The sequence below is a fragment of the Oncorhynchus kisutch genome, linkage group LG16 (genome assembly GCF_002021735.2).
Source record: "Oncorhynchus kisutch isolate 150728-3 linkage group LG16, Okis_V2, whole genome shotgun sequence".
NCBI classification, from domain to species: Eukaryota; Metazoa; Chordata; class Actinopteri; order Salmoniformes; family Salmonidae; genus Oncorhynchus; species Oncorhynchus kisutch.
The window spans coordinates 27,316,717-27,460,895 of record NC_034189.2 but is presented as its reverse complement, the minus strand read 5'-3'; the positions used below and the strand labels follow the sequence as shown (position 1 = coordinate 27,460,895).

Here is a 144,179-nt window from a genome sequence, read left to right as displayed (position 1 = left end):
AACACTGACTGTAAATATGTTAGAGAGAGATGAGAAAACACTGACTGTGAATATGTTAGAGAGAGATGAGAAAACACTGACAGTAAATATGTTAGAGAGAGATGAGAACACTGACAGTAAATATATTAGAGAGAGATGAGAAAACACTGAGAGTATGTATATATGTTATAGAGAGATGAGAAAACACTGACAGTAAATATGTTAGAGAGAGATGATAAAACACTGACAGTAAATATGTTAGAGAGAGATGAGAAGACACTGACTGTAAATATGTTAGAGAGAGATGAGAAGAACACTGACTGTAAATATGTTAGAGAGAGATGAGAAAACACTGACAGTAAATATGTTAGAGAGAGATGAGAAAACACTGACTGTAAATATGTTAGAGAGAGATGAGAAAACACTGACTGTAAATATGTTAGAGAGAGATGAGAAATCACTGAGAGTATGTATATATGTTAGAGAGAGATGAGAAAACACTGACTGTAAATATGTTAGAGAGAGAGATGAGAACACTGACAGTAAATATGTTAGAGAGAGATGAGAAATCACTGAGAGTATGTATATATGTTATAGAGAGATGAGAAAACACTGACTGTAAATATGTTAGAGAGAGATGAGAAGAACACTGACTGTAAATATGTCAGAGAGATGAGAAAACACTGACTGTATATATGTCAGAGAGAGATGAGAAAACACTGACTGTAAATATGTTAGAGAGAGATGAGAAAACACTGACTGTAAATATGTTAGAGAGAGATGAGAACACTGACTGTAAATATGTTAGAGAGAGATGAGAAAACACTGACTGTAAATATGTTAGAGAGAGATGAGAACACTGACTGTAAATATGTTAGAGAGAGATGAGAAAACACTGACTGTAAATATGTTAGAGAGAGATGAGAAAACACTGACTGTAAATATGTTAGAGAGAGATGAGAACACTGACTGTAAATATGTTAGAGAGAGAGATGAGAAAACACTGACTGTAAATATGTTAGAGAGAGATGAGAAAACACTGAGAGTATATATGTTAGAGAGAGATGAGAAAACACTCACTGTAAATATGTCAGAGAGATGAGAAAACACTGACTGTATATATGTCAGAGAGAGATGAGAACACTGACTGTAAATATGTCAGAGAGAGATGAGAAAACACTGACTGTAAATATGTTAGAGAGAGATGAGAAAACACCCACTGTAAATATGTTAGAGAGAGATGAGAACGCTGACTGTAAATATGTTAGAGAGAGATGAGAAAACACTGACTGTAAATATGTTAGAGAGAGATGAGAACACTGACTGTAAATATGTTAGAGAGAGATGAGAAAACACTGACTGTAAATATGTTAGAGAGAGATGAGAAAACACTGACTGTAAATATGTTAGAGAGAGATGAGAACACTGACTGTAAATATGTTAGAGAGAGAGATGAGAAAACACTGACTGTAAATATGTTAGAGAGAGATGAGAAATCACTGAGAGTATATATGTTAGAGAGAGATGAGAAAACACTCACTGTAAATATGTTAGAGAGAGAGATGAGAAAACACTGACTGTAAATATGTTAGAGAGAGATGAGAACACTGAGAGTATATATGTTAGAGAGAGATGAGAAAACACTGACTGTAAATATGTCAGAGAGATGAGAAAACACTGACTGTATATATGTCAGAGAGAGATGAGAAAACACTGACTGTAAATATGTCAGAGAGAGATGAGAAAACACTGACAGTAAATAGGTTAGAGAGAGATGAGAAAACACTGACAGTATATATGTTAGAAAGAGATGAGAAAACACTGACAGTATATATGTTAGAGAGAGATGAGAACACTGACAGTGATTGAGAGGGATAAGAATAGAGTGAGAGAAAAATGAAGGCGAAGATGAGAAAAAATAATGAGAGGAAAAGAGGATAGGTTGATATTCCATGTGTTGACTCAGCCCGTGATCAGACAGCGCTCTTCTGAGGTAGAAACAGTAGGCTGCCGAACTAGCCAACACGAGTGCGAGTTCATGGAACTCATCTCAAAGTGTTGTGTAGAAAAGCACTCTGGAAAGCAATCCGTTATAATCAACCATACGTGGTGAACGTACCTTCGTCAATCAACGTCGGAATAGATTGCCCACCCTCATCATAGGACGGCACGCGTAGACTGTATATTCAATGATGACCTGTGGAATGCTTTTCACTGTCGAACGCACACTACAGTAGGTTTTCAAGATATGCAACTTTCAAAATGCAGAAATTTGTCCCATATGATGCATTTTGAAAGTGACGTACTTTGATAACTTGATTCCTGACATTCAAAACACTTTGGGACGATGTCAACAATGGACTAAATCAACAAATACCCAAATATAGTTTTTGGGTGGAGTTTTCCTTGAACTAAATCAAGAATGTAGTCTTTTAAGTGGATTATTATCCCGTATAGTTGACCATTGTGGAGATGGAGAAGGATTTAGGCTAGAACATTCGTGTCCATTGTGTGCTCTAATGTCTTCACAGCGTAATCAAAGCTCATTCTTCATGCAGCATATCAACTCTGAACAGTCGTTCGACCATTAATATTTCAAGTCGCTCAGGACGAGCCAACGTGATCGGCAGAACAACTTAGTCCCAAGTGTTTGTTTCGCATCCATCGTTGCTGCGTCGGTATCCGTCTTTAGCGCTGAGGGGAAAAAAACACACACACTTTGAGTTTTGGTTTGAACAAGGTGAGTCATCCTCTAGCGCTATGGAGACGGTGAGCTGTAAAGACGAGTGACGCCACGGCAGGCTAACCTAACTATGGGAAAAGCTCATTCCCTCGACAGGTCAAATCATTTGACAATGTAGCGAGTCAAGTGGATTTTCAGTCTTCCAAACGAAGGGCACCTCAATGGGTTCTCTATGGGTTCTCTATGGGTTCTCTATGGGTTCTCTATGGGTTCTCTATGGGTTCTCTATGAGTTCTTGGCAGTTCTCAGTGTGATGATGACCGGAGCGTTTGAAACCTGTTTGAACATGTCCGTTCACACCAGCTGATTCATCATACAGCCAATGGTGTGGCTATGGTGGCCAACCTGTGGGTGCCATCTGACCAATCAGAAGCTGCATATGCAGTTTACGGGCACAGTCATGGGAAGGGGAGGTATACCAGAGGTGTTGATAGGACCGTGTCGAGACAAAGACACACTCAGTGAAGAGATGAGCGAGACGAGTGTAGCCATGCGTGTAGATGCCTGTGTGGGTCTGTGTTTGAGGGTTGACAAACCGTCAGCTACTCCAACCTTGGCCTTGTGGTCAATAGTAACTTTTCCTATCCATGTACGGCACCAAGGACAAAGCTTATGGCACAAAGTTGAATTACGTGGCCAGAAGAGAGTGTTGTTATGGTTTGCACTTTCACCTTCTAATTCATGATGATTAGAACCAAAGGAATGCAACACATTTGAGAACAATGCAAACGGTAATAAACAAATCCACAAGTCTTGGATTCACCTAATGATCATGACTACTTAGAAGCAGGTTCACACAGAGTCTTCAGCAATTACTCAGCCAGACTGGCATTTTTTTCCCATGCAGACTGCATACAGAGAGGCAGGAGGACAGCGAGGGGCAGGAGGACAGCGAGGGGTAGACTGCATACAGAGAGGCAGGAGGACAGCGAGGGGCAGAATGCATACAGAGAGGCAGGAGGACAGCGAGGGGCAGACTGCATACAGAGAGGCAGGAGGACAGCGAGGGGCAGGAGGACAGCGAGGGGCAGACTGCATACAGAGAGGCAGGAGGACAGCGAGGGGCAGACTGCATACAGAGAGGCAGGAGGACAGCGAGGGGCAGACTGCATACAGAGAGGCAGGAGGACAACGAGGGGCAGAATGCATACAGAGAGGCATTAGGACAGCGAGGGGCAGAATGCATACAGAGAGGCAGGAGGACAGCGAGGGGCAGACTGCATACAGAGAGGCAGGAGGACAGCGAGGGGCAGACTTCATACAGAGAGGCAGGAGGACAGCGAGGGGCAGAATGCATACAGAGAGGCAGGAGGACAGCGAGGGGCAGAATGCATACAGAGAGGCAGGAGGACTGCGAGGGGCAGAATGCATACAGAGATGCAGGAACACAGCGAGGGGCAGACTGCATACAGAGCGGCAGGAGGACAGCGAGGGGCAGAATGCATACAGAGAGGCAGGAGGACAGCGAGGGGCAGAATGCATACAGAGAGGCAGGAACACAGCGAGGTGGCAGACTGCATATAGAGAGGCAGGAGGACAGCGAGGGGCAGACTGCATACAGAGAGGCAGGAGGACAGCGAGGGGCAGACTGCATACAGAGAGGCAGGAGGACAGCGAGGGGCAGAATGCATACAGAGAGGCATTAGGACAGCGAGGGGCAGAATGCATACAGAGAGACAGGAACACAGCGAGGGGCAGACTGCATACAGAGAGGCAGGAGGACAACGAGGGGCAGACTGCATACAGAGAGGCAGGAGGACAGCGAGGGGCAGACTGCATACAGAGAGGCAGGAGGACAGCGAGGGGCAGACTGCATACAGAGAGGCAGGAGGACAGCGAGGGGCAGACTGCATACAGAGAGGCAGGAGGACAGCGAGGGGCAGAATGCATACAGAGAGGCAGGAACACAGCGAGGGGCAGAATCCATACAGAGAGGCAGGAACACAGCGAGGGGCAGACTGCATACAGAGTGGCAGGAGGACAGCGAGGGGCAGACTGCATACAGAGAGGCAGGAGGACAGTGAGGGGCAGACTGCATACAGAGAGGCAGGAGGACAGCGAGGGGCAAAATGCATACAGAGAGGCAGGAGGACAGCGAGGGGCAGAATGCATACAGAGAGAAAGGAGGACAGCGAGGGGCAGAATGCATACAGAGAGGCAGGAGGACAGCTAGGGACAGACTGCATACAGAGAGGCAGGAGGACAGCGAGGGGCAGACTGCATACAGAGATGCAGGAGGACAGCTAGGGGCAGAATGCATACAGAGAGGCAGGAGGACAGCGAGGGGCAGACTGCATACAGAGAGGCAGGAGGACAGCGAGGGGCAGACTGCATACAGAGCGGCAGGAGGACAGCGAGGGGCAGAATGCAGACAGAGAGGCAGGAGGACAGCGAGGGGCAGAATGCATACAGAGAGGCAGGAGGAGAGCGAGGGGCAGAATGTATACAGAGAGGCAGGAACACAGCGAGGTGGCAGACTGCATACAGAGAGGCAGGAGGACAGTGAGGGGCAGACTTCATACAGAGAGGCAGGAGGACAGCGAGGGGCAGAATGCATACAGAGAGGCAGGAGGACGGCGAGGGGCAGACTGCATACAGAGAGAAAGGAGGACAGCGAGGGCCAGACTTCATACAGAGAGGCAGTAGGACAACGAGGGGCAGACTGCATACAGAGAGGCAGGAGGACAGCGAGGGGCAGACTGCATACAGAGAGGCAGGAGGACAGCGAGGGGCAGAATGCATACAGAGAGGCAGGAGGACCGCGAGGGGCAGAATGCATACAGAGAGACAGGAACGCAGCGAGGGCCAGACTGCATACAGAGAGGCAGGAGGACAGCGAGGGGCAGACTGCATACAGAGAGGCAGGAGGACAGTGAGGGCCAGACTGCATACAGAGAGGCAGGAGGACAGCGAGGTGGCAGACTGCATACAGAGAGGCAGGAGGACAGCCAAGGGCAGACTGCATACAGAGAGGCAGGAGGACAGCGAGGGGCAGACTGCATACAGAGAGGCAGGAGGACAGCGAGGGGCAGAATGCATACAGAGAGGCATTAGGACAGCGAGGGGCAGAATGCATACAGAGAGGCAGGAGGACAGCGAGGGCAGACTGCATACAGAGAGGCAGGAGGACAGTGAGGGGCAGACTTCATACAGAGAGGCAGGAGGACAGCGAGGGGCAGACTGCATACAGAGAGGCAGGAGGACAGCGAGGGGCAGACAGCATACAGAGAGGCAGGAGGACAGCGAGGGGCAGACTTCATACAGAGAGGCAGGAGGACAGCGAGGGGCAGAATGCATACAGAGAGGCAGGAGGACAGCGAGGGGCAGAATGCATACAGAGAGGCAGGAGGACTGCGAGGGGCAGAATGCATACAGAGAGGCAGGAACACAGCGAGGGGCAGACTGCATACAGAGCGGCAGGAGGACAGCGAGGGGCAGAATGCATACAGAGAGGCAGGAGGACAGCGAGGGGCAGAATGCATACAGAGAGGCAGGAACACAGCGAGGTGGCAGACTGCATATAGAGAGGCAGGAGGACAGCGAGGGGCAGACTGCATACAGAGAGGCAGGAGGACAGCGAGGGGCAGAATGCATACAGAGAGGCATTAGGACAGCGAGGGGCAGACTGCATACAGAGAGACAGGAACACAGCGAGGGGCAGACTGCATACAGAGAGGCAGGAGGACAACGAGGGGCAGACTGCATACAGAGAGGCAGGAGGACAGCGAGGGGCAGACTGCATACAGAGAGGCAGGAGGACAGCGAGGGGCAGACTGCATACAGAGAGACAGGAACACAGCGAGGGGCAGACTGCATACAGAGAGACAGGAACACAGCGAGGGGCAGACTGCATACAGAGAGGCAGGAGGACAACGAGGGGCAGACTGCATACAGAGAGGCAGGAGGACAGCGAGGGGCGACTGCATACAGAGAGGCAGGAGGACAGCGAGGGGCAGACTGCATACAGAGAGGCAGGAGGACAGCGAGGGGCAGACTGCATACAGAGAGGCAGGAGGACAGCGAGGGGCAGAATGCATACAGAGAGGCAGGAGGACAGCGAGGGGCAGAATGCATACAGAGAGGCAGGAACACAGCGAGGGGCAGAATGCATACAGAGAGGCAGGAACACAGCGAGGGGCAGACTGCATACAGAGCGGCAGGAGGACAGCGAGGGGCAGAATGCAGACAGAGAGGCAGGAGGACAGCGAGGGGCAGAATGCATACAGAGAGGCAGGAGGACAGCGAGGGGCAGAATGCATACAGAGAGGCAGGAGGACAGCGAGGGGCAGAATGCATACAGAGAGACAGGAACACAGCGAGGGGCAGACTGCATACAGAGAGGCAGGAGGACAACGAGGGGCAGACTGCATACAGAGAGGCAGGAGGACAGCGAGGGGCAGACTGTATACAGAGAGGCAGGAGGACAGCGAGGGGCAGACTGCATACAGAGAGGCAGGAGGACAGCGAGGGGCAGAATGCATACAGAGAGGCAGGAGGATAGCGAGGGGCAGACTGCATACAGAGAGGCAGGAGGACAGCGAGGGGCAGAATGCATACAGAGAGGCATTAGGACAGCGAGGGGCAGAATGCATACAGAGAGGCAGGAGGACAGCGAGGGGCAGACTGCATACAGAGAGGCAGGAGGACAGCGAGGGGCAGACTTCATACAGAGAGGCAGGAGGACAACGAGGGGCAGACTGCATACAGAGAGGCAGGAGGACAGCGAGGGGCAGAATGCATACAGAGAGGCAGGAGGACTGCGAGGGGCAGAATGCATACAGAGAGGCAGGAACACAGCGAGGGGCAGACTGCATACAGAGCGGCAGGAGGACAGCGAGGGGCAGAATGCATACAGAGAGGCAGGAGGACAGCGAGGGGCAGAATGCATACAGAGAGGCAGGAACACAGCGAGGTGGCAGACTGCATATAGAGAGGCAGGAGGACAGCGAGGGGCAGACTGCATACAGAGAGGCAGGAGGACAGCGAGGGGCAGACTGCATACAGAGAGGCAGGAGGACAGCGAGGGGCAGAATGCATACAGAGAGGCATTAGGACAGCGAGGGGCAGACTGCATACAGAGAGACAGGAACACAGCGAGGGGCAGACTGCATACAGAGAGGCAGGAGGACAACGAGGGGCAGACTGCATACAGAGAGGCAGGAGGACAGCGAGGGGCAGACTGCATACAGAGAGGCAGGAGGACAGCGAGGGGCAGACTGCATACAGAGAGACAGGAACACAGCGAGGGGCAGACTGCATACAGAGAGACAGGAACACAGCGAGGGGCAGACTGCATACAGAGAGGCAGGAGGACAACGAGGGGCAGACTGCATACAGAGAGGCAGGAGGACAGCGAGGGGCAGACTGCATACAGAGAGGCAGGAGGACAGCGAGGGGTAGACTGCATACAGAGAGGCAGGAGGACAGCGAGGGGCAGAATGCATACAGAGAGGCAGGAGGACAGCGAGGGGCAGAATGCATACAGAGCGGCAGGAGGACAGCGAGGGGCAGAATGCAGACAGAGAGGCCAGGTGGACAGCGAGGGGCAGAATGCATACAGAGAGGCAGGAGGACAGCGAGGGGCAGAATGCATACAGAGAGACAGGAACACAGCGAGGGGCAGACTGCATACAGAGAGGCAGGAGGACAACGAGGGGCAGACTGCATACAGAGAGGCAGGAGGACAGCGAGGGGCAGACTGCATACAGAGAGGCAGGAGGACAGCGAGGGGCAGACTGCATACAGAGAGGGAGGAGGACAGCGAGGGGCAGAATGCATACAGAGAGGCAGGAGGACAGCGAGGGGCAGACTGCATACAGAGAGGCAGGAGGACAGCGAGGGGCAGAATGCATACAGAGAGGCATTAGGACAGCGAGGGGCAGAATGCATACAGAGAGGCAGGAGGACAGCGAGGGGCAGACTGCATACAGAGAGGCAGGAGACAGCGAGGGGCAGACTTCATACAGAGAGGCAGGAGGACAGCGAGGGGCAGAATGCATACAGAGAGGCAGGAGGACAGCGAGGGGCAGAATGCATACAGAGAGGCAGGAGGACTGCGAGGGGCAGAATGCATACAGAGAGGCAGGAACACAGCGAGGGGCAGACTGCATACAGAGCGGCAGGAGGACAGCGATGGGGGCAGAATGCATACAGAGAGGCAGGAGGACAGCGAGGGGCAGAAATGCATACAGAGAGGCAGGAACACAGCGAGGTGGCAGACTGCATATAGAGAGGCAGGAGGACAGCGAGGGGGCAGACTGCATACAGAGAGGCAGGAGGACAGCGAGGGGCAGACTGGCATACAGAGAGGCAGGAGGACCAGCGAGGGGCAGAATGCATACAGAGAGGCATTAGGACAGCGAGGGGCATAATGCAGACAGAGAGACCAGGAACATCAGGTGAGGTGGCAGACCCTGCATACAGAGAGGCAGTGCAGGACACCGAGGGGGCAGACTGGCATACAGAGAGGCCAGGAGGACAGCGAGGGGCAGAATGCATACAGAGAGGCAGGAGGACAGCGAGGGGCAGACTGCAATACAGCGAGGGCAGGAGGACAGCGAGGTGGCAGAATGCATACAGAGAGGCAGGAGGACAGCGAGGGGCAGACTGCATACAGAGAGGCAGGAGGACAGCGAGGGGCAGAATGCATACAGAGAGGCAGGGACACAGCGAGGGGCAGAATGCATACAGAGAGGCAGGAGGACAGCGAGGGGCAGACTGCATACAGAGAGGCAGGAGGACAGCGAGGGGCAGAATGCATACAGAGAGGCAGGAGGACAGCGAGGGGCAGAATGCATACAGAGAGGCAGGAGGACAGCGAGGGGCAGACTGCATACAGAGAGGCAGGAACACAGCGAGGGCAGACTGCATACAGAGAGGCAGGAGGACAGCGAGGGGCAGACTGCATACAGAGAGGCAGGAGGACAGCGAGGGGCAGAATGCATACAGAGAGGCAGGAGGACAGCGAGGGGCAGACTGCATACAGAGAGGCAGGAGGACAGCGAGGGGCAGACTGCATACAGAGAGGCAGGAGGACAGCGAGGGGCAGACTGCATACAGAGAGGCAGGAGGACAGCGAGGGGCAGACTGCATACAGAGAGGCAGGAGGACAGCGAGGGGCAGACTGCATACAGAGAGGCAGGAGGACAGCGAGGGGCAGACTGCATACAGAGAGGCAGGAGGACAGCGAGGGGCAGACTGCATACAGAGAGGCAGGAGGACAGCGAGGGGCAGAATGCATACAGAGAGGCAGGAGGACAGCGAGGGGCAGAATGCATACAGAGAGGCAGGAGGACAGCGAGGGGCAGAATGCATACAGAGAGGCAGGAGGACAGCGAGGGGCAGACTGCATACAGAGAGGCAGGAGGACAGCGAGGGGCAGAATGCATACAGAGAGGCAGGAGGACAGCGAGGGGCAGACTGCATACAGAGAGGCAGGAGGACAGCGAGGGGCAGACTGCATACAGAGAGGCAGGAGGACAGCGAGGGGCAGAATGCATACAGAGAGGCAGGAGGACAGCGAGGGGCAGAATGCATACAGAGAGGCAGGAGGACAGCGAGGGGCAGAATGCATACAGAGAGGCAGGAGGACAGCGAGGGGCAGACTGCATACAGAGAGGCAGGAGGACAGCGAGGGGCAGACTGCATACAGAGAGGCAGGAGGACAGCGAGGGGCAGACTGCATACAGAGAGGCAGGAGGACAGCGAGGGGCAGACTGCATACAGAGAGGCAGGAGGACAGCGAGGGGCAGACTGCATACAGAGAGGCAGGAGGACAGCGAGGGGCAGACTGCATACAGAGAGGCAGGAGGACAGCGAGGGGCAGAATGCATACAGAGAGGCAGGAGGACAGCGAGGGGCAGACTGCATACAGAGAGGCAGGAGGACAGCGAGGGGCAGACTGCATACAGAGAGGCAGGAGGACAGCGAGGGGCAGACTGCATACAGAGAGGCAGGAGGACAGCGAGGGGCAGAATGCATACAGAGAGGCAGGAGGACAGCGAGGGGCAGAATGCATACAGAGAGGCAGGAGACAGCGAGGGGCAGACTGCATACAGAGAGGCAGGAGGACAGCGAGGGGCAGAATGCATACAGAGAGGCAGGAGGACAGCGAGGGGCAGAATGCATACAGAGAGGCAGGAACACAGCGAGGGGCAGACTGCATACAGAGAGGCAGGAGGACAGCGAGGGGCAGACTGCATACAGAGAGGCAGGAGGACAGCGAGGGGCAGACTGCATACAGAGAGGCAGGAGGACAGCGAGGGGCAGAATGCATACAGAGAGGCAGGAGGACAGCGAGGGGCAGACTGCATACAGAGAGGCAGGAACACAGCGAGGGGCAGACTGCATACAGAGAGGCAGGAGGACAGCGAGGGGCAGACTGCATACAGAGAGGCAGGAGGACAGCGAGGGGCAGACTGCATACAGAGAGGCAGGAGGACAGCGAGGGGCAGACTGCATACAGAGAGGCAGGAGGACAGCGAGGGGCAGACTGCATACAGAGAGGCAGGAGGACACAGCGAGGGGCAGACTGCATACAGAGAGGCAGGAGGACAGCGAGGGGCAGACTGCATACAGAGAGGCAGGAGGACAGCGAGGGGCAGACTGCATACAGAGAGGCAGGAGGACAGCGAGGGGCAGACTGCATACAGAGAGGCAGGAGGACAGCGAGGGGCAGAATGCATACAGAGAGGCAGGAGGACAGCGAGGGGCAGAATGCATACAGAGAGGCAGGAGGACAGCGAGGGGCAGAATGCATACAGAGAGGCAGGAGGACAGCGAGGGGCAGAATGCATACAGAGAGGCAGGAGGACAGCGAGGGGCAGAATGCATACAGAGAGGCAGGAGGACAGCGAGGGGCAGACTGCATACAGAGAGGCAGGAGGACAGCGAGGGGCAGACTGCATACAGAGAGGCAGGAGGACAGCGAGGGGCAGACTGCATACAGAGAGGCAGGAGGACAGCGAGGGGCAGACTGCATACAGAGAGGCAGGAGGACAGCGAGGGGCAGAATGCATACAGAGAGGCAGGAGGACAGCGAGGGGCAGACTGCATACAGAGAGGCAGGAGGACAGCGAGGGGCAGAATGCATACAGAGAGGCAGGAGGACAGCGAGGGGCAGAATGCATACAGAGAGGCAGGAGGACAGCGAGGGGCAGACTGCATACAGAGAGGCAGGAGGACAGCGAGGGGCAGACTGCATACAGAGAGGCAGGAGGACAGCGAGGGGCAGAATGCATACAGAGAGGCAGGAGGACAGCGAGGGGCAGAATGCATACAGAGAGGCAGGAGGACAGCGAGGGGCAGAATGCATACAGAGAGGCAGGAACACAGCGAGGGGCAGACTGCATACAGAGAGGCAGGAGGACAGCGAGGGGCAGAATGCATACAGAGAGGCAGGAGGACAGCGAGGGGCAGAATGCATACAGAGAGGCAGGAACACAGCGAGGGGCAGACTGCATACAGAGAGGCAGGAGGACAGCGAGGGGCAGACTGCATACAGAGAGGCAGGAGGACAGCGAGGGGCAGACTGCATACAGAGAGGCAGGAGGACAGCGAGGGGCAGAATGCATACAGAGAGGCAGGAGGACAGCGAGGGGCAGAATGCATACAGAGAGGCAGGAACACAGCGAGGGGCAGACTGCATACAGAGAGGCAGGAGGACAGCGAGGGGCAGACTGCATACAGAGAGGCAGGAGGACAGCGAGGGGCAGAATGCATACAGAGAGGCAGGAGGACAGCGAGGGGCAGACTGCATACAGAGAGGCAGGAGGACAGCGAGGGGCAGAATGCATACAGAGAGGCAGGAGGACAGCGAGGGGCAGAATGCATACAGAGAGGCAGGAGGACAGCGAGGGGCAGAATGCATACAGAGAGGCAGGAGGACAGCGAGGGGCAGACTGCATACAGAGAGGCAGGAGGACAGCGAGGGGCAGAATGCATACAGAGAGGCAGGAGGACAGCGAGGGGCAGAATGCATACAGAGAGGCAGGAGGACAGCGAGGGGCAGAATGCATACAGAGAGGCAGGAGGACAGCGAGGGGCAGACTGCATACAGAGAGGCAGGAGGACAGCGAGGGGCAGACTGCATACAGAGAGGCAGGAGGACAGCGAGGGGCAGAATGCATACAGAGAGGCAGGAGGACAGCGAGGGGCAGACTGCATACAGAGAGGCAGGAGGACAGCGAGGGGCAGACTGCATACAGAGAGGCAGGAGGACAGCGAGGGGCAGACTGCATACAGAGAGGCAGGAGGACAGCGAGGGGCAGACTGCATACAGAGAGGCAGGAGGACAGCGAGGGGCAGAATGCATACAGAGAGGCAGGAGGACAGCGAGGGGCAGAATGCATACAGAGAGGCAGGAGGCAGCGAGGGGCAGACTGCATACAGAGAGGCAGGAGGACAGCGAGGGGCAGACTGCATACAGAGAGGCAGGAGGACAGCGAGGGGCAGAATGCATACAGAGAGGCAGGAGGACAGCGAGGGGCAGACTGCATACAGAGAGGCAGGAGGACAGCGAGGGGCAGAATGCATACAGAGAGGCAGGAGGACAGCGAGGGGCAGAATGCATACAGAGAGGCAGGAGGACAGCGAGGGGCAGACTGCATACAGAGAGGCAGGAGGACAGCGAGGGGCAGACTGCATACAGAGAGGCAGGAGGACAGCGAGGGGCAGAATGCATACAGAGAGGCAGGAGGACAGCGAGGGGCAGAATGCATACAGAGAGGCAGGAGGACAGCGAGGGGCAGAATGCATACAGAGAGGCAGGAGGACAGCGAGGGGCAGACTGCATACAGAGAGGCAGGAGGACAGCGAGGGGCAGAATGCATACAGAGAGGCAGGAGGACAGCGAGGGGCAGAATGCATACAGAGAGGCAGGAGGACAGCGAGGGGCAGACTGCATACAGAGAGGCAGGAGGACAGCGAGGGGCAGAATGCATACAGAGAGGCAGGAGGACAGCGAGGGGCAGAATGCATACAGAGAGGCAGGAGGACAGCGAGGGGCAGAATGCATACAGAGAGGCAGGAGGACAGCGAGGGGCAGACTGCATACAGAGAGGCAGGAGGACAGCGAGGGGCAGACTGCATACAGAGAGGCAGGAGGACAGCGAGGGGCAGACTGCATACAGAGAGGCAGGAGGACAGCGAGGGGCAGACTGCATACAGAGAGGCAGGAGGACAGCGAGGGGCAGAATGCATACAGAGAGGCAGGAGGACAGCGAGGGGCAGACTGCATACAGAGAGGCAGGAGGACAGCGAGGGGCAGAATGCATACAGAGAGGCAGGAGGACAGCGAGGGGCAGAATGCATACAGAGAGGCAGGAGGACAGCGAGGGGCAGACTGCATACAGAGAGGCAGGAGGACAGCGAGGGGCAGACTGCATACAGAGAGGCAGGAGGACAGCGAGGGGCAGAATGCATACAGAGAGGCAGGAGGACAGCGAGGGGCAGAATGCATACAGAGAGGCAGGAGGACAGCGAGGGGCAGAATGCATACAGAGAGGCAGGAGGACAGCGAGGGGCAGACTGCATACAGAGAGGCAGGAGGACAGCGAGGGGCAGAATGCATACAGAGAGGCAGGAGGACAGCGAGGGGCAGAATGCATACAGAGAGGCAGGAGGACAGCGAGGGGCAGACTGCATACAGAGAGGCAGGAGGACAGCGAGGGGCAGACTGCATACAGAGAGGCAGGAGGACAGCGAGGGGCAGACTGCATACAGAGAGGCAGGAGGACAGCGAGGGGCAGAATGCATACAGAGAGGCAGGAGGACAGCGAGGGGCAGAATGCATACAGAGAGGCAGGAGGACAGCGAGGGGCAGACTGCATACAGAGAGGCAGGAGGACAGCGAGGGGCAGACTGCATACAGAGAGGCAGGAGGACAGCGAGGGGCAGAATGCATACAGAGAGGCAGGAGGACAGCGAGGGGCAGACTGCATACAGAGAGGCAGGAGGACAGCGAGGGGCAGACTGCATACAGAGAGGCAGGAGGACAGCGAGGGGCAGAATGCATACAGAGAGGCAGGAGGACAGCGAGGGGCAGAATGCATACAGAGAGGCAGGAACACAGCGAGGGGCAGACTGCATACAGAGAGGCAGGAGGACAGCGAGGGGCAGACTGCATACAGAGAGGCAGGAGGACAGCGAGGGGCAGAATGCATACAGAGAGGCAGGAGGACAGCGAGGGGCAGACTGCATACAGAGAGGCAGGAGGACAGCGAGGGGCAGACTGCATACAGAGAGGCAGGAGGACAGCGAGGGGCAGACTGCATACAGAGAGGCAGGAGGACAGCGAGGGGCAGACTGCATACAGAGAGGCAGGAGGACAGCGAGGGGCAGACTGCATACAGAGAGGCAGGAGGACAGCGAGGGGCAGACTGCATACAGAGAGGCAGGAGGACAGCGAGGGGCAGACTGCATACAGAGAGGCAGGAGGACAGCGAGGGGCAGACTGCATACAGAGAGGCAGGAGGACAGCGAGGGGCAGACTGCATACAGAGAGGCAGGAGGACAGCGAGGGGCAGACTGCATACAGAGAGGCAGGAGGACAGCGAGGGGCAGACTGCATACAGAGAGGCAGGAGGACAGCGAGGGGCAGAATGCATACAGAGAGGCAGGAGGACAGCGAGGGGCAGACTGCATACAGAGAGGCAGGAGGACAGCGAGGGGCAGAATGCATACAGAGAGGCAGGAGGACAGCGAGGGGCAGAATGCATACAGAGAGGCAGGAGGACAGCGAGGGGCAGACTGCATACAGAGAGGCAGGAGGACAGCGAGGGGCAGACTGCATACAGAGAGGCAGGAGGACAGCGAGGGGCAGACTGCATACAGAGAGGCAGGAGGACAGCGAGGGGCAGACTGCATACAGAGAGGCAGGAGGACAGCGAGGGGCAGAATGCATACAGAGAGGCAGGAGGACAGCGAGGGGCAGACTGCATACAGAGAGGCAGGAGGACAGCGAGGGGCAGACTGCATACAGAGAGGCAGGAGGACAGCGAGGGGCAGACTGCATACAGAGAGGCAGGAGGACAGCGAGGGGCAGACTGCATACAGAGAGGCAGGAGGACAGCGAGGGGCAGACTGCATACAGAGAGGCAGGAGGACAGCGAGGGGCAGACTGCATACAGAGAGGCAGGAGGACAGCGAGGGGCAGACTGCATACAGAGAGGCAGGAGGACAGCGAGGGGCAGACTGCATACAGAGAGGCAGGAGGACAGCGAGGGGCAGACTGCATACAGAGAGGCAGGAGGACAGCGAGGGGCAGACTGCATACAGAGAGGCAGGAGGACAGCGAGGGGCAGACTGCATACAGAGAGGCAGGAGGACAGCGAGGGGCAGACTGCATACAGAGAGGCAGGAGGACAGCGAGGGGCAGAATGCATACAGAGAGGCAGGAGGACAGCGAGGGGCAGAATGCATACAGAGAGGCAGGAGGACAGCGAGGGGCAGAATGCATACAGAGAGGCAGGAGGACAGCGAGGGGCAGAATGCATACAGAGAGGCAGGAGGACAGCGAGGGGCAGACTGCATACAGAGAGGCAGGAGGACAGCGAGGGGCAGACTGCATACAGAGAGGCAGGAGGACAGCGAGGGGCAGACTGCATACAGAGAGGCAGGAGGACAGCGAGGGGCAGACTGCATACAGAGAGGCAGGAGGACAGCGAGGGGCAGACTGCATACAGAGAGGCAGGAGGACAGCGAGGGGCAGACTGCATACAGAGAGGCAGGAGGACAGCGAGGGGCAGACTGCATACAGAGAGGCAGGAGGACAGCGAGGGGCAGACTGCATACAGAGAGGCAGGAGGACAGCGAGGGGCAGACTGCATACAGAGAGGCAGGAGGACAGCGAGGGGCAGACTGCATACAGAGAGGCAGGAGGACAGCGAGGGGCAGACTGCATACAGAGAGGCAGGAGGACAGCGAGGGGCAGACTGCATACAGAGAGGCAGGAGGACAGCGAGGGGCAGACTGCATACAGAGAGGCAGGAGGACAGCGAGGGGCAGACTGCATACAGAGAGGCAGGAGGACAGCGAGGGGCAGACTGCATACAGAGAGGCAGGAGGACAGCGAGGGGCAGACTGCATACAGAGAGGCAGGAGGACAGCGAGGGGCAGACTGCATACAGAGAGGCAGGAGGACAGCGAGGGGCAGACTGCATACAGAGAGGCAGGAGGACAGCGAGGGGCAGACTGCATACAGAGAGGCAGGAGGACAGCGAGGGGCAGACTGCATACAGAGAGGCAGGAGGACAGCGAGGGGCAGACTGCATACAGAGAGGCAGGAGGACAGCGAGGGGCAGACTGCATACAGAGAGGCAGGAGGACAGCGAGGGGCAGAATGCATACAGAGAGGCAGGAGGACAGCGAGGGGCAGACTGCATACAGAGAGGCAGGAGGACAGCGAGGGGCAGACTGCATACAGAGAGGCAGGAGGACAGCGAGGGGCAGAATGCATACAGAGAGGCAGGAGGACAGCGAGGGGCAGAATGCATACAGAGAGGCAGGAGGACAGCGAGGGGCAGACTGCATACAGAGAGGCAGGAGGACAGCGAGGGGCAGAATGCATACAGAGAGGCAGGAGGACAGCGAGGGGCAGAATGCATACAGAGAGGCAGGAGGACAGCGAGGGGCAGAATGCATACAGAGAGGCAGGAGGACAGCGAGGGGCAGAATGCATACAGAGAGGCAGGAGGACAGCGAGGGGCAGAATGCATACAGAGAGGCAGGAGGACAGCGAGGGGCAGACTGCATACAGAGAGGCAGGAGGACAGCGAGGGGCAGACTGCATACAGAGAGGCAGGAGGACAGCGAGGGGGACAACTGCATACAGAGAGGCAGGAGGACAGCGAGGGGCAGACTGCATACAGAGAGGCAGGAGGACAGCGAGGGGCAGACTGCATACAGAGAGGCAGGAGGACAGCGAGGGGCAGACTGCATACAGAGAGGCAGGAGGACAGCGAGGGGCAGACTGCATACAGAGAGGCAGGAGGACAGCGAGGGGCAGACTGCATACAGAGAGGCAGGAGGACAGCGAGGGGCAGAATGCATACAGAGAGGCAGGAGGACAGCGAGGGGCAGAATGCATACAGAGAGGCAGGAGGACAGCGAGGGGCAGAATGCATACAGAGAGGCAGGAGGACAGCGAGGGGCAGACTGCATACAGAGAGGCAGGAGGACAGCGAGGGGCAGACTGCATACAGAGAGGCAGGAGGACAGCGAGGGGCAGACTGCATACAGAGAGGCAGGAGGACAGCGAGGGGCAGACTGCATACAGAGAGGCAGGAGGACAGCGAGGGCAGACTGCATTACAGAGAGGCAGGAGGACAGCGAGGCGGCAGGAATGCATACAGAGAGGCATTAGGACAGCGAGGGGCAGATGCATACAGAGAGGCAGGAGGACAGCGAGGGGCAGACTGCATACAGAGAGGCAGGAGGAACAGTGAGGGGCAGACTTCATACAGAGAGGCAGGAGGACAGCGGAGGGGCAGAATGCATACAGAGAGGCAGGAGGACAGCGAGGGCAGGAATGCATACAGAGAGGCAGGAGGACAGCGAGGGGCAGACTGCATACAGAGAGGCAGGAGGACAGCGAGGGGCAGACTGCATACAGAGAGGCAGGAGGACAGCGAGGGGCAGAATGCATACAGAGAGAGCAGGAGGACAGCGAGGGGCAGAATGCATACAGAGAGGCATTAGGACAGCGAGGGCAGAATGCATACAGAGAGCAGAGAGGACAGAGGGGCAGAATGCATACAGAGAGAGCAGGAGGACAGCGAGGGGCAGACTGCATACAGAGAGGCAGGAGGACAGCTGAGGGGCAGACTGCGAGGGGCAGAATGTACAGAGAGGCAGGAGGACAGCGAGGGCAGACTGCCTACAGAGAGGCAGGAGGACAGCGAGGGGCAGACTGCATACAGAGAGGCAGGAGGACAAGCGAGGGGCGACTGCATACAGAGGGCAGGAGGACAGCGAGGTGCAGACTGCATACAGAGAGGCAGGAGGACAGCGAGGGGCAGAATGCATACAGAGAGGAGGAGGACAGCGAGGGCGCAGAATGCATAAGAGAGCAGGAGGACAGCGAGGGGCAGACATAGCATACAGAGAGCCGAGGACAGCGAGGGGCAGACTGCATACAGAGAGGCAGGAGGACATCGAGGGGCAGACTGCATACAGAGAGGCAGGCGGACAGCGAGGGGCAGACTGCATACAGAGAGGCAGGAGGACAGCGAGGGCCGACTGCATACAGAGAGGCAGGAGGGACAGCGAGGGGCAGACTGCATACAGAGAGCAGGAGGACAGCGAGGGGCAGACTGCATACAGAGAGGCTAGGAGACAGCGAGGGGCAAGATGCATACGAGAGAGGCAGGACGGACAGCGAGGGGCAGACTGCATACAGAGAGGCAGGAGGACCATCGAGAGGGCAGGACTGCAACGAGAGGCAGGAGGACAGCGAGGGCAGTACTGCAACAGGAGAGGCAGGATGACAGCGAGGGGCAGAATGCTACAGAGAGGAATTAGGACAGCGAGGGGCAGTTGCATACAGAGAGGCAGGAGACTGCGAGGGGCAGCTGCATACAGAGAGGCAGAGACAGCGAGGGGCAGAATGCATACAGAGAGGCGGAGGACAGCGAGGGGCAGACTTCATACAGAGAGGCAAGGAAGGACAGCGAGGGGCAAAAGAATACAGAGAGGCAGGAGGACGGCGAGGGCAGTGCATACAGAAGAGGCATTGGACAGCGAGGGGCAGAATGCATAAGAGATGCAGGAGGACAGCGATGGGCAGAATGCATACAGAGAGGCAGGGCGACAGCGAGGGGCAGACTGCATACAGAGAGGCAGGAGGACAGCGAGGGGCAGACTGCATACAGGAGGCAGGAGGCCAGCGAGGGGCAGACTGCATACAGAGAGGCAGGAGGACAACGAGGGGCAGACTGCATACGGAGAGGCAGGAGGACAGCGAGGGGCAGAATGCATACAGAGAGGCATTAGGACAGCGAGGGGCAGAATGCATACAGAGAGGCAGGAGGACAGCCAGGGGCAGACTGCATACAGAGAGGCAGGAGGACAGCGAGGGGCAGACTGCATACAGAGAGGCAGGAGGACAGCGAGGGGCAGACTGCATACAGAGAGGCAGGAGGACAGCAAGGGGCAGACTGCATACAGAGAGGCAGGAGGACAGCAAGGGGCAGACTGCATACAGAGAGGCAGGAGGACAACGAGGGGCAGACTGCATACAGAGAGGCAGGAGGACAGCGAGGGGCAGAATGCATACAGAGAGGCATTAGGACAGCGAGGGGCAGATTGCATACAGAGAGGCAGGAGGACAGCGAGGGGCAGACTGCATACAGAGAGGCAGGAGGACAGTGAGGGGCAGACTTCATACAGAGAGGCAGGAGGACAGCGAGGGGCAGAATGCATACAGAGAGGCAGGAGGACAGCGAGGGGCAGACTGCATACAGAGAGGCAGGAGGACAGCGAGGGGCAGAATGCATACAGAGAGGCATTAGGACAGCGAGGGGCAGATTGCATACAGAGAGGCAGGAGGACAGCGAGGGGCAGACTGCATACAGAGAGGCAGGAGGACAGTGAGGGGCAGACTTCATACAGAGAGGCAGGAGGACAGCGAGGGGCAGAATGCATACAGAGAGGCAGGAGGACAGCTAGGGGCAGAATGCATACAGAGAGGCAGGAGGACAGCGAGGGGCAGACTGCATACAGAGAGGCAGGAGGACAGCGAGGGGCAGACTGCATACAGAGAGGCAGGAGGACAGCGAGGGGCAAAATGCATACAGAGATGCAGGAGGACAGCGAGGAGCAGAATGCATACAGAGAGGCATTAGGACAGCGAGGGGCAGAATGCATACAGAGAGGCAGGAGGACAGCGAGGGGCAGAATGCATACAGAGAGACAGGAGGACAGCGAGGGGCAGACTGCATAGAGAGAGGCAGGAGGACAACGAGGGGCAGACTGCATACAGAGAGGCAGGAGGACAGCGAGGGGCAGACTGCATACAGAGAGGCAGGAGGACAGCGAGGGGCAGACTGCATACAGAGAGGCAGGAGGACAGCGAGGGGCAGACTGCATACAGAGAGGCAGGAGGACAGCGAGGGGCAGAATGCATACAGAGGCAGGAGGACAGCGAGGGGCAGACTGCATACAGAGAGGCAGGAGGACAGCGAGGGGCAGACTGCATACAGAGAGGCAGGAGGACAGCGAGGGGCAGACTGCATACAGAGAGGCAGGAGGACAGCGAGGGGCAGACTGCATACAGAGAGGCAGGAGGACAGCGAGGGGCAGACTGCATACAGAGAGGCAGGAGGACAGCGAGGGGCAGAATGCATACAGAGAGGCATTAGGACAGCGAGGGGCAGATTGCATACAGAGAGGCAGGAGGACTGCGAGGGGCAGACTGCATACAGAGAGGCAGGAGGACAGCGAGGGGCAGAATGCATACAGAGAGGCAGGAGGACAGCGAGGGGCAGACTGCATACAGAGAGGCAGGAGGACAGCGAGGGGCAAAATGCATACAGAGAGGCAGGAGGACAGCGAGGGGCAGAATGCATACAGAGAGGCATTAGGACAGCGAGGGGCAGAATGCATACAGAGAGGCAGGAGGACAGCGAGGGGCAGAATGCATACAGAGAGACAGGAGGACAGCGAGGGGCAGACTGCATAGAGAGAGGCAGGAGGACAACGAGGGGCAGACTGCATACAGAGAGGCAGGAGGACAGCGAGGGGCAGACTGCATACAGAGAGGCAGGAGGCCAGCGAGGGGCAGACTGCATACAGAGAGGCAGGAGGACAACGAGGGGCAGACTGCATACGGAGAGGCAGGAGGACAGCGAGGGGCAGAATGCATACAGAGAGGCATTAGGACAGCGAGGGGCAGAATGCATACAGAGAGGCAGGAGGACAGCCAGGGGCAGACTGCATACAGAGAGGCAGGAGGACAGCGAGGGGCAGACTGCATACAGAGAGGCAGGAGGACAGCGAGGGGCAGACTGCATACAGAGAGGCAGGAGGACAGCAAGGGGCAGACTGCATACAGAGAGGCAGGAGGACAGCAAGGGGCAGACTGCATACAGAGAGGCAGGAGGACAACGAGGGGCAGACTGCATACAGAGAGGCAGGAGGACAGCGAGGGGCAGAATGCATACAGAGAGGCATTAGGACAGCGAGGGGCAGATTGCATACAGAGAGGCAGGAGGACAGCGAGGGGCAGACTGCATACAGAGAGGCAGGAGGACAGTGAGGGGCAGACTTCATACAGAGAGGCAGGAGGACAGCGAGGGGCAGAATGCATACAGAGAGGCAGGAGGACAGCGAGGGGCAGAATGCATACAGAGAGGCAGGAGGACAGCGAGGGGCAGACTGCATACAGAGAGGCAGGAGGACAGCGAGGGGCAGACTGCATACAGAGAGGCAGGAGGACAGCGAGGGGCAAAATGCATACAGAGAGGCAGGAGGACAGCGAGGGCTAGAATGCATACAGAGAGGCATTAGGACAGCGAGGGGCAGAATGCATACAGAGAGGCAGGAGGACAGCGAGGGGCAGAATGCATACAGAGAGGAAGGAGGACAGCGAGGGGCAGACTGCATACAGAGAGACAGGAACACAGCGAGGTGGCAGACTGCATACAGAGAGGCAGGAGGACAGCGAGGGGCATACTGCATACAGAGAGGCAGGAGGACAGCAAGGGGCAGACTGCATACAGAGAGGCAGGAGGACAGCGAGGGGCAGATTGCATACAGAGAGGCAGGAGGACAGCAAGGGGCAGACTGCATACAGAGAGGCAGGAGGACAGCGAGGGGCAGACTGCATACAGAGAGGCAGGAGGACAGCGAGGGGCAGAATGCATACAGAGAGGCATTAGGACAGCGAGGGGCAGATTGCATACAGAGAGGCAGTAGGACAGCGAGGGGCAGACTGCATACAGAGAGGCAGGAGGACAGTGAGGGGCAGACTTCATACAGAGAGGCAGGAGGACAGCGAGGGGCAGAATGCATACAGAGAGGCAGGAGGACAGCGAGGGGTAGAATGCATACAGAGAGGCAGGAGGACAGCGAGGGGCAGACTGCATACAGAGAGGCAGGAGGACAGCGAGGGGCAGACTGCATACAGAGAGGCAGGAGGACAGCGAGGGGCAAAATGCATACAGAGAGGCAGGAGGACAGCGAGGGGCAGAATGCATACAGAGAGGCATTAGGACAGCGAGGGGCAGAATGCATACAGAGAGGCAGGAGGACAGCGAGGGGCAGAATGCATACAGAGAGGAAGGAGGACAGCGAGGGGCAGACTGCATACAGAGAGACAGGAACACAGCGAGGTGGCAGACTGCATACAGAGAGGCAGGAGGACAGCGAGGGGCATACTGCATACAGAGAGGCAGGAGGACAGCGAGGGGCAGACTGCATACAGAGAGGCAGGAGGACAGCGAGGGGCAGAATGCATACAGAGAGGCAGGAGGACAGTGAGGGGCAGAATGCATACAGAGAGGCAGGAACACAGCGAGGTGGCAGACTGCATACAGAGAGGCAGGAGGACAGCGAGGGGCAGACTGCATACAGAGAGGCAGGAGGACAGCGAGGGGCAGACTGCATACAGAGAGGCAGGAGGACAGCGAGGGGCAGACTGCATACAGAGAGGCAGGAGGACAGCGAGGGGCAGACTGCATACAGAGAGGCAGGAGGACAGCGAGGGGCAGACTGCATACAAAGAGGTAGAAGGACACCGAGGCGCAGACTGCATACAGAGAGGCAGGAGGACAGCGAGGGGCAGAATGCATACAGAGAGGCATTAGGACAGCGAGGGGCAGAATGCATACAGAGAGGCAGGAGGACAGCGAGGGGCAGACTGCATACAGAGAGGCAGGAGGACAGCGAGGGGCAGACTGCATACAGAGAGACAGGAACACAGCGAGGGGCAGACTGCATACAGAGAGGCAGGAGGACAGCGAGGGGCAGACTGCATACAGAGAGGCAGGAGGACAGCGAGGGGCAGACTGCATACAGAGAGGCAGGAGGACAGCGAGGGGCAGAATGCATACAGAGAGGCATTAGGACAGCGAGGGGCAGATTGCATACAGAGAGGCAGGAGGACAGCGAGGGGCAGACTGCATACAGAGAGGCAGGAGGACAGTGAGGGGCAGACTTCATACAGAGAGGCAGGAGGACAGCGAGGGGCAGAATGCATACAGAGAGGCAGGAGGACAGCGAGTGGCAGAATGCATACAGAGAGGCAGTAGGACAGCGAGGGGCAGACTGCATACAGAGAGGCAGGAGGACAGCGAGGGGCAGACTGCATACAGAGAGGCAGGAGGACAGCGAGGGGCAAAATGCATACAGAGAGGCAGGAGGACAGCGAGGGGCAGAATGCATACAGAGAGGCATTAGGACAGCGAGGGGCAGAATGCATACAGAGAGGCAGGAGGACAGAGGGGGGCAGAATGCATACAGAGAGACAGGAGGACAGCGAGGGGCAGACTGCATACAGAGAGACAGGAGGACAGCGAGGGGCAGACTGCATACAGAGAGGCAGGAGGACAGCGAGGGGCAGACTGCATACAGAGAGGCAGGAGGACAGCCAGGGGCAGACTGCATACAGAGAGGCAGGAGGACAGCGAGGGGCAGACTGCATACAGAGAGGCAGGAGGACAGCGAGGGGCAGACTGCATACAGAGAGGCAGGAGGACAGTGAGGGGCAGACTGCATACAGAGAGGCAGGAGGACAGTGAGGGGCAGACTGCATACAGAGAGGCAGGAGGACAGCGAGGGGCAGAATGCATACAGAGAGGCAGGAGGACAGTGAGGGGCAGAATGCATACAGAGAGGCATTAGGACAGCGAGGGGCAGAATGCATACAGAGAGGCAGGAGGACAGCGAGGGGCAGACTGCATACAGAGAGGCAGGAGGACAGCGAGGGGCAGACTGCATACAGAGAGGCAGGAGGACAGCGAGGGGCAGACTGCATACAGAGAGGCAGGAGGACAGCGAGGGGCAGACTGCATACAGAGAGGCAGGAGGACAGCGAGGGGCAGACTGCATACAGAGAGGCAGGAGGACAGCGAGGGGCAGAATGCATACAGAGAGGCATTAGGACAGCGAGGGGCAGATTGCATACAGAGAGGCAGGAGGACAGCGAGGGGCAGACTGCATACAGAGAGGCAGGAGGACAGTGAGGGGCAGACTTCATACAGAGAGGCAGGAGGACAGCGAGGGGCAGAATGCATACAGAGAGGCAGGAGGACAGCGAGGGGCAGAATGCATACAGAGAGGCAGGAGGACAGCGAGGGGCAGACTGCATACAGAGAGGCAGGAGGACAGCGAGGGGCAGACTGCATACAGAGAGGCAGGAGGACAGCGAGGGGCAAAATGCATACAGAGAGGCAGGAGGACAGCGAGGGGCAGAATGCATACAGAGAGGCATTAGGACAGCGAGGGGAAGAATGCATACAGAGAGGCAGGAGGACAGCGAGGGGCAGAATGCATACAGAGAGACAGGAGGACAGCGAGGGGCAGACTGCATAGAGAGAGGCAGGAGGACAACGAGGGGCAGACTGCATACAGAGAGGCAGGAGGACAGCGAGGGGCAGACTGCATACAGAGAGGCAGGAGGACAGCGAGGGGCAGACTGCATACAGAGAGGCAGGAGGACAGCGAGGGGCAGACTGCATACAGAGAGGCAGGAGGACAGCGAGGGGCAGAATGCATACAGAGAGGCAGGAGGACAGCGAGGGGCAGACTGCATACAGAGAGGCAGGAGGACAACGAGGGGCAGACTGCATACAGAGAGGCAGGAGGACAGCGAGGGGCAGAATGCATACAGAGAGGCAGGAGGACAACGAGGGGCAGACTGCATACAGAGAGGCAGGAGGACAGCGAGGGGCAGAATGCATACAGAGAGGCATTAGGACAGCGAGGGGCAGATTGCATACAGAGAGGCAGGAGGACTGCGAGGGGCAGACTGCATACAGAGAGGCAGGAGGACAGCGAGGGGCAGAATGCATACAGAGAGGCAGGAGGACAGCGAGGGGCAGACTGCATACAGAGAGGCAGGAGGACAGCGAGGGGCAAAATGCATACAGAGAGGCAGGAGGACAGCGAGGGGCAGAATGCATACAGAGAGGCATTAGGACAGCGAGGGGCAGAATGCATACAGAGAGGCAGGAGGACAGCGAGGGGCAGAATGCATACAGAGAGACAGGAGGACAGCGAGGGGCAGACTGCATAGAGAGAGGCAGGAGGACAACGAGGGGCAGACTGCATACAGAGAGGCAGGAGGACAGCGAGGGGCAGACTGCATACAGAGAGGCAGGAGGACAGCGAGGGGCAGACTGCATACAGAGAGGCAGGAGGACAACGAGGGGCAGACTGCATACGGAGAGGCAGGAGGACAGCGAGGGGCAGAATGCATACAGAGAGGCATTAGGACAGTGAGGGGCAGAATGCATACAGAGAGGCAGGAGGACAGCCAGGGGCAGACTGCATACAGAGAGGCAGGAGGACAGCGAGGGGCAGAATGCATACAGAGAGGCAGGAGGACAGCGAGGGGCAGAATGCATACAGAGAGGCAGGAGGACAGCGAGGGGCAGACTGCATACAGAGAGGCAGGAGGACAGCGAGGGGCAGACTGCATACAGAGAGGCAGGAGGACAGCGAGGGGCAAAATGCATACAGAGAGGCAGGAGGACAGCGAGGGGCAGAATGCATACAGAGAGGCATTAGGACAGCGAGGGGCAGAATGCATACAGAGAGGCAGGAGGACAGCGAGGGGCAGAATGCATACAGAGAGGAAGGAGGACAGCGAGGGGCAGACTGCATACAGAGAGACAGGAACACAGCGAGGTGGCAGACTGCATACAGAGAGGCAGGAGGACAGCGAGGGGCATACTGCATACAGAGAGGCAGGAGGACAGCAAGGGGCAGACTGCATACAGAGAGGCAGGAGGACAGCGAGGGGCAGATTGCATACAGAGAGGCAGGAGGACAGCAAGGGGCAGACTGCATACAGAGAGGCAGGAGGACAGCGAGGGGCAGACTGCATACAGAGAGGCAGGAGGACAGCGAGGGGCAGAATGCATACAGAGAGGCATTAGGACAGCGAGGGGCAGATTGCATACAGAGAGGCAGGAGGACAGCGAGGGGCAGACTGCATACAGAGAGGCAGGAGGACAGTGAGGGGCAGACTTCATACAGAGAGGCAGGAGGACAGCGAGGGGCAGAATGCATACAGAGAGGCAGGAGGACAGCGAGGGGTAGAATGCATACAGAGAGGCAGGAGGACAGCGAGGGGCAGACTGCATACAGAGAGGCAGGAGGACAGCGAGGGGCAGAATGCATACAGAGAGACAGGAGGACAGCGAGGGGCAGACTGCATAGAGAGAGGCAGGAGGACAACGAGGGGCAGACTGCATACAGAGAGGCAGGAGGACAGTGAGGGGCAGACTGCATACAGAGAGGCAGGAGGACAGCGAGGGGCAGACTGCATACAGAGAGGCAGGAGGACAACGAGGGGCAGACTGCATACGGAGAGGCAGGAGGACAGCGAGGGGCAGAATGCATACAGAGAGGCATTAGGACAGTGAGGGGCAGAATGCATACAGAGAGGCAGGAGGACAGCCAGGGGCAGACTGCATACAGAGAGGCAGGAAGACAGCGAGGGGCAGAATGCATACAGAGAGGCAGGAGGACAGCGAGGGGCAGAATGCATACAGAGAGGCAGGAGGACAGCGAGGGGCAGACTGCATACAGAGAGGCAGGAGGACAGCGAGGGGCAGACTGCATACAGAGAGGCAGGAGGACAGCGAGGGGCAAAATGCATACAGAGAGGCAGGAGGACAGCGAGGGGCAGAATGCATACAGAGAGGCATTAGGACAGCGAGGGGCAGAATGCATACAGAGAGGCAGGAGGACAGCGAGGGGCAGAATGCATACAGAGAGGAAGGAGGACAGCGAGGGGCAGACTGCATACAGAGAGACAGGAACACAGCGAGGTGGCAGACTGCATACAGAGAGGCAGGAGGACAGCGAGGGGCATACTGCATACAGAGAGGCAGGAGGACAGCAAGGGGCAGACTGCATACAGAGAGGCAGGAGGACAGCGAGGGGCAGATTGCATACAGAGAGGCAGGAGGACAGCAAGGGGCAGACTGCATACAGAGAGGCAGGAGGACAGCGAGGGGCAGACTGCATACAGAGAGGCAGGAGGACAGCGAGGGGCAGAATGCATACAGAGAGGCATTAGGACAGCGAGGGGCAGATTGCATACAGAGAGGCAGGAGGACAGCGAGGGGCAGACTGCATACAGAGAGGCAGGAGGACAGTGAGGGGCAGACTTCATACAGAGAGGCAGGAGGACAGCGAGGGGCAGAATGCATACAGAGAGGCATTAGGACAGCGAGGGGCAGATTGCATACAGAGAGGCAGGAGGACAGCGAGGGGCAGACTGCATACAGAGAGGCAGGAGGACAGTGAGGGGCAGACTTCATACAGAGAGGCAGGAGGACAGCGAGGGGCAGAATGCATACAGAGAGGCAGGAGGACAGCGAGGGGTAGAATGCATACAGAGAGGCAGGAGGACAGCGAGGGGCAGACTGCATACAGAGAGGCAGGAGGACAGCGAGGGGCAGACTGCATACAGAGAGGCAGGAGGACAGCGAGGGGCAAAATGCATACAGAGAGGCAGGAGGACAGCGAGGGGCAGAATGCATACAGAGAGGCATTAGGACAGCGAGGGGCAGAATGCATACAGAGAGGCAGGAGGACAGCGAGGGGCAGAATGCATACAGAGAGGAAGGAGGACAGCGAGGGGCAGACTGCATACAGAGAGACAGGAACACAGCGAGGTGGCAGACTGCATACAGAGAGGCAGGAGGACAGCGAGGGGCATACTGCATACAGAGAGGCAGGAGGACAGCGAGGGGCAGACTGCATACAGAGAGGCAGGAGGACAGCGAGGGGCAGAATGCATACAGAGAGGCAGGAGGACAGTGAGGGGCAGAATGCATACAGAGAGGCAGGAACACAGCGAGGTGGCAGACTGCATACAGAGAGGCAGGAGGACAGCGAGGGGCAGACTGCATACAGAGAGGCAGGAGGACAGCGAGGGGCAGACTGCATACAGAGAGGCAGGAGGACAGCGAGGGGCAGACTGCATACAGAGAGGCAGGAGGACAGCGAGGGGCAGACTGCATACAGAGAGGCAGGAGGACAGCGAGGGGCAGACTGCATACAAAGAGGTAGAAGGACACCGAGGCGCAGACTGCATACAGAGAGGCAGGAGGACAGCGAGGGGCAGAATGCATACAGAGAGGCATTAGGACAGCGAGGGGCAGAATGCATACAGAGAGGCAGGAGGACAGCGAGGGGCAGACTGCATACAGAGAGGCAGGAGGACAGCGAGGGGCAGAATGCATACAGAGAGGCATTAGGACAGCGAGGGGCAGAATGCATACAGAGAGGCAGGAGGACAGCCAGGGGCAGACTGCATACAGAGACGCAGGAGGACAGCGAGGGGCAGACTGCATACAGAGAGGCAGGAGGACAGCCAGGGGCAGACTGCATACAGAGAGGCAGGAGGACAGCGAGGGGCAGACTGCATACAGAGAGGCAGGAGGACAGCGAGGGGCAGAATGCATACAGAGAGGCAGGAGGACAGTGAGGGGCAGAATGCATACAGAGAGGCAGGAACACAGCGAGGTGGCAGACTGCATACAGAGAGGCAGGAGGACAGCGAGGGGCAGAATGCATACAGAGAGGCATTAGGACAGCGAGGGGCAGAATGCATACAGAGAGACAGGAACACAGCGAGGGGCAGACTGCATACAGAGAGGCAGGAGGACAGCGAGGGGCAGACTGCATACAGAGAGGCAGGAGGACAGCGAGGGGCAGACTGCATACAGAGAGGCAGGAGGACAGCGAGGGGCAGACTGCATACAGAGAGGCAGGAGGACAGCGAGGGGCAGACTGCATACAGAGAGGCAGGAGGACAGCGAGGGGCAGACTGCATACAGAGATGCAGGAGGACAGCGAGGCGCAGACTGCATACAGAGAGGCAGGAGGACAGCGAGGGGCAGAATGCATACAGAGAGGCATTAGGACAGCGAGGGGCAGAATGCATACAGAGAGGCAGGAGGACAGCGAGGGGCAGACTGCATACAGAGAGGCAGGAGGACAGCGAGGGGCAGACTGCATACAGAGAGGCAGGAGGACAGCGAGGGGCAGACTGCATACAGAGAGGCAGGAGGACAGCGAGGGGCAGAATGCATACAGAGAGACAGGAACACAGCGAGGGGCAGACTGCATACAGAGAGGCAGGAGGACAGCGAGGGGCAGACTGCATACAGAGAGGCAGGAGAACAGCGAGGGGCAGACTGCATACAGAGATGCAGGAGGACAGCGAGGGGCAGACTGCATACAGAGAGGCAGGAGGACAGCGAGGGGCAGACTGCATACAGAGAGGCAGGAGGACAGCGAGGGGCAGAATGCATACAGAGAGACAGGAACACAGCGAGGGCCAGACTGCATACAGAGAGGCAGGAGGACAGCGAGGGGCAGACTGCATACAGAGAGGCAGGAACACAGCGAGGTGGCAGACTGCATACAGAGAGGCAGGAGGACAGCGCGGTGGCAGACTGCATACAGAGAGGCAGGAGGACAGCGAGGGGCAGACTGCATACAGAGAGGCAGGAGGACAGCGAGGGGCAGACTGCATACAGAGAGGCAGGAGGATAACGAGGGGAAGACTGCATACAGAGAGGCAGGAGGACAGTGAGGGGCAGACTTCATACAGAGAGGCAGGAGGACAGCGAGGGGCAGAATGCATACAGAGAGGCAGGAGGACAGCGAGGGGCAGAATGCATACAGAGAGGCAGGAGGACAGCGAGGGGCAGAATGCATACAGAGAGGCAGGAACACAGCGAGGGGCAGACTGCATACAGAGCGGCAGGAGGACAGCGAGGGGCAGACTGCATACAGAGAGGCAGGAGGACAGCGAGGGGCAGACTGCATACAGAGAGGCAGGAGGACAGCGAGGGGAAGACTGCATACAGAGAGGCAGGAGGACAGCGAGGGGCAGACTTCATACAGAGAGGCAGGACGACAGCGAATGGCAGACTGCATACAGAGAGGCAGGAGGACAGCGAGGGGCAGACTGCATACAGAGAGGCAGGAGGACAGCGAGGGGAAGACTTCATACAGAGAGGCAGGAGGACAGCGAAGTATTCCACTGGCACCATTTCAGTCGTACAGACAGATGGCGAGGTAAAGATAGATGCAAGTCTATCTTATCCAGCAAGTCAGAATAGAAGCTAAATATCTCTAGAGTACAGGAAGATGGGAAAGCAGAAAACAATGCTCAGAATCGGATGAATTAACAGAATATGTATGACAAGTCATCTAATATTCTGTAGTTCTATCTTATTTTGGGCTCGCGATTTATTCATTTTCTCTGATTACCTTTCTTTGTTCCTCAAGTGTGCCAACACTCTTCAAGGTGAATCTCAACCCTCAGACACAGAGATCCTCACATAAGTAGGCGCCCTAATGTTGCCACGGTAACATGGCCATTTTGACTGTGCAGTAGGAGTTGTATGAGTTGGGAATGGGCTTGATCCTATGAGGTTCTATTAAGGTTGAATACTGACTAACTTTCTCTTTCTCAGCATTCATGTGTTTACTCCCTCTAAAGACCGTGTTGTTGCTCTGTGTATTATTGTTGATGATCTTTTGAAAGGTTTTTGTGTAAAAGTTGCATTATAACCCTTATGAAAGTCCCTTGCCCTACTTACTGTGGGGTTGTCAGGAAAAATGGGGCTTGAGGGCTTGGAGGGGGCTTGAGCACTTGTGGGATATGTTGGCCTGGGAATGACAAATACAACCCCAAAATACCCTCAATACACATTTCTAGAATCTCCACTCCACACTCACTCGCTTTATCCGACCCCTATTCCGTTTAGATACACAAATTTACCTCATCAACTCAAGAAAACGGCCAGGGTTAAGAATATGTATGATTCATGTTATGGACATTTCTGTGACTAACCTTATCATTGTCCATAAAGAGAAATGTCATAATCTTTCAAACTGCCCCTAACATTTTTGCAAATTGTTTCTGTGATTGTGACCTTAACAAGATTATGGGATGCGGCAGAGGGTAGCAAATTGTTTTTTGAAGAGGGAATGTAAACTTGCCATTGATATTGTGCTATGTACTGCTAACATTTTCCCATTATGTTTAACGTCTCCAATTGGTACTCCTATGTTTGTCTGAATGATTTTGTCCTATCTTTAAAGCAATGTACTGACTTGTAAACACCCCAAATGTTTTATTAACTGTGGGTGTGATGATATTACAAAGGACAAAAAAAAGTAGTTCACAAAATGATCCTATTCCCTCCAACATTGAATATAAAGGCATAGACAAATGGGGCTAAGGCATAAAGATCTAAGAAATTGTTAACCGTGTCGGGTGATAATTGGTAGAAGGGAATAGGGATTTTAATGTTCCCTGTTTTAGCATATCTACTGGGAGGGAGGTGGGCGTTAGAACCACATCTGTAGACTGTGTTTCGGGGGAGAAACTAGGGGCATCAGTTTCCCCCAGCTGGTCTTCTGGGTTTGAATACAGATTACAGCTAATTAGAACTGAGCCATGGAACCCACCATGCCCCAAGGCGGAATAGGATTTGAGCCATTCTTTATGAAAACTGAAAAACACAATGAATTATTTAGAGAATTATTAGATTTTTCACACACACACAACAAGAAAAATAAATGGGGGGGGGGGGGGGGGAGTGTCGGGGGGGGGGGGGGGGTTGTTTATCACTATCCAAGAACAATCTTACACAGCTTTCTTTTTGTAATTTTTTTTTTCATGCAAAAATCATGCGGCCAATTTGTTGATGTAAGTGACCTGAACTCCGTGGTTTGCTATCTTATTTAACCCAAAGAAAACTGAGAGTTAGCGTAGAAATAGAACAGCATAGACAGGCAGACAGCAAAGGATAGCTTGTATCTAGTAGATGTTGATCTGTTGTTTAGTCTTTTGAACATGTCGTCCATGGACAACAGTAACATATATGTATAGTCATGTTCAGTCTAGAGCAAGGGAGATGTAAGGAGAGTCAGAAAATGTATTGGTATCTTTATACTATGTATTGTACATCTGTTTAGTCAGCTTAACTCTTTAAATAGAAGACTAGAGACTAACTCAACTTTAGAACTGACCTCATGTCAGGTTTTAGTGCTGTTCTAATAATGGTGTTGCTGTTTTCATTTGAACTTTTGTTGTTTTTCTTTTTTGGTCTGGAGAGGGCGCTCTGTTTTTCACTAACACTCTTTTCCCTCCGTTGTCTCTTTCTTGTCCTAGGAGGTGAATTAGTGTTGCCCATAATAACGGTGGACTCCCTAGACCCCCCATCCATCGTCACCCGCTACCCTGTAATCCCCCCGCCCCCCACCTACCGGCCCCTCCTACCCTTCCTCGAAACGACCAAAGAGTCCCTCCCCCTGCCCAACGGTCGCCCCCCCTGCCCACTGGACCAGGAGGACTGCGAGGAGGCGGGACCCATCGAGGTGTCCGCCTACGGCTCGGGTGAGATGACCGAGTCGGACGACGAGGACTATTACAAAAACTCCCCCCTCGTCACCGACAGGACGGTCCTCCCCCCTCCCCCCAATGAGAGTGGCATCCATAACCCCCACGACCGTCACTTCTCCCACCGGCCCCCCAACTCCCACCGCCCCCCTCTGTCCTCCACCCCCACAGCCAACCCCAACCAGCTAGGCCCCAGGCTCAACAAGCCCGGCGGCAGCAGCAGCAAAAACCCCGCTGGCAAGATGAACACCCGGGACCAGGTGCTGCTGCCGCCCTCCAACCCCTCCTCAGACCCTGACCGCCACCGCCACGTCCCAGGCGTAACCTACCCTCCCAATTTCCCCCATGTGCCCACCCCAGACCCCACCTCCCCAGAGAGAGGAGGGCCTCCCGGCGCAGTAGAAGTAATCAGGGAGTCCAGCAGCACCACGGGCATGGTGGTAGGCATCGTGGCGGCCGCTGCCCTCTGCATCCTCATCCTGCTCTACGCCATGTATAAGTACCGTAACCGGGACGAGGGATCCTACCAGGTAGACCAGAGCCGAAACTACATCAGTAACTCGGCCACGCAGAGCAACGGCACCCTGGTGAAGGAGAAACAGCCGGGCACAGCCAAGACAACCACCAAGAACAAGAAGAACAAAGACAAGGAGTACTACGTCTGAGACCGGCCTAGCCAGAGACAGAGGACGAAAGGTGACGCACAGAGAGAGAGGAAGGGAGGGGGAGAGAGGAGAGGGGAGAGATGGAGGTAGAGGAAGGAGAAAGGTAAGGCAGTATATGAAGTGACAACTGTAAAGTAATTAGCAAAATCTTTGTGGGCAGAGTTTCAATTATTTTAGTATATAGGTTACATTGCCGCCAAAATGACCTCCTCGGTTTCCTCCTCAACCCATTTAGAGCCTAAAGCAAAGGGAGAAAGGATGGGATTGGCACAGAAACGTTTTAAACATCTTAATCAGATCGACACATAGTCCTATTTTTTCCACAACTATTCGAAATATTCTTGGTATTTTTCTTCAATACAGTAATATTCTTTCTCACTTAGCCTCATAACATTTTCTTTGATAATACAAACAGACAAAGTCTTGACTACAATGGCTGCCAAACCTCGCTCAATACAATATAATTCTGTGCCAACAGCCACACCCAGAGCTCATGCTACAATGAAACTAGGTAATCCAGCACCATTTAAAGGGTATTGTATTGTATATAGCCTACAATCAGAGTTAAGCATGGTGATTGACTATAGAGAGACACAGGGAAGGAAGAACCACCATCAGTGTTTGAGGTTAAGTGTCTGGTTTAATTAGCTAAAAAGCTAACATATTAAATCATAAATGTATTGATTCTATCTACCAGATGGGTTTGTATTGGAAGTTCAAACCCCACTGCTAGCCAAGTACAGTAATACCAAAATACTGCCAAACATACAGAAACTAGGTGTCAAATCTGCCTCCTTCCCTCATCTAAGTATTCAAACATCACCTCACTTGTCTCTCGTGAAGTCTCTCCCTCCTTCTCTCACTCGTGAGCATCTTTTTCTGTCCCTGTCTATGGTCCTGAGGAGCTGATGCAACATTATTCTGCTATGTTTCAAGCATGTAGTAGTCATTTCCGAAGAAACTTTCTGTGGAGAAAACACACAAAAAATGACGATGATAACTAGCAAACCCCGTGTGAGGACAACACCTTGAAGCAACCAGCGGATGCTACGTATTACGTTTTAGCCGCCAAAACAACTACTGAGGCCAAAACCCTGGGTCGTCTTTCAGTTCTCCAGCAGATATCCGTAATGTGTTTGTCTTGGGGGCTCCACACAGCATTTCCCCCTACTGAGCCCACTACCGCAGAGGATGTGGCTCACGTCGTTACAGTCCTATCACACACAAACCAGAAACCAACCTCCAGCAGACAACCTGACTTTGTTCTATATAAATATATATATGTATAGACGTTCAGAGAAAAAAACCCGCTATGGACCTAACTGAGAGTGTGTCATAAGAGGAGAAATGCACCCTAATGCGCGTGCATCAGTGGACTCGGTGATAGATAACGAAGATGATGGACAATTGATACTTGACGTGAGACCGATATCCCCCACCAATCCCCTTAATCATGCACACTATGACCAACATTCAACGACAGTGGGAGACGCAGTCCCACTAAGGTGGAGATTAAAAGGAAGAGTGGGACGGTGGTTTTTTTGTTTGCTGTTTTTGTTTTTTAGTTTCTTTCCCTGAAAAATGAGAGACATTTGATGGAAATTGTGAATTAATTTGCTGGAGTCCCACTGTCGCCCCTTAGTGTTGGGGGGAAAGCGTACGCTACCTTGGATCTGCGTTCTTGCCCCTCATTGGTCAAGACTGATGACAGCCAATGAGGGCAAGCCCAGTGAAAAACGTTAAATGGAAAAAAACACAGAACAAGGCGAACAGCAAGTTCACTTGCTGATGTACAACAAGAACTCTAGTATTCCAATTTTCTCAACTCTATTAAAAAAGAAAACTGTACCATGAAAAGAAAAGAAAAACCTTTAAAAAAAGTTTGTGAAATGTCTAAATATTTGAATCTCTCATCCCATTACTAAGAAAATGTGTTTTCCCTATTACCATTCCTGTTCGGAGAAAAAAATATGACAAAGATAATCAATTCTGGGAAATTTAAAATGTATATGTTATTTTTTGGTAATTAAGCAAATGTGATTTGGGTTACAAACATTAAACCTCTCCTCCATCCCTCCTACTGCCATCTCAATCCATTCTTGTCCCACGTTCATCCCTTCACCTCTCCATACCTCATCCCCTTTTCTCACAATGGCAGATTGTAGGTAACCATTTAACTGAAGACCGCACATGGTCTCATCCATCCTCTCTTTTCTATTGTTTTATATCTCTCTGTAACTGCTAGAGCCAAAATGGCCGCCATGTCTGGAGAATGGCTCCATCCCACACCCATCCTTTTTCCTCATTCGGTTTGTCCGGTTTCTCTTTCAATCCATTGCAAAAAGAACCATCCTCCTCCCAGTATCTTCCTGTTCTTTCTAAATGTTATTGTAAAGTGTTCCAGTGAGATGACTCTAAATATGTGTACATTAACAGAGGGGAATACACTTGGTTATATACTTCTTCTACCTCTTGTTGCGTGGTCTGTTGGTCTCAGTCAGTTAAATATATTCCAGGTGTTGTTGTTTCAGACTGGAAAGTGTTAATACTTCTACTTTAACCTCGACATAACACTTGACAAAATGTCTCTTAGTTCATCTTGCATAAATATTCTATCTGCGGCATTATAGATAATAGTGAGGCCAGATATGAATGGTGTTATTCCAGCATTTTGCTCATCACACTTTTTTAAAGTCATTGCACGAGTTTGTGTGTGACACACACAGGTATCCATTTATACACATACACCAATATCATCACAACATAACAAGGAGCCTGCCTGCCTTCCAAGATGCGTGGACGAGTGGAAGAGGCCATAAAGGTGCCGCATTGCTTCCTAACCTGCACACAGACTGTAAACCGGCTTATAATGAGCACACACACTATGAAGAACATCTGGCTCCCAACCCCAGAGTGGTGAATGTTCCGCTGGTAGTGATGATAATCATCTACATCCCCTTGGCTCTCACAATCCTGGAGGTACAGTATTCCATCTGACCAAGAGTTGCGCAAGGGACACAAGGACACAGGTAAGAGTTACTTGACTTAGAGGAAGATGAAGTGTCTCGTCTTACAGTGGCCTCCAAACGGTGAACTCTTCCATAGACGATGTACATCTGGAGTAAGGTCATCTGCAGCAGGGTAGGTCAGGGTTTCCCAAACTTGGTCCTGGGCCCCCGCCTGGTTTACACATTTTCCCTCCAATTCTTGTCGGTGTTTCCTCTCCATTTCATCATCCGTTCTTTCCCTCGCTGTGGCCGTTTGCTCCCCCGTTCCCCAACATGACAGGTCACCTCAAACACCGCTCTTCTTAACTCGTCTGGAGAAGTGAGAGAGCTTTGCACCGACGCTAACCCCCTTCCTTTTTCTTCTCTGAAAATACCCACGTTTGTTCCTCTCGAGCTTGCTTCGCTCTGCATTCATCAAAACGTCTATGGCGTCTTTATTTCCCCCATGGCTACGCATTGTTGAGAAAAGCGCTGTGGTAAACAAGCCTCAAACACAGCCGTCACAAGGAATACAGTATCGCTTCCCTCAACGAGCCATCAGCTCTGACATCATCTGAAGCAGCCGCCGTGGCATGCAAAATTAGTGTGTGCTGCTGTGTGCGTGTTTGTGTGTGTTCCCGTTCGCGAAGGGACTTCAGTCCCACTTTCTTGTTTATTCACTTCATTCTGTCAGACGCTCAAATGGCTTGTGTGATGTACAGTGTGTGGGTGTTCCCCCAGGCACAGCGTTTTAAATGACAGAGGAGCATCCCTCAGGGTTAGGAGTTGTAACATTGAAGACAACAGGGCAGGTAATCCTTCTAGTCTATCACCTGTAAGGGGATTTTGGGGCAGGGACTCATCAGTGCTATTAGACTGGCAAGCCATGATAGAACTCTGGGTATTGTTTTTGCTAACATGGCATCAAAGATGCAGTGACATCTTGTCCCATATTGCTTCGTGAAAGAATTAGAGAAACGGCCAAAAATTATATAAATATGTATTCTTGTGCGTGTATGAACACGTGGTTGTATGTGTGTCTCAGTTCCCAGTGCCACGAACAACCCAGCTATATGCTATGTTAAAGCTTATCTACACCCAAAATTTTTTTATTATAATAACAAATACATTTAAAAAACGGCTTCAGTGTGCTGAACAGCTGCTGTGTGTTAACACCATCCCAATCTGTGTCATACGCCTCTCTCTCCACTACTGTGGGCTTTCTCTCCTAACCCTCCCCAACACTCAAGTCTCCTCCACCGAGTGCATCATGTGTTACTGATCTAGAAATCTCTGATCCGCCAGGGGCGGGTCTGATGACACATCAACTGATCTAGGGCCTGTTGAAACCACAGGAGTCTTTCTCTGATACCATACTAGTTGCAGAAGACCATCGCCATCTCTCTCTCTCTCTCGCTTTCCACACATCTCAGTGTGTAGAAATTCACAAGATGGGTTGCGGCAGAGGGACATATTGACAGCCCTTGATGTGCTTGACACAAATAGATGCCCAATTTACAAGTCAAATATGTAGCGGGAGCTTTCCGTGTGGAAGGGAGAGAGAATGAAGGAGAGAAAGAGATGGTACGAGAGGGAAAGAAGAAAAGAAAGAAAGAGAATGAGAGAGAGAGAGAGAGTAAGATAAATGGAGAGGAGTGAGAGAAAGTAAAGAGAGCAGGAAGGAGAAAGAGTAAGAGAAAGGGAGAGTGAGAGTAAGAGAAAGTAAAAAAGAGTGTGAGAGTGCAGTGCGGAACTCAGCAGCCCTGTAGGCATACTGAAGCACAGGGACGTGGAATGACGAATGAACATATGCTGTAGGGACCTGCCACAAAGCACTAGTCACTGGAATAGAGCCATTCTCACTGCACTGATCAATCAATCGACTGTCAGAGGATAAGAGCAGCTCCCAGGGAGACGGAAAGATGGAGGGAGAGAGAGACGGCGATGGGATGGAGTGATCTGTATTGCAAAGGGGAGATGGGTAGCTGATATTGCCAGAGCGCTACAGAGGAGTGAGCCTAGAACTGTGTGTGTGTGTGTGTGTGTGTGTGTGTGTGTGTGTGTGTGTGTGTGTGTGTGTGTGTGTGTGTGTGTGTGTGTGTGTGTGTGTGTGTGTGTGTGTGTGTGTGTGTGTGTGTGTGTGTGTGTGTGTGTGTGCCTTTTTTCCGAGCTGCACCATTCTTCCCCTAGTATTTCTGCCAGTGGTTGCCATGGTAACCTAGTACCGTCATTGTCAAATCAAATCAAACGTTATTGGTCACATACACATATTTAGCAGATGTTATTACAGATGTAGCGAAATGCTTGTGTTCCTAGCTCCAATAGCGCAGTAGTATCTAACAATTCACAACAATACACACACATCTAAAAGTGAAAGAATGGAATAAAGAAATATATAAATATTAGATTGAACAATGTTGGAGTGGCATTGACTAAAATACAGTAGAATAGAATACAGTATATACATATGAGATGAGTAAAACAGTATGTAAACATTATTAAAGTGACTAGTGTCCATTATTAAAGTGGCCAGTGATTCCAAGTCTATGTATATAGGGCAGCAGCCTCTAAGGTGCAGGGTTGTGTAACCGGGTGGTAGCCGGCTAGTGAAGGCTATTTAACAGTCTGATGGCCTTGAGATAGAAGCTGTTTTTCAGTCTATCGGCCCCAGCTTTGAAGGAGCTGTACTGACCTCGCCTTGTGGATGATAACGGGGTGAACAGGCTCAGGTGGTTCAGGTGGCTGATGTCCTTGATGATCTTTTTGGCCTTCCTGTGACATTGGGTGCTATAGGTATCCTGGAGGGCAGGTATTTTGCCAACGGTGATGCATTAGGCAGACCGAACAACCCTCTGGAGAGCCCTGCGGTTGCGGGCGGTGCAGTTGCCATACCAGGCGGTGATACAGCCCAACAGCATGCTATCAATTGTGCATCTGTAAAAGTTTGTGAAGGGTCCAAGCTAAATTTCTTCAGCCTCCTGTGGTTGAAGAGGCGCCGTTGTTCCTCCTTCACCACACTGTGTGTGTGGGTGGACCATTTCAGATGGTCGGGGGATGTGTATGCCGAGGAACTTGAAGCTTTCCACATTCACAACTGCGGTTCCGTCAATGTGGATAGGGGCGTGCTCGCTCTGCTGTTTCCTGAAGTCCACGATCAGCTCCTTTGTTTTGTTGACGTTGAGTGAGAGGTTATTTTCCTGGCACCACACTCCCAGGGCCCTCACCTCCTCCTTGTAGGCTGTCTCGTCATTGTTGGTAATCAGACCTACTACTGTTGTGCCATCTGCAAACTTGATGATTGAGTTGGAGACTTGCGTGGTCACGCAGTCATGGGTGAACAGAGAATACAGAAGGGAGCTGAGCACGCACCCTTGTGGGGCACCTGTATTGAGGAAGTTGAGGTGAAGTTGAGGTGTTGTTTCCTACCTTCGCCACCTGGGGGCGGCCCGTCAGAAAGTGCAGGACCCAGGGCCCTGAGCTTAATGATGAGATTGGAGGGTACTGTGGTGTTGAATGCTTAACTATAGTCAATGAACAGCATTCTGGACAAGAGGTATTCCGCTTGTCCAGATGGGATAGGGCGGTGTGCAGTGCAATGGCGATTGCATCGTCTGAGGATCTATTGGTGTCGGTAAGCAAATTGAAGTGGGTCTAGGGTGTCAGGTAAGTTAGAGGTGATATGATCGTTAGCTAGCCTAACAAAGCACTTAATGATGACAGAAGTTATTGTAATGTAGTTCAGTTACCTTTGCTTTCTTGGGTACACGAACCAATGGTGGACATCTTGAAGCAAGTGGGGACAGCAAACTGGGATAGAGAGAGATTGGATATGTCCGTAAACACTCCAGCCAGCTGGAGTGAGGATGCTCTGAGGCTCTGAGGACATGGCTAAGGATGCCGTATGGGCTGGCAGCCTTGAGAGGCTTAACACTCACTCTTAACATGTCTTACTCACGTCGGCCACGGAGAAGTAGAGCCCACAGTCCTTGGTAGCGGCCACGTCGGTGGCCCTGTGTTATCCTCAAAGTGGACAAAGAAGGTGTTTAGCTTGTCCGAAAGCAAGACGTCGGTGTCCGCGACGTGGCTGGTTTTCCCTTTGTAGTCTGTGATTGTCTTGTGTCTGTGCTGTTGAATTGTGACTCCACTTTGTCTCTGTACTGACATTTTGCCTGTTTGGAATAACTACACTATATTCAGCCATATTACCAGTCCCCTTGCCATGGTGTGGTGGTTTGTGCTTTCAGTTTTGCGCGAATACCTGCCATCTATCCACGTTTTCTGGTTTGTGTAGGTTTTAACAGTCACAGTGGGTACAACCCCTCCTACACACTTCCTGATGAACTCAGTTACAGTATCCGTGTATTCATCGATGTTATTCTCAGAGGCTACCCGGAACATATCCCAGTCCGCATGATGAAAACAATCTTGAAGCATGGATTCCGATTGGTCAAACCGGCATTGAATAGACCTTAGCACGGGTACTTCCTGTTTAAGTTTGCTTTGTTAAAATCCCCAGCTAAAATAAATGTGGCCCCGGGATATGTGTTTTCCAGTTTGTATAAAGTCCCATGTAGATTTTTGAGGGCCGTCCTGGTATCAGCTTGAGGGAGAATATACTTGGCTGTGACTTTAACCGAAGATAATTGTCTTGGGAGGTAATACGGTTGGCATTTAATTGTGCGGTATTCTAGGTCGGATGAACAAAAAGAGTTTCAGTATGTTATCACAATCACACCATGAGTAGTTAATCATGAAACATACACGGCCGCTTTTCTTCTTCCCAGAGAGTTCTTTATTCCTGCCTGCGCAATGTACTGAGAACCCAGCTGGCTGTATGGACGGGACAGTATATCCCGAGAGAGCCATGTTTCCATGAAACAAAGTATGTTAAATTCCCTGATGTCTCTCTGGAAGGAGATCCTCGCCCTGAGCTCATCTACTTTATTATCCAGAGACTGAACATTTGCGAGTAAGCAGAGCTGCCATATCTATCTGTGCCATCTTACCTGTGTGTTGTGTGTTTTGGATGTGACGGCAATGTTGAGACCAGCAGCAGACATCACAGTGTGTCATCTATAGAGGCAGAGGATTATTCACTCAGCCCATGCAACCACTCCCTGTGGAATTCTAATGACCACCTTACCAATAACAAGCTACATAATTGTAATTGATTAATTCATCATGTTTTAGATGAATCATACATTAATCATATGCTCATTCATGCGCAACAAATTAAGGACACAAAATAACGAATAGGTGCTCATTAAATAGGCCTATATGCCATTGTAATTAGGCCACTGTGGCATTGAAGCAAATATCCAGCTTACTGAGTTATATTCTCTGAATGTAGTTAGATTCTATTCTACTAAGATCTACTTATTATTCCATTCAACTCAATGAAACTAATGAGGATATTGAAGCTGACCAGACAATTCACACACTTTCAGGTGAAAATAATACCAGAAGGTCAAGGGAGGAGGGGAAACCGCATTTGCAACAATCCCGATGGGAAGACATTGTGGTGACCGAGCACAATAGGATGGAATGATCCACAAAAGGTAAAGATGAATCACCATATGTGGAACAGTGATGGGGTAGAGGAAAACAGAGGAGTTGATAAGAAAAGTCTTGGTGTGTTTGAACCATGATAGTTTTTTGATGATGTGGACACCAAGGAATTTGAAACTCTCGACCCGCTCCTCTACAGCCCCATCGATGTGAATGGGGGTGTGTTTGGCCCTCCTTTTCCTGTAGTCCACGATCAGCTCCTTTGTCTTGCTCGTGTTGAGGGAGAGGTTGTTGTCCTGACACCACACTGCCAGATCTCTGACCTCCTCCCTATAGGCCGTCTCATCGTTGTCAGTGATCAGGCCTACCACTGTTGTGTCGTCAGCTTGTTTTGCAACCTTTTCCCACGTTGGAGAGTATATATGTGGAACAGTGATGGGGTAGAGGAAAACAGAGGAGTTGAAAAGACAAGAAAGAAAGAAAGAAAGAAAGAAAGAAAGAAAGAAAGAAAGAAAGAAAGAAAGAAAGAAAGAAAGAAAGAAAGAAAGAAAGAAAAAGAAAGAGATATGAAGGAGAGAGGGGGTCAGGTAATAAAGTCCATGTAGCCAGCAACAGCTCCAATTCATTATATGCTTAAGGACTTTCTGAATTTCATTTGAATAATAGATCAGGCAGAGCACCTGAAACCAATCTTTCATCATTCTGCTGCACTGGAGTCACACAGCAGGGCTATGGAGGACTCTTAAGAACACAGCAGGGCTATGGAGGCCTCTTAAGAACACAGCCCTGCTATGGATGCCTCTTAAGAACACAGCAGGGCTATGGAGGCCTCTTAAGAACACAGCAGGGCTATGGAGGCCTCTTAAGAACATAGCCCTGCTATGGATGGCTCTTAAGAACACAGCCCTGCTATGGATGGCTCTTAAGAACACAGCCCTGCTATGGATGGCTCTTAAGAACACAGCCGTGCTATGGATGGCTCTTAAGAACACAGCAGGGCTATGGAGGCCTCTTAAGAACACAGCCCTGCTATGGAGGCCTCTTAAGAACACAGACCTGCTATGGATGGCTCTTAAGAACACAGCCCTGCTATGGATGGCTCTTAAGAACACAGCCCTGCTATGGATGGCCCTTAAGAACACAGCCCTGCTATGGAGGCCTCTTAAGAACACAGCCCTGCTATGGATGGCTCTTAAGAACACAGCCCTGCTATGGAGGTCTCTTAAGAACACAGCCCTGCTATGGAGGCCTCTTAAGAACACAGCCCTGCTATGGATGGCTCTTAAGAACACAGCCCTGCTATGGATGGCTCTTAAGAACACAGCCTTGCTATGGATGGCTCTTAAGAACACAGCCCTGCTATGGATGGCTCTTAAGAACACAGCCCTGCTATGGATGGCTCTTAAGAACACAGCCCTGCTATGGATGGCTCTTAAGAACACAGCCCTGCTATGGAGGTCTCTTAAGAACACAGCCCTGCTATGGAGGCCTCTTAAGAACACAGCCCTGCTATGGATGGCTCTTAAGAACACAGCCCTGCTATGGATGGCTCTTAAGAACACAGCAGGGCTATGGAGGCCTCTTATGAACACAGCAGGGCTATGGAGGCCTCTTAAGAACACAGCCCTGCTATGGATGGCTCTTAAGAACACAGCCCTGCTATGGATGGCCCTTAAGAACACAGCCCTGCTATGGATGGCTCTTAAGAACACAGCCCTGCTATGGATGGCTCTTAAGAACACAGCCCTGCTATGGATGGCTCTTAAGAACACAGCCCTGCTATGGATGGCTCTTAAGAACACAGCCCTGCTATGGAGGTCTCTTAAGAACACAGCCCTGCTATGGAGGCCTCTTAAGAACACAGCCCTGCTATGGATGGCTCTTAAGAACACAGCCCTGCTATGGATGGCTCTTAAGAACACAGCCCTGCTATGGATGGCTCTTAAGAACACAGCCCTGCTATGGATGGCTCTTAAGAACACAGCCCTGCTATGGATGGCTCTTAAGAACACAGCCCTGCTATGGATGGCTCTTAAGAACACAGCCCTGCTATGGATGGCTCTTAAGAACACAGCCCTGCTATGGAGGTCTCTTAAGAACACAGCCCTGCTATGGAGGCCTCTTAAGAACACAGCCCTGCTATGGATGGCTCTTAAGAACACAGCCCTGCTATGGATGGCTCTTAAGAACACAGCCCTGCTATGGATGGCTCTTAAGAACACAGCCCTGCTATGGATGGCTCTTAAGAACACAGCAGGGCTATGGAGGCCTCTTATGAACACAGCAGGGCTATGGATGCCTCTTAAGAACACAGCCCTGCTATGGATGGCTCTTAAGAACACAGCCCTGCTATGGATGGCCCTTAAGAACACAGCCCTGCTATGGATGGCTCTTAAGAACACAGCCCTGCTATGGATGGCTCTTAAGAACACAGCCCTGCTATGGATGGCTCTTAAGAACACAGCCCTGCTATGGATGGCTCTTAAGAACACAGCCCTGCTATGGAGGTCTCTTAAGAACACAGCCCTGCTATGGAGGCCTCTTAAGAACACAGCCCTGCTATGGATGGCTCTTAAGAACACAGCCCTGCTATGGATGGCTCTTAAGAACACAGCCCTGCTATGGATGGCTCTTAAGAACACAGCCCTGCTATGGATGGCTCTTAAGAACACAGCAGGGCTATGGAGGCCTCTTATGAACACAGCAGGGCTATGGAGGCCTCTTAAGAACACAGCCCTGCTATGGATGCCTCTTAAGAACACAGCAGGGCTATGGAGGCCTCTTAAGAACACAGCAGGGCTATGGAGGCCTCTTAAGAACACAGCCCTGCTATGGATGGCTCTTAAGAACACAGCCCTGCTATGGATGGCTCTTAAGAACACAGCCCTGCTATGGAGGCCTCTTAAGAACACAGCCCTGCTATGGATGGCTCTTAAGAACACAGCCCTGCTATGGATGGCTCTTAAGAACACAGCCCTGCTATGGATGGCTCTTAAGAACACAGCCCTGCTATGGAGGCCTCTTAAGAACACAGCCCTGCTATGGATGGCTCTTAAGAACACAGCCCTGCTATGGATGGCTCTTAAGAACACAGCCCTGCTATGGATGGCTCTTAAGAACACAGCCCTGCTATGGATGGCTCTTAAGAACACAGCCCTGCTATGGATGGCTCTTAAGAACACAGCCCTGCTATGGATGGCTCTTAAGAACACAGCCCTGCTATGGATGGCTCTTAAGAACACAGCCCTGCTATGGAGGTCTCTTATGAACACAGCCCTGCTATGGAGGCCTCTTAAGAACACAGCCCTGCTATGGATGGCTCTTAAGAACACAGCCCTGCTATGGATGGCTCTTAAGAACACAGCCCTGCTATGGATGGCTCTTAAGAACACAGCCCTGCTATGGATGGTTCTTAAGAACACAGCAGGGCTATGGAGGCCTCTTATGAACACAGCAGGGCTATGGAGGCCTCTTAAGAACACAGCCCTGCTATGGATGCCTCTTAAGAACACAGCAGGGCTATGGAGGCCTCTTAAGAACACAGCAGGGCTATGGAGGCCTCTTAAGAACACAGCCCTGCTATGGATGGCTCTTAAGAACACAGCCCTGCTATGGATGGCTCTTAAGAACACAGCCCTGCTATGGAGGCCTCTTAAGAACACAGCCCTGCTATGGATGGCTCTTAAGAACACAGCCCTGCTATGGATGGCTCTTAAGAACACAGCCCTGCTATGGATGGCTCTTAAGAACACAGCCCTGCTATGGAGGCCTCTTAAGAACACAGCCCTGCTATGGATGGCTCTTAAGAACACAGCCCTGCTATGGATGGCTCTTAAGAACACAGCCCTGCTATGGATGGCTCTTAAGAACACAGCCCTGCTATGGATGGCTCTTAAGAACACAGCCCTGCTATGGATGGCTCTTAAGAACACAGCCCTGCTATGGATGGCTCTTAAGAACACAGCCCTGCTATGGATGGCTCTTAAGAACACAGCCCTGCTATGGATGGCTCTTAAGAACACAGCCCTGCTATGGAGGTCTCTTAAGAACACAGCCCTGCTATGGAGGCCTCTTAAGAACACAGCCCTGCTATGGATGGCTCTTAAGAACACAGCCCTGCTATGGATGGCTCTTAAGAACACAGCCCTGCTATGGATGGCTCTTAAGAACACAGCCCTGCTATGGATGGCTCTTAAGAACACAGCAGGGCTATGGAGGCCTCTTATGAACACAGCAGGGCTATGGATGCCTCTTAAGAACACAGCCCTGCTATGGATGGCTCTTAAGAACACAGCCCTGCTATGGATGGCCCTTAAGAACACAGCCCTGCTATGGATGGCTCTTAAGAACACAGCCCTGCTATGGATGGCTCTTAAGAACACAGCCCTGCTATGGATGGCTCTTAAGAACACAGCCCTGCTATGGATGGCTCTTAAGAACACAGCCCTGCTATGGAGGTCTCTTAAGAACACAGCCCTGCTATGGAGGCCTCTTAAGAACACAGCCCTGCTATGGATGGCTCTTAAGAACACAGCCCTGCTATGGATGGCTCTTAAGAACACAGCCCTGCTATGGATGGCTCTTAAGAACACAGCCCTGCTATGGATGGCTCTTAAGAACACAGCAGGGCTATGGAGGCCTCTTATGAACACAGCAGGGCTATGGAGGCCTCTTAAGAACACAGCCCTGCTATGGATGCCTCTTAAGAACACAGCAGGGCTATGGAGGCCTCTTAAGAACACAGCAGGGCTATGGAGGCCTCTTAAGAACACAGCCCTGCTATGGATGGCTCTTAAGAACACAGCCCTGCTATGGATGGCTCTTAAGAACACAGCCCTGCTATGGAGGCCTCTTAAGAACACAGCCCTGCTATGGATGGCTCTTAAGAACACAGCCCTGCTATGGATGGCTCTTAAGAACACAGCCCTGCTATGGATGGCTCTTAAGAACACAGCCCTGCTATGGAGGCCTCTTAAGAACACAGCCCTGCTATGGATGGCTCTTAAGAACACAGCCCTGCTATGGATGGCTCTTAAGAACACAGCCCTGCTATGGAGGTCTCTTAAGAACACAGCCCTGCTATGGAGGCCTCTTAAGAACACAGCCCTGCTATGGATGGCTCTTAAGAACACAGCCCTGCTATGGATGGCTCTTAAGAACACAGCCCTGCTATGGATGGCTCTTAAGAACACAGCAGGGCTATGGAGGCCTCTTAAGAACACAGCAGGGCTATGGAGGCCTCTTAAGAACACAGCAGGGCTATGGAGGCCTCTTAAGAACACAGCCCTGCTATGGATGGCTCTTAAGATCACAGCCCTGCTATGGATGGCTCTTAAGAACATAGCCCTGCTATGGATGGCTCTTAAGAACACAGCCCTGCTATGGACGGCTCTTAAGAACACAGCAGCGCTATTGAGAACTTTTAAGAACACCATGTATTAAGCCTGTTGTATAACAGCTAACACTGTATACCCTGCATACTCATCATATGTTCAATTGCACCACAGGTGGCCTTGAATCAAAATGAAGCTTCAAAGGAAAACTCCACCCATTATTTGCTTCATTAGTCCATTCTTGATATAGTCCCATAATGTTTTGCATGTCAACAATCAAGTTTTCAAGATATGTATCTTTCAAAACACTGAAATTTGGCACATATGATGCAACATAAATCATACTGGCCAGATTTCTGTGTTTTGAAACTTTTCCTTTAAGTCTTCAGAGGCAGGAGGAGCAAAAATGGAGTGGAATATCGTCCTCCGCACTAAGGCTACAGGAGATGAAATCTATATATGCTGTCCCATCTTTGTTTATCTCTATTTTTTTATGGTGAATGTCTCCTGCAGAGCTTTTTCACGAGTCTGTGAGATTTGTTTCGTTCTGTGTCCTTTTCTCTTTTCTTTATCTCTCTCTTCCTCTTATCATTGTTTCACTTTTGGGATCAACGTTTTATACTGAACTAAAATATAAACGCAACATGTAAAGTGTTGGTCCCATGTTTCACGAGCTGAAATAAAAAGATCCCTGAAATGTTCCATAAGCACAAAAAGCTTCTTCTTCTTTTTCTCTCTCTCAAATGTTGTGCAACACGTTATTTTACATCCCTGTTAGTGAGCATTTCTCCTTTGCCAAGATCATCCGTCCACCTGGCAGGTGTTGCACTCTTTAAGAAGGTAAGTGCCCTCTACCACAGGTTTGCCAGAGCAGGTAGAGACAGAGAGGAGAGGTGCTGCAATCCAGCAATTCCCCCCCGCCATGACACCTCCAATTCTATCCAGATTCTTAACTTTGTATTGAAGTGAAAGCTGTTTTATGAAGTTGAATCTAATCTGTAGTCCAGTCTCAGTGCTTTTTTTTCCCTTGGGTTATCTGTGTGGACGGTGTGTTTCGAGTCCAGAGGTAATCTGTTTTCATTGTATTTTCTGGGAGATATCTATTTCTGCTTTTAAATAATTGACTACATTGTGTAGTTGCTTAAGGGGGTAGTCACTTAAAAGCCTCTACAGGTCGTAGTCCTCTTGTTTGCTGTGAACAACCTAAATGTTCCTATTTGTATCATGTTTTGAGTGAAACTACATCTATTGGAGTAAACTTACAGCATGAATTGAGATACTTCGTATGTACAAGTATTTGTTCCCCTAGATTAAGTTCAATACCTAACATCAAATTGTATTTGTCCCTTGCGCCGAGTAACAACAGGTGTAGACCTTACCGTGAAATGCTTACTTACAAGCCCTTAACCAACAATGCAGTTCAAGAAATAGAGTTAAGCATATATTTACTAAATAAACGAAAGTACAAAAATGAAATAATAATAATAACGAGGCTATATACAGGGGGTACCGGTATAGGGTCAATGTGCGGGGGTACAGGTTAGTCGAGGTAATTTGAACATGTAGGTAGGGGTAAAGTGACTATGTATAGATAATAAACAGCGAGTAGCAGTGGTGTAAAAACAAATGGGGGGGGGGGGGGGTTAGAATGTAAAAAAAAGAAAAAGTCTTATGGCTTGGGGGTAGAAGGGGTAGAGGAGCCATTTGGACCTAGACCTGGCGGCAATCAAATTTGCCGTGTGGTAGCAGAGAGAACAGTCTATGACTTGGGTGACTGGAGTCTTTGACAATTTTTTGGGCCTTCCTCTGACACCGTCTAGTATATAGGTCCTGGATGGCAGGAAGCTTGGCCCCAGTGATGTACTGGGCCGTGAGCACTACCACCTGTAGAGACTTACGGTCGGATGCCGAACAGTTGCCATACCAGGCGGTGATGCAACCGGTCAGGATGATCTCGATGGTGCAGCAGTATAACTTTTTGAGGATCTGGGGACTCATGCCACATTTTTTCAGTCTCCTGAGGGGGAAATGTGTTGTCATGTCCTCTTTACGACTGTCTTGGTGTGTTTGAACCATGATAGTTTTTTGATGATGTGGACACCAAGGAATTTGAAACTCTCGACCCGCTCATCTACAGCTCCATCGATGTGAATGGGGGTGTGTTTGGCCCTCCTTTTCCTGTAGTCCACGATCAGCTCCTTTGTCTTGCTCGTGTTGAGGGAGAGGTTGTTGTCCTGACACCACACTGCCAGATCTCTGACCTCCTCCCTATAGGCCGTCTCATCGTTGTCGGTGATCAGGCCTACCACTGTTGTCGTCAGCCTGTTTTGCAACCTTTTCCCACGTTGGAGAGTATATCCGTTGACAGTTTTGATAAGGTAATTGGTGTTTTGCATCGCAAAGCAGTACACAGGTAATAATCAAATCCAATTGTTAGCTGCTACCACCCTGTCCAAATCAAAACCAAACATGGATGTCAATGTTTACGCACAATAATAATACTCTTTAATTGGGGTGCATCCCAATAGTCTTTGGATGGGGTGCATCTCAATACTCCATTGTTGCGTTGGTACTCTACCCATCTCAGTACTATTTTTGGGTTGCATCTCAATACTCTATTTTGGGGGCGCATCTCAATGCGTACTCATCGGGGTGCATCTCAATACACTGACAAAACTAAAAATTCAGCTAATTAGGACAACCGTCCCACTCCTTAATATGCACATATTACAGTGTAGCTTTAAAAGGAGCAGCATGTATTATTTTGTGCTCTGTCACACGTATCCAAAGAAAATGATTCCCAAGTGCCTGACACTTCTCAAAGCAAAGTGAAGGAGAACAAATAACTGTCGCGGCTGCCATTTTGTCACAACGATGCATGTAATTGTTCTGTACACATTCTGCCGAGGCCAGCTAAAATATTTACCCTCAAACACTCCTTTAAAGTTGTTCATGCTCGCGCAACCACGTATTCAACTTCTCTTATCAGCCACGTATTCAACCTCTCTTATCAGCCACGTATTCAACTTCTCTTATCAACCACGTATTCAACTTCTCTTATCAGCCATGTATTCAACTTCTCTTATCAGCCACGTATTCAACTTCTCTTATCAGCCACGTATTCAACTTCTCTTATCAACCACGTATTCAACTTCTCTTATCAACCACGTATTCAACTTCTCTTATCAGCCATGTATTCAACTTCTCTTATCAACCACGTATTCAACTTCTCTTATCAGCCATGTATTCAACTTCTCTTATCAGCCACGTATTCAACTTCTCTTATCAGCCATGTATTCAACTTCTCTTATCAACCACGTATTCAACTTCTCTTATCAACCACGTATTCAACTTCTCTTATCAGCCACGTATTCAACTTCTCTTATCAGCCACGTATTCAACTTCTCTTATCAACCACGTATTCAACTTCTCTTATCAGCCACGTATTCAACTTCTCTTATCAGCCACGTATTCAACTTCTCTTATCAGCCATGTATTCAACTTCTCTTATCAGCCACGTATTCAACTTCTCTTATCAGCCATGTATTCAACTTCTCTTATCAGCCATGTATTCAACTTCTCTTATCAGCCATGTATTCAACTTCTCTTATCAACCACGTATTCAACTTCTCTTATCAGCCATGTATTCAACTTCTCTTATCAGCCATGTATTCAACTTCTCTTATCAGCCATGTATTCAACTTCTCTTATCAACCACGTATTCAACTTCTCTTATCAGCCATGTATTCAACTTCTCTTATCAGCCATGTATTCAACTTCTCTTATCAGCCATGTATTCAACTTCTCTTATCAGCCATGTATTCAACTTCTCTTATCAGCCATGTATTCAACTTCTCTTATCAGCCATGTATTCAACTTCTCTTATCAGCCATGTATTCAGCTTCTCTTATCAATCATGTATTCAACTTCTCTTATCAGCCATGTATTCAACTTCTCTTATCAGCCATGTATTCAGCTTCTCTTATCAATCATGTATTCAACTTCTCTTATCAGTCATGTATTCAGCTTCTCTTGCCTCAAAATTGCATCTTTTGTCAGTTGTGGTGCTGGGTAATTGTTTGTGCGCTGGCATGCACTTCGCACCCTCATACATAGCCATAGTATTTGTGCAATTCGTTTGGATAACAACCAAGAGGATGTCACACCTATTAGATGCCAATAACCAAAGAACAACTGCAATAACTGATCATTTGGAATCTTGTACTGAGGAAGGTCAAGATATCATGTGACAAATTGGGGGAAAAAAAGGAGACTTACTCCGCAGTAGAGCTATAACTATTGCAAAGAAAAATGGTATTGTGTTCTAAGAATAATTTAGTATTTTGTCCAATTATACATTCTGAAATAGATTCAGGCTATGGACCCTTTGCCATGTGCCATCTTTTCAAGAAAATGTACAATACCCGTCAAATGTTTTGACACACCTACTCATTCAAGGGTTTTCCTTTATTAGGACTATTTTCTGTATTGTAGAATAATAGTGAACAGATTCAAATGATGAAATAACACAATATGAAATCATGTAGTAACCAAAAAATGTTAAACAACCATTTGCCTTGATGACTGCTTTGCACACTCTTGGTATTCTCTCAGCCAGCTTCATGAGGTAGTCACCTGGAATGCTATTCCAACAGCCCCGAAGGAGTTCACACATAGGCTGAGCACTTGATGGCTGCTTTTCCTTCACTCTGCGGTCCGTGCTTCTACACCTGCATTGCTTGCTGTTTGGGGTTTTAGGCTGGGTTTCTGTACAGCACTTTGAGATATCAGCTGATGTACGAAGGGCTATATAAATAAATTTGATTTGATTTGATTTGCGGTCGAACTCATCCCAAACCATCGCAATTGGGTTAAGGTCGGGTTATTGTGGAGGCCAGGTCATCTGATGTAGCACTCCATCACTCTCCTTCTTGGTCAAAGAGCCCTTACACAGCCTGGAGGTGTGTTTTGGGTCATTGTCCTGTTGAAAAACAAATAATATTCCTACTAAGCGCAAACCAGATGGGATGGTGTATCGCTGGAAAATGCTGTGGTAGCCATGCTGGTTAAGTGTGCTTTGAATTCTAAATAAATCACCAACAGTGTCACCAGCAAACCATCCCCAAACCATCACACCTCCTCCTCCATGCTTCGAGATGGGAACCACACATGCAGAGATCATCCACTCACCTACTCTGCGTCTCACAAAGACACGGCGGTTGGAACCAAAAATCTCAAATTTGGACTCATCAGACCAAAGGACAGATTTCCACTGATCTAATGTCCATTGCTCATGTTTCTTGGCCCAAGCACATCTCTTAGTCTTATTAGTGGTTTATTTGCAGCAATTCGACCATGAAAGCCTGAATATCCAAGATGGCGTAGCAGTAAGTCGTCCTGTCGTGTCGTGTCCCTTTTATTTTTCGTTTTTTTACATATTTTTCGTTTTTTACATAGCTATCCCTTTAAAAACATTTTGCTAAACCTAAGCTTCCAAATACGCTGGATCTTCACAACTAGCTATCTAGCTAAACCGCAACCCTGGATGATTACCCCTGGCTAGCGTTTCCACCCACTTAGCTTGAAGCTAGCCCGGCCTGCGCTACCACCGTAGCATACTCCTGAGCTACAATACCCGGGCCCACGACCGGTCTATCGATGTCACCGCATGAAGAGGAATAAACAGACTCACCCCATCGCGACGTCCCCCAAAGGCTAACTCTCTAGCCCTCGCTATCTCCCTGCTTGCTAATTCGGCCTGCTAACTGCTAGCTTGTCCAGCTCCGGTCCGCTAACTGCTACCTTGTCTAGCCCGGGCCTACAAACTGTTAGCTTGTTAGCACAGGCCTGCTAACCGCCTGAATCGCCGCGTCCCAAACGCCCACCGGACCCATATTTACTTTCTATCTCTTTTGACTTTTAATTTGTTTATACCTTCCGGAAACCTGCCTCACCCAATGTGATACGGAATCGCTATTATTTTTTATTTATTTTTAGAACACACTCAAGAACCTCCAGAAGCTAACCAGCTAACTAGCTACAAGCTATTTAGTCATTGTTCGTTTTTTTAACCTGGATAACACTCGCCAGTCCAGCTTCCCTTCCCCATCCACCGCTGCCCCCTGGACACTGATCTCTTGGCTACATAGCTGATGCACGCTGGACTGTCCATAAATCACGGTACTCCATCCTGCTTGTTTGTTTTATCTGTTGGCCCCGTTGCCTAGTCTACGCCATTTTACCTGCTGTTGTTGTGCTAGCTGATTAGCTGTTGTCTCACCTACTGTTTTAGCTAGCTTTCCCAATTCAACACCTGTGATTACTGTATGCCTCGCTGTATGTCTCTCTCAAATGTCAATATGCCTTGTATACTGTTGTTCAGGTTAGTTATCATTGTTTTAGTTCACAATGGAGCCCCTAGTTCCACTCTTCATACCCCTGATAACTCCTTTGTCCCACCTCCCACACATGCGGTGACCTCACCCATTACTACCAGCATGTCCAGAGATACAACCTCTCTCATCATCACCCAGTGCCTGGGCTTACCTCCGCTGTACCCGCACCCCACCATACCCCTGTCTGCGCATTATGCCCTGAATATATTCTACCATGCCCAGAAACCTGCTCCTCTTATTCTCTGTCCCCAACGCTCTAGGCGACCAGTTTTGATAGCCTTTAGCCGCACCCTCATACTACTCCTTCTCTGTTCCGCGGGTGATGTGGAGGTAAACCCAGGCCCTGCATGTCCCCAGGCACCCTCATTTGTTGACTTCTGTGTTCGAAAAAGCCTTGGTTTCATGCATGTCAACATCAGAAGCCTCCTCCCTAAGTTTGTCTTACTCACTGCTTTAGCACACTCTGCTAACCCTGATGTCCTTGCTGTGTCTGAATCCTGGCTCAGGAAGGCCACCAAAAATTCAGAGATTTCCATACCCAACTATAACATCTTCCGTCAAGATAGAACTGCCAAAGGGGGAGGAGTTGCAGTTTACTGCAGAGATGGCCTGCAAAGTAATGTCATACTTTCCAGGTCCATACCCAAACAGTTCGAACTACTAATTTTGAAAATTACTCTCTCCAGAAATAAGTCTCTCACGGTTGCCGCCTGCTACCGACCCCCCTCAGCTCCCAGCTGTGCCCTGGACACCATTTGTGAATTGATCGCCCCCCATCTAGCTTCAGAGTTTGTTCTGTTAGGTGACCTAAACTGGGATATGCTTAACACCCCGCCAGTCCTACAATCTAAGCTAGATGCCCTCAATCTCACACAAATCATCAAGGAACCCACCAGGTACAACCCCAACTCTGTAAACAAGGGCACCCTCATAGACGTCATCCTGACCAACTGGCCCTCCAAATACACCTCCGCTGTCTTCAACCAGGATCTCAGCGATCACTGCCTCATTGCCTGTATCCGCTACGGAGCCGCAGTCAAACGACCACCCCTCATCACTGTCAAACGCTCCCTAAAACACTTCTGTGAGCAGGCCTTTCTAATCGACCTGGCCCGGGTATCCTGGAAGGACATTGACCTCATCCCGTCAGTTGAGGATGCCTGGTCATTCTTTAAAAGTAACTTCCTCACCATTTTAGATAAGCATGCTCCGTTCAAAAAATGCAGAACTAAGAACAGATACAGCCCTTGGTTCACCCCAGACCTGACTGCCCTCGACCAGCACAAAAACATCCTGTGGCGGACTGCAATAGCATCGAATAGTCCCCGTGATATGCAACTGTTCAGGGAAGTCCGGAACCAATACACGCAGTCAGTCAGGAAAGCTAAGGCCAGCTTCTTCAGGCAGAAGTTTGCATCCTGTAGCTCCAACTCCAAAAAGTTCTGGGACACTGTGAAGTCCATGGAGAACAAGAGCACCTCCTCCCAGCTGCCCACTGCACTGAGGCTAGGTAACACGGTCACCACTGATAAATCCATGATTATCGAAAACTTCAATAAGCATTTCTCAACGGCTGGCCATGCCTTCCGCCTGGCTACTTCAACCTCGGCCAACAGCTCCGCCCCCCCCGCAGCTCCTCGCCCAAGCCTCTCCAGGTTCTCCTTTACCCAAATCCAGATAGCAGATGTTCTGAAAGAGCTGCAAAACCTGGACCCGTACAAATCAGCTGGGCTTGACAATCTGGACCCTCTATTTCTGAAACTATCTGCCACCATTGTCGCAACCCCTATTACCAGCCTGTTCAACCTCTCTTTCATCTCGTCTGAGATCCCCAAGGATTGGAAAGCTGCCGCAGTCATCCCCCTCTTCAAAGGGGGAGACACCCTGGACCCAAACTGTTACAGACCTATATCCATCCTGCCCTGCCTATCTAAGGTCTTCGAAAGCCAAGTCAACAAACAGGTCACTGACCATCTCGAATCCCACCGTACCTTCTCCGCTGTGCAATCTGGTTTCCGAGCCGGTCATGGGTGCACCTCAGCCACACTCAAGGTACTAAACGACATCATAACCGCCATCGATAAAAGACAGTACTGTGCAGCCGTCTTCATCGACCTCGCCAAGGCTTTCGACTCTGTCAATCACCATATTCTTATCGGCAGACTCAGTAGCCTCGGTTTTTCGGATGACTGCCTTGCCTGGTTCACCAATTACTTTGCAGACAGAGTTCAGTGTGTCAAATCGGAGGGCATGCTGTCCGGTCCTCTGGCAGTCTCTATGGGGGTGCCACAGGGTTCAATTCTCGGGCCGACTCTTTTCTCTGTGTATATCAATGATGTTGCTCTTGCTGCGGGCGATTCCCTGATCCACCTCTACGCAGACGACACCATTCTATATACTTTCGGCCCGTCTTTGGACACTGTGCTATCTAACCTCCAAACAAGCTTCAATGCCATACAACACTCCTTCCGTGGCCTCCAACTGCTCTTAAACGCTAGTAAAACCAAATGCATGCTTTTCAACCGGTCGCTGCCTGCACCTGCATGCCCGACTAGCATCACCACCCTGGATGGTTCCGACCTAGAATATGTGGACGTCTATAAGTACCTAGGTGTCTGGCTAGACTGCAAACTCTCCTTCCAGACTCATATCAAACATCTCCAATCGAAAATCAAATCAAGAGTCGGCTTTCTATTCCGCAACAAAGCCTCCTTCACTCAAGCCGCCAAGCTTACCCTAGTAAAACTGACTATCCTACCAATCCTCGACTTCGGCGATGTCATCTACAAAATGGCTTCCAACACTCTACTCAGCAAACTGGATGCAGTCTATCACAGTGCCATCCGTTTTGTCACTAAAGCACCTTATACTACCCACCACTGCGACTTGTATGCTCTAGTCGGCTGGCCCTCGCTACATATTCGTCGCCAGACCCACTGGCTCCAGGTCATCTACAAGTCTATGCTAGGTAAAGCTCCGCCTTATCTCAGCTCACTGGTCACGATGGCAACACCCATCCGTAGCACGCGCTCCAGCAGGTGTATCTCACTGATCATCCCTAAAGCCAACACCTCATTTGGCCGCCTTTCGTTCCAGTACTCTGCTGCCTGTGACTGGAACGAATTGCAAAAATCGCTGAAGTTGGAGACTTTCATCTCCCTCACCAACTTCAAACATCAGCTATCTGAGCAGCTAACCGATCGCTGCAGCTGTACATAGTCTATTGGTAAATAGCCCACCCTTTTCACCTACCTCATCCCCGTACTGTTTTTATTTATTTACTTTTCTGCTCTTCTGCACACCAATATCTCTACCTGTACATGACCATCTGATCTTTTATCACTCCAGTGTTAATCTGCAAAATTGTAATTATTTGCCTACCTCCTCATGCCTTTTGCACACATTGTATATAGACCCCCCCTTCGTTTTCTACTGTGTTATTGACTTGTTAATTGTTTACTCCATGTGTAACTCTTTGTTGTATGCTCACACTGCTATGCTTTATCTTGGCCAGGTCGCAGTTGCAAATGAGAACTTGTTCTCAACTAGCCTACCTGGTTAAATAAAGGTGAAAAAAATAAAAATAAATAAATAAAATTCACGCAGTCTCCTCTGAACAGTTGATGTTGAGATGTGTCTGTTACTTGAACTCTGTGAAGAATTGATTTGGGCTGCAATCTGAGGTGCAGTTAATTCCGATTCCTGAGGCTGGTAACTTTATTGAACTTATCCTCTGCAGCAGAGATAACTCTGGATCTTCCTTTCCTGTGGCGGTCCTCATGAGAGACAGTTTCGTCATAGCGCTTGATGGTTTTTGCGACTGCTCTGAAAGAAACTTTCAAAGTAATTTAAATTCTCCGGATTTACTGACCTTCATGTCTTAAAGTAATGATGGACTGTCATTTCTCCTTGCTAATTTGAGCTGTTCTTGCCATTCTATGTACTTTTACCAAATAGGGCTTCTGTATACCACCCTACCTTGTCACAACATGACTGATTGGCTCAAACGCCTTTAGAAGAAAACAAATTACACACATTAACTTTTAACACGGCACACCTGTTAATTGAAATGCATTCCAGGTGACTACCTCATGAAGCTGGCTGAGAGAATGCCAAGAGTGTGCAAAGCTGGCATCAAGGCAAACGGTGGCTACTCTGAAGAATCTCAAATATTTCGATTTTTTTTTGGTTACTACATGATTCCATATTGTGTTATTTAATCGTTTTGATGTCTTCACTAGTATTCTACAAAGTAGAAAATGGTAAAAATAAAGAAAAAACCCTGGAATGAGTAGGTGTATCCAAACGTTTGACTGGTACTGTATGTGGCAAGTAAGTAATTTCACTAGTACAATAGAATTCTACAAGGCAGGCTTTACATAACATTCTCTTGCATGTCATTTTGATGTTCTCAAACTCTCAATATGCAGTCTTGGCTTCCTTTACCCACTATGATATAAGCATTGACACCAATTGACTATTCCACAGTGAAAGCCATATTTAGTTCAATTTGGAGTAGATCAGCAGAAAAATACAGGCTCAATAATGAGTCAAACGACTGCCTAAACATTGTGTATGTTTTGTCATTTAGCCTTGATGGATTAATCAAAAGGTGCATGTGATCTAAATACATGAACAAAATTGTAAACCATGACAGTTGTAAATTGTGTAGATTAATGCAGAAAGTCCAGGCATCTTGCTGTTGTTCACAGCAGTTGCACACGGAAACACTGCCCTCTGCTGTCCATCTTCAGAACAGGTCATTTTTACCCTCACAAAGCGCTCTCTATTCAGCCAGAATGCTGAAGGGTTACAGATGTAAAGGTCATTTCCGATTGAGCTGACATATGCAGCGTTTACCGGGAATGCAGACTACGCCAACTCGGGAACGTTGCCTTTACATTTAAATTGCGCTCCCATCCACAATACAGATTAAACAGGTAGCCTAGTGGTTAGAGCGTTGGACAAGTATCCAAAAGGTTACAAGATTGAATCCCCGAGCTGACAAGGTAAAAAATAAAAATCTGTCCTTCTGCCCCTGAACAAGGCAGTTAACCCACTGTTCCTAGGACATCATTGAAAACAAAACAAAAACAGAACCCGTAGAATCTGGTTGTTTGGTGTGTGCTGCTGCACATAGAGAACAGAAGACACTTTAATTGACCTATACGGTTTTCACTTTATCCGTGTCAAAGGATCGTCTGGAATCCATACTGAATATCACTCCGTTTCACCAGGATAGAACACGAGAACAGTCTTTATTGCCCGAGTCCACACTCATTCAGAACATCAATGGACAAGAACAGCTCAAGGCCTGAACGACACACATTTTCAATGAGAACAAATCAAATCCCATGTTATTTGTCACATGGTTAGCAGATGTTAGTGCGAGTGTAGCGGAATGCAATAGAACTAAAAAAGAGTTACAACTGGCGGTTGCACGCACGCATACATCAGTACGTGGGCACATGCCTGCGATTTTATTTACACAACAAAAATATAAATGCAACGTGCAACAACTTCAAAGATTTATTTTTAGAGAGTTACAATTCATATAAGGAATTAAGTCAATTGGGATACATTATTTAGGCCTTAATCTATGGATTTCACAGGACTGGGAATACAAATACAGTATTTAACAAACGAGAGGTAGAGGCGTGGATCAGAAGACCCTTCGGTATCTGGTGTGACCATTTCCCTCATGCAACGCGACACATCTCCTTCACATACAGTTAATCAGGCTGTTGATTGTGGCCTTTGAAATGTTGTCCCACTCCTCTTCAATGGCTGTGCGAAGTTGCTGGATATTGGCGGGAACTGGAACACTCTTTCGTACACGTCGATCCAGAGCATCCCAAATACTGAATTGGTCTGGTGAGTATGCAGGCCATGGAAGAACAGGGACATTTTTAGCTTCCAGGAGCATTATCATGCTGAAACATGAGGCGATGGCAGCGGATGAATGGCTGTGCATTCAAACTGCCATCAATAAAATGCAATTGTGTTCATTGTTCGTAGCTTATTCCTGCCCATACCATAACCCCACCATGGGACCCTCTGTTCACAACGTTGACATTAGCAAACCGCTCACCCACATGAAAAAAAAAAATATATATATATATGTTGTTGTTTTTTAAAATAAAAACTCACAAATGTGATCAGTGGGTCTTTACTAGTATTAGCAGACCTATATAGACTTCTGTAGTGCAGGCAACAAAAACATTCAGGAGCTCTGCTTTGGCAAAAAAGTAGGTTCATTTGTAAGAGTTGTTACCCTATCCCTTTCTCTGTGATTGTCATTATAATGCAATCCAGAAAGAACAAAAACCCTATCCTAAGATATTTACATCAAAAGGTGCAAGGTTATGGACAAAGACACAAAACATCTACATCAAATTCAATATTTTTGTGGATCAAATAACAGTATTCATTTGCAGTATTCATTTATCATCCTTACAAACCACTATGTAAATGTACATTACTGTATTGTACATAGGCTGGTCAACGTGGGTTTGTACCTGTAGACCACAGGAGGTTGGTGGCACCTTAATTGGGGAGGATGGGCTTGTGGTAATGGCTGGAGCAGAATGAGTGGAATATCAAACACGCCGTTCCATTTGTTTCCGTTCCAGCCATAATTATGAGTCGTCCTCCCCTCTGCAGCCTCCTCTGCAGTGGACTTTCTATCACCATGAAAAGAAACAGTGCACAATCAGTGGCGACTCGCCATTCATGGCAGGTGCCTGTTATGCTGGCATTAATACCCGTCACATATCATTGAGTTAATAAAGCCGCATACAAACATGGTCTCTTTTTTGCTTTCTTGAGTAAGGCAGCTCCAAAATGCAGGTGTTTCAACTTAGCTCAGTGCTTTCTGTGGTGGTGGGGCAGCCAGCGGAAAATTCAGAGTGTAGGGGTTTTCGCCGTGTTTGGCTCAGAACTTGAAAACTTAAGCCCCTTGGGTGCTGCCATAGATTTACATTAGAAGTTCCCCTCCAAGAAGACTTGGCCACAGATAAAATTATGTCAAATCACGTTATATCTACAGTAGCTTTGATTGGACTGATCATGTCAACATCATACATTCAAAATCTTAGCTAGCAAGCTAGACAACCAATCATCATCATGATTCATCGTGAATCAAGTCGACAATCTACTGGCAAATCCTTTTCAATCCTTGTCATATGAAGAGAAATTATAAAGATAATGTATCAGTGCTCATCGGCCATTGGACATTGCTAAGCAATCACTAGCCTGCTATTCAGTGGAGTGAGTGTGTGGTCAAGTCTAGGTTTAAGGGTCTCTTATCCAAGCTTTAAAGGATAAACATTCACATTCAACACCATGGGCCAGAAAAGGTTGAATACATTGGCCATGCTGTCAATCCAGTATGACATCTGCCACGTTCAAAACAACTGGAAACTCGGAACTAGGAAATCTCAGACTTCAGTGAGTTCAAGACAACTGGGAACTTGGAAAACTACATTTTGAACGGTCATCCAACTCGAAATTCCAAGTCGGGAACTCGGGCCTCTTTCTAGAGTTCCAACCTGAAGATCACTGACGTCATGATTAGATCTTGTTTTTTTCTGAGTTGCCAGTTGTCTTGAAAGCATCATAAATCCAGACAATGTTATTGATGACAAGGTTTGATGGCAAAATTTGCCCACAGGAAGGACAGCCGCACCACCTTCCTGTTCAAGTGAGCACAGCACAATAAGGTGAGTCCAAAAACATATTGTATGCTGCTGCATAAACTATTTAATGTGCCAGGAAGATATGTATACTGTAGCTAAGAAAGTAGTACTAAGTGTATGTTGTGTAGTAAGATGTTAGTAGCCCATGTGCCTCACCCTAATAATTTGGTCCATTTACCCCATTTATAACTTAGCCTACTGTTCTGACTTGGTGGTGCACATGTAGTCTATAGCCTGTTTTAGAGAAATGTAATCATTGAATTTTGTAAGAGCTTTCGTTGTCTGCTTACATGCCCCTTTATTTATCATATGGTTCTGACTTGGTGTACAGGGAGAATACTGTAAGAATGGCCCATGTTCTGAATTCTGTCGCTGTACATTTGAAAATGGCTGAACAAATAGTTAAATTGACTACGTCAGTCCTAGCTTGCTCATTAATGTCTTGATCGAAATTACAGATTGCCCCTTATGCAATAGTTTGTACATCACAATTGTCAGTAGAAAACAAATTTTTCGACATCAGCTGTGTTTCTTAAAAAGGCAAAAAATGAGGCTGAATTAACTGTTGGGACAGCCTTATGTAGGTCCTAAAAGTTTGTGGACACCGTTTGTCACTGTTATAGTGCAATTAATGTATTGTTTAATGTTGTATTGTGGCTTTTCTGGCACGCATGTGCACAATGCACAGTACAGTAATTGAGTACATTGAGACATCAAGTGGTTTGTGATGATATGGCTCAGTTGGTATAGCATGGCACTTGCAATGCTAAGGTTGTGGCATCGATTCCCATGGTGGACCAGTATAAAAATGTATGCACTCACTCCTGTAAATTGCATCTACTAAAATGGAAAAAGAATGAATAGACCAGTTTACGCATAAATTGCATTAGCTAAGTATTTCAAGAAACTGGAAAACATATATTAATTTAGCAAGTATTTTTATATTTCACAAGTTTTATCAGATTAACTGTTTTGTACAGATAATTATCAGACTCAAGTTACAAATGCTGGTAAACACTAGAATACATTGAACTCACATTTTTTTACAAAAGTAGTGCACTGGGCCTTTACTAGTCCTGTATTAGCAGACCGATACAGACGTCTACAGGGTGGGCATTTTATTCCCTTCTGCAATTCCCAGGAGTGTAAAGCGATAAAATCATCCCTGGTTCCAAAATGAAAGCCAGGAAATTGACAAAAATAATTGGTCAAATGTGAACTATCAAATCAGAAGGAAGAAATAGTTCAGAAGGGTTTTTATCCCTCAGAAAGCTTGCATGTCCCCATCAAAGAGAAAAATCATCATTCTTAGCATTATGGCTTGATGAACAGGGAAATATACAGTGATGTAAAGTACTTAAGTAAAAAATACTTTAAAGTACTAATAGTTTTTTGGGGGTATATGTACTTTACTTCACTATTTCTATTTTTGACAACTTTTACATTTCCTTCACTACATTTGTAAAGAAAATTATGTAATTTTTACTCCATACATTTCCCATGACACCCAAAAGTACTCATTACGTTTTGAGTGCTTAGCAGGACAGAAAAATAGTTTAATTCAAACACTAATATTCCTGGTCACCCCTCCTGCCTCTGATCTGGCGGACTCACTAAACACATGCTTTGTTTGTAAATTATATCTGAGTGTTGGAGTGTGCCCCTGGCTATCCACAAATCTTTTTCTTTTTTTTAAACAAGAAAATGGTGCTGTTTGGTTTGCTTAAGGAATTTGAAATTATTTATACTTTTACTTTTGATATTTCCGTATATTTTTGCAATTACATTTACTTTTTATACTTAAGTATTATTTAAAACCAAGTGCTTTTAGACTTTTACTCAAGTGGGATTTTACTGGGTGACTTTCACTTTTACTTGAGTCATTTCCTATTAAGGTATCTTTTACTTTTTCTCAAGTATGAGCAATGTAATAAAGTATTGACTTATTAAATAAGTTACGTTACATGTTATGTTGGCTGACAATTTGTTAGCTACGCTATCCTTATGAACCGCATAGCGTAGCATAGCATTACAGCAGGATGTATTGCTGTAATGTTAGCTACGCTATCCTTATGAACCGCATAGCGTAGCATAGCATTACAGCAGGATGTATTGCTGTAATGTTAGCTACGCTATCCTTATGAACCGCATAGCGTAGCATAGCATTACAGCAGGATGTATTGCTGTAATGTTAGCTACCTACTATAACTTTAGTTGACTACTAGTACATCAAACTTGCCAGTATATTTACTTTATGCTATCTAACTAACTACCCAACATTTATTGACTTGATTATTCACGTCATTCATAGCTTAGCTAAGTGGTATAGTCGTTCGGGTCCGTTCGCTCTGGCTATCTACACCGATTTGATAATTCACCACTGGTAAGACGAGGGGTGGGGGTGTGTGTCTTTTTGTCAGTAACAGCTGGTACGCAATGTCTAATACTAAAGAAGTCTTGAGGTATTGCTCGCCTGAGGTAGAGTACCTTATGATAAGCTGTAGACCACACTATCTACCAAGAGAGTTCTCATCTGTATTATTCGTAACCGTCTATTTACCACCACAAAGCGAAGCTGGCACTAAGACCGCTCTCAACCAACTCTATAAGGCCATAAGCAAAGAAGAAAATGCTCACCCAGAAGCGGCATTCCTAGTGGCTGGGGACTTTAATGCTGGCAAACTTAAATCAGTTTTACCAAATTTTTACCAGCATGTCACAAGTGCAACCAAGGGGGAAAAAATCCTGACCACCTTTACTCCACACACAGAGATGCGTACAAAGCTCTCCCCCGCCCTCCATTTGGTAAATCTGACCATAATTATATCCTCCTGATTCCTGCTTACAAGCAAAAACTAAAGCAGGTAGTACCAGTGACTCGCTCAATAAGGAAGTGGTCAGATGACGTGGATGCTACACCACAGAACTGTTTTGCTAGCACAGACTGGAATATGTTCCAGGATTCATCCAATGGCATTGAGGAATACAGTAGCTCAGTTGTCGGCTTCATCAATAAGTGCATCGATGACATCGTCCCCACAATGACTGTACATACATATCCCAACCATAAGCCATGGATTACAGGCAACATCCGCATCGAGCTAAAGGCTAGAGCTGCCGCTTTCAAGGAGCGGGATACTAATCCGGACACTTATAAGAAATCCTGCTATGCCCTCAGACGAACCATCAAACAAGCAAACTGTCAATACAGGATTAAGATTTAATCCTACTACACCGGCTCTGATGCTCGTTAGATGTGGCAGGGCTTGAAAACTATTACGGACTACAAAGGAAAACCCAGATGCGAGCTGCCCAGTGACGCGTGCCTACCAGATGAGCTAAATGCCTTTTATGCTCGCTTCGAGGCAAAAAACACTGAAGCATGCACGAGAGCACCAGCTGTTCTAGATGACTATAGGATAACACTCGGTAGCCGATGTGAACAAAACCTTTAAACGGGTCAACATTCACAAAGCCGCTGGGCCAGATGGATTACCAGGAAGTGTACTCAAAGCATGCGCGGACCAACTGTCAAGTGTCTTCACTGATATTTTCAACCTGACCGAGTCTGTAATACCTACATGTTTCAAGCAGACCACAATAGTCCCTGTGCCCAAAGTAACCTGCCTAAATGATTACCACCCTGTGGCACTCACGCTGGTAGCCATGAAGTGCTTTAAAATGCTGGTCATGGCTCACATCAACAGCATCCTCCCGGACAGCCTAGACCCACTCCAATTTGCATACCGCCCCAAAAGATCCACAGATGACACAATCTCAATCGCACTCCACACTGCCCTTTCTCACCTGGACAAAAGGAACACCTATGTGAGAATGCTGTTCATTGACTACAGCACAGTGTTCAACACCATAGTGTCCTCGAAGCTCATCACTAAGCTAAGGACTCTAGGACTAAACACCTCCCTCTGCAACTGGATCCTGGGCTTTCTGACGGGCCGCACCCAGGTGGTAAGAGTAGGAAAGAGCACGTCTGCCACACTGATCCTAAACACTGGGGACCCATAGGGGTGTGTACTTAGTCCCCTCCTGTATTCCCTGTTCACCCACGACTCCAACACCATCATTAAATTTGCTGACGACACAACAGTAGGCCTGTTCACCGACAACGAGAAGTCGGACTATAGGGAGGAGGTCAGAGAACTGGCAGTGTGGTGCCAGGACAACAACCTCTCCCTCAATGTGAGCAAGACAAAGGAGCTGATCGTGGACTACAGGAAGGCGAACAGGCCCCCATTAACATCGATGGGGCTGTAGTGGAGCGGGTCGAGAGTTCCTTGGTGTCCACTTTACCAATAAACTATCATGGTCCAGACGTACCAAGACAGTCGTGAAGAGGGCACGACAAAACCTTTTCCCCCTCTGGAGACTGAAAAGATTTGGCATGGGTCCACAGATCCTCAAAAGGTTCTACTGCTGCACCATCGAGAGCATCCTGACCGGTTGCATCACCGCCTGGTATGGCAACTGCTCCACATCTGACCGTAAGGCGCTACAGAGGGTAGTGCGAACTGCCCAGTACACTGGGGTCAAGCTTCCTGCCATCCAGGACCTATACAATAGGTGGTGTCAGAGGAAGGCCCATAAAATTGTCAGAGACTCCAGTCACGCAAATCATGGACTGTTTTCTCTGCTACCACACGACAAGCGTTACCGGAGCGCCAAATCTAGGACCAAAAAGCTCCTCAACAGCTTTTACCCCCAAGCCACCGGGCAACTTACATTGCCTCAAACCAACTTTGGGATTTTCTCTCCTGCCATCCAGGACCTATACAATAGGTGGTGTCAGTTATTGACTAAGAATTTCAATAGCTTCTTTATCTTTATTCTTTAATTGAGCAGCCAGATTGAAGTGGTAATGAAGCTAACCCTGCCGCAGTGGTTCATGAATTTTGGTGTATGTTCTGTACCTCAGACTAGAGTGCACGCGATGGAAGGCGGCGTGCAGATTGTGAATTAATTCCCCTGCTATTTGTGTTGTCTTCCTCCTTGCCAGTGTGTCATACAGCCTCGAAGGACCCGAGTACTGCTGCCCTCAGACAGCAGAGCCCATACTGACTGCCTTCCTCAGCTTGATGTAACAGGCGGCAGGTGTATGTGGCAGGTGTAATAGCGCCACGAGGTTGTGGGAACTCCATCAAGGCGCATGTCTCCATAGCAGGTAAGTGTAAAATGTACTGTGTTTTCAGTGAAGTTGAGGCTTCTTTCTGTAATAGTTCCTAAGTAATTCAAACTGCTGAACCTCTTCCCCTGTCAACAACTGAGGGTCCGCTTTCGCCACACAGTGATTTGCAATGGGAAACATTAAATGTGAAACATTGCAAATCACTGTGTGTAGAAAGCGGACCCTCAATTGTTACATTTTAAGTATTTTTTTTGGTGTCTCGTGTGAATGGTAATAGAAAACATTGCTTATTACATGTCTATCACCAATTTGTTATTCATCTATATTCCATGTTTCCAGACGCTGTGCTGAATATAAATAGCAAAGTAAGGAACAGATACCCCAAAGAACTTCTTAAGTAGTACTCAAAGTATTTTTACTTAGTTACTTTATACCACTGAATGTCACATATCTCAGGATATTGAGGCAGGTTCGTGTTTCGGGTGACGCATGGCTCTCGACCTTCGCCTCTTCCGAGTCCGTACGGGCGATGCAGCGTCTACCAATTGGAGCGTAAAAATTGTCAAATTTGTCAGGATATGGTGCATATCCACAAAACACCAAATATGCATTGGAAATGGTCTGTATTCTCTAAAATATCGAAAATGTGCAATGTAAAGATATCCCCTGATATGGACCCTTTTCGCCCAGTGCCATCCCCTCTTCCCTTCTCCAGACTGTCTCTGGAGACCTCCCATTCTTCACTTCCCTCATCAACTGATCCCTGATCACTGTCTGAGTCCCCACTGACTTCAAAATGGCCAGAGTCACTCCCCTCCTCAAGAAACCAACACTCAACCCCTTTGACGTCAAAAACTACAGACCGGGATCGCTTCTTTCCAGAGCACTTGAGCGTGCTGTCTCTGACCAACTCTCTCGCTATCTCAGAACGATATTCTTGACCTTAACCAGGTTAAGACGGGTCACTCAACCGAGACTGCTGTTCTCATTCTCATCTTGAAGCTAAGACAGCAGAGTCCCTGTTGAAAACAATAAACCCTACCTCTTCAAAAAAGTGTCTTAAATAATCCCACAGCTCCCCCTATTTCTGTCATCCTTCAATAACTGTTTTTATAAATCAAATGCAATTTCTTTGGCTCGCTAGAAGAAAAAAAAGATGAATCTATTCCCGCCAGTGAAATCACGGGACACATTTTTCAACACAACATTAAACTTCTGGAGTCTATAGAAGAGATTAACCACAATGCCTTTCATATTCAAACTACGGAAGGACTTGAAAGAGAAATATACCTCTAGAAATTAAACATTCAATTGAATTTAACAAAACATTTGACAAACTATGACAAATTACAGAATTCCAGCAACACACTGTGCACATCACAGGAACTGAATGGCAAATGAATGGATTATTGTTTTACACTCTTAGGAAAATAGCTGCTAAATAGAACATTTCGACTACTCTTGCATATCCCCATAGGGGAACCGCATTTGGTGCTAGGTATAAACCTTTGTTCTACCTAGAATGAGAAATATACAACATTAAGATCGATCAATCGCTGTGTACAGTGTGTGTGTGTGTGTGCGTAAGGAGAAACAGAGAGCTAAAGGATCAGAGGGATCATACAGAACACAATAGATACCGGGGACTGAGACAAGGGGGATTGGGCATCTCTGTGGACCTGTCAAAAATTACTCCCGGACAGAGTCAGTCAGGCAGGATAAACACCACCCACGTTGCCGAAGCACAGCCCCCACACCCCTCAATGGAAATCAACAGACCACTAGATTACGACCATGAGACAAGGTCGAGTATAGCCCAGGAAGATCTCCCCCACCGCACTACTCCTATGGGGCGCAAAACCGGACAGGAAGATTAAGTCAGTGACTCAACCCACCCAAGGGAGTCAAGTATAGTGAACAAAGCCTGGCATGATGTGATGCACCCTCATGTGGACATCATGGGAGAGTGCAGGCCAATGATTCAGCCTCTGTAATCAGGTCAGAGGCAGAAAGTCTTGGGAGAGAGTGGAGAGCCGGCCAGGCAGAGACAGCAAGGGTGTTTCCTCTCACCAGCGCCTTGCTGTTCACCTTCGCTGAGCCACAATCATAGGACCTATAGAAGAGATGAGTCTTCAGTGAAGACTTCAAGGTTGAGACCCGAGTCTGCTTCTCTCACGTGGTTTGGCAGACCATTTCATAAAAGAGGATCTCTATAGGACAAAGCCCTGCCTCCAGCTGTTTCCTTTGAAATTATAGGGACAATAAAGAGGCCTGGGTCTCGTGACCGTAGCGTACGTGTAGCATACCTACATTATGTACGGATGGACCAAATCAGAGATATAAGTGGGAGCAAGTCTATGCAATGATTTTGTAGGTTAACAGTAAAGCCTTGAAATGAGCCCTAGCCTAAACAGGAGTCGGTGGAGAGTGGACGTGATGTTTTCCCAGGTTTGTAGAGAAGTTTTGGGTTCCAGTAGTGTGAAATAAAGGATCCGAGGAGGGAGCGAACAACAGTGGCCTTTAAAAGGTTTCATGGCATTCAGACGATGTGCACAATGAGAAGTAGCATACAGCCTGCCTGCAAAGTTCTCCAACGGTCCGCAGCCTTACTTTACACCCTAAAGATAAGGACCCAGAGGAGGGAAAACACTATATTTTGCCCTCCCCCTGCCAGCCCATCAGAATGCCTGCAAACAAATTGAGCCATAACAGTAACACCAAAATGGTGTCCCCTTCAGAGTGAGCACACAGAACAAAATTCTGAACATATTGAAGAGGGTTGAGAGGCTAATATTAATCCAGTTCAGTAGTCCAGGTAAGAGGTGACAATCTGACATACTGTTCAACACAGAACCTTTCAGAATTCCCAAAACCCGGCAGTCCAACTTTGCAGAGCGGAAAGTCTTATCGTTATGTGAAACTGAGCGAGGCAGAGAGCTGGGCCCCTAACGTTGCTTCGTGGGAAAGCCACAGGGTGTACAATGTGTGTCCCTACCCTGTGAACAATACGTAGTTGGTTTAACGTGCCTAGGTCATGTGATGAAGGAGTTATTGAAATAATTCTAAGTCAAAAATTTAAATAATAAGGTCAGTCACATGGTCAAGGAGCTATTACATTTTAAGTTATTTAAACAAAAAAAATACAATTACCAGTCAAAAGTTTGGACACACCTACTCATTCAAGGGATTTTCTTTATTTTTACGATGTTCTACTTTGTAGAATAATAGTGAAGACATCAAAACCATGAAATAACACATAGAATCATGTAGTAACCAAAAAAAGTGTTAAATCTAAATATTTTATATTTGAGATTCTTCAAAGTAGCCACCCGTTGCCTTGATGATGGCCTTGCACACTCTTGGCATTCTCACAACTAGCTTCATGAGGAATTATTTTCCAACAGTCTTGAAGGAGTTCACACATATGCTGAGCAGTTGGCGGCTTTTCCTTCACTCTGCGGTCCAACTCATCTCAAACAATCTAAATAGGTTTGCGGTCGGGTGATTTTGGAGGCCAGGTCATCTGATGCAGTACTTCATCACTCTCCTTCTTGATCAAATAGCCCTTCCACAGCTTGGAGGTGTGTTTGTCCTGTTGAAAAACAAATGATAGTCCCACTAAGCGCAAACCATATGCGATGGTGTATCGCCGCAGAATGCTGTGGTAGCCATGCTGGTAAATTGTGCCTTGAATTCTAAATAAATCACCAACAGTGTCACCAGCAAAGCACCCCCACACTCCTCCTCCATGCTGCGAACCACACATGTGGAGATCATCCATTCACATACTCAAAAAGACACAAGTTTGGATTCATCAGATCAATCACTGGAATATTATCAATCACTGGACTAAAGTCCTCCTCCATTCCTGTCATCATTGAAAGAGATTGTGATAATATCTCACATCTCAAAATAGGGCTACTTAATGTTAGATCTCTCACTTCCAAGGCAGTTATAGTCAATGAACTAATCACTGATCATAATCTTGATGTGATTGGCCTGACTGAAACATGGCTTAAGCCTGATGAATTTACTGTGTTAAATGAGGCCTCACCTCCTGGTTACACTAGTGACCATATCCCCCGCACATTCCGCAAAAGGCGGAGGTGTTGCTAACATTTACGATAGCAAATTTAAATTTACAAAACAAATGCTGTTTTTGAGCATCTAGTCATGAAATTTATGCAGCCTACTCAATCACTTTTTCTAGCTACTCTTTACAGGCCTAATGGGCCGTATACAGCGTTCCTCACTGAGTTCCCTGAATTCCAATCGGACCTTGTAGTCATGGCAGATGATATTCACATTTTTGGTGACTTTAAAATTCACATGGAAATGTCCACAGACCCACTCCAAAAGGCTTTCGGAGCCATCATCGACTCAGTGGGTTTTGTCCAACATGTCTCTGGACCTACTCACTGCCACAGTCATACCCATAATCTGCTCAGACCCCAACCAAGGATCTTCAAAAGCCGTGCTATAAATTCTCTGACATCCCAAAGATTCCTAGATGCACTTCCAGACTCCCTCCACCTACCCAAAGACGTCAGATTGCAAAAATCAGTTAACCACCTAACTGAGGAACTCCAAGTAACCTTGTGTCATACCCTAGAGGCAGTCGCACCCCTAAAAACAAAAAACATTTGTCATAAGAAACTAGCTTCCTACAGAAAATACCCGAGCTCTGGCGCTACACCAAACTGGAAGCCTTCCAACTAGCTTGGAAAGACAGCACTGCAGTATCGAAGAGCCCTCACTGCTGTTCGATAATAAGAACAATCCTAAATGTATTTTTGATACTGTCGCAAAAGCTAACTAAAAAGCAGCATTCCCCAAGAGAGGATGGCTTTCACTTCAGCAGTGATAAATTCATGAACTTCTGGTGAAAAGATCATGATCATTAGAAAGCAAATTACGGACTCCTCTTTAAATCTGCGTATTCCTCCAAAGCTCAGTTGTCCTGAGTCTGCACAACACTGCCAGGACCTAGGGTCAAGGGAGACACTCAAGTTTTTTAATACTATATCTCTTGACACATTGATGAAAATAATCATGGCCTCTAAACCTTCAAGCTGCATACTGGACCCTATTCCAACTAAACTACTGAAAGAGCTGCTTCCTGTGCTTGGCATTGAACATAATAAACGGCTCTCTATCCACCGGATGTGTACCAAACTCACTAAAAGTGGCAGTGATAAAGCCTCTTGAAAAAGCCAAACCTTGACCCAGAAAATATAAAAAACTCAAATTGGCCGATATCAAATCTCCCATTCCTCTCAAAAATGTTAGAAAAAGCTGTTGCACAGCAACTCATTGCCTTCCTGAAGACAAACAATTTATACAAAAGCTTCAGTCTGGTTTTAGACCCCATCATAGCACTGAGACTGCACTTGTGACGGTGGTCAATGACCTTTTAATGGCGTCAGACCGAGGCTCTGCGTCTGTCACAGCCGTATATATTCCCCCCCAAGCAGACACATTGATGGCTCTGAACGAACTTTAGTTGACTCTTTGCAAACTGGAATCCATATATCCGGAGGCTGCATTCATTGTAGCTGGGGATTTTAACAAGGCTAATCTGAAAACAAGACTCCCTAAATTTTATCAGCATATCGATTGCGCAACCAGGGCTGGAAAAACCTTGGATCATTGCTATTCCAACTTCCGCGACGCATATAAGGCCCTGCCCCGCTCTCCTTTCGGAAAAGCTGACCACGACTCCATTTTGTTGATCCCTTCCTACAGACAGAAACTAAAACAAGAAGCTCCCGCGCTGAGGTCTGTTCAACGCTGGTCCGACCAATCTGATTCCACACTCCAAGACTGCTTCCATCACGTGGACTGGGATATGTTTCGTATTGCGTCAGACAACAACATTGACGAATACGCTGAGTCGGTGAGCGAGTTTATTAGAACGTGTGTTGAAGATGTCGTTCCCATAGCAACGATTAAAACATTCCCAAACCAGAAACCGTGGATTGATGGCAGCATTCGCGTGAAACTGAAAGCGCGAACCACTGCTTTTAATCAGGGCAAGGTGGCCGGAAACATGACCGAATACAAACAGTGTAACTATTCCCTCCGCAAGGCAATTAAACAAGCTAAGCGTCAGTATAGAGACAAAGTAGAATCTCAATTCAACGGCTCAGACACAAGAGGTATATGGCAGGGTCTACAGTCAATCACGGATTACAAAAAGAAAACTAGCCCCGTCACGGACCAGGATGTCTTGCTCCCAGTTTGGGAGATCTTCGTGGGCTATACTTGGCCTTGTCTCAGGATAGTAAGTTGGTGGTTGAAGATATCCCTCTAGTGGTGTGGGGGCTGTGTTTTGGCAAACTGCCTGTTTGGCCCTGTCCAGGGGTGTCGTCGGACGGGACCACAGTGTCTCCCGACCCGTCCTGTCTCAGCCTCCAGTATTTATTCTGCAATAGTTTATGTGTCGGGGGGCTAAGGTCAGTCTGTTATATCTGGAGTATTTCTCCTGTCATATCTGGTTTCCTGTGTGAATTTAAGTATGTTCTCTCTAATTCTCTCTCTCTTTGTTTCTCTCGGAGGACCTGAGCCTCAGGACTACCTGGCCTGATGACCAGTCCACCTGGTCGTGCTGCTGCTCCAGTTTCAACTGGAACCCTGACCTGTTCACCGGACGTGCAACCTTGTCCCAGGCCTACTGTTTTCAACTCTCTAGAGACAGCAGGAGCGGTAGAGATACTCTGAATGATGGGCTATGAAAAGCCAACTGACATTTACTCCTGAGGTGCTGACCTGTTACACCCTCTACAACCACTGTGATTATCTATGAACATTTGAACATCTTGGCCATGTTCTGTTATAATCTCCACCTGGCACAGCCAGAAGAGGACTGGCCACCCCTCATAGCCTGGTTCCTCTCTAGGTTTCTTCCTTGATCCGGCCTTTCTAGGGAGTTTTTCCTAGCCACCATGCTTCTACACCTGCATTGCTTACTGTTTGGGGTTTTAGGCTGGGTTTTTCTGTACAGCACTTTGTGACATCAGCTGATGTAAGGGCTTTATAAATACATTTTATTTGATCAAAGGACAGATTTCCACTGGTCTAGTGTCCATAGCTCGTGTTTCTTGGCCCAAGCAAGTCTCTTCTTATTATTGGCGTCCTTTAGTAGTGGTTTCTTTGCAGCAATGTGTCTGTTACTTGAACTCTGAGCATTTATGTGGGCTGCAATTTCTATGGTGCAGTTAACTCCAATGAACGTATCCTCTACAGCAGAGGTAACTCTGGGTTTTCCTTTCCTGTGACACTCATCATGACTGCCAGTTTCATCATAGCGCTTGATTGTTTTTGTGCCTGCACTTGAAGATACTTTCAAACGTCTTGAAATGTTCCGGATTGACTGACCTTCATGTCACACCCTGATCTGTTTCACCGGTCTTTGTCCTCATCTCCAACCCCCTCCATGTGTCATCCATCTTCCCCATTATCCCCAGTGCATTTATACCTGTGTTCTCTGTTTGTCTGTTGCCAGTCCGTCAAGCCTACCAATGTGTTTGTTCCGTGCTACTGTTTTTCCTAGTCTCTGTTTTCAAGCCCTCCCAGTCCAGACCTTTTCTGCCAACTACCGCCTTGTACATTTCGGACTCTGACCTGGTTCATGAACTTCTGCCTGTCCTCACCCTGCCTATTGCATGCCCCTTGTATTTTAATAATGATGTCTTCACTATTATTCTACAATGTAGAAAAGTATATAAAGGGTGTGCAACATGCCTCTCTATGGGAGGAATAATGGACATTTGAAATGAGGATGCTAGGTTAGGTGGTTGATGAGCTATTTAAGTTTTATATTTTCAAATATTTATGTAAAATTGTGTATGTGCTTTATGGGAAAACCAAAGGGTGTGCAATGTGTCCCTACCCTCTGAACAATGCAATTGGGTATTGGGACAGTGAACTATTGAAATAGTTTCCCCCTTTTACATATATTACTAGTGACCCTAGATGGAACATTAGGAACACCAACAATTTACACATAGCCTGTATTGCATTAGCTGCACCAGATACTCAATACAGTGTGTATATATACTTCAGTATATGGCGTATAGTTTCACTGCATTGATTATCTGAGCCAGCCATATAGCCCATCTTTGTATATGGTACTCTTTTGTTCCAGGGCAACATGTACAGTGAGGTCCAAAAATATTTGGACGGTGACCAATGTTATTTTGTCTCTGTGCTCCAGCATTTTCTATTTGATATTATACAGGGACTGAGGTTAAAGTGAAAACTGTCAGCTTTAATTTGAGGGTATTTTCATCCATATCGGCTGAACCGTTTAGAAATTACAGCGCTTTTTGTATATAGTCTCCCCCATGTATTGGGACAAATTCACTTAAATGTGTATTAAAGTAGTCAAAAGCTTGAGTGAAAGTTAGACACACATATCATGCCCCCAAGAAATGATAACCTCTCACCATAACAATAACAGGAGATGTTAACCTTTTGTGGGTAGGGGTATAATATTTATGCCTCTAACTTTCTAACTCATTATTCACGATTCATTCAGGATTATCCGTAATCATGGTAGCATCCACATTAATGTAGAAGTGTTGAGAAACATTCTATTCTTATTCTCCCATAAAAAAAGTGACTCAATACATTATTTACTATTCATTTCTAATTGGCACAAAATGATCTGAAACACAAATCAAAACAAACAGCAAATGCATCCAACAAGTTCGTAGAGTCACAAGCTTGATGTAATCATTACGTGCTTGGAATATGGGACCAAATACTAAAATGGTTCACCTAATATGGATGAAAGCACCCTATAATTTCAAATCCAAAGTGGTGGAGTACAGAGCCAAAACAACAAAATTGTCACGGTCCCAATACTTTTGGAGCTGACTGTATTTCCACGAATTGTAACAACTTGTGACTTCTCTGCCTGGCCTGTATTAGTCACAGCGTAAACAAGGTGAGGTGACGTGAGACGGGGTACTGACAGGGAAGACAAAAACACACTCTCGGATGTGTGTGTGTGGGGAGTGAATGGGTCTGTGAACAAGATGTGCGCATAGGCACACACACCTCAGTAGACACTCATTGCACACGGCTCCTCACCTCATCACTTGTCGTGAAGTTGAGAAGCATTAGTCTCCACAGCTGCACTAACACAGTCACACAGTGCACTGTCACCTGTAGAACACGCTTCACCATGGATGGAACACATAGCATTCAAATAAATACCCATGCTTTCAACTGAGCATGACTTTGTGTAGGCCTAATCGCTGTGGACATTTTCACCACCTTATATACACTGTACAGATTTATATTATCTTCTACAGATTGGTTGTAGCATCACGTAAATGTATTGTGCATCTTTATTTTCAAGAGATGTTTCGTAGCTATTCACCGTTTTAAAAACAGTCCCCTTACAAGGCAACATGTTGAATACAATTCCTGCTGGGAACAAAATATCCACAAAGAAGTACTATAGCTCTCTAGAGAATCCAAGCGGGCATACCCAGCCTCGGGGTCTGAGTCAAAACTATACAGTATGTCACAGCGCGGCCAATGTGTTCTACGGTTCGCACACTTAACGTTTATGAACGTCCATTACTCTCGTTTACGATACGGTTTTGTAAACATTTGGAACTTTCATATCACATAAGAATCATTTCAGGAATACAAAAAGACACACTGTGCCTTTCCTCACCTGACATTCACAACATGACTGGGACACCTGCTCGTCCAACATCTCATTCCAAAATTATGAGCATTAATATGGAGTCGGTCCCCCCCTTTGCTGTTATAAACAGACTCCACTCTTCCTGGAAGGCTTTCCGCTAGATGTTGGAATGTTGCTGCAGGGATTTGCTTCCATTCAGCCGTAAGAGCATTAGTGAGATCGTCCACTGATGTTGGGCGATTAGGCCTGGCTCATCCCAAAGGCGTTCGATGGGGTTGAGATCAGGGCTCTGTGCAGGCCAGTCAAGTTATTCCACACTGATCTCAACAAACCATTTCTGTATGGACCTCACTTTGTGCACACGGGCATTGTCATGCTGAAACAGGAAAGGGCCTTCCCAAACTGTTACCACAATGTTGGAAGCATAGAATCGTCTGGAATGTCATTGTATGCTGCAGCATTAAGATTTCCCTTCCCTGGAACTAAGGGGCCTAGCCCGAACCATGAAAAACAGTCCCAGATCATTATTCCTCCTCCAAACTTTACAGTTGGCACTATGCATTCATACAGGTAGCGTTCTCCTGGCATCCGTCAAACCCAAACTTGTCCGTTGGACTGCCAGATGTCGAAGCATGATTCATCACGCCAGAGAATGCATTTCCACTCGCTCTGATGGCAGCAAGCTTTAAATGGAAAAGGGGATACCTGCTCCATTGTACAACTGAATGCCTTCAACTGATATGTGTCTTCCGCATTTAACCCAACCCCTCTGAGTCAGAGAGGTGCGGGGGGCTGCCTTAAATCGACATCCACGTCTTTGGCACCCAGCCGAAGTTTGGCATTGCGCATGTTGATTTTAGGCTTGTGCGCAGCGGCTTGGCCACGGAAACCCATTTCATGAAGCTCCCGACGAGCAGTTCTTGTGCTGAAGTTGCTTCAGCACTCGGCGGTCCCGTTCTGTGAGCTTGTGTGGCATACCACTTCGAGGCCGAGACGTTTTTGCTCTTAGACATTTCCACTTCACAATAACAGCCCTTACAGTTGACCAGGGCAGCTCTAGCAAACTGACTTTTTGGGAAAGGTGGCATCCTATGACAGTGCCACGTTGAAAGTCACTGAATGGCTGTGTGCTCGATTTTATACACCTGTCAGCAACGGGTGTGGCTGAAAAGGCCAAATCCACTCATTTAAAGGGGTGTCCACATGCTTTTGTATATATATATATATCACTTCCTCGCTGCTTCACCTCATGTCAAATTAAACGTTCTGCATGAGCGCCATATGTGGGTTAGCAAGCCATGCGCAACACACCATTGCCGTTTTACCCCTTCTCAGCTTGTGGGGACTTATTTTGACATGAGTTGAGGCAGAAGAATAACACCTTGGAAAAAGTACAAAAATAATGTATTTATTATTGTTGGCTTTTGAATAAAAAATTAAAAAACGAAAATAACAAACCCACACATGTCAAGGTTATATTTTATTTGGTCTCGTTTTCTTTGAGTTTTTCCCTTTATGTATTTCACAGGTTAAACCCAATTAAAATAGTCAAGAACAAAAAAAACAAGTACACACATTCTCTCACATACACGCCTCTGACGCACAAACAACAAAATAGTTTTTGATTAGGCCCAGCCCAGTGCGAAATATCACAAACACACAACACAATGAACGACAACATCCTCTCAAAGCCTAACGACAAAAACAACCTAGCTCATACGAGCAGAAACCAAATCTGGAAGTTGTATTGCAGTATTTGAGGCAACGCAACATTTCATCACATAGCCCACTGTTTCCAAATCCAGGGTTAAGAAACACTGACATAACATATGCTTTTGAAACAAACAAAAAATGATTCAGAAAGGAATGTTGAACAGAACACAAAGCAAATAGATAGTCTACAAAGACAGGGAGGAGGTCACAAAATGTCCACCGTTGTCAAACCTTGTTTCAGTGAAACTTGAAGACCTCATCTATGTCTAGGTAGATAGCAGTTTTATGCACAGTATGGGTGCTTATCGAAGGGATCTCAGTTTGGGATCTTGTTCAATGTCAGGAGGATATCTCTCAACTATATTTTTGATGATCTAACTATAGTATAAAAGTAGTCTTTGATTTTCTGTTACAAAGAAATACTGGGATGCCTAGAGAGATGTGTGTGATACAAAACCGTTTTTTGGTTCAATTTGGAAGCAGGAATGTTAAGATTCGCCCCATGTAAAGCACCCATACTGTTTTTATCTTAAATACTCCAGTGAAGACCTAATGTAAAATACAAAAAAATACAAATTAAAACCAGGTCGCCCAAAAAATATGAAGCAATCAAGCATCCTAATGTAGACTCTGTCTCTGGCCCTCTTCAAAATGTTTTCAGTCCAGTGTGTAAAAAAAGGGCCGTTATAAATATATCCTCTCATTTGTCCCCCTATATAAAACTCCATTGTAAGCTGATGGGAGCCGCTCACAGCAGGAAGGAGTGCTATACAGTACTGTGATATTCTCTGAGTGAGAGTCCCACATGTTCTTCCACAAAGTCCCAGGGAATTGCACCGTCCTCTTTTAAAAATCGGCTGCTTGTTCTTTGATGAATTTGAATTCGATTCAAAAACTTTATTGAAGCAGCACCTGAAATAGACCACCCACTACAAATACCCCCAAATACCTTGAATAGCAAAGGTTTTTTTTCCCCCTTTTCTTTTTTCTTACCTAGGTTGTTCCGATAGCAACGTTTTAACCTTGACAGCATGTAATGAGGTCTATTCAAATTCAGCAAAGGGCAAGGAAAAGAGTATTCAGACACTTAATTGATCTGATTCAGTCTAATTAGTGTTGACTGGATAATGTTCTCTTTCCATCAACGTCTTCAAACGTTGACAGTTCCATAAGAGAGAGATTCAAATTCTGTGCTCCGTATGCTTTGTGTACAGGGAACGTCTCTTTGGCACAGGGTTGATTCAAAATAAAAGTAGCTCTTTAGATGAAACAATTAGTCGTTTAGACCTTGGAACTAAATAACCACACAGATTGGTCCATGCATCGTTTCCTCACACTTCCATGAACTAAACTGAATTCTGTGTAGCCGCTGTTTCCAAATGTTAGCATTTGGAAACAGTACCAGGGAAATAAAAGTATGGATTGCGGTCATACCTTGTCCATAGACTGGTTTCCTTACCCTGTAAGCAATGTGTCATTTTGTAATATGGGTGAACTATCCCTTTAAGTGTTATCATTTGAACAAGAGGACAACAGATGGTGACCTCGAGTGTTCAGACCGAAACGGATGAGAAATAATGTTTACGCTTAAGAGCTAGCTTCAGAACTAGGCTACACCTGGTATTGGCTTAGACTCAGACAGACACGTAGTTGGCTCCCTAGAGGCCATTGTCTCGCCACAGTTCGTAAAGGTCATCTTTAATCATTTTGTTTGATGACATCATGCAGAACAAAGAGACAGGGGCAGGTGTTGCCTTTTAATGTGGTCCACGAAGAGAAATAATCCCCCCTCTGGTGATAATAGCTGGGTACGAAAGGATGGTAATGGAGTCCTTAATCAGGTTTATTTGAATGAACAGCTGATTCATTCAGTCCAGGTAAGCAGCGAGGATACTGGGTAAAATGAGCTGCGCCTGACCCCAAGTCTCCATTAACCATGAAGGAGACAGAGCCGGAAGAAATTGATGTAGTAGACACGATGCGATTTGCTATGGGAAAGTAAAAAGAGTTTCAGTGATTTGGTTTAATGTTAATAACTGACACGCCTCAAAGCTCGACATGAATGGACAAAGTAAGCCTGAATGAAGCCAGTATTTGTAGTTGAGTAGTCGTAACATGGTCTATTGGGTTTACCTTCCTCTCCTCCTCTGCAAATCTCTGTTTCATTTGGCCTGTCAGCCCGGATGGGGACATTGATTCCTGATGACGGATGAGGCAATGCCTGAAAGGGCAGTGCGTCACAAACAACTCGTCACAAGTATTTTTATTGGAACGCCGCATGTCATCCGCATCAATCTAGGGACGGGCAGCGGAGCGACCCGACAGCGTTCTAGGAATCTAGTCTCCTGTCCAAAAACCTGTCACCGCTGTGACCAGGGTTAGAAGACCATGAAGCGAAACAGAGGGGAACAGGCCAAGGACCTGAGGTTTATTTGATTCTATCCAGAGATGAGTGAATCTGAAGTTTTTGTACAACCACAAAAGGTCATTCGCAAGGTCATCGTCTTTGAACGTCAGTTCAGCTCCTAACAGCTAGTTACTTCAAGAAAATTGTCAATTTTTAATCTCACTACAGGATCAGTGTGTAAGAGCATCCAAAATGAAGGGTTGATTTCACTGTATCGGTTTGTCTGATGGCTTGCCAAAATCAAAACACACCCCTCAAATGGATCCCTCTGACTTTTGACCTAAGATGATAAAATATAGTCAAACTGATAAAATCTACACAAGATCGTCACATACGTGTAAAGTGACTCTGCCCTTAGTAGGGCAAACATACAACCTCACAACAGTTAAGAAGTTAAGTTGAGCACATTTTGGGTTCTCTGTGTACGGCACTATAGCCTTTGAGGACTTTGACGCATCCAACTGACTGACAGCGTGGCATCTAAGGGAAATCAAAGTCTAAAGATAAGACCTTGAAGAACTGTGTCGGATGAGGGCTAGGGCCTAGACTCTTGACGTGACAGACAGGCAGCAATACCGAAAACTCTTGCTACAATTGCGACCATCAGTTTGGGTTTCATCCTGTCGCTATGGGAATTGCAGGGGCCGGCTGTAACTGCGACACAAAACCCCATAATGGCGATGGGAGGATGTAGCGCCTGTCGACTTGTATGACGAGGTTATAGCGCAGGGGTCTTGTGTGGATTAGTATTGTAAGCAATAACACACCTGTCACTGCTTTAGACGACTGGGATGGGATATGGAAAAGCCAGGGGGCCAGAGCCAAGGAGCTCTGTATTCATTTTCTGTTTACTGACAGTTTCTCTGTCCCGAAATGGCACTGTATTCCCTATATAGTGCACTACTTAAGTCCAGAGACCTTATAGGCTGTGGTCCAAAGAAGTGCACTACTTCCTTGATGCACATGCACGACACATCGGTTTAGACCCTTAAAAGTCAGGGACATAAAATGTGTATTTTTGTGTTTTAAAGCCTTAAATCAAAGTGTCACAGGGTTACAAATACACAAACCAACCTGTAAAAGGGACGTTTTGAAATGCCACTATGTAATACTATGATGAATGTGAATACAATTATTGTTTGCAGATGCTCTTATAATCCAAAATATGTCATATTCTTGCCCATTTCCTTGTCCTTTGGTGATGACTACATCACTACTGAGATAGGCTCAGTGTCGGTTTACCTCAATGCCGATATCTGTTAACCTCAGTTGAACCACAAATGAAATGCCATAGTGCATGTAACGGCTCCTGGAGTAAATGCTCACATTCTGTTCATGATCTGATATGTAATAGTGAGGAAGAAATGTGGGATGACATACTGTAGTCTTAAACCAGATAGGCCTCTCAAACAAATCTCAGTAAGAATGACCATCTGGATTAAACGTGATAGGTCTCTAAGTAGTTATGTGCAATAAGGGGAGAGGTAGAGAGGGGAGGCACCTTATAGGTTGAGACGCAGTCCAGTCAGTAGTCTGTTAGCCAATGGCACGAGTCAAAAACAGACCCAATCTCTTTGGCTCAAGAGAAGAGCAGTTAGCCTGACCTGAGAACAAGTGGGATATGAATGATAGTCAAGAACAACTCCTGGCCTTGACTATGTGACCTGACCCGGAAGTAAGAACTCTGGGCCCCCGGTCAGGTCACATGATCAGGAAATTATCTGCCATCCCATTGAAGGGGCCTCCTGCCATGGAATCCACTAAAACGCACAGTGCCACTTAAATCCCATTTCAGATCCTGACTCATTAAATACAAACTTTATGTTGGAGGAAAGTAATTAATTAGGCATATCTCCATATTCATTAAATTAACCCTGTCTTTATCGCAACCCTAATTAAATATTATCGTCAGCAGTTATTAAGACTAATCACAAATCTTGCCACGCGGGTCGATTCTCTTCCCCTAGAATGGAACAGCCAATGTATTCCAATGACATGGCTTTTGTTTGTGTGTGTGTGTGTGGGGGGGGGGTCTCAACTAAATTTGTTTGCGAGCTATTATACTGTAGCGTACCTCCTAACATGCCAATTAGTCACTTCCTGGATTTAATCCAATCAGATTTACCGGACAGAACCAATCCTGGTACATAATACTGGAAAAATTTGAGGGGCAGGGTTATGGGTCATACCACTCTGCTATACTGTAGGGAGGGACATCTATAAAAATGTGGGCCGAGGCACTCGTCTCCTGATGCTTTGTCACCTGCCGACCTGCTAAACAAATCAGTTGCATTCTGGGAATGTCGTCAGAATGTTATCGGAATGTTATCTGCTTCCTAGTGGAATGCCTGGGCCCTGGGTTTCTTTTGCTTTATGCAGAAAAGTTTAAAAGGAATTTATGGCGCGGCGCCTCTGTAGCTATTCTTGAAGTGCTCTCTCACGTTGACCCACCTACAGTCTATTGCAAAGAGAGTCAAACGCTTGAGAGACAATTCTGCTTATAGAGGGTAAGACTTTCATCATCACGTAGCTCCCAGTCCATTGCACATTTAAGCCAAATCATCGAAAATAGGTCCTGAAGTAGGTTCACCACTCAAGACAAGGATGCTTTCAGAGCTAGGGAGGATACAGAAAGATAAAGCGAGCCACTGTTTCCAGACACTTCAAAAGTAGTGAGAGAAATGAGTGGGGGAGATAGGGAGGCGTCTGATTGAGTCTGGAGATGCTCACTGATCTGACTCTCCAGAGAGAACGAGAGAGAGGGAGCAAGAGAGAGGGAATGAGAGAAAATAGAGGAGAGTAGAGAGAGAGAGGAATCCTTTGTTTGGAATAAAAGGCGTTGGTTCTTGTGCACAGGGCTCCCACTTCAACAATCCATTGTCACTGGGCTAGATGGCTAGCAGGATTAGCTTCCTGGTTGGTTTCTAAGGCAACATGGAGGACAAGTTAAAACCAATCCAGGGGAAATGTGAATTTTTGTTTTGAAAAGGACTCATTCCTAACACAGGATATACATAGCCTGTAGTCCATCCATTTAGGGTGCGTTGGGGGGGGGGGGGGGGGGTTCCTAAAAGAAAAGAGAATGTCTGTAAAAACTATTGTGATAAAGTCAAGCTCCGGCTCTCCGGGGGGGGGGGGGGGGGGGGGGGGGGGGTTGGTTTAGTTTAGAAGCGATCGTCTCGGAGTTGCGTAGGGGACTTGAAGGGCTTGAGTCCTAGAGTCTTCCTGGGTCGCGTCTTCTCTTTGGTGACATCCAGGGGCTTGACCCCGACCCCGCACGCAGCAGCCCAGCCCAGGTCAATGAGCGGGGAGTCAGCCGGGTTCAGGGGTGCCACCCGGAATGTGGGCAGGGTCGGGGACCCGTTGGTGGAGCAAGGCGCTGAGCGGGAGGTAGGAAACGGCGCAGAGAAGGGGTCAAAGGGCACCGGTGTGTCGCGCGTGATGCCTGACGATGGGTAGGCCCTCAGGGAGAACGGGTCACAGTCCGGGGAGGGGAAGGGGTCACAGTTCGTGAAGGGGTTAGTTGGCGAAGGCTGGTACCCCAGCAGGTGGCATTCTGACCGCCGGGGCCCCTGGACAACACCATACCCCCCGCTCCCGGCTGAGATGAAGCTCCACGGGTCAATGCGGGGTCGGGTGGGGGAGGGGCGCGGGCGCGGGACGACGTTGACCTCCAGGCGACGTGTTTTAGGGCTCCAGAGGCGAGGGTCAGGGAACAGGGAGAAGGGGACTGCAGAGGGCTTGTCTTCTGACTCCAGACTGTCCTGGCAAAGGGGGAGGTCTAAAACTGAGAGAGAGAGATGACACAGAGAAAATAAATATGTATATATCGTTTCACTAAAACGCATCAAATAAGTGTGCAGACATTCTGTTCTTAGTCTAACATTGCAAACTGACAAAAGCCCCACTTTGTTTTTCTCATTGAACCATTATTTAACTAGGCAAGTCAGTTAACAACAAATTCTTATTTACAATGACGGCCTACCGCGGCCAAACCCTGACGACGCTGGGCCAATTGTGCGCCGCTCTATGGGACTCCCAAACAGTTGTGATACAGCCTGGAATCTAACCAGGATCTGTAGTGACGCCTCCAGCTCTTGAGATGCAGGGCCTTAAGACTGCCGAGCCACTCGGGAGCCCCGCGATGGAGAGTAGATCCTAACGGGGCATTGAAGAAGCACTGAAGCGAGACAAGCTCACGTGCAGACGATAGCGTTGAAAAGGTGTGGGTGTGTGTTCGATCAGAGACAGCTCTCTGGAGGTGCTAAGGAGTTCAGCTGACACGGAACCACAATCAAGAACTCCACGATCAGAGAACCGACCAAACATCCCTTTTCAGGGATCCTCTGTCGTTAGCTCTCCAAGGCCGCCTCCGAAATGGCACCCTATTGACTTTGGGCCCTGGTCTAAAGTAGTGCACTATATAGGGAATAGGGTGCCATTTGGAACTTCCACACAAAAAAAAAAACACCCAAAAGTATAGAAACACAATCACTCAGGCATATTGAGTGGACCCATGAGATTGCAGTCAATTTGCTGCAGTCAGAGTTTTTTTTCCTCCCCAGTTCCAGTAATTTCATTTCTATGCTGCCAACAACTTTACAACAACCTGTGTGTTTTCTAAGTCAATATCAGAACAAACATATTGGGGCACAGGGTAACAGATTTGCTACTTGTTTTATGTACTTTTCGCTGCCGCGTGCATGTCAAGAGTTGACGAGTTGTTTGATTCTAGCTCTAAGATGAAAGTTATTAGCAGCATTACAAGCAGACGCAGGCTTGATGATCAGCTCGAGGCAGTTCCAAGACGGCATCCTTAGAGAGAACACTGTTGCGACTAGATATGAAGTTAGCATATCAAAATGGCACCGGAGGGCAACGCTTTAAAACACCCCTTAGATTCGCTGTGAGAATCTATTACATTTGCAGTGCTCCTGTTCCACCATCGTTAAATGACTGACTGGAAAAGTAACGGTCAAAACTGAGCTGCGCTTACGTACATGTAAGCATATGGATAAGATGTTAGTTTTTGCTCTGTAATGATGAAATAAAAAAAATCCCCTGTCTGGAGGGGGAAGGGAAGTGGGGTGAGGGAGTTTGTGTGTGTGTGTATATATTTCTGTGCTTGCGTCAATGTGTTGCTCGCATTGCATGCGTTTGTATTTGTGGTGCGTGTGTGTTTACCCTCACCTAGTTGAGAGGCTGAGAGCAGGCTTTGGCTGGACCTCCTCCTCCTGTCAGCCCCGTGGCCCCAGGCGTCACAGACAGGCGCCCCGTTGGTGTGGTGGGGGGAAGGGGCACACTCCGCTGGGCTAGCCTGACCCAGGACCTGGCTCTGCTGCTGGGGACTCCGGGCATGCCTGTGGCAGACCCACTCTCCTGGGCGGGCCTGTTCCTGGGTCTGGTGATGGAGGCTCCGGGGAGCCTGGGGGCTCTGGGGTGTCTGGAGGGCCTGGGCATGCCTGTGGCAGGCCCTTTCCCGGGGGTTAGGGGGAGGCGGCGTGAGGGGCAGGGGCTTCACCTCAGGGGCGTGCAGGGCGCAGGGGAAGTCAAAGAGGGGCCGGGGTAGGGGCTCCGAGCTGGAGAAGGTTATAAGGTCATCCACCACAGGGGGGTCCGAGGAGGGGACTTTGGGGGCCGTGATGTTGACCTCCTGTGGGGGGTGGTGGTGGGGGTTAGTCCGGGGGGGCACCCTGGGGGGGATGTGTGGCACGTCCAAGTGTCGTCCCAGGGCCACGGAGGCCAGGAGAGAGCCTCCTCCCAGTAGGGCCCGGTGGGTGCTCCTCAGCAGGCCTCCCAGGGAGCGGTGCTCCGGCCTTGGGGAACCGGCCGGGGAACTCCCCTCCAGCCCCTCCTCACTGCCCGAATCCCCATGCGATAGAGAAGGCCTGGGGGGCTCCTTCACTGAGGAGCCTGGGGAGATGGAGAGGGAGTGCGAGAAAAAGGTAGAGAGGGAGATGGAGAGATGGAGGGAGAGAGAGAGGTGGAGGGAGGGACAGAGCGCGTGAGAGAGAGATTGAGAGCGATAGGGAAAGAGATGGTGGTAGCGAGAGGGAGAAAGCGAGCGAGGTAGGTCGGTCAGCTCATGAATACAGAATACTAATTTAGAATTTACAATCAGCTGTGACCCACTTAGTTAGGCTAGAGGTGGTGTGTGTGCATGTGAATATGGTAGTGATGAAGAGCATACCGTTTTGGGCAGGCTGTGGCGTGGAGGGTCTGTACTCCTCAAAGTCATCCTTGGAGTCTCCGTTCTCATTGCTGTCCATATCCAGGAGTTTGGCTCTCATTGAAAGACTGGAACACACACACAATGACTTCGAAACACACTCGTTCTGCTTCTGGTAAAAAAATAAAAATCCATATATGGCCCTGTGTATGAAGGGGTGTGAGGGAGAGGTGAGAGGGTTACACTACCTGCTCTCCTGGGGGCTTAAGCGAAGGACTTTGGGGCTCTTGGGGCTCTTTGGGCTCTGGGGCCTCCAGTGAGGGCCCAGCCGGTCCCCATTAGCCTGCTTGTTGTGTGGAGGGCCCTCCAGGGGCCACATAGAGCTCAGACCAAATGCCCTGTTGTTCTCACTGGGGCTCACTGGAAAGGAGGAGAGAGAGCATTCATTAAATAAAAACACTTACATGAACAAACACAATACATTTCATTTCAAGACCACCTCTGGTACAAGCACCATGACATAGGTTGGTGACGCACAACAATCAAACAGAGTGGTCTTATACAACACATTGCTTTCTCTAGCTGGGATACGTGGGTGCCACCGTGCACCAGAACAGGTGATGTGCTCCGGGCTCAAGCCAAGATTTCACATGTCACTGGAACAGTGTGGAACAGCGGAAGCAAGTACACGGGGGGTGAAACAGAGAATGGGGGGGGAACAAAGAGAGCAAAAACAGAAGTAAGACTCCACCTGGTGCTGACACACTTACAGCAGACTTTCTAACCCCCTTTGGGGCTAGCGACGCTAAATCTGTGTGAGCGTTACGCTAATGTTAAACAAACACTGCATGATTCTCAACAGCTCTCGCAGCGTCGTCACAAAACAGCCATGCCATCCCAGAGGTGTTTTCCGACTCGGAGACGCAAAGTGCTATCAAGTTCGTGTCAGGCACGACATGTCAGAAACCTCTGCGGAGCGATGCTGTGAGAAGACGCTAAGACGCTAGCAAGATGCTAAAGCGCTAACACATTTCTACCCATACGGCCCCTGGATTCAATGAGCCATCGTCTGCTTTGACATTGCTAGCACAGATGTTCGCTAAATAAGGAAATAGATTTCAAATGACAGCCGCACTCGCAAGCCGTGAAAATTACCATCAGGCAGACACGTTACTACCGAGCCATGAACTCAACCCACTTTTTAATGCATAAATGAATCAAACAGATGGTTTTTGAAACTGCTAAACCAATCAAATAATTCATATAAATTAAATTGTGCTCTTAAACTCAACCGCAGCGGTTAGGCCTATTTTATGGGGAATTTTTGGGAAAACCCCTTTCAGTCTGTTGCGACGCAGCACATTCCTGTAGACATGTGTGATCTATGGGGAGAATTCCCCCACTAAGGAGAAAACAGTCATTCGCACGTGTCTTTAGCGCCCACTCCAGAACAGTGCTCTTACTCAAATGCGACACAGCCTCACTCGGGCCAATTCATTCTGGCTGGTATCCAATTCAGTAAAAAGGCATTGAATGTGGAACAGGACATGCATGTAAAAATGCTGACATTAAAACACATGGAGGAAGGACTCCCCTATCTGGTAGAAAGAGGACATTGCAGACATAGAACTTGAAGGCTAAAGCAAATACTCTGCTGATCCTTTATTAAAACAAAGTCGGATAATATTTGGACTGGGACAGCCATTGTCCCAGTTGAGAGAGAGAGGAGGAGAGAGAGAGAGAAGGAGAGAGAGAAGGAGAGAGAGAGAGAAGGGGAGAGAGAATGTAAAGGGCTGAGTGAAGTGAGCAAGGATGGGGTGTGTGTAAACAGACAATGTCTAGTGTGCTAGTGTGTGAACTGAGAGGGTGTGTGTATGTGTGGTGGGGAGAGAGAGAGAGAGAGACCACGCTCACGTTGGATTGCTCGGAAGCGTGGGCCGAAGGAGGGAGAGGTGCCGGAGCCCAGATCGGGAGAGTTGCGTCTCTTCTCCAGCCCTGGAGACGCCTGCACTGTGATCTTATGGATAAAGTCTGGAAGAGACATACACCAGATGTGAGAACAGGCCACACACACAGAAACAATCAAATCACAATCCTGGGTCCTGTTCAGTAGAGAGAAAACGTTTTGAAAACGGAGTAAACGGGGATGTAGTACCGGATCTTGTGCAACAATAAGAACAGAGATTTATTTTACCGCTGTAAAGCCTTTTGCTGTGGTGTGCCCTACTGAACTTGACTCAGAATCGAACAGGCAAGGAACTAACATGTGCTTGTGTTTGGCAAAATTGTTTTTCTAGGTCCTCCTTGAAAATAATTTATGTGGTGGAGTGGGTGTCTGAATTTCTTTTTCATGTAATGCCATGAGAATACGGTCATTTGCGAGGCCAAGCTAAACGAAAACACGAGACGCCTGAAGGATGTCTGTCCTGGCTTTGCGTAGCAGGATAATGTATCTTTGTGGGTGTGGAGGTTGAAATGCGATAGAGCAAGAGAGAGAAGGGCCAGCCAGGGGTGACAGGAAGCCCAGAGGCGTGGTTGAGTTGGCCCCATGTCCCTCTCATCAACCCCCCATCAAATCACTACCCTGCTGCTGGGAAAGACCACAAGCCTCCAAAACACACCTCACACAGACATATGCCACACACTCCTATGCATAAACAAGTGCACGCACACAGACTGAACATGCATACACAGAGTTTACCCACACACAGACAGTACTCACGCGCGCGGTAAGAGTCTGTGCGCATTTGGAAAGAGAGGGAGCGTATCTGTATGAGAAACGCTGAGTGTGCCCGTATGAGGGCAGATAGCCTGTTCCTAGGCCGTCATTGAAAATAAGAATTTGTTCTTAACTGACTTAGTTAAATAAAGGTCAAATAAAATAAAATGACGCATGACGACTGCGCAGCATGAGAGAGAGTGAGTGGGTTTGCTTCTATGGTGAGTTTCTTATCCGTAGACAATGGGAGTAGTCTACAGGAGAAAGGGACCCTATAGTAGATTATGGCCTTACTAAAACGACACACTGTGTACTTCTAGTTCTACCTACTATTTTAGAACGTACCGTGTAGTGAAAACCTATGCAGTTAGCAACACATATCAACAGGTTTTTGGACGGCTATTGTAAGTAGAGGTCGACCGATTATGATTTCTCAACGCCGATACCGATTATATAGACCAAGAAAAGCCGATACCGATTAATCAACCAATTTTTTAAGATGGATTTGTAATAATGAAAATTACAACAATACTGAATGAAAACTTATTTTAACTTAATATAATACATCAATAAAATCAATTTAGCCTCAAATAAATAATGAAACATGTTCAATTTGGTTTAAATAATGCAAAAACAAAGTGTTGGAGAAGAAAGTAAAAGTGCAATATAAGAAAGCAAAATTTTTAGTTCCTTGCTCAGGACATGAGAACATATGAAAGCTGGTGGTTCATTTTAACATGAGTCTTCAATATAAGGTAAGAAGTTTTAGGTTGGGGTTATTATAGGAATTATAGGACTATTTCCCTCTACACCATTTGTATTTCATATACCTTTGACTATTGGATGTTCTTATAGGCACTTTAGTATTGCCAGTGTAACAGTATAGCTTCCATCCCTCTTCTCGCTCCTCCCTGGGCTCGAACCAGGAACACATTGACAACAGCCACCCTCGAAGCCACCCAAGTCTCAGAGCGAGTGATGTTTGAAACGCTATTAGTGCGTACCCCGCTAACTAGCTAGCCATTTCACATTGTTACACCAGCCTAATCTCGGGAGTTGATAGGCTTGAATTCATAAACAGCAGAGCTGCTGGCAAAACGCACAAAAGTGCTGTTTGAATGAATGCTTACGAGCCTGCTGCTGCCTACCATCGCTCAGTCAGACTGCTCTATCAAATCATAGACTTAATTATAACATAATAACACACAGAAATACGAGCCTTAGGTCATTAATATGGTCGAATCCGGAAACTATAATCTCGAAAACAAAACATTTATTCTTTCAGTGAAATATGGAACCGTTCCATATTTTATCTAACGGGTGGCTTCCATCAGTCTAAATATTCCTGTTACATAGCACAACCTTCAATGTTATGTCATAATTACGCAGAATTCTGGCAAATTAGTTCGCAATGAGCCGGGTGGCCCAAACTGTTGCATATACCCTGACTCTGCCTGCAATGAACGCAAGAGAAGTGACACAATTTCACCTGGTTAATATTGCCTGCTAACCTGGATTTCATTTAGCTAAATATGCAGGTTTAAAATATATGCTTATGTATTGATTTTAAGAAAGGCATTGACGTTTATGGTTAGGTACACGTTAGAGCAACGACAGTCCTTTTTCGCGAATGCGCACTGCATCGATTATATGCGACGCAGGACACGCTAGATAAACAAGTAATATCATCAACCACGTGTAGTTATAACTAGTGATTATGATTGATTAAGTTGAATTCTAGCTAGCAACTTACCTTGGCTTCTTACTGCATTTGCGTAACAGGCAGGCTCCTCGTGAGGCAGGTGGTTAGAGCGTTGGACTAGTTAACCGTAAGGTTGCAAGATTGAATCCCCGAGCTGACAAGGTCTAAATCTGTTGTTCTGCCCCTGAACAAGGCAGTTAACCCACCGTTCCTAGGCCGTCATTGAAAATAAGAATGTGTTCTTAACTGACTTGCCGAGTTAAATAAAGATTAAATAAAGGTGTAAAAAAAAAAAAATGTATTGTCAAAATCAGCATCCAAAATGACTGATTGCCGATTGTTATGAAAACTTGAAATCTGCTCTAATTAATCGGCCATTCCAAATAATCGGTCGACCTCTAATTGTAAGATATGATGGTACAGTACGTGATACTTCACTCGGTAGTGAAGTGGTGAATTAGTGTGAGGTGAGCTGAGGTGAACTGAGGTGAACTAAGTACAATGATAAGTACCGTAGCTGCTTTCTCGGCCAGGTCTCAATGGATTTCAAAATGGCGTATGATTGACTGATTCCTACTCTGCCAACCTGGCCCACAGACTAGCCAACCAACTGACCAATATTTCAAGACACCCCCGAAACCCCCCCCCCCCCCTCACCTTGGGGCATGCTGATCTTCTCTCCGTTCTTACTGCCCTTCAACTTGTGCTTCTTGAAGGTTCCCTTCCTCTTCTTGACGTTGGGCTTCTCCTGGTTGTTCATGTGCAGGATGAGGAGACTGAGCTCCCTCTCGAACACATCCTGCTCCCACTGGGCCAGCTGCTGCTCCCTCTGCCTGAGGAACTCCTCGTGGGACTTCTGCTCCACCGCCGCGCGCTTCAGCTCCTCCTCGCGACAACGCAGCTCCTGGAGACGGGTGAGATCTCGGTTGTAGTTACTGCTGTTATTGCGGTGTTAGCGTTTATAGCAAACACGTAAAACACACACAAAACAATACAAGTTGTGTTTATTAACACACACACATACATAGGGCCTTCAGAAAGTTCATACCCCTTGACATTTTGTTGCGTTACAGCCTGAATTCAAAATGGATTAAATATAATTCTCACCCATCTACACACAATAACCCATAATGACGAAGTGAAAACATGTTCTTAGAAATGATTGCAAATTAACAGAAAATTAAATACAGAAGTATCTGTATTCCCACCCGAGTAAATACTTTGTAGAAGCACCTTTGGCGGCCAGCAGTGAGTTTGAGGGAAAGTCTCTAAGAGCTTTGCACACCTGGATTGCACAAAATTCTTCAAGTTGAAGTTGATTGTTAATCATCGCTAGACAGCCGTTTTCAAGTCATGCCGTAGATTTTCAAGCCGATTTAAGTCAAAACTGTATAACTAGGCCACTTAGGAACATTCAATGTTGTCTTGGTAAGCAACTCCAGTGTAGATTTGGCCTTCTGTTTAAGGTTGCTGTCCTTTTTAAAAAGGTGAATTCCTCTCCCAGTGTCTGTTGGAAAGCAGACAACCAGGTATTCCTATAAGATTTTGCCTTTACTTATAGCAGTATTTTGTTTATTCTTATCCCCGAAAAACTCCCTCGCTCTTGCCGATGACAAGCATACCCATAACATGATGGGTGAAATCCCTGAGCAGTTTCCTCCCTCTCCAGCAACTGAGTTAGGAAGGAGAAGGACACCCGTATCTTTGTAGTGACTGGGTGTATTGATACTCCATCTAAAGTCTAATTAATAACTTCACCATGCTCAAAAGGGATATGTTTAATTTTTTTACCCATCTACCAAAATCGGTGCCCTTCATTGTGAGGTATTGAAAAATCTCCCTGGTCTTTGCGGTTGAATCTGTGGTTGAACCTTACAGATAATGTGTAGGCTACAGAGTTAAGGTTGTCATTCAAAAATCATGCTACCCACTATTATTGAACACAGAATGAGTCCATGCAACTTTTTGAGATTTCTTAAGCACATATTTACTCCTGAACGTATTTACCCTTGCAATAACAAAGGGGTTGAATACTTATTGACTCAAGACATTTGATTTTTACATGTTTTATTCCACGTTGACATTATGGGGTAAAGGGGTGCTCCAGTTGCGTGCATCAATAACAAGCACACTCATACTTCTCCATTTCTATTTAAAAAAACACACACACAATAACCATTCAGTCACGGTCTCCCAGCCTCGCTCTAAAAGACACCCGTTTCCCCTCACCTTCTCCTTGGCCCGGAGCTCATCAAACATGTCCTGGATCTCCAGTTTCCAGTCCTCCTGTAGGGAATGAAAGGAGTCCTGAGGCATCTCCTCCACCACCTGCCTCTCCAAAGCCGTCAGCTGAACCAAGATGGAGGCAAAGTTGGGCCTGTGGTGTGGGTCCTGATCCCAGCACTCTGAAGGCAGACACATTGAGTTTAGACAAATTATAATAACATGCCAATTACAGGTACTCCACTAGCAAAGCTTACATAACCCTGTAAGGTCAGGACATGACACAATTCATGCACAAACAAATCTACAACTTAAAGCGCATTATGGCTGTAATTTGGCTAGGCATTGTCAAGTCCGTTTACACGACTGATGATCAAATTATTTCTTTAGTGCCTTTAACAAATCTAACAATCACCTCAAACTAACAACATCCTTGAGCAGCAGCCTCAATGTATTGCACAACCTAACCAGCAGCTCGGAATGTTTTTCCTGCGCGTGACCAAATCTGACATTTTACGCAACATTCTTTTTGAAATTCAGCCTCCAGGTTTGAGGAAATGGAGAAGAGAGAATTATGGTTGCACCAAATTTAAAACACACACACACGCAGGCACGCAAAAAGGACTCTTACCTGCCATGAGCATGGCAAAGGGTTCTGGGCAGGTGGAGGGGATGGGGAGGGTGAGTTTGTTAACAGCCACTCCGTAGGCCACAGCCAAGCCATCTATGCCCCTGTAGGGAACCTCTCCTGTCAGCAACTCCCACAGAAGAACACCATAGCTGGGGAGGAGAGAGGGGGAGAGGAGGCATCAATGGAAGGTTAGGGAAATTTCTCTAACCAGTCCCTGGTCTTTCTGGTATTAAATCACATCGGATTCAATTAGTCAACTAATCATGAAGCCATTGATTGACACGTTGAATCAGGTGTGCCAGTGTTGGAAATAAATATGTGGAATGGAATGAGTTGGATGCTATACATACAGTACATTGATGATACATACATAGCACACACATACAGTGCATGCAAATGATATCAACAACTGAAGTGGAGGGATGCCAACTATGCTATACGTTTTTAATATAATAATTTATGTATTTATTATATGCAATAATGACGGTCATGGAAGAGCATTACGCTTCTCTAAAACATGCATAAAGACAAAAATAGGGAATAAAGCAATACCTATTAGCTTACTACAATAAAAACATGGGGTGGGTCACATGCATACATTAGAGGTCGACCGATTAAAATCGGAATGTCCGATTGATTAGGGCCGATATCAAGTTTTCATAACAATCGGAAATCGGTCATTTTGGACGCCGATTTTGGCCATAAAAAAAAATGTATACCTTTATTTAACTCGGCAGGTCGGTTAAGAACACATTCTTATTTTCAATGACAGCCTAGGAACGGTGGGTTAACTGCCTTGTTCAGGGGCAGAACGACAGATTTTTACCTTGTCAGCTCAGGGATTCAATCTTGCAACCTTACGGTTAACTAGTCCAACGCTCTAACCACCTGCCTCACGAGGAGCCTGCCTGTTACGCGAATGCAGTAAGAAGCCAAGGTAAGTTGCTAGCTAGCAACTTAATCAATCATAATCCCTAGTTATAACTACACATGGTTGATGATATTACTAGTTTATTTAGTGTGTCCTGAGTTGCATATAATCGATGCAGTGCGCATTCGCAAAAAAGGACTGGCGTTGCTCCAACGTGTACCTAACACCAATGACTTTCTTAAAATCAATACACAGAAGTATATATTTTTAAACCTGCATATTTATCTAAAATAAATCCAGGTTAGCAGGCAATATTAACCAGGTGAAATTGTGTCACTTCTCTTGCGTGTGTAACGATGTGAAATGGCTAGCTAGTTAGCAGGGTGCGCGCTAATAGTGTTTCAAACGTCACTCTCTGAGACTTGGAGAGGTTGTTCCCCTTGCTCTGCATGGGTAACACTGCGTCGAAGGTGGCTGTTGTCGTTGTGTTCCTGGTTCGAGCCCAGGGAGGAGCGAGGGAGAGGGACGGAAGCTATACTGTTACACTGTTACTACTAAAGTGCCTATAAGAACATCCAATAGTCAAAGGTATATGAAATACAAATGGTATAGAGAGAAATTAGCATATAATTACAACCTAAAACTACTTACCTGGGAATATTAAAGACTCATGTTAAAAGAAATCACCAGCTTTCATATGTTCTCATGTCCTGAGCAAGGAACTTAAAATGTAGCTTTCTTACATGGCACATATTGCACTTTTACTTTCTTCTCCAACACTTTGTTTTTGCATTATTTAAACCAAATTGAACGTTTCATTATTTATTGAGGCTAAATTGATGTATTATATTAAGTTAAAATAAGTGTTCATTCAGTATTGTTGTAATTGTCATTATTACAAATACATAACAAAAATAAAAAATTGGCCGATTAATCTACATCGGCTTTTTGTGGTCCACCAATAATCGGTATCGGCGTTGAAAAATCATAAATCGGTCGACCTCTAACACACACACACACACCGAGCATGCCCCCATTCTCATCGACAGGGCTGTAGTAGAGCAGATTGAGAGCTTTAAGTTTGTTGGTGTCCACATCAACAAACTATCATGGTCCAAACACACCAAGATAGTCGTGAAGAGGGCACGACAACACCTATTCCCCCTCAGGAGACTGAAAATATTTGGCATGGGTCATCAGATCCTCAAAAAGTTATACAGCTGCACCATCGAGAGCATCTTGACTGGTTGCATCACCGCCTGGTATGGCAACTGCTCGGCCTCCGACTGCAAGACACTACAGAGCGCAGTGCGAACGGCCCAGTACATCACTGGAGCCAAGCTTCCTGCCATCCAGGACCTCTATACCTGGCGGTGTCAGAGGAAGGCCCTAAAAATTGCCAAAGACTTCAGCCACCCTAGTCATAGACTGTTCTCTCTGCTACCGCACGGTAAACGGTACCGGAGCGCCAAGTCTAGGTCAAAAAAGGCTTCTTAACAGCTTCTAACCCTAAGCCATAAGACTCCTGAACAGCTAGTCAAATGGCTACCCAGACCATTTGTATTGTACCCCCCCATTTTTATGCTGCTGTTTCTCTGTTTATTATCTATGCATTGTCACTTTACCTCTATCTACATGTACATATTACCTCAATTACCTGGACTAACCAGTGCCCCCGCACGTCGACTCTGAACCGGTACCCCCTGTATACAACCTCGCTATTATTTTATTCTTGCTCTTTAATTATTTGTTACTTTATTTTCTTTTTTTTAACCTTTTTTTCCTTTTATTTATTATTTATTTTATTTTTTACTTCAGCTTATTCTAGTAAATAGTTGAACATTTATTTTTCTTAAATCTGCATCGTTGGTTAAGAGTTGTAAGAACTTCACTGTAAGGTCCATCTTTGATTCGACGCATGTGACATAACATTTGATTTGATTCAATTTCACAGTTCCACACACACGCTCTTCCGAAAGCGCTGTAGGCTGTCTTGTAAGTGGGGAGTGTAGCCTGCAGCGTTTTAATATAGTCCTTTAATTACTCTGCCACTCCGCGGCTCTGTTTTTGCCAGCATCGGAAATCTACAGCTTTATGAAGAAGGACTACAGCATGTCCAGATCGCACCCTATTTCCTAAATAGTGCACTATAAAAGGACATAGGGAGCCATTTTGGGACACAGCCACGGAGATGGATAAAGGAGAATAGAAGAGGTCAATATTGGCCCTCATTTTCATACCAGGTTCATAACACCCTCTCATTAACATATGCAAAGTAAAACAGAAAAAGCTAGTTTGGGAATAGTGAAGTGTCTTAGGAGAGCATGAGAAAGAGATGTGTGTGTTGTGTGTACAGTGTGCTATTTTGGATACACTTCCTGTGTGTGGCGCTGGTACGAAAATGCATGCGCACTAATACACATACACACAGAAAAGAGAAGAAAAAAAAAAACACACCCTTCACAGATAAACGGTTGTGGTCAGGTCTGCTGTGTGGCCTACCTCTCTCCCTCTCTAGCTCCATGCAGGGGGACAATAGGACAGTGTGCCTGACACGTCTCACACAAAGCACAGAGCAGGCTTTGAAGTGCTGCTGCTATCACATGGCTGTACCCCTCCTGCAACCCATCCCTATTATATCACTGTCAGAGAAGGTGGAGAGGGGGACAAGTTCCCACAGTCCTGCCTCATAAATAGTCTCGTCATACATCTTTATTTTTAATTCAATTATTTTAGCAGGGAAGTTGGCATCTCTCAACAGGGAAGTTGGCATCTCTCGTCATCATGTACTGCTCCACCCCCCCACAAACACACACACCTACAAGCCCCCTTACCTCCAGACGTCGCTGCCCTTGGAGAAGGTGGAGGACTTGATGACCTCCGGCGCCATCCAGGCGTAAGTGCCCGCCGTGCTCATCTTGGTGGTATTGTGCCACTCCCGCGCCAGGCCAAAGTCTGTGATCTTCAGGGTTATCCCTTCCATACAATCATTCTCCATAGGCTGGGCCAGGAGGACTGGGAGAGAGAGAGAGAGAGAGTCAGAGAGATAGACAGAGACAGAGACAGAGAGAGAGACAGGCAGAGACAGAGAGACAGAGAGAGAGAGAGAAGAGAGCAAGAGACGCTTTGATTGAGACATCCTCCTTTAAAAAACACTTACATTTTAGAGACGTGGCAGATGATCTGAGCCAGCGCAACTTACAGTTAAGCGCGTTCAACTTAAGGTTCCAAGGGACGACAACCACAGTCATAGTAAAGTAAACACTTTCAGCAATAAAGCAACTGTCAGCAGAATCCGTGCTACTAGGAAAAGACAAGCAAAACCTAAATAATATTTACACTCGTCCCGACCGTATGAAGCAAGGTGGGTGTGAAGGAAAAAAATAAAAAGATTTCTCCAACACTCTTATTAAACTATGAAATGCATGAAGTAATTATAATGCATCATTGCAAAAGGGGATTTAGAACTTTTCATAACTAAGTATTAAGCCACATCGTGACCCCCCCTACACACACACACACACACACACACACACACACACACACACACACACACACACACACACGCCTTTCACATCCTCTTCCCTTTATTCTTTTAGATCGGTGAGATCAGACTTAGAAGAAGAAAGGAACACTGATAAGACCTATATCTATACAGTAACATCCCGCTCTATAACAAGACAATGGGCACATATCATCCTTTCATCATAGATATCTAGAATGATACGCTCTGGAATAGAACTGAGCTAATGGAATACAGAGGCACGTTCATTTTATGTCCTGATACTCATCTTCTCGGCCACCTTGTACCTGCACGTCTTCACGTGATGGTTAGCTATGCTATGCACGGGCAATACATGCTAGGCACAATCAGCCTGCATTGAGAGGCCTTGGATTAGCCTATTCCGCCTCAGCATGCAAACCTGAGGTCAGGCATCCTCCCTCCTCTCGCGTGCGAGGTGAGAAGAGGCGAAAGCTCTGGAAATACGCCTTAGAATGACACGCATGTGTTAGGACGGGTCTATGCCCTCCCCTTTGGCAGTCCAAATGGGTAACCTCAGGGTGAGAGACGGGCAGCCAACGTCCAGAGAGAAAGACAGAGAGTCGGAATTATGGAATCATTTATTTTTTATTTTTTTTAAATGGGGAAGTAAGCCTTCTGCTATTTCCAGACACTTTCTGTTTTTTTCAGTGTATAAGTGCATGTTTTCTTTCTGTCTGTCGTCTCTTGCCTTCTCCCTCTCTGTATCGGGCCTCTCTTTCTGTCGCACACACACACACGCACAAACGCTATAGTCTCTGGCTCCCTCCCTCTGCTCACATCCTGTGCTCTGCCTGGCAGGCCGGCCGCTGCGCCGTGTTTGACGTCACAAAGGAATGCATCACAAGAGTGTGGGGTGGGGTGGGGGGGGGGGGTATTGTGAAAAGGCTCAGCTCTCACAATGAACCTCTGGCACCATCACTTCACACTGTGCAGGCTCGGCCACACACACACACACACACACACACACGCATTTCAACAACTAGAAAGACAGAGAGAGAGAACAGTGGACACATGTTCACACATGGGAACACACCCACAGTGTCAATTAAACATACATACTGTACACAGAGATACCATTGGAACACACCCACAGTGTCAATTAAAACATACACACTGTACACAGAGATACCATAGGAACACACCCACAGTGTCAATTAAACATACATACTGTACACAGAGATACCATTGGCGTATCTAAAAGCACAGACACAGGTATGGGAGCTGTGTTCAATGTGAACAGACGTGCCACAGATCCATGGCATGAGATTGTGGGATGAGAACCAGACAAATGCCCTCCGTCCCTTTGCATCTCTGTATTGTCTTTCTGGAGAATCAACCATTTTTTTTTTGTCATTTATGTGCGTCAGAAAAACTTCCATGGACTTCCTGTTCTTCATAGGATTTCCACGAAAACCCATGGTCTTAGTAGTTATCAGGCGACTAAATTAAAAACCAAACCAAACTGGATCGATCGACTTTTCATTGGCTCGTCCTCCTTGTAGCAGAAATGTAAACAACAATAAAACAAGTCTCCATTCATTCCATCCTCTTGTTGTTGTTGTTCTCCTTTAGTATACAGCCCCTCGATGGGATAAATACTTACCACACTAATCTATTGTACTCTCTTCAATGAAACCTAACTAGTTTGTCAGTCAACTAGTGTTGAGCACATTTCAAAACAAGCTTACGTCCCAAATAGCAACCTATTTCTGACATAATGTACTACTTTTGACCAGAGCCCAATGGGCCATGGTCATAGGTATAGGCAATAGGGTGGCATTTGGGACACAGCCAAGCTCTGGGCAATAACCTCCATTTCCTCTCGGTCTGCTCTTGTGACCTAACCTCCAGGAAGTGACGCCAATTGGACCAAAGGGCTCTGGCCCTTCCTCGAAACAGAGGGTGCTTTACGAGGCAGATTAAGCCGAATCCTATTTTTAGAAACAGGGGTTAACAGGGGTCATTTGGCTTCCGGCAACTTATTGAGACAGCTGGAGAGGAATGTGGGATATATGGGTGAGTGAATCAAATCAGTCGCGCCGATGAGAGAGGGTTGGTTGTTATCGACAATAAACTGACCGAGTCGAGTGTCTGCCAGGGTTGTGACCTGTGGCGGCTTGAATAACTTGCAGTAACTAAAAAGAAAAATGATCGAGACGTACAGACATAGACAGCGTTTTAGCAGCATCAGAACGCTCAATATTCTTCCTCCATTTCCTGTGTTGAGGCAGAGTACATCCTCAATTAAGACACCCTTTGGCCCCTCCCAACACATGACCACACCATTCTCCCCTCAATATCACTGGCTGCTGGAACCACAAACAGTGAACCGGTCTTGTATGTAACCATTCTAAAGCTCCGCCTTATCTCAACTCAATGGTCATGATAACAACACCCACCCGTAGCACATGCTCCAGTAGGTATATCTCACCGGTCACCCCCAAAGCCAACACCTCATTTGGCCGCCTTTCCTTCCTGTTCTCTGCTGCCAGTGACTGGAACGAATTGCAAAAAATAATCAAAATAACTATCGCTGGAGACTTATGTCTCCCTCACTAACTTTAAACATCAGCTATCTGAGCAGCTAACCAATCGCTGCAGCTGTACATAGTCCATCTGTAAATAGCCCACCCAATCTACCTACCTCATCCCCATATTGTTTTTATTTACTTTTCTGCTCTTTTGCACACCAGTATCTCTACTTCCACATCATCATCTGCTCATTTATCACTTGTGTTAATCTGCTAAATTGTAATTACTTCACTATTATGGCCTATTTATTGCCTACCTCCTCACGCCATTTGCACTCACTGTATATGGACTTTCTTTTTTTTCTATTGTGTTATTGACTGTACGCTTGTTTATTCCATGTGTAACTCTGTGTTGTTGTTTGTGTCGCACTGCTTTGCTTTATCTTGGCCAGGTCGCAGTTGTAAATGAGAACTTGTTCTCAACTAGCCTACCTGGTTAAATAAATAAACACATTTTTTTTTAAATGGACATCCACGGCATGACATATCTCGGGTTTCACTAAACCGATGTACCAGACTAGAAGTTTAACATGCTGACCAGACCAGACACGTCGCATGCGCGAGCGACGCAAAATACATTTTTCAGTGCGATCTGCGTCAGAAATAGGAATTACTTATATTTTAGTCCTTGGCATCACAGAATCTCGTTGGCGCGCGCGAGCAGTGTGGGTGCATTACACGACTTGTCCTGTCTGCAGGCCTATGTAAGGATATAGTAACAGTTAACTGGTCACTCATTGGGAATAAGGTGAACAAGGACATGTGGCACTAGACCCAGAGTTGGTCCCTGCTAGCCTGCCCAGCCCCAGACAACCTCCTGACACAGACAGGGCAACCAAACAAAGACGCCTGCGACACGGCAGCTACATACCCATGGCAACGGGACTCTGTTTAGTATTGTTTGTTGTTCAGAGAGAGAGAAAGAAAGAAAGAGAGTAGGTAGTCACTGAAATGACCCTAGACATGTAAACCAGCCAAGCCTATCTACAACAGAATATCTATATGGAAAGGAAGCTCAACTGCTCTATGTGGGAAGAAAAATATCGTGTTCTCTTATTTAGGGGCACTCGGGCTATTGACATCTTAACTGTGGATGAGACTGACACTGACATGCACTTCACGCACCACCAAGGAAGGGCTGTGGCCCCATTTCATTTCCACAGCAGCTTATGAGAGAACACACGTTTGCATTCTTCAGAGGCACGTCGATCCAAGAAGTGTAGCGAGTTGCACACAGATTTTGGGTGTTCAGCGGGCATATCTCGAAAGGAAAAGGGGTAACGGAATAAGGGCCGGGGGTATCATGAAATCCTAAATCTCTGTTGGCAGGACGCACACATAAGAAGCTCACCTGTGTTGCCAGCTTGACTCAATTCATTAGTAGCATGACATTGACCTGTAATTCATAAAAAGTGGCCAGCTGCACCAAACTACTGTTCATCTCTCTCTCTCTCTCTCTTCTTACCCCATCACTTCACTACACTCTCTTTCCATGCTTCCATATCTCCCTCGCTCTCAAAACTGAATGCGCGAACCACTGCATTTAAGCACGGCAGGGTAAGTGGGAACATGGACGTCTACAGACCAGATATTCCCTCTGTAAAGTCAATAAAGAGGCAACACGACAGTACAAGGACAAGGTGGGGTCGCAATTCAGCGGCTCGGACACGTCACGGACACCGACACCTCGCTCCGGGACAAGTTAACACCTTTGAGGAAAACACCGACTCGGGCCACCGCCGCACCACGAGGACTGTGAGCTCTCGTTCTTTGGCGCTGATGTAAGATATTTAAACATGTTAACCCTACCGCAACACAAGGGTGCGTGCCCAGCCCCCTCCTGCGTGGCCACGCAAGTCTCCAACTCAAATCATCAAGTTTCCTGACGACTTAACAATGGTAGGCCTGATTACCAACAATGAGACAGCCTACAGGAGGAGGGGAGGACCCTGGCAGAGTGGTGCCAGGATAATAACCTCTCCCTCAACAAAACGAAGGAGCTGATCGTGGACTTCAGGAGACAGCAGAGAGAGCACACCCCCATCGATGGAGAGGGTGAGAACCTTAGTTACTGTTACTAGCCGGAACTCTAGCCCAGGGGTTCCCAAACTTTTTCACTCAGGCACCCCCCTCTTCCAGCATTGGGAAACATCTCGTGCCCCTCCCCTGCGTGCGAGGGCGCCACATCTATTTCTATGGGCACAAGCATTGTTCTTGACACAAACTGTTCACCCCCCTCTTCTTGGTGGAGAGAATTTTGCAGGTTTTAAAGCTTATTTCCTGCAATTCTACACATTCTGTCATGGGGTGCAAAGAAAATGTTGCAGTTTTAAAAGCACATTTTAGAGCGATTCTATGCAGGTTGCCGTGTCAAATGTGTATTGATGTGATATTTGAGTGACAACAAAAATTACAACAATATGGCCTAAAAAAAATTGTAAAAATGTAAAACCTTCAACCCTAGTTGATCTGGACATTTCTGACAAGTTATAAAATGCTGTCTATAGAAAAGGGCAGCAGTGACTGACATGAGAAGAGGAAAAGTGATGATGCACTACCCAATTTATTTTTACAACTTTTAAGAGTAAGTTGAAAGCTGCACCGAGTTCCCTATATGATCATGGCTGTTGGCTGATGTTATGGTCGGTGTGTGTGTGTGTGTGGGAACCATTGCTCTAACCTACACCTTAGATACCGCTGCCCTATGTACATGGTCATTAAACACGGGTCACTTTTTAATAGCGTTCACATGCTGTTATAACCACTTCATATGTATTCTAGTCAAGCCTCATCCTATAGAACTACTGCTGTACACATATTTTATATTCATATACTGTCTATTCAAGCCATTATATAGATATATTTCTATTCTGGACTCAGACATGGCTCATTCTGATATGTCTTAATGTTTTGGGGATTTGTGTGTATTGTTAGGTATTACTGCACTGTTTGGAACTAGAAACTGCACCTGGAATAACATCTGCAAAATGTGTGTACGCAACCAATACAATTGTATTTGATTTCATCTCTATCTGCCCTCCCCTCCTGTGTGTTTGGGCCGGCTCTGCTCTCTGCCCGTAGGCGAGGGAGAATTCCGACAGGGGAGGGGGCTTTCCCCACGAAGAACGGGAGCTTTGTCCCCTGAGGGACAGAGCCATAGGCTGACAGACAGTCTGGCAACCTCTAACACTGACATAGTGATAGAGGGAGATGGAGAGAGAGAGAGAAACCGAAAGAGAGAGAAAGAGAGAGGGAGACACAGAGAGATATGGACGAAAAGCAGCAAAACAGCAACTTGCAAGAGAACACAACTCGTGATTAACCTGAAACATATTAGAGTTGATGTGGTATTAACAGGGCATTTAGTTACTTGGCATTATAAAAGACAAGTTCTCCTCAGACCCTAGGCCTCCTCTTAAGAAGGGCGCGTTAAGGGATTGCTCTGTCAATGGGGTTCTTCATAACATACACCAAGTCTAGTCATTGAGTATTTTCCTCTTGGCAGCTAAAGTGCGTAACAGCTAAATTCACCTATACAAAACAACAATGGTACAACATAGCTACAAGTCTCTCTCGGTCTTCACAAGAGGCAGTGAAGCTGACAACACTAACATCAGTCGTTGAAGTTTAACCTCCATTAGCTCAGCCTCCTCAAAGACGATCTAGGTTTTGGACTGTCTGCTCTAACAATGGGAATACATGGTCAGCAAAGGCGGAAGGAGGCAGATAATTCTAGTTCATGAGAGGGCATGTGAACAACAGGCACAACTCCAATATATATATATATACACACATACAGTGCCTTGCGAAAGTATTCGGCCCCCTTGAACTTTGCGACCTTTTGCCACATTTCAGGCTTCAAACATAAAGATATAAAACTGTATTTTTTTGTGAAGAATCAACAACAAGTGGGACACAATCATGAAGTGGAACGACATTTATTGGATATTTCAAACTTTTTGAACAAATCAAAAACTGAAAAATTGGGCGTGCAAAATTATTCAGCCCCCTTAAGTTAATACTTTGTAGCGCCACCTTTTGCTGCGATTACAGCTGTAAGTCGCTTGGGGTATATCTCTATCAGTTTTGCACATCGAGACAGAATTTTTTCCCATTCCTCCTTGCAAAACAGCTCGAGCTCAGTGAGGTTGGATGGAGAGCATTTGTGAACAGCAGTTTTCAGTTCTTTCCACAGATTCTCGATTGGATTCAGGTCTGGACTTTGACTTGGCCATTCTAACACCTGGATATGTTTATTTTTGAACCATTCCATTGTAGATTTTGCTTTATGTTTTGGATCATTGTCTTGTTGGAAGACAAATCTCCGTCCCAGTCCCAGGTTTTCTTCCAGAATGGTCCTGTATTTGGCTCCATCCATCTTCCCATCAATTTTAACCATCTTCCCTGTCCCTGCTGAAGAAAAGCAGGCCCAAACCATGATGCTGCCACCACCATGTTTGACAGTGGGGATGTTGTGTTCAGGGTGATGAGCTGTGTTGCTTTTACGCCAAACATAACGTTTTGCATTGTTGCCAAAAAGTTCAATTTTGGTTTCATCTGACCAGAGCACCTTCTTCCACATGTTTGGTGTGTCTCCCAAGTGGCTTGTGGCAAACTTTAAACGACACTTTTTATGGATATCTTTAAGAAATGGCTTTCTTCTTGCCACTCTTCCATAAAGGCCAGATTTGTGCAATATACGACTGATTGTTGTCCTATGGACAGAGTCTCCCACCTCAGCTGTAGATCTCTGCAGTTCATCCAGAGTGATCATGGGCCTCTTGGCTGCATCTCTGATCAGTCTTCTCCTTGTATGAGCTGAAAGTTTAGAGGGACGGCCAGGTCTTGGTAGATTTGCAGTGGTCTGATTCTCCTTCCATTTCAATATTAATCGCTTGCACAGTGCTCCTTGGGATGTTTAAAGCTTGGGAAATCTTTTTGTATCCAAATCCGGCTTTAAACTTCTTCACAACAGTATCTCGGACCTGCCTGGTGTGTTCCTTGTTCTTCATGATGCTCTCTGCGCTTTTAACGGACCTCTGAGACTATCACAGTGCAGGTGCATTTATACGGACACTTGATTACACACAGGTGGATTGTATTTATCATCATTAGTCATTTAAGTCAACATTGGATCATTCAGAGATCCTCACTGAACTTCTGGAGAGAGTTTGCTGCACTGAAAGTAAAGGGGCTGAATAATTTTGCACCCCCAATTTTTCAGTTTTTGATTTGTTAAAAAAGTTTGAAATATCCATTAAATGTCGTTCCACTTCATGATTGTGTCCCACTTGTTGTTGATTCTTCACAAAAAAATACAGTTTTATATCTTTATGTTTGAAGCCTGAAATGTGGCAAAAGGTCGCAAAGTTCAAGGGGGCCGAATACTTTCGCAAGGCACTGTATTTTAACTCAAAGTTGCCAGGATGCCACGTGCGTCCACTTAAATCAGGATATTTGTAACAACCTAAATATTACGAAACCTCTATTTGATCAAATAAGCCTCACTTGAGCAAATGAGCAATACAATGTTAATGTTGACTTAATGTGACACTCTTGTTGACCTCCATACAGAAAAAGACTAACTTGGCCTGCTTCGTGCTTTATTCTCGCGCTGACAGATTTTGTGGCGGAGTCGGCCCTTTCGCGCCGGCCTCTCTGGTATCCTAGGAAACTCAGACCCTGGGAGTCAAACCGCGGTCAACCTCACAGGGTGTAGAGGTCAGGAGGTCGGGTCAGAGGTGGCTGGTGTATAAGTGGGCGGTTACTTCCTACTTTTTTTTGAAAGACGGCCCCCTTTATGCAACATAGTACAATGTGATGGTCCCGTGTCGTGCATTGATCTAGCTAGTTAAGCTAGCTTATCAAGGTTTGATTGACAAGAAATGTTCACTAATGTTTGCACAATCGCGCAGAACGGCACTGGAACAGATCAAAATCGGTTTCAACTTACTGAGAGAGACGACAAAAATGTAGCGGTAATGATAAGCATACCACGACTCCACCGGTTGGTGCCACCTTAATTGGGGAGGACGGGCTCATGGTTAATGGCTGGATTGGAATAAGTGGAGTGGTATCAAACGTGTTTTCAATGCGTTTGATGCCACTATGTTTGTGCTGTTCCAGCCATCTTTATGAGCCGTCCTCCCCTCAGCAGCCTCCCCTGCTCGACTCTGGTACAACAGCTGCATGCACACATACAAATGCTCAGGTACAGAGAAGCATACAGGATGTACAGAGAAGCATAACAACAGGACAATTAGTCAAATCGTTCTAGCCAAATATCAACCAATGGTAAGAATTCTCCATCGGCTCACTTTAGAAAAGATGCCAAACCAAGCCAGTGAGAGAACTAGCTGGAAGCCTGGAAAAGACCTCTCCCTGATTCCCTGGGTTTTGGAACTCTCTCTCCACATCTTCTGTGGTGTGACCTTAGTGTCTCGTTTGGTCCCTCACTCCTCTCATTCACTGGAGTTGTGTTGTCCAGGCCCTCATCCTCCTGCTCTCTGTTCCACACAGCATATTATTCTGGAACTATTAGTTGTGTGTGTGTGTGTGTGTGTATATCCATGCATGCGTGTATCCAAGCCAACAGTGTGTGTATGGGAATCCCGTGCCAGCTCCTACCTGCCCCCCTCCCTCCCTATGCCAATCAGACCCTGGGATCTCAGGATGCAGCTTGCCCGGCCTTTCCAAAATAAAGAGAAGGGAACACAGAGCTAGAGGAGAGGCCAGCTACCCTCACCCCTCCTGGGCCTACTGCACTCTTATCACAGTCCGCCAGACACTGTTCCAATGGGAAAGCAGCTGAGCCCTGCCCTGACAGCCTCCACAGAACCTGGCACTGCCACCCAATCACAGGTGATTCCTGTTAGGCAGCAACACACTGGTATTGAAGCGGTCAGTGAAAAGGAGAAAAAGGACAGGTTTGTGCCTATTGAGGCCGAGGGAGTATTTCCTTGCCACTGTCTGTCGGCTGCGTTTGCTACTGTAGATTGGGGATTGGAATGTTGTCGTTTCATCCAACAGCGACAAACAAGAACGGCTATCAACTTTGTGTTCTACTTTATTTTTTATTACGGATTGATTGAAAATAGAAGATGGGAATTGACCTACAGCAAGGTTATTTATTCAATCGATTTGTGGCTACATTTAGCATCCAACCTGTTTCTATCTCCAAGACCAGGATCTCATTCCAGTTGGAGGCTATTTACTTCACAAAACAGAATATAGTTTGCTTTCAGGTTTGAATATGCAGATGAGTTATTGATTTGAATTTACGAGTACCATCTCCTCCTACTCATCCCATGACCTATTTACCCAGTAAACTACAAAGTAAAGCTACCACTTAGCAAAAAGTGACTAACTGGCCACAACGGTCAAGCCCCATTGGTATCTCTAACCATTTAATTTACATACAATACCTCTTGGATTTTCTTTCAAAATGTCCATATCAGGGCCTGTATTCATACAGCATCTCAGAGGAGCAGTACTGATCTAGAATCAGTTTTGCCTTCCTAGATCATTGTGAAAAAGATGACAAGGATAGGGGGACCTGATCCTAGATCAGCACACTTTAGCCTAGTATTGTTTGTCTCTGACAATAGACTCGACTGGCAAAGCTACTCTATTGCCGCAGCAGCCCCTGCTACAGATGACGAAAGTCAACATGCCAGACTTATAGAAATACGGGTTACAACTCAGGAGTTTATCAAGTTCAAAATGTCTTTACATCCTGGCCTGAATACCTCACATGCTGCCACTACGGGCTAAATGTCCAAACTGCCCTCGTAATTCTCCTCAGTGAATTTGGGAATGTTGATGTGTGTGAGAACGAGTGTGTAAGTAGCGAGAGACTGCCAGTGTGTGTCTGGGAGTGCAGAGCAACACAGGGGATGTTTTCAGTGTGCTGCGTTGCGGCGCTAAGGACCCTGAACAAAAACACATCCGTATACCACCAGTATATCAGATACTTATCCACTCTGGGAAGAAAAGAAAAACATGTTCCAAGATGTACTTAAACTGTAGTTCTTCTTTAAAAACATTTTTTAAAAAGGGCCATTAAATTTAGTTTGACTCCACCAATGCTTAGTGTGGAATTTCCCATGTGATTTCAAACTATAGTGTATATTTATAGTGGGTGTAAATATAATGTGCGTGAGCCAATGTGTTTATGACCGATTGTGTGTATCTGAGGGCCGAGGTGTCAATGACTGACTGATAAGGGGTCCCAAGGTATGTGTGTGTGCTGGTACTGGGAATGCGAGAGGAAGAGGCTCCTCTCTGCTGTACCTTCCTCTGTATTTACTTTCAACAGAAGTCCAGTTCTGGCCTGCATCCAAGGCCTTCCTCTGTGTGCACCTTCTTCAATGATCCTGTTCAATCAGCATCTTCCATTCACACAGTAAGTACAATCAGCTTCACTGATTTGTAACAAAGTTGCAGGCTTTTATCTTTTAAAATCTCTACACCTATAGAAAGTGTCTTTCACCCTTAAAATGGACACGTTAACATTTTTTTTTACAACCAAATCTCTATTTTTTGATGTAAATGGCCTGTTAAAGCATCCAGACACGTTTGTGATTTCACGTTTTTGAGAAACTTACCCCAAAACAGCAAATCCCTTCCATATCCTTGTAGTATGGGGGTCCCCCCCCCCCAAAAAAAACCCAAATACATCATTTTAGAAACGGCAACGCGATCAGTATAGTGATGCAGGTCTTCAGATGTTCTACACATGAAATTGTGCGAATTCCGAAATGTATCTGCAACGTTAGATTACATTTTGTCAGACCCCCCAGACTACACAACAGGGATGAGGAAATGACTTTCTGTTTGGGGTAAGTTTCTCAAAAACATGTGAAATCACAAAATGCGTGTGTCAGGACCAGTGGCGTGTATTCGTGGAAGCCAAGGGAAGCCGGGCTTCCCCAAATATTTGACCAACAATTTTTTTTATAAAAATGTATTTTTCGTCTCTGTGTTTTCCTCATCTGTCAATTCGCAAGTGGCTGAATCTCAGCGGAGAAATCACCCGAGCGAGGGAAACAGCGCCCCTCGTCTCAGGATGTCTGGACCCATCTGGACCAAAAGAGTATAACATGTTGCCGCCGTAGCGTTTGATTGACTGATGCCAACAAGCATTTGGCCTCCCTTGATAACAGAACTACTATAAAATAATTAACCAATCAGCGTTGAGCTGAGCGCAACTGTGGGTTGTCCTGGTGGCCAGTTTGGATTTAGTTTCAGACCAATTAAAAATCACTTCCTAGGAAAAACGCCATTTTCAGAAGAAAAAAAAACGTGTCAGATTCTGGTCTGCTTGTGTTGATGTCCTGTGGTAGCTAACTTTCTGAATCGTCCCTTTCCTAAGCCATGGATGGAGATGGGGATTTGGACTTCTGGTTTTGACTTCATTCTCTGTACAGGCCAATGATTTTGATGGCGATTCTGATCCAAACATACATTTATTTGTTGTGCCACTGGCCTGAGACGATGGAAGTTCAATCTGTAGCCAAGTATGCTAAAGTTAACCTAGCTAACTTAGTGGTTCATTGTTGCCCATGCCAGGAAGTCAGGCTAGCAAGCATTTTAGCTAGGCAGACTATGACAACAAAAACTAACAATGAGAGAGCCATCAACATTTTGCCAACATGAAAGAGAGGATGGCATTGGCCTTCAACAACAAGTAGGGTGAGTCAACATGTCTTGTCTAACTTGCGCACACACCACAAATCAGTACCATGGACAGAAGCATGATATTTAGCAACATTGATTGGACTAAATTGTTTTTGGTATATTTAAGTTTGTATATAGTCTTGTTGATTTTATGCTGGAATACTAAGTTGAAATGGTGCTGGAATACTGTTGTATTTGTGCTGACTTGCAGTAACACTAAACTTGAACTTGTTTGACCATTCTACAGGTGATATACACTATAAATACACCCAAAAGCATGTGGGCACTCCATCAAATTAGTGGATTCGGCTATTTCAGCCACACCAGCTGCTGACGGGTATAAAATCGAGCACACAGCCATGCAATCTCCATAGACAAACAGTGGCAGTAGAATGGCCTTACTGAAGAGCACAGTGACATTCAACGTGGCATCATAGGATTCCATCTTTACAACAAGTCAGTTTGTAAAATTTCTGCCTGCTAGAGCTGTCCCCGTCAACTGTAAGTTCTGTTATTGTGAAGTGCAAATGTCTAGGAGCAACAACGGCTTAGCCACAAAGTGGTAGGCCACACAAGCTCTTAGAACGGGATCGCAGAGTGCTGAAGCTAGTAAAAATTGTCTATCCCTACTGAGTTCCAAACAGCCTCTGGAAGCAACGTCAGCACAAGAACTGTTCATTGGGAGCATCATGAAATGGGTTTCCATGGCTGAGCAGCTGCACAATGCCAAGCATCGGCTGAAGTGGTGTAAAGCTCGCCGCCATTGGACTCTGAAGCAGTGGAATTGTGTTCTCTGGAGTGATGAATCACGCATCACCATCTGGCAGTTCGACGGCCGAATCTGGGTTTGGAGGATGCCAACAGAATGCTACCTGCCCCAATGCATAGTGCCAACTGTAAAGTTTGGTGGAGGAGGAATAATGGTCTTTGGCCGTTTTTCATGGTTCGGGCTAGGCCCTTTAGTTCTAGTGAAAGGAAATGTTAATGCAACAGCATACTATGACATTCTAGACGATTCTGTGCTTCCAACTTTGTGGATACAGTTCGGGGAAGGCCCTTTCCTGTTTCAGCATGACAATGCCCCGTGCGCAGAGCGAGGTCCATACAGAAATGGTTTGTTGAGATCGGTGTGGAAGAACTTGACTTGCCTGCACAGAGCCCTGACCTCAACCCCATCGAACGTCTTTGGGATGAATTGGAACGCCAACTGCGAGCCAGGCCTAATCGCCCAACATCTGTGCCAAACCTCACGAATGCTTGTGGCTGACTGTAAGCAAGTCCCCGCAGCAATGTTCCAGCATCTAGTGGAAAGCCTTCCCAGAAAAGTGGAGGCTGTTATAGCAGCAAAGGGGAGGACCAACTCCATATTAATGCCCATGATTTTGGAATGAGATGTTCAAAGAGCAGTTTTCCACATGCACTACATGACCAAAAGTATCTGTTTGGATGCATCGTTTGCTTTGTGGACTTCACTGGACAGATGTACGTTTGTTTCATCACAAAACCGGAGAGCAACGTGTAGTTGAATTTATTTTGCCGCTGTGTGATCGATGTCTTCTGTTGTCATGGCCTGATTGTATATCGCGGTTGTTATATAGCAAAACAATGCAATTATCACAACATAAGTTGTAATGTGGCTTATTTACTGACTTGGCTTCCTCAGTGATTTTACCCACGCACCACTACTGGTCTGGACCCTTCTAGAACATGTCATCTACATGAAATAGAGGTTTGGCTGGAAGAAATTGCAACAGTTCATTAAACAATGCCTTTAATTCACTTTTAAAATCATCGTTATCGTGTAGTGAACGTCTTTCTCTGAACCTGACCTTTCTCAACCTTTCTCCTTTCACTTACTGTCTTATTGAATGTAAGGCCTCTCTGTGTGTCAGTGGCTTGTGTCCAATTTTAGAAGCTCGAACCTCATTGCATTTTCAATGGCGCCAACTTGAATAGTGTGCACCTTTCCTTGATACTTTCCTTGGTTCACCCGTACACTTTAAAAAGTGACTGGTGAAACACTGAAGGAAGATCTCTCGCTCTCTCTCTCTAAAACACAGACATCTCCTTCCCCAAACAGCAGGATCGAGACAAGTAAAGGCAGGCCTGGGACAAAGCTTCAGAGAATTAAATTTAAAAAACATAAAAGGTAGGAGGTAGAGAGGGACTGTGTTGGATGTGCCGCTCCATATAGCCTATAAACCCTGCATTTAAAAAGCTTTTCTTTACACAACATGGGTGTTTTCCAGTCCAGTGGGTTTCGTTGATGTCTGCTCAGTCTGAACAGTGGGGGGGGCATTTCCCTCTAAAAAAAAAAGGACACATGAGCACTAACAATTGTTAGTTCATAGGAGCGTATCACATTTGGTGTCAAATGAAAGCTAAGAGAGTCTATATTTTGGGGAAATTAAGATGTAGATACATTTTCCATCTTAAAAATGTGCTATAAATAAAGGCTTTGATTTCTGGATAAACAGATGGAAAATGGGTCATACAAAATATCTACCAGAAATAGACTTAAAAAGCTATCAGAAATACACAAAACACAAGTGTTGATGTGATGACCCTTGCAAACTAAAATCAACATTCATATTTAGTTTGAGAAATTGTTTACCTTCAGTAAGTTTAAGAAATACTGCCTTAATTCCTTTCCCAAATACCTAGATATCCTTAATATATTTTCCAATTTCTCTCCTTCATGGAGGATAATGAAAGTTTAAATAAGTAACAAGTAATGGTAGACCTACAAATAAGTTAGTGATTTTACTGATATCAAATTTGTATATGAATTGAGAGACTTAAAAACTTGTAATTCAGTAACGGAAATACCACAAATTAATTGGTAACCATTGGGAAATCACCATAGTCACAAACTACAGTTGGGTCACCTGCTACTGGTCTCTCTTCCACTGGCATACTGTTATGTTCAGCTCACACCGGTTTTATTTAGCTTTCTGTTGTCTGGTGGTCAAACAAAGAGTATTAAACTCCTCCCTCCCGCTCTCTCACTCTCCAGTTTAATGTCACCTCTCCCAACCTCTCACTGACACCTACCCATGAGTCCCCTCTCTTTCCATTGACTGTAACCAGCATCCTCAACCACTGAGCACGGACCGACGCCAGAGGTCCATGGATGTTGAAAAGTAGATGAAATTTGGTCATTCCACCCTGGCCTTGATGTTAATAACGTCCACAGACGGACCGGACCAAATCTGGACCCCGTCATAGATACTTCACGAGTATATTTCACAAGTTTGGATAGCAAAGCACAGTACAGTGAGTAGAGCACAGTAGGGTACAGTACACTACAGTAGTACAGTACAGAAAAGTAGAGTACCGTACATTGTACTGTACTCTCTGGTGTGCTGCATTGTACTCTACTGTACTCTGCTGTTCTGCGCTGTGATGTCAAAACATGAGGAGAATTACATTTTTATCAATTTCTGTTTAGTTCAGGCAAGAGACCCATGATGAAATTCTGTTACTGGGTGTAAATCCAACTCACTTGCTGGAGTTCAATAATTAGAGATTTCTTCAAACTCAAGGTGCCATTGTCAGTCTCCATTATTTCTGCAGACATCTTTCAATCTTAATTCGGAGTGGATATTTAAGAGTTTTTGGAAAACATGGTCGCATAAAAACCTGAGAAAGAGTTTATCGAAATTCCGTTACCCAAAGTTTAATCTGCACAGTTCTTCTACTAAATGTTTTTTTTGGGGGAAATGTTTCAAAGTAGTCCCTGTGCATAGAGTTGTATGGTTGGTTAAACTTTGAAATCAATGGTCTTTGTTTGCAGACATATTAAAGTGAAAAAGTAATTGTCCTGGGTCATGAAGCAAGTCGAGGGTTGAGAGAGGAAAGGTGCAGTGGAACAAGTGAAAGGATTGTGCATTGTGAGAATCAATGAATATGTACTGAAAACAGTGATACTTTGGCCTAACTAGGGATAGGTGTGACCGAAAACCGTGAAACTGGGTATAAAACTACTAACGCCGACCTACCAAGGCCCATATTCTAAGAAGTGGTGCCGGTCGAGTCAAAAAAATAAAAAATTACCTTGATATTTTGCGTAAGGTAACATGGCTGTTCAGAGGGATTATTTGGTGATTTTAACAAACGATAAAAGAGGTAATACAGAGAGAACAATTACAAACCCTGAACATTACTGAGCCTCTGACACGGATTATTGGACTTGTCAAAAGGTATAATAATGGTTTTGCCTCGGTGTGTGAATTCAGGTGGCCTTGTGTTTTGACTATCAATGTCACTTGGACACACTCAGCCTGACAGTTCCAACAACCGTTTGTTATGGATTGAGAGAGTTGAATTCTCTCTGTATCACCTTCACTACATCTATTTGATGTGGTATAAGGTCCATGGTATAGGTCTACGTGGCCAGAGTCCAAAACACCTATATCACTGTTATTCCCACAAGTCCAAAGGGTGAATTGTGACGGACTTGAAATGCATCCACTAGAATTCTTGACCTTTTGCTCGCGAAGCAGCTGGTCTCGTTATCGAGAAATGCTCACTAGACTTTCACAATCAAGTTGAAACTTTAAATGAGTCACATGTACGGGATAAGTATGGTATAAACGCTGAACACTTACGTTCAGGTTCCTTCTCGACAATGAAACAACAATAAGAAATTATAATATGAACCTAAAGTAAAATGGCAGTAGAATAGAATAATACATTTGAGCAAGTATAAAACAGGAAGGCACAATATGTAGTCCAATATTTGCACGTGTATTGGGGGACAAGTGTATAAATTGAGCAGTATAATAAGAGTCTGGTAGCAGAAGTTGTGATGTGTGTGTGTGTGTGTAGCATTAGTGTGTGGGTGTAAAATTGCATTTGTCTAAAAGGTGGGATGTTTGTACTTGTAAATTGTGAGATATTAAAGTCAATATTGTAGTTGGGGGGGGGCAAACTGTGTGGTGTATCTTGTGGTGTATCTTGTGGTGATACAACATATACCCTAGCCTGCAGTGCACATGTCCTGACAATCCCCTGCCTGAGTCCTGTAGGCCAAAAAGGTAGCATACCAGCATTTCACTCAGAGCCAAGTGTCCAGGTGAAACTGAACTTGATAGTTTGTCATGGAGCTAAGGAAATGCCACTAATTCACCTGGATATGACCTTCTGGGTCTCACTAGGTGTTGTATATAACAATGTTCTAACCACTGTGCATCGTGTAAAAAAAAAAAAGCTCTTGGACATAGACGGGCCTAGTGCAGGGACTTACTGTTGTTAGACTTAAGGTCACGGTGGATGACAGGAACAATGGCCTCCGTGTGCAGGTAGAGCATGCCCCTGGCGATCTGCACCGCCCAGTTGACCAGGACGTGCGGTGGGATGCGCCGCCCGGCCAATGCTCGGCTCAGTGCGCCACCGGATGCGTACTCCATGATGAGGCACAAGTTGGGTTCCCGTAAGCAAACCCCTTTGAGGGCGATGATGTTGGGATGAGTGAGCATGGCAAACAGCCGGGCCTCCTGACGCACGTTCTGGGCCGTCACGCTGATGTCCTCGTCCGGGTCCTGGCGGGCCGCCTTCACGGCCACCAGCCCACCTCTCCACGTACCGCGATACACCTTGCCGAAGCCTCCGACCCCAATGACCTCCTCGAGGCTCAGCTCCCTGAAATCCACAGCCTCGGGTTCGAACTCCCCCACCACGGCTGGCCCAAGCTCCCCGACCCCAGTGCCCTGCAGTTTCCCATATGAAGGGGGCTTGAAGGACACGTAGTTTGAGGGGAAGATGCCCACTTTGTTGTTGACTTTGCCCGCCCACCAGCCTTCGTCACCGGATATCTCAGAGTCCAGCGACAGGACTTCCACCAGGTCACCTTTGTGGAGGGTGAGCTCGTCTTTACCGGACGCCTCATAGTCGAATAAAGCCGTCCACACAGTATTGGTGAAGTTCCCTTTTTGCGATTGATCCAAACCTTTCCAGTTCGACAGTGGGCCGCGGGGAAAAATGGTCTTCAGCGGCTCCATGGAGCCGCAATGAGCAAATGCTCAGACACCGGGTTAGATTTTCCAAAATAAAGCACAATAGAGTACTTTATTGCGCCACTCTCCCGTTCCTCTGTGTCTAGTTGGTTCATCAGGGACCTGTGAAATGCATTCAAAGGCCTGGCCAACAGGAACACAACAGTGTTCAAAGATAACAGGATAAAAAGCGCCTCTCATACGACTCGACATGGACTGCTTATGTTTCCATTGGAGCTGGCAACGATCAAACAAAGGCCATGGATGTGACCAGTTCTGCCAAAGTGTTCCAATTTGTAAAATGGCAGAATTGTCTCCATAAAGCAAGTTGATACTTAACTTATGTGGTGTTTCAATGTGTGGTTTGAGCACATAGTTCACTTAATTACTCTATTATTATACCACACAGTCACATATTAACCAATGAGTATGTGCTGAGATTGGAATTTCAAATAAAGGGGAACTTATTCCATTATAACAAAACCAAGACTGTGCAGAGAACTGGATGGATCAGTCACTAAAATTAGCATCAGGTGGTTGTAAAATATCCAGAACATTGGACAATAATAACCTCAACAAAAGAGCTCAACTCCATTTAGTTGTCCATTTAGAGCTGTCTGTATTTTTAGCCATTAAGTGCCGTGGCCGTCATAAGCAGGAAGCGCTGAAAAGACGAGAAGAATAGCAGGAAAGGAGCGTTCAGTCAGGCGAACCCCGTGCTTTACCGCAAATTTCAAAGCTGACCAACTCGCCCTAAACCTACAGCACGATCAACGGTATCTGGACGAAACTTCTATGCGTTCTGTCAACAAATCTCACATCCGTTTGCCCAACTGTATGCATATTTGCTGTCTCGCCCGGTGGTGATATACAATGTCTCAATTGTACAAGTCGGTATATTCCATAATAACTTTATATCCACCGAGTTGGCAACAGGAAGAACTGCACGATCCTGCTTCTGAGTCTACTTTTTTTTTTTAAAGAGAACCGCACACCGGAAACAAATCATGTATTGTCCGTCGTGCGTAACGATACTTTAGTGCCAAGCTCCGACAAGCTCGTTGTTATTACCGATGTCCAAAAAGCGTCATGATAGATGCATTATTGTTATCATGTCCCCTACTTCCTTTAGCCGTCGTTCCGTTCTCGAACCACTCTACGTCTGTGCCTACAGTCAGAGAAGAGGGTGTGGTTTAGTAACTTTTTTCCCAGCAGGAAAAGAAAGCGTCAGGGGTTTAATCATTGGGCGATTTCGTGTTTCATGGTCCGGTGCCCCTGGGCGGAGTCAGTAGATTTTTGACCATTCCATTGGTCCTTCAATATTATCTCCACTCTCCCGGGGCACGGGGCCATGCAAAACGAACTCTCCATTAGTCCAAACAGTGCTTCCGTTCTTACAACTAAACCCAGAGTTTACTTTGGACAAATTCAGTTAGGTCACTCCCCATTTCTTTTCGTTTGCTTACATTGAAGAAATGTTTTACAACAGAATCGGCGGAATGAATACGCCCCAGGTGACAGAAACAACGCAACTCGCGTTCTGGTGGAGGCAGCAGTAATATGCGGACTAATTCCCGTTTTCTATATTTGAGGTTCACTGGAATATCTGTGTGAGAAATAAATACACTCGTATTTGGCAAGTTAGTGGTCCAACGTGCAAATGTCGGGGCACTAACTTGGGGCAAGTTAGTGGTCCAACTTGCAAATGTTGAGATATAAATATAATTAAGTTAATAAGGCCTTTAATAGGTTACAGTCTCCAATACTAATGAGGTTGATTATGCATGGTGTAATATGCTAAAGTTTACATAAAACACTAGTGTAGCTGTTTCTCTGAAGAGGTGCATCTATTGAATAAACATAAAACATGTCACGCTATTTGGGTCTGAGACAGACGAAACCTGAAACTTTGCCACCTAGGGCACCTTTGCCCTGTATTGCTGTGTGGAAACAGTGTGCTTCCTTCTGAGGCCTTTGATGGCTCCCCTGCCCCATGGCAGGCCTTTGTTGCTCCGCCGCCCCGAAAGTAAATCCCCTCCCATAACCCCGGCCAAACACCCCCACCCCCTGCTACCCAGCGCTGACTCATCACTTGTGCAGGAAGAAGGCAGTTGTTTTTGTGGCCTGGTGGCCGAGCCAGGCCTGCTGTTACATTTACAATATGAAACCAAACTCAGAGGGGGGGAGGGAAGGGTGTGGGTTCACAGTGCACACGGAGAACGAAAAATGAACTGCCTTTTCAGAAAGAGTATTTTCTTTGTTCAGTGTTTCTAATCGAATCAAATCTTCCCTCCATGGGAATCTCTCCCACAGAACAGACCTGTGCTGGCTTGCACTTCAATCACCTTGCCGACTCTGTTGATAACAACATGGCCTTGACAGGGGAAAACACACATCAGCTGCGGTGACAAACATCCATTGTTAAACGTTTATACACACTTCGTAGGAGTACTAATGCATGTTCGGCCATTTCTATTCTATACCTGGAGTCTGAGACAGGAAGTATTTGGAGGCGACGTGAAGGCGGCTTAGAGAGAAATTTACTGATTTTCCATATGGGAATGGGAAGTCCAGAGAATGTAGGATGGGTTTGGGTTGAACTCAAACAATGTGTTACACTCCTGTGTAGTCGTAAGGTGAAGCCTTGTGCAATGTTTCACTTAGGTGCCAATGGAATGAAGTTCATTGCCAGTTTCAATGGACTCAACAACAAATAGCGTGTGGCATTGTGGCTTGTAATATCACAGATACGCTTGGTAAAATATCTCATGCCGTTTAATGTAAAAGAAAAAAAAAATAGTTGGGCAGTGTTTTATTGAAATCTGAACTTTATTTCACCCATACAAAATAAAGAATGTTAAAATTTTACATACAGCGTCAAGTTCAACGGCCTACCTTTAAACATTTCATATCAAGAGACACTGAAACGGGAGCCCTATCCTTCTCTGCGTTTCAATGTGTACATTAAAACAATCTAAAAGAGAGAAGAAAAAAAATACAATACAAAGGAGAATTTTATTCCAAGTGGGGGGGACGATATATTTTTGAAAACAAATTATAGGCGAAAAGGTGAGCGGTTTAACAACTTTAAAAACAAAGTTATGGTCCAGGAGGAGCATCACAGTACATTTCAGATAAGAATAGCCAGCACAGAAATATCTGTCTTCAAGAAGGAGATAGTTGGGGTGGTGGGGGGGGGGTACAAACACAACATATTTTACCTCAAAAGCAGTGACTTGTCACTCATATTTCAAATCAACAAAAACAACCAATTGGAGTTGTAATCATTAGCATAATGACATGTGAATATGGTTGACGTAAGCTAACGGCCAAGGTCTTCAGGAGGATCAATTATCGTCATAAAAAGTTGCATTAAAAAAGGGGAAAATCCTCAACTCAAGTCACTTTGAGAAGAATTCATAACCTACAGTAAAACACATCTCCTTACCCACACCCTAACAATTGGAATAGCCACGTGCAATAACGGCCAACTCCGAAAGCAAGACCAAGATCTAACCGCTCTGCCAAATTCAGAATCCTCACAGACAATCATCTCATCTCCCTTTGCTATAGGAAAGTGCTGATCCCTTTCAAAATACGACCGACCGCTGCTCTGACTTCACCTCGAGAAGGTGTCTGTGTGTACAGTATTCTATGAGGCTACGTAGGCTGCACAGGCATTACAGTTGGATCATCTCAACTGAACCAGAGCAGACGTTGAAGAAGTGGACATGGAGCTGGAGTGATATGTCTGTTGAACACCAATGACGTATGCAGAAAACAGAGATGAGAGAATAACCAAAGTGCAAACTACAATGGGGGACTTAATCAAACCGGTACTTGGGCTGGGGGCCTTTCAGAACATCAACTGACATTTTTACTCCAAATAGAACAACCACCTGTCTTTATAAAACAACCTGGTTCATTTTTTTCCCCTCCACAATAAAATAACAAATAATTAAACACAATATACAACCGATTACTCGTCTTCAGTGGTGCCGGCTGTCATGTCTACACACCTTACTGCCAGTTGTTGGAGGCTTTTCCTTAACAATGGGCCGCATGTGAGCATCTGCCCAGACTCACCTCTTTCTCAATGCAGCCACAGAAGAGAAGAACTTAAGAGAAAATTAAAGGTAAAAAGAGCGGGGGGGAGCTAAGAGTCATAGTCTTCATCATCATCGTCTTCATCTTTGTGCGGCATGGAGGGGGGAGGCGGGGGTGCGGTGCCCATCAGCGAGGGGTGGGGTGCAAAGGAGCCCAGGGGCATGGCCAGGCCCCCTTGTGCGGTGCCCATGTGGAGGTACTGGGGTGGCATGGTGTCTGGGCTGTGGCACAGGGCAGAAGAGGGGGACAACACATTTAGTAATAGTACCCGCACACAAAAGGGTCATGTTCAGTTAAGATTTTTTTTTGAAACTGTGTGAAATGGAAAGTTAATGCCCGAATACGACCCAGGAAAGCACATTAGCAAAGAGTACAGTTGTGTGGTGGTTAACTGTGTGTGCGCGCCTGTCCATGTCCATTACCTGTGGAATCGGGATTGTGGCTGCAGGTTTGTGCTTGACTGAGACCCGTCTTCCTCATCCTCGTCTGTCTCGCTGTCCTCGGAGTCATCCTGTTCCCATGGCAACGAAAAGCTAAATAAACCTCTATCCTCACATCCTCACCACCCCCAATTACACCTGATAACTTCAATTGGCCACCAAACCAAACTAACTAACATTGCCCTCTATAAAATGTTACTGTTTTAAGGCCAACACCCACCTCTTGCTCTGACTCTGTGCCTGATAGCTTCTTGTCCTTGCCCTTGCAGCCAACTCCTCCGTTCTTGCGGCCTGACCCCGGCTTTCGACCTCTGGAGGAAACCAAGTACAAAGTCAAAATTGCATAATTCACACATTCACCGACACACAAAGCTTTAGTAGACCATCAGTAATATCCTATCCAAGTCAACAGTTAGTATCGTTCGGGGTCCGTTACCTGCGTGCAACCTTTTCCCCTCCCTCTGCGTGGTTGTCCTCTCCCTCGCCCTGCATGTCAGGCACTGCCGCTACCAGGTCCTTCAGGAAGTCAAACTGCTGCTCCAGCTCAATGCACTGTTTTCTACCAAGACACACACACACTGTTTAAAAAGTTACCGTCCCCATCGGTTCAAAAAAGCACCGCTAGACAAGAACGCTGAACATTACAATCTGTAGCCCTACTGAACTTATGACCAACACCGATAACTGAATACATGACTTACAAGTGTGACGTCGTCATTGTTTTTGCGTTCCGGGACTGGGTGACTTGACAGGCTTTCGTCAGGAGAGACTCCAGGAACAGCTCCAGAGCTCGTGCTGGTGGTTGAGTTAAGGGGAGGTAGAACACTAGCCACACAGGACCAAAGTGGTTTATTTGGGCTTCAATAACTGAACAGTTAGACATTTCGCAACGACTCAAGAGTGATTGCTAGACTCTTACCAGGCACACGACCCCTCAAAAGTCAAAACAGTGAGTCATATGACTTTTCATTCAAACTGCACAACAAACAATTAACCCTATAATCTCCATATTGTCATTGGCAATAAAATACACGTTTTGAAATGCAGTTCATGTGAACTTGCAATGAAATACAGATGAAGCGTTCAGGTGAGAAGAACGGATACATATGATGACAGGGACGGCGGCAGCCACTTTGCCTATCTCTTCATCAGTCTGCATAATCTTCTTAATCCTGGCCTGTAATCAAAATGGGAAGTGGTCAGTGAGAGAGCGCATTGAAGATTACTACCATTAGAGTATCTGCATAATTGCCAAGTTACTAATTGATCAACCAACCACACACGCCCAGCACATTGACCATATTTAGATAACAAATAAACTAGGCCATCAACAGAAATGCCCGAAATAACTTTCAACTAGGTCTATTCCCATCCGTTTGCATCTGAGGATTTAGGTACTGCGCAGAAGTGATGACCTCGATAGGTAGCTAAAGATCACACACCCGCACTGGGAGATAGTTGTTTGTTATGGTGACGATTATATAATCCATAGGCCTATTTATTTTGATGCTGTTGCTACCTTTTGTCCTACCAAGCTAGAGACCACCGTGCACCTTCTTGGCTTCTGCCCTGTCTGTTTTGGCTCATCTCACACGTGAAGTCAGGGAGGTGGTCAACAATAAAGACATCTAGCTACCTCGCTCAGCAAGATTTGACAGTAGCGGCAGCAGGTACATTATATATATATATATATATATATAAAAGTATGTGGACAGCCCTTCTAATCAATGCATTTGGCTATTTCAGCCACCTTTCCAACAAGTCCACGTATCACATTTCTGGCCTGCTAGAACTGCTCCAGTCAACTGTAAGTGCGGTTATTGTGAATTGAAAACGTCTAGGAGAAACAACGGCTCAGCCGCGAAGTGCTAGGCCACACAATCTCACAGGAAGAGCCATTGAGTGCTCTAGCGGGTAAAATTTGTCACTACAGAGTTCCAAATGGCCTCTGGAAGCAACGTCAGCACAAGAAGTGTTAGTCGGGAGCTTCATGAAATGAGTTTCCATGGCCAAGCAACTGCACACAAGCCTAAGATCACCATGCGCAATGCCAAGAGTTGGCTGGTGGTGTAAAGCTCGCCACCATTGGACTCTGGAGCAGTGAAAACACGTTCTCTGGAGTGATGAATCACGCTTCAACAGCTTGCAGTCCGACGAACAAATTTGGGTTTGGAGGACGCCAGGAGAACGTTACCTGCCCCAATGCATAGTGCTAACTGTAAAGTTTGGTAGAGGTGGAATAATGGTCTGGGGCTGTTTTTCATGGTTCGGACTACGCAGCCTTTAGTTCCAGTGAAGGGATATCTTAGCGCTACAGCATACAATGACATTCTATACGATTCTGTGCTTCCAACTTCGTGGCAACTGTTTCAGCATGACAATGCCCCCGTGCACAAAGCGAGGTCCATACAGAAATGGTTTGTTGATCAGTGTGGAAGAACTTGACTGGCCTGCAGAGCCCTGGCCTCAACCCCATTGAACATCATTGGGATGAATTGGAATGCCGACTGCGAGCCAGGCCTAATCGCCCAACCTCACTAATCCTCGTGGCTGAATGGAAGCAAGTCCCCACAGCAATATTACAACATCTAGCGGAAAGCCTTCCAAGAAGAGCGGAGGCTGTTATGGCAGAAAAGGGGGGGGTCAACTCCATATTAATGATCATGATTTTGGAATTAGATGTTTGACGAGCAGGTGTCCACATACACTACATGACCAAAGGTATCATGACATTCCTGGGCGGACTGATTTGTTGACAACTTATGCTAGTATCTGGCAAGCATTTACAACGCTAGCCACATCCTCCAATTTTCCCGATCATGTCTCACTTATTCTGAATGATACAACCCCCTAGCAGGCCTAGCTAACAGGCTAACTAATACTTGTTTAGGTCAATAACTAAATCTCGTCTATCAGTTACTACAGCTGGCAAACTTAATAACAACAATGAACAAACTAAGCTAGCAATGCCTTTTTAATAGCCACCCTCCCAAGTGGCTGGCTGGCTGGCTTAGGTAGCTAACGTTACCATTAGTTAGATAGCTAGAGTTGTAGATACACATTGTTAACTGCAAAGTTATCCAGCTAACTAGCTTTATCTTCTTGTCTGCTAACTAGCTAGCAACATACCTAGAACAAATCATATTAATGGGTGCACTGTTGATCTAAAGTTAGCAAGCTAGCTAGCATTCCACAGATTTAGAGCATCAAGTTAGTTAGCTAATTAGCTATCAGCTTAGCAAGCAAAGCTTAACTACTTACCGGGGGGAATCTCGCATTGTATTTCTTCTTTTTGCTGGGCATTATTTTATGAACTGTTTAACTTAAAACGATCTTCGATATTTTGTTATTATATGTCCCTCCAACCCGCACCCAAATGGGTAGGTAGCTAGCTAGCTAGCCTAGCGCGTAGCCTTCTCGAGATGTTCCGCAGGGTCTCACGTTCCGTCGGATTCTTCTAGCCTGCACTCTGGTCAAATAGACAGCACTCGAGTGTGAAATAACAAACAAACACAGATTGTTGCATTATCAAAGTACTGTCGCGTTGAGATAAAATCCAACATTGCAGGCTCAACGTGACAAACAGTTAAAAGCCCATCACCCAACTTTTACTTTGTTCGTTTCCTACTAGATAACGTTAGCCAAGCTACTATAGCTAAGCTAAGCTATTTTGCATACGGGGTGTTTCAATAAAGTTTTGTGAGCGACATTTAAATCATGATGGAGGCTTGAGCAGAAACATTGCTATGCGGCCAGCTACCCCCTAGACTTGTTAGCTGGCATATAAAACCTCTCGGCAAAGGAAAACATTTCATTATTATAGCAATTATAAGTTGTTCTATGTTCATGCATGTATACTGAACAAAAATATAAACGCAACATGTAAAATGTTGGTCCCATATTTCATGAGCTGAAATAAAGGATCCCAGAAATTGCCCATACATACAAAACCCTTACGAAAAAAAGATTGTAGTATAACTGCATTACACTGTAGGGTAACTCTAGTTAGAATGCAGTATAACTGCAGGATGCTACAAATGCTGCGTTCAAAATAAAACAGTCGACTGCAGTTACTGCACCTAGTTACTGTCTTTTTTTGTAAGGGATAGTTTATTTCTCTCAAATGTTGTGCACAAATGTGTTTACATCACTGTGACACTTTCTCCTTTGTCTAGATAATCCACCCACCTGACAGGTGTGTTATATCAAGAAGCTGATTAAACGGCATAATCATTACACAGGTGAACCTTGTGCTTGGGGCAATAAACGGCCACTCTAAAATGTGCAGTTTTGTCAAAGAACACAATGCCACAGATGTCTCAAGTTGACGTAGCATATAGTTGGAATGCTGACTGCAGGAATATCCACCAGAGCTGTTTTCAGATCATTTAATGTTAATTTCTCTACAATAAACCGCCATCCAATGTCGTTTTTAGAGAATTTGGCAGTAAGTCTAACCAACCTCACAACCGCAGACCAAGTCTAACCACGCCAGCCCAGGACCTACACCGGCTTCTTCACCTGCAGGATAGTCTGAGGGGGTGCTGAGGAGTATTTCTGTCTGTAATAAATTCCTTTAGTGGGGAAAAGCTCATTCTGATTGGCTGGGCCTGGCTTAACAGTGGGTAGGCCTGTACCCTCCTAGGCCCACACACGGGGGCCTAGATTACGGCGGCAGGGTAGCCTAGTGGTTAGAGCGTTGGACTAGTAACCGGAAGGTTGCAAGTTCAAACCCCTGAGCTGACAAGGTACAAATCTGTTGTTCTGCCCCTGAACAGGCAGTTAACCCACTTAACTGAGTTGCCTGGTTAAATAAAGGTAAAATAAAAAAATTCATAAAAATTTATTTCAAATGACGGATTTCCTTATATGAACTGTAACTCAGTAACTCTTTGAAATTGTTGCGTTTATATTTTTGTTCAGTGTACAATATAAATACCACGCAAGTTCTAAACGACATAATTGTCATGCCAACGTCGAGCTAGCTGGCTGGCAAAAAAAAGCTAAAAACAGCTTCTATCTTTGGTTGCATGACCTCCTTGCATGCATGCTGGGGAATGACTGACTGCAAGGCAGTTCTTGTGAACAGGGTTTTAAAACGTTTCCCACTCAAACTAACTGGATTTCTGTGTTGGGCCTGGACCACTGTCCTGCCACTGGGGACATCACTGGACTACAGGAGAGCTGGGAGAGCCTGTTGGACAGCGGGAGACATGTCACCTTCCAGATTGTGAAGGAACTGGCACTGAACCACAGGGTGCTCTCCAGGAAGGGACTGATGCACCTGGACTCAGGCTTCAAGGTGGACCATGCCTGTGTGTGACCAGAGCAGCCGTGGAAGGGAAGATCTCCCTGACCAAGGTGAGCCCGTGTGACCCCCAAGTTTGACAGCAAGTACGTCATCTGTTCCTATAATAAGGACTTCATGGACAAAAAACGAGGTGATGAGGCTGGACGCAGTCATCCGGGCCACGGGGGTCAAGTGCCAGCTGTCTTTCAAGCAGGATGTTTACACCTACCTGGGCATCGTGTCTTGGTTAGCAGCTCCAGTGTTTGTCTGGGCATGTGTTTTAGGTTATTGTCCTGCTGAAAGGTGAATTTGTCTACCAGTGTCTGTTGGAAAGCAGACTGAACCAGGTTTTCCTCTAGGATTTTGCCTGTGCGTAGCTCGATTCCATTTATTTTAATTTTAAAAAACAATATTAAAAATCAAATGTATTGAATTTTCCATGTGGTCTATATTAACCCATTTTCCCAGACATGAAAATATCCAAATCAAGTGTCATTAGTAACCCGTTGAGGTAATCAATCATTATTTTTAGGTGTGTTTTATGGTCGGTCACAATTGTGACCGGTGGGATAATGTTACGTTTACTGAATTAACATATTTCTCATATGTAGTTATCAAAGTTCTTATAAATCCCAACCCAGTTATTAACACATTTAAAACTCTGTCACTGGCTGTCCCCAGCATTGCCACTAGAATGCCCCGTCACATTCTAGTGTGACTATTTTACACATCATAAACCCTTATACAACACGATATGAATACTGAGAGCAAAGACAACAAGACAACCACCATCAACATATTTCAACATTGTTACTTTAGTGCAACATGTACTGAAACATTAATATTGTAACTTTAGTGCAACATGTACTGAAACATTAATATTGTAACTTTATTGTAACATTTGAACTTGTACTTTAGTGCAATATTCATTGTAACATTGCGACATTTTAGTGCAACATTCACTAACAACTGTATAGCAGTCGTGTGATTCATTCCCACTGAACATAAATGTAACATATAGGATAGAGGTAGCCTGTAGAATATGCATTCAAGTAGAGGCCTACACTGAACAAAATACAAATATATATATATGTATATTTAAAAAGCGCCACTGGCCAATGAGTGCTTATACGAGACAGAGTGCTTTTCTTCCTAGAGTCCGTTGTACTGCTTCTCCTCACCCTTTATCGACTTTTCTATTCGGTCTTATCTCCTTTTCTACTGTCCATGGTATATCTTGAAGCACTCAATGTGCAGTGGCACTTTGCATTTCTCACATGCACAGGTAGTACATTTGTCACAGTGACGACTTCTCTGAAACCGGTGCATCGTGTTGATTGGCCAGTGAGAAGCTTTGTCATATCTTGCCTGATCTTCAACAGTAGCAGCCAGTAAAGATCTCCTTCCGTGGCTCAGTGGTTTCTTGCCAAACTTTTGCATATTTGGCCTGTATACTATGTGTTTTGGAATCACATCAGGTCTCTTTGATCATTTGAACGCTCAATCTTTCTTTTTTACCACCTGCAGCTTATCCCTTGGCTCTTCAGGCTGAACCCTCTGGCGGGTAGAGGCCCTTGGCTCTTCTGACTGGACCCTCTGGCGGGTAGAGGCCCTTGGCTCTTCTGACTGGACCCTCTGGCGGGTAGAGGCCCTTGGCTCTTCTGACTGGACCCTCTGGCGGGTAGAGGCCCTTGGCTCTTCAGGCTGAACCCTCTGGCGGGTAGAGGCCCTTGGCTCTTCTGACTGGACCCTCTGGCGGGTAGAGGCCCTTGGCTCTTCTGACTGGACCCTCTGGCGGGTAGAGGCCCTTGGCTCTTCTGACTGGACCCTCTGGCGGGTAGAGGCCCTTGGCTCTTCTGACTGGACCCTCTGGCGGGTAGAGGCCCTTGGCTCTTCTGACTGGACCCTCTGGCGGGTAGAGGCCCTTGGCTCTTCATCACCAACAATGGAGGGGGGTGGGGAAGATTGTGGATGTGGGGGGGGTAGGTCATCATCACTGATAACGTTGTTCCTGTCATGATCTGTTTGCATAGGTTCCGCATATGCATTCAACAGCCTGGCTGGCAAATGTCCTGTCCATAGTTCATATCTGACCCATCGCTATCACAATCACTCAGGACAGCATCTTTCTCATTTTGAGGGGTAACTGCAATGTTGCACGAGACCCTTTATTGTTTCAATATTTGCTGGAAATGCACTGATAGATCATTCAGTAACATTTTTAGAGCCTTATAACTGAAAATGTTTTTTTTACGGTCACCGATTAAATAGGTTAAAGGGCACTTCATTTTAAATAACAGGCTTTTAAAATCCATTATTTGCACACCATGTCTACTTAAAATATCAAAGGGACGTAAAAGACACACATTTCGTGGAACAACCCAGTTAGGTTTTAAACGTCTACATTTATTATGGGAAATTAACTGCAGCTGAAGTGAAATAATATCACACTGGTCTAAAAGCAAACCACACTGTGAATGAGCATAACTGAAATAGGGATTTTAGATACTGACTCCAAACTACTTTTCACGCCCTGATCTGTTTCACCTGTCCTTGTGATTGTCTCCACTCCCCGCCAGGTGTCGCCCATCTTCCCAATGATCCCCTGTGTATTTATACCTGTGTTCTGTTTGTTGCCGGTTCATCTAGTTTGTCAAGCTTACCAGCGGTTTTCCTGTCAACTCCTGGTTGCCTATCCTGACCCTGTACCTGCCCGCCTGACTTCTCTGCCTGTCCCTGTCCTGTACCTCTGCCTTACCCTGGATTTTAGACCCCTGCCTGCCTTGACCTGTCTTTGCCTGTCCCTGTTTGCTCCAATAAACAGTGTTACTTCGACAGTCTGCATCTGGGTCTTACCTTGATCCCTGACACTACTAACATGATATAGAATGAGTCTGCTACATTTAGAAACAACAATATCCTTCCTGTTCCAAAGATGTATTGAAAATTAAAATGACAAGTTATACTTGGTAAAACTGTACATAACATTAAGATATCTGTCAACAAGGTGAGTACTGTCTTTTTCACGTATATCACCTGAAATGACAATGTATTCTTGTCTTGCTTTACAGTATATGGTAATATTCCACTACTTTAGTATAACCCGCAGTCAGTAATATACAATTCCGATTGTCATTTTGAATGGCCGTAAACCATACAAAATGCTGGATTATACAGCTAAATTTAACATTTTGACTTCACTGTCCAAATACATATGGCGTTGAATGTTCACAGTGAAAATTATTAGCTATTATGGTTGAAGCATCAATTACTCATTATCATGGAGGTAACTATCATGTCATATAGAATATGTGACTGCACGGTACTGGCACTAGTTCATGTTACATGGTGTATTTGAATAACTGTAGGAAAAGTGTTAGGGTAAGCATGTGAACCTGACATGAAACATTGTTTTCTTATCAAAGAGTGCTCAAGATGATGTCTAATGCGGTTACATGTATGCTGAATGATTTTCAAAAAACGATAAGCCTTACACCCTAATTCCAAAATAATCAATAAATGCAGACCAAATGTTTTATTGAATACAGACATCATTGGTCGTGTTCATCAATGCCTCATACTACAATAATGTTTCAGCGGACACCAAGCATTGCGCAGAACAAGGGGTCCAGTTCAATCAGATGGGTTTTAATTAGCAAACATGAAGCAGCTCATTTCCTCAGCACCATGGCTATGACTTCCCAGTCCTTCTTTGCTCTCTCGCGAATCACCTTCACTGTTTCCATTTCAAGTTCATTGAGAACTTCCCATTGCAGAAGCCTGTCCAATAAACTGTCGAGCACAGGTCCTGACACCTGATTGACAAATTCTGTCCTCACAGAACGCAGCCTCTCTGTCGAACCCGTCTGACTAGTCTCAGCCTGAGGCCTTCCCACTAACACAGAACCTGTGAGTCGGATAAAAATTAAGACATATTCACCTGTGTGTAATACATATTCACCTGTGTGGGAATGGTGGTTGGACGGATTTACGGACTCCCTTCTCAAATACAAGAGGTCCGTCCTTGAAGTCTGTAACCCTGCTGGGTTTCATCCTTCCCCTCTAAACAAGGTTGGATATAGACCTGGGGCAGAGGGAGTACCTGGCAAACAGTGGCATGAATCAGATTTGGATACACCTTGTTGACAGACTAACTTCAAGGTTTTACCTGGCAGACACACAAGCCCGGTCCACACCTTCGTCCACACCTCTCTATCAAGCCCTCTTTTCAGAAGCCTTATTAGCTCCATACCCTTTGTATCTGCATTCAGCAACACCTGAAAAGGTTGGATGGTAGTTTGGACCATAGTGGCAGACATATAGAACAATGATGGGGGGAGGAAATACCAACTTGTATTTTCTGCAGTACATTCTGCAATTGAGATACAAACTATAGAGCAAAATAATGTCAACTAGATCAAATGACATAAGGGCATCAGCTTAGCATCCTATTTTCCCCACCCCACAGAATGCCTTTTCACATTTTGTAAATGTCCATATGTCGTTCTGGGCACGTGCGACACGAAAACCTGCAGCATTGGAACGTCTTGAACATGGAATCAGTTCCCCGCTCGTCTAGATCATTAGACAAATGCTTATTGGTTTAGTTTGTGAGATAATTTAGAAAAACTTGCCATCAATTTAAGAAGCTCTCTTGCTAACATCTAGCCTACTGCATACAATGTCATAATACTAATTTGATGTAATTTTGCCCAGTGACCAGTCTTGGAAATCCCAGGGGGGGGGGGGGATGTCTGATTCTCTTATACATTTTGAAAGGGGAGGGTCCTCTTTAGACAGACAACTCTCCCACCAAAATCACGAGTTTGGGTAGGAGGGCCAAGCCTGAAAAATCTAACTCTTTCCGTACCCTGAAAGCAGACATGCCAGAACATTGAGATTCAAAACCAAAGTTTGCAGGAAAAACTTTTGCAGTGGTTTTAGTGAAGGTAGATGACGCAACCTTGACACTTGCACTCATTAAAAATAACCTCTGCGTTCTCCATCTCGCTAGCTAGCTAGTACTTTGTGTCTGGCGGGATGTTTAAAGCTAGGGCAACAAGCAGATACGACGTTGACGTCACCAGATAAGGCGATAAAGCACATCCCATTTCCGACCCCTCCTCTCTGTCCCTATTAACGCAGGTACTTGTACAGACGTGGATGTTGGAACATTGGTACATTGTGTGAGGCAACCCGTCTGTCTATAGAGACTACATAGAGACAGGTAATAGATGAGGCTGATTTGAACTTGACTATCTTCCATAGCTGCGCACCTTACAGAATGAGTGACCATTTAGAAAAGTGCACTTAACATGAGGTAATTATTGTCATGGAATATCCAGTATGTAGCATCAGCGTACAGCTGTTACTCTGATCATGATGTGACATTATTAGCATGCAACACCTATCAGAGTCTTCAGTCTTCAGACTGTATGTTTCCCCTCGAGTGAGAATGCAGCCCGAACAGAGCTGTACGCAATTGTTCCCTGTCTGTTGCCGCTTCAACCTGCAACAGAATAAGAAGTGATTATCAATGAGCGTACTCACACTGAAAACTCAATGCACACCTGGCTGCCTGTGGTAGAAAAACAGTTACCCACCAATCATCAGAGGGGATTTTTTTTACCCGTTCAAGTGGCACATGATGGCAGGACGATCACATTGATAACTGATTGGAGTGATCGGAAAGGCAACACCTGCCCCTTGATCGAGAGCAGGGCTTCCCGTATGTACTTTCTGACAAGGCCCCATAAGGAGAGGTTGCTGGTGTTTACCACTGTGTGTGTGTGTAGAATGCAGGAGATTCTCGTCCCGTTGGACAGCCTTGTACAGCACCTCCCCCTCCATCAGAAACACCTGCCCTGTCAAATGGCACTGGAACAGACCGACATCGGAGCACTAGAGCCTGGATAATAATCCTTACAATAATTCAAAACATCCTCTGAATCAAATGTAACAATGTTATCAGCAATAAATAGTCACCTGTATGAGGTTTCTGTAAATTCTGCCGTTGTTTCAGGCGTTCAATTTGTTACAATTACTGGGGTCTGGAATGCAGAAAGAAAATACAATGAAACCAGCATTCTTATAGAAAGACCACCTTTAATCTGCACTGCAAAGGTAAGAATCTCTGGATTAACTATTTTGTGCAAGTTTTAAATTGACACAATACCTGTTAGCAAAGGTGTCAGCTAGAGATGATGTGCAGGAGCTTGCAGGGATTTGTAGTTAGCATTCGAAATCTGAGAGTAAATGGAGCCGAATAGGTGCGGAATCTCAGGGGGCTCGTTTCAGCTAGTTGTATTTTGTTCTTGATACCATGTCTTGTTTTGAGGTGTTTTGACTTACTTCATGTCAATGCTAATATGGCAAAACATTTGCCAACCAACAACTGTAACGATGTATTTGAGAGACAAGTGCTCATTGTGCAAATGTATTTATGTTTTCAATAAACATTTGGAGTCTAAATATAGTTTACATGTTGTAAACAATATAAGCCAACCCTGTCTGTTTTGCCCCATAGTTGCGCACGTGTCGGTTTTGTTGCTAAACAACCAACCCTTCTATATGAAAGGAAAAGACAGCCACCGTCTATTTTTGATTATTATTTGGGATTGAGGCATAGAATCGGATCTAATCCTCAACTGAGGGATGTGCACTCGACATTACACAACATTTGAGGAGTAAAAACATTGGAGTGAACTATCACTTTAAAGGGATACTTCGCAATGAGGCCCTTAATCTACTTCCCCAGAGACAGATGAACTTGTGGATAGCAATTGTATGTCTCTGTGTCCAGTATTAAGGAAGTTAGAGGTAGTTTCGTGGGTCAATGCTATCTAGCATTAGCGCAATGGCTGGAAGTCTATGGGTAACTACCAGCATCCCTTTAAGTACTGAAAGACTAAAGTAATGATGATGTACTCTATTCACATGTTCATCCGGTGTAGATGTAGAGCAGTGTACAGATTCAGAGTTGAATGTGCTACTCCTGTATTGAGTTTTCAGTCAATAAGAGAACGGGGTTAGGGTAGAGAGAGTGAGTGAGACAACGATGTGATTATTACAGAGAATGTTTTGTGAGGGTGAAGCGGAGCCTCAGACAACAGTGCCTACCCCATGCAATCCAAGTTGGATGTTGCTCTAGTACGCTTTGATCCAGAGCAGTGCTCAAATGGCCCTGATGTGTGGGAGCTGTAGTTAGAGCGTAATACTCCAGGGGTAGGAACTATGTCAGATGTGCAGACAAAGTATGATTTGAACTGTACTCCTCCGGGGAAGGGGAAGATACTATGTCAGAAAGGCATGTTAGGCCTACTCACTCTTCTGCCTCCAGGGAGTATAAAAAGGTCATAGTCATCTAGTAAAGTTACTGCTGCTATTTACAGTGCCTTGCGAAAGTATTCGGCCCCCTTGAACTTTGCGACCTTTTGCCACATTTCAGGCTTCAAACATAAAGATATAAAACTGTATTTTTTTGTGAAGAATCAACAACAAGTGGGACACAATCATGAAGTGGAATGACATTTATTGGATATTTCAAACTTTTTTAACAAATCAAAAACTGAAAAATTGGGCGTGCAAAATTATTCAGCCCCCTTAAGTTAATACTTTGTAGCGCCACCTTTTGCTGCGATTACAGCTGTAAGTCGCTTGGGGTATGTCTCTATCAGTTTTGCACATCGAGAGACTGACATTTTTTCCCATTCCTCCTTGCAAAACAGCTCGAGCTCAGTGAGGTTGGATGGAGAGCATTTGTGAACAGCAATTTTCAGTTCTTTCCACAGATTCTCAATTGGATTCAGGTCTGGACTTTGACTTGGCTTTTGATTAGTCTAAATAAACAGTATGATCATAAGCACATCATTTGTGGGGCTCTTAGATATGAATCTTAATATAGCCTATAGCCTAAAATGAAATACATGAGGGCCAAAGCGAAAAATGAAAAACTGTTTTTTAGAAATGTTTTGCAAATGTATAAAAAAACTAAAAGGAAATACGTTATTTACGTCAGTATTTAGACCCTTCGCTTTGAATCGAAATTGAGTTCAGGTGCATCCTGTTTCCATTGATCATCCTTGAGATGTTCCTACAACTTGATTGGAGTCCACCTATGGGAAATTCAATTGATTGGACATGATTTGAAAAGGCACACAAGTGTCTATATAAGGTCCCACAGATGACAGTGCATGTCAGAGCAAAAACCAAGCCATGAGTTCGAAGGAACTGTCTGTAGAGCTCCAAGACAGGATTGTGCAGAGGCATAGATCTGGGGAAGGGTACCAAAACATTTCTGCAGCATTGAAGGTCCCTGAGACTGGCCTCCATCATTCTTAAATATAAGAAGTTTGAAACCACCAAGACTCTTCATAGAGCTGGCCGCCAGCTCAAACTGAGCCATCGGGGGAGAAAGGCCTTTGTCAGGGAGGTGACCAATGGTCACTCTGACAGAGCTCCATAGTTCCTCTGTGGAGATGAGAGAACTTCCCAGAAGGACAACCATCTCTGCAGCACTCCACCAATCAGGCCTTTATGGTAGAATGGCCAGACGGAAACCACTCCTCAGTAAAAGGCACATGACAGCCCACTTGAAGTTTGCCAAAAGGCACCTAAAGACTCTCAGACCACGAGAAACAAGATTCTCTGGTCTGATGAAACAAATATTGAACTCTTTGGCCTGAATGTCAAGCGTTACGTCTGGAGGAAACCTGGCACCATCCCTACGGTGAAGCATGGTGGTGGCAGCATCATGCTCTGGGGATGTTTTTCCGAGCAGGGACTGGGATACTAGTCAGGATCGAGGCAAAGATGAACGGAGCAAAGTACAGAGAGATCCTTGATGAAAACCTGCTTCAGAGCACTCAGGACCTCAGACTGACGCGAAGGTTCATCTTCCAACAGGACAATGACCCTAAGCACACAGCCCAGACAACGCAGGAGTGGCATCGGGACAAGTCTCTGAATGTCCTTGAGTGGCCCAGCCAGAGCCCGGACTTGAACCCAATCGAGACCTGAAAATAGCTGTGCAGGAATGCTCCCATCCAACCTGACAGAGGTAGAGAAGATCTGCAAAGAGGAATGGGAGAAACTCCCAAAAATACAGGTGTGCCAAGCTTGTAGCATCCTACCCAAGAAGACTCGAGGCCGTAATCGCTGCCAAAGGTGCTTCAACAAAGTACTGAGTAAACGGTCTGAATACTTATGTAAAGGTCATATTTAATTTTTTTCTACAGTTGCAAAATGTGTTTTTTATACTTTCCGAATGCACTGTATGTGTAGTAACTTTGTGATTATTACAATAGCAACATTGCTGCTACATAGGACTTTCATAATAATGAAGTTATTACATAAGTGCAATAAGGAAGTCACTATTCCACTTATTTACAGTAGTTACAAAAACTCTGCTCATTGCTAGGCAATTAAAATGAAATTGCCAACGTATTATGTAACAATGTGCTCATAAAATGTTGCTCCAAAAGTAATTGCAGTTTTATTACACAGGCAAAAGAGCAGTACTGTTAATGTTACTGAGAATACTAACAATAACAAATATAGCTATTAAGTGTTGAAAGGAAATTAAATATCCCAAAAGTGCCTTCTTGAATCAACGACAGCCAAGGGAAGTGGAAAATCATGTTAGTTTTGAGTAAACTATCCCTTTAAATACGCTATAGTGTTTGTTTGAAACAAGAACACTTACCCTCAGATGGACAAAGAGGTTTGAAGTTGTTTTAAGCACCCGACTTGCTGTTTGCAATGTCTGCAAACGGCTTTGAAATACTCTGCAGTATTTTCAGGTATCATACAATTAATTGCAGCTTTCAACCTTTTCAGTGACACGTTGACAGGGTCATTCAGTAGTTGAGCGTCACAACTTATTAATACTTATGTGTAGAAAATATCATTGGTTAATTGTTTTGACCAGAGTATGTACACATGGGGCAATGGACATTCAGGAGAATGGACATTTACAAAATGTTCAGATAGAAATGTATTGTGCAGTTCAAATATGACTGTCAGATTGATTGGAATAGTATCGGAGATTGTGTGTGCTCTATTCATTCAATTGTATTCTTCAATATGCCGTTTCAGATGCAGCCCTGCCGTTACTTGAAGGCAGCCAATCCAATAGTTTCTGAAAAGCAGATTCTCAGATCCGTATTTACATTTTTACATTTTGTTCCCTCTGGAAAATAGTTATTTTTCACAAATCATAGTTAAAACTATAGTTACCCCAGTGCTGGTACTGAACTTTACTCTACTGTTCTGTACTCTACTGAGCTCTACTGTGCTGTACTTTGATGTCCCAATATCTGAAACATAGACGTCTATGATTGGCTCAAATTCAGTCCTGTCGAACAAAATGTTGTCTTGTATGGTGGAGGAGCTCATTAAAATAATAGCCAGCGTGTTGAATAATAACCAAATATGCAGCGGAGGATATTGCATGTTTCTACATTTGTGCACCTATTTAGGATATATCACCATTAAGAGAATGATATTCATATCCATAATTATGCATGTCTGTGTAGTACAGATCAGGGACCCATGATGGAATTCTGTTATCGGGTGTAAATCCACTTCACTTACTGTGGTTCAATAACCAGAATCGTTTTTTTCAAACTCAAGGTGCCATGTCATTCCTTCTGCAGACATCTTTGAATCTTCATTCGAAGCAGATATTTTAGAGTTTTTGTAAAACGCTGTTGTAACGAGTGCGCTGAGAGTCAGGAAGCAAGTTCAGGAAGTGAGTGTTTTAGTAAATAAACGCAACTAAATACAAAAAAAGAAACACAAACAACGCACCGACATGACACTGGAACAGAAACAATAACGCCTGGGGAAGGAACCAAAGGGAGTGACATATATAGGGAAGGTAATCAGGGAAGTGATGAAGTCCAGGTGAGTCTGAAGATGAGTGTACCGATGGTGACAGGTGTGCGCCATAACGAGCAGCCTGGTGACCTGAAGGCCGGCGAGGGAGCACACGTGACAGTGAACGAAGGGAGATTTTACTGAAATGTTGTTACCAAACTTTGCATCTGCACAGTTCTTCCAGTAAATGTGTTTTTGAAAAAAATTCTGTGGAAATTGTTCAAAGTAGTCCTTGTGTACAGAGCTGTAATGGTTTGTTCAACATTTAAATCAGTCGTTTTTGTTTGGCATACATTTTAAGTGAAGAATCACAGTTTCGGAGCAAATCCGTTATCGTGGAATTGCCCCACAGTGAAACAGCATGGTGACAGAAGAAGAAGCCAGTCTGTACTTAGTGAGTGTTTGGGGAGTGTTTTTGGTGTGTGTTTGGGGAGAGCATGTATCAAGATAATGTATTGGGTGTGTGTGTGTGCGCATTCACATGTGTATGTACGTGCACGCCAGTGTGTACATACATGTGGGCGTGTATCTGTGTGTATGGCGGACTCACTGTTGTCGTAGATGGGCTGGGACACCACGGGCTCCAGAGGTCAGAGTTCCCCGGTAGGCAGAGTGATCGAGGCCTGGAAACACAGCCTCACTGCATTTAGGTCAAACTCCTCCCACACGTTCGCCTCAGGAACTGCAGCCAAAACACAACACAGTCAGACAAAGCCAATGGGTGTGGCATCTGAAATTAGCTATATGGCACTGGCTGTGTCCTTTAAGTTACGGTCAATGGAGGACAAAACATGATAAGCAAACAGGTAAACAAAGCATGAAAATGAGATTGGAGGAATCAATTACTTTATGTAACTGGCATAATATTATGACAGTGGACTGCCAAGTACGGAGTGTGTGTGTGCGTTTGCATGTACTCACTGTTGAAGGGGTTGTTTTTGGGTCTGCAGCCTACAGGAAACTGCCTCGTCCACATCCTTTTTCTTCACACACTGAATGCCCAGGTTCTGAAAACTGAGAGCAGACAGTAAGACAAGGGGTCAGAGTGAACATGTGAAATGTGAAAGTGAGACACTAAAGATATCGACACACAAGAGGGTGCTTATTCAACCATCCTCTGCTTCTGGCCTTTACAAACAAAGACTACACACACACATCCACGCCTTCCCACAGATGTCATCTATGTCCTCTATCAAGATGTTGGCAGGTGCACACTGCATCAAACAAACATTTTGTTACTTTGTATGTCATCACACATCCATACACACACACACACACACCCACACAAAGACCTCCCCTCACATGCAGACACACATGCGCGCCCAACACACACAGAGTGATAGAAATCTCCTTACCTTGGTTCAAAGGGGGCTGTTCCCATCCATATATTTCTATGGAGACATAGAAATGTATGGATGAATCGAAAATAGGTCAGTAAGGAGGATCAACCATAAACAAATACACTACATGGCCAAAAGTGTGTGGACATCTGCTCGTCGTCAAACATCAGGTGGACTCCAATCAAGTAGAAACATTCCAAGGATGATCAATGGAAACAGGATGCACCTGAGCTCAATAACGAGTCTCATAGCAAAGAGTCTAAATACTTATGTAAATAAGGTATTTATGTTAGGTACTTTTAATACATTTGCAAAAATGTCTAAAAACCTGTTTTTGTTATGTCATTATTGTATTTGACCAAAGTGTAATTAAAATGTATGTATTTCAGCAAACAAAGAAAGGTACACAGCTACACGGAACAAACACAGACACAATAAGGGTTTAAGAATGTACATTTTTACAAATGTCGACTGACAGTGACTCGATGAGGTCGGAGGTTCAGTCAACTCCATTGATGTGATGTACATCGAGGAGTTTAGAAAAACGTGGCTAATCTACAGTAAAACCATTGTCCTGGTTCATGGAAAAAGATTGGAAAGTTGTTTTAGATTGTTCATAGTCCCATGCCCCTCTCTTTCAAATTTGGAGTGGATCCCTTTTGTTTTAAATGGCCCATCTCTAATGGAAAAGGGATGCCTTCCATGTTTTAACACACCCAGCTTAGGCCAAACACCAGACAGGAAACTATGCTCCTTCCTTGATAGTCTATGGTCAATTCCGCTTCAACTGCAGATCAGAGCACTTGAAGGACACCACTGGGGGAAAAAGATTCAATATGCATGGTGTTTGAGCATCGACTTGAATGTTATTACATGACATTAAATATTTTATAAAGCTTTCATGATTGAAAGTCACCTTTGATGATTGCAGTCACCTTTGTCAATGATGTTCAACACCTAATAAAAGTGTGCAATAATTATATTTTAGACTCCCATTATTTCCTGTGTAAGCCAATGTAAAGAGTGCAGGAACCAATTGGCAATACATTTACAATTAGGATATATTGACAAGAGGTTCAAATGTGAAAGTGGGTGCTCATGCCCACTGTTACCAAAGAAGTATATTCAAAGCGAAAGCAAGGTAGATTCAGCAAAATGACAATGCCACGAGCAGCACTGCAGATATTGAGATGAGTGATATGCACGCCTTTGATTTGACAAGTCACACGTAGTATCTGCGCATGTGCACGGGTTTGCCTCCCTGCTGTTTGAGCCAGGGTCCGGTTTAATGCAGGAACTTACAGGGGCCCAAGCCCATACAGGGCCCAAGAGGCAGAAAAACAAAAACAAGACACAATCCTGCCATATGTTCAAAATACATCAGAGAGGATCATTTAGCCCACATAGGATCAATAGTTTCAACAACAACAAAAAACGGTGGATTGGAAAACAGTCACTGGATGGTTCGTCAATACCATTGAAACTATTTCTTTAAAGTTTTTTTCATACATTTGAATATTTGTAGCTCCTTTTTACGTTAACACCTGCAGTCAACTTGTGCAATACAGTGTTCTTCATTTCCCCTGTCACATAATTTTGCATTATGAAGTTTACCGGTAGTCCCCAGTTACATGGTGTTTGTTTACAAGCACACAACAACGAGAGACAGGAACCTTGTGAGTCACTCACTGTTGTGAAGCACACGCCAGGTGATCTAGTTACAGTATGGAATTCACAGCTAAATGTTTGCCAGTTAGATAAACTATAACTATTATGTCAACTTTCTAAAATGTGCTAAATGCTCTGAAGTTGTGCCTTCGGTTTGCTAATTTAGTAGCTAGTCAGCTCTCTAGCTAAGTGGTTAGCTTCTTCCAAAATAAAGCTTCACTTGGTATCAGCAGAGATTCCCCTCCTGGATCAAGAGCTTTGCTGTCTAATATTTGTTTTGTGCATGCAGCAAACGGTAAGTAGCATTTTTTTGTTACTTGTATACATTTATGAGCCGGGATGTCTGTAATGCAAATAGTTTAGGTCAGATCATTAGCATTTAGATCATTAGCATTTAGTTAGCATTCTCTATGGGATTTTACATATACTTGTTTGCAATGCTAACCTTCGGGTTACAGAGGCTCAGTGGGCCTATAATTTCTTAATCCGGCCCTGGTTACAGCGTGGTAGCCAGGGCACATCTTTTCATCTACATCACAATGCTGAGTGTACCGCTACAAACCTTTGTAGCTGAGGAGCACATTATTGTGCGACGCGCATGTGTTTCGCACCAATTTGGCTACAAAGTGTCCAGCTGGTCGACTGTCGACTTTCAATGATACAATTGTAACTTTTGAAGTCACACTGTTGCGCATCTGTATGTTGCGTAGCTGTACTAACATGTTATTAACCTAGCCTGTAAGCAAGCACAAAACCCATGTCGTCGTAGAATGATTTTTTAAATGAGTCATGACATAAATTGTAAACATTTAGGCATGGTACATACAGCTACATCTATATCAAATATGCATTGATTTGCATGACTTAAAGTTGCAATATCTAACTTTTTGGGCGACACGACCAAATTCACAGTGAAATATGAGTTATAGGTCCGAGCTGTAGGTATATCATTCTCATTAAAAGCAAGTCTAAGACGTGGTAGATCTGTTCTATGCGCACAATTTCTATGCTTCCTTTTCCTAAATTTAGTTTTTGCATCTTTTACTTTCGGTTTTGTACACCAGCTTCAAACAGCTCAAAATACAATGTGTTTGGTTATGGAAAATATATTTCACAGCAGTTTATATGGTACATTGATTATGTACACTCTACTAGCTTGTTTTGTCACAAAAACTGAAATTATAATTTTTGCGAGCAGGAAATAGTGGAGCGATTTCTGCAGAGTGCACTTTAATTTTGGGGACAACTTCTCAGCTGTTTTAGTGCCCTGGCTACCATGCTATAACCAGGGCCAGATTAAGAAACCATAGGCCCCGGGGCGTTGTTTTTTTTAATAGATTATATTTGGTTGTGATTTTTGCAAAATAACTATTTTGGATGCAGCTAGAATGCTAACGCTCATTGATATAGGCTGTAGCAAAAGCTAGCCATTTTACTGGTTGGAGTTTAAGTGTTTTTTTTACGTATAATGCAGTTGATTTGCGATGATGACACATATTATATTAAGCAGGACATTCATACGAGATAAAATCCAAATGTAATGTGAAATGCGCTCATAAACATATAAGAACGCCCCCTTGTTCTGCCGCCAATTTGCGCGCATCGCCCTCATGCGGCAATGTTTGCAATAACAGAAAAGGGTCGATGTTATCGCGACAACAGATTTAGCATTACCATCCCTCTGGTTTACCTTTCGGGTATGGGATGTCGCCTTCAGCGACGGGAGGCTAGCTTTCCCCCTTGTGCACAAACACGTTGCTTCACATGGGACTCCAAAATGCATTAACTCTTGAGGATCAGTGTAAACAAACCTACCATCCATTTCCGAAACCATCTTCGGCCACGGTGATTATTCAAATAGTATTTTCTCTGTAGGTTATTGGACCTTGAACACAGCAAGGTTTACATATTGCTCTTTTTACGTCCCTCGCACAACTTCTGCTGCGTCTCCAATGCAATTTGCCACCACCCCCTCAAATAGTGCGGAAATGCCCAAAGAACGAACATAAATGTATTGGTTTGGTAGCAGCCAGGTATTCAAAGTTAAAACACAGTCACTGCATGGGAAAGCATCAACTGAGTTCTAGTGCAATTTAAATGCGTATTTGTTGCCGATATGTTGCGCATAAAATGTACAAAGTAGGATATCTACAGTAAGCCTATTTCTATTCAATTGTAGGCCCAATCGATTATATTCTGTTGATATGCTCACACTGAGTAGATGGAGAATAGATCAAGAAAAGTAGAACTCAATGGCTTGGTAACCTACACAACTTGGCCAGTGGGCGGGCCTACAGGCATGTCGTTTTATAATTATGTTCTTGAAACAATTTGCCCCATAAAAAGGGTACATTCCTTATATATGTAGTTTGTTGTATACGTATGCTATATATAGAACATATATTGGTACTTTTTTAAAGAGAGGTAAAGGGTAAAAGCCACCAGTGTGCACATTTCCTACAGTGTGCGCTTGGATCATCCAGCGCGCAAAATGGCCAGAGGGGAGCACCAAAAACCAAGTTTAGTAGCAGGAGCTGACACTCTCAACTCCAAGATGAATAAAAATGTTTCAATCCAGAAGGAGTAAAAACTAGCCTGTCTGTAAGATGTTCAGTAATTTCAATCAATTACAATTTAAGTGCTTGTTTTATGGACAGTTGGACACATGCCATGAGTTAGGCCATTGTACACGAGTGTACTTCTGACTTGGGGTCATTCATTAATTCCCCAAAGTACACTACATGACCAAAAGTACTGCTCGTTGAACATCTCATTCCAAAATCATGGGCATTAATATGGAGTTGGTCCCACCTTTGCTGCTATAACAGCCTCTACTCTTCTGGAAAGATTTCCACTACATTTTTTTTATTTATTTAACCTTTATTTAACCAGGTAGGCTAGTTGAGAACAAGTTCTCATTTGCAACTGCGACCTGGCCAAGATAAAGCATAGCCTCCAGATGTTGGAACATTGCTGTGGGGACTTGCTTCCATTCAGCTACAAGAGCATTAGTGAGGTCGAGCACTGATGTTGGGCGATTAGGCCTGGCTTGCAGTCTGTGTTCCAATTCATCCCAAAGGTGTTCGATGAAGTTAAGGTCAGGGCTCTGTGCAGGCCAGTCAAGTTCTTCCACACCAATCTCAACAAACCATTTCTGTATGGGGCCTCCAGAGTGGCGCAGCGGTCTAAGGCACTACAGTGCTTGAGACGTCACTACAGCGACTTCTGTGGAGGGCTGGGCGCATGCACGCTGACACGGTCGCCAGTTGTACGGCGTTTCCTCCGACACATTGGTGCGGCTGGCTTCTGGGTTAAGCGAACAGTGTGTCAAGAAGCAGTGCGGCTTGGCAGGGTCGTGTTTTGGAGGACTCATGGCTCTCGACCTTCGCCTCTCCCAAGTCCATATGGGAGTTGCAGCGATGGGACAGAACTGTAACTACCAATTGGATGTCCCGAAATTGGGGAGAAAAATACATAAAAATGTAATACTTTCTGTATTTTCTCGCTTTGTGCATGGAGCATTGGGATGCTGAAACAGGAAAGGGACTTCCCCAAACGGTTGC

At 47.0% G+C, this 144,179-nt stretch overlaps 3 protein-coding genes, 1 long non-coding RNA gene and 1 pseudogene across 11 annotated transcripts in view; 2 read left to right on the top strand and 3 right to left on the bottom strand.

Moving 5' to 3' along the window:
- Positions 1 to 36,450, top strand: part of nrxn2b (neurexin 2b) — a 1,016,923-nt gene extending 980,473 nt beyond the window's left edge. For 5 of the 6 annotated variants that reach the window (XM_031792165.1, XM_031792164.1, XM_031792163.1 and 2 more), the window contains one exon: positions 33,090 to 36,450. In XM_031792165.1, the coding sequence (XP_031648025.1) occupies positions 33,090 to 33,982 (893 nt within the window). In that variant the 3' untranslated portion in view covers positions 33,983 to 36,450. The remainder of the gene's footprint in view (positions 1 to 33,089) is intronic. The other variant, XM_031792166.1, reaches the window with a different exon arrangement.
- A 41,720-nt stretch (positions 36,451 to 78,170) lies between these two features.
- LOC109906581 (mitogen-activated protein kinase kinase kinase 11) lies at positions 78,171 to 118,080 on the bottom strand. Its single transcript, XM_020504339.2, has 10 exons — positions 116,146 to 118,080; positions 97,979 to 98,159; positions 94,274 to 94,422; positions 93,649 to 93,824; positions 92,077 to 92,323; positions 88,913 to 89,029; positions 87,247 to 87,418; positions 87,020 to 87,126; positions 86,020 to 86,742; positions 78,171 to 84,616 (listed from the first exon to the last, which is right to left on the bottom strand). Exons 1-10 carry the CDS (start codon positions 116,897 to 116,899, stop codon positions 83,994 to 83,996), a joined length of 3,249 nt encoding a protein of 1,082 aa, XP_020359928.2. The 5' UTR covers positions 116,900 to 118,080; the 3' UTR covers positions 78,171 to 83,993.
- A 1,610-nt stretch (positions 118,081 to 119,690) lies between these two features.
- drap1 (DR1-associated protein 1 (negative cofactor 2 alpha)) lies at positions 119,691 to 125,429 on the bottom strand. Its single transcript, XM_020504338.2, has 7 exons — positions 124,702 to 125,429; positions 122,545 to 122,617; positions 122,142 to 122,235; positions 121,877 to 121,999; positions 121,661 to 121,751; positions 121,423 to 121,511; positions 119,691 to 121,221 (listed from the first exon to the last, which is right to left on the bottom strand). The coding sequence occupies exons 1-7, from the start codon at positions 124,741 to 124,743 to the stop codon at positions 121,050 to 121,052; spliced, it is 684 nt and encodes a 227-aa protein (XP_020359927.1). The 5' UTR covers positions 124,744 to 125,429; the 3' UTR covers positions 119,691 to 121,049.
- Positions 124,863 to 127,448, top strand: LOC109906267 (UPF0696 protein C11orf68 homolog pseudogene; annotated as a pseudogene).
- A 2,615-nt stretch (positions 127,449 to 130,063) lies between these two features.
- Positions 130,064 to 142,712, bottom strand: LOC109906848 (uncharacterized). Of its 3 annotated transcripts, none has more exons than XR_004203396.1 (6): positions 142,432 to 142,712; positions 138,964 to 138,999; positions 138,530 to 138,622; positions 138,159 to 138,290; positions 132,508 to 132,780; positions 130,064 to 132,239 (listed from the first exon to the last, which is right to left on the bottom strand). It is a non-coding gene; the product is annotated as an uncharacterized LOC109906848 (long non-coding RNA). The 3 variants fall into 3 exon arrangements; XR_004203395.1 differs by having other exon boundaries at positions 130,064 to 132,607; positions 132,716 to 132,780; positions 142,432 to 142,708; XR_004203394.1 differs by having other exon boundaries at positions 130,064 to 132,780; positions 142,432 to 142,706.
- Between the last annotated feature and the right edge of the window lie 1,467 nt (positions 142,713 to 144,179).

Coding starts and splice junctions, on each gene's coding strand:
- LOC109906581 (XM_020504339.2), bottom strand. CDS start 116,899: ATGGAGCCGCTGAAGACCATTTTTCCCCGCGGCCCACTGTCGAACTGG. Junction 89,030..92,076: donor GAAGATCAGCATGCCCCAAG/GTGAGGGGGGGG, acceptor TGTCTCTTCCAG/ACTTTATCCATAAGATCACA. Junction 86,743..87,019: donor GCCACAGCCTGCCCAAAACG/GTATGCTCTTCA, acceptor CCATCTCCCCAG/GCTCCTCAGTGAAGGAGCCC.
- drap1 (XM_020504338.2), bottom strand. CDS start 124,743: ATGCCCAGCAAAAAGAAGAAATACAATGCGAGATTCCCCCCG. Junction 122,236..122,544: donor CGCCGTCCCTGTCATCATAT/GTATCCGTTCTT, acceptor CTCAACCACCAG/CACGAGCTCTGGAGCTGTTC. Junction 121,512..121,660: donor GCACAGAGTCAGAGCAAGAG/GTGGGTGTTGGC, acceptor CCATGGGAACAG/GATGACTCCGAGGACAGCGA.